Source organism: Trichomycterus rosablanca, chromosome 19, assembly GCF_030014385.1.
Source record: "Trichomycterus rosablanca isolate fTriRos1 chromosome 19, fTriRos1.hap1, whole genome shotgun sequence".
Taxonomy (NCBI): domain Eukaryota; kingdom Metazoa; phylum Chordata; class Actinopteri; order Siluriformes; family Trichomycteridae; genus Trichomycterus; species Trichomycterus rosablanca.
In genome coordinates, this window is record NC_086006.1 from 23,231,185 (window position 1) to 23,362,007 (window position 130,823).

General features: G+C 39.5%; 6 protein-coding genes across 8 annotated transcripts in view; 3 read left to right on the forward strand and 3 right to left on the reverse strand.

Annotated features, from left to right (window-relative positions):
- Window positions 1-5,241, reverse strand: part of csad (cysteine sulfinic acid decarboxylase) — a 7,460-nt gene extending 2,219 nt beyond the window's left edge. The window contains exons 1-10 of the mRNA XM_063015201.1: window positions 5,202-5,241; window positions 4,066-4,217; window positions 3,849-3,975; window positions 3,669-3,759; window positions 2,639-2,861; window positions 2,136-2,215; window positions 1,986-2,040; window positions 1,643-1,759; window positions 1,371-1,435; window positions 512-593 (exon numbers count right to left, since the gene is read on the reverse strand). Coding sequence (XP_062871271.1) covers window positions 512-593; window positions 1,371-1,435; window positions 1,643-1,759; window positions 1,986-2,040; window positions 2,136-2,215; window positions 2,639-2,861; window positions 3,669-3,759; window positions 3,849-3,975; window positions 4,066-4,217; window positions 5,202-5,223 — 1,014 coding nt within the window. The 5' untranslated portion in view covers window positions 5,224-5,241. The remainder of the gene's footprint in view (window positions 1-511; window positions 594-1,370; window positions 1,436-1,642; window positions 1,760-1,985; window positions 2,041-2,135; window positions 2,216-2,638; window positions 2,862-3,668; window positions 3,760-3,848; window positions 3,976-4,065; window positions 4,218-5,201) is intronic.
- A 5,598-nt stretch (window positions 5,242-10,839) lies between these two features.
- Window positions 10,840-13,696, reverse strand: zgc:174906 (uncharacterized protein LOC571548 homolog). The gene is made up of 4 exons (XM_063016095.1): window positions 13,623-13,696; window positions 12,496-12,858; window positions 12,336-12,398; window positions 10,840-11,342 (listed from the first exon to the last, which is right to left on the reverse strand). The coding sequence occupies exons 2-4, from the start codon at window positions 12,812-12,814 to the stop codon at window positions 11,059-11,061; spliced, it is 666 nt and encodes a 221-aa protein (XP_062872165.1). The 5' UTR covers window positions 12,815-12,858; window positions 13,623-13,696; the 3' UTR covers window positions 10,840-11,058.
- A 4,978-nt stretch (window positions 13,697-18,674) lies between these two features.
- lima1a (LIM domain and actin binding 1a) lies at window positions 18,675-47,605 on the forward strand. 2 transcript variants are annotated; one of them, XM_063015133.1, is made up of 11 exons: window positions 18,675-18,763; window positions 24,881-25,016; window positions 26,114-26,156; window positions 30,524-30,778; window positions 40,089-40,152; window positions 41,147-41,244; window positions 42,175-42,255; window positions 42,347-42,398; window positions 43,780-43,832; window positions 43,937-44,070; window positions 44,614-47,605. In XM_063015133.1, the coding sequence occupies exons 2-11, from the start codon at window positions 24,895-24,897 to the stop codon at window positions 45,455-45,457; spliced, it is 1,746 nt and encodes a 581-aa protein (XP_062871203.1). In that variant the 5' UTR covers window positions 18,675-18,763; window positions 24,881-24,894; the 3' UTR covers window positions 45,458-47,605. The 2 variants fall into 2 exon arrangements, with proteins under 2 accessions (XP_062871203.1, XP_062871205.1); XM_063015135.1 differs by having other exon boundaries at window positions 41,150-41,244.
- A 9,447-nt stretch (window positions 47,606-57,052) lies between these two features.
- On the reverse strand, window positions 57,053-98,156 carry spryd3 (SPRY domain containing 3). 2 transcript variants are annotated; one of them, XM_063015841.1, is made up of 11 exons: window positions 98,073-98,156; window positions 94,406-94,534; window positions 92,186-92,261; window positions 88,927-89,051; window positions 88,330-88,465; window positions 85,885-86,073; window positions 72,956-73,105; window positions 65,651-65,708; window positions 61,014-61,121; window positions 59,313-59,455; window positions 57,053-57,394 (listed from the first exon to the last, which is right to left on the reverse strand). In XM_063015841.1, exons 2-11 carry the CDS (start codon window positions 94,531-94,533, stop codon window positions 57,260-57,262), a joined length of 1,248 nt encoding a protein of 415 aa, XP_062871911.1. In that variant the 5' UTR covers window position 94,534; window positions 98,073-98,156; the 3' UTR covers window positions 57,053-57,259. The 2 variants fall into 2 exon arrangements, with proteins under 2 accessions (XP_062871911.1, XP_062871912.1); XM_063015842.1 differs by lacking the exon at window positions 98,073-98,156 and having other exon boundaries at window positions 94,406-94,600.
- A 4,479-nt stretch (window positions 98,157-102,635) lies between these two features.
- igfbp6b (insulin-like growth factor binding protein 6b) lies at window positions 102,636-105,349 on the forward strand. Its single transcript, XM_063015675.1, has 4 exons — window positions 102,636-102,991; window positions 103,694-103,728; window positions 104,116-104,235; window positions 105,233-105,349. Exons 1-4 carry the CDS (start codon window positions 102,667-102,669, stop codon window positions 105,344-105,346), a joined length of 594 nt encoding a protein of 197 aa, XP_062871745.1. The 5' UTR covers window positions 102,636-102,666; the 3' UTR covers window positions 105,347-105,349.
- Window positions 105,350-111,840: 6,491 nt separating this feature from the next.
- On the forward strand, window positions 111,841-125,209 carry pip4k2ca (phosphatidylinositol-5-phosphate 4-kinase, type II, gamma a). Its single transcript, XM_063015603.1, has 10 exons — window positions 111,841-112,227; window positions 114,024-114,121; window positions 115,813-115,909; window positions 116,933-117,079; window positions 121,307-121,453; window positions 122,050-122,088; window positions 122,203-122,316; window positions 123,091-123,355; window positions 123,556-123,659; window positions 124,358-125,209. Exons 1-10 carry the CDS (start codon window positions 112,066-112,068, stop codon window positions 124,436-124,438), a joined length of 1,254 nt encoding a protein of 417 aa, XP_062871673.1. The 5' UTR covers window positions 111,841-112,065; the 3' UTR covers window positions 124,439-125,209.
- The last annotated feature ends 5,614 nt before the right edge of the window (window positions 125,210-130,823 follow it).

A 130,823-nucleotide genomic window follows, 5' to 3' on the forward strand; every position in this document is an offset into this window, starting at 1 on the left:
GTGTGTGTTTGGGAGGTATGTTTTTGGGAGGTGGGAGAACCCGAGGGGAACCCACAAACCCAGATCTCCAAGACCCAAAAGCTGTGTGACACCCATAACAACGGCTGCATTATTGTGCTGCCCTATATTAAATGACTTTAAATAATGTTGGTCACCAATGGCAGAAATTGATTCAGTTATAGAACCTCAGAGTTACGGATACAAATGGTACAAGTTTGTTGACACAGGCCCCCTCCCACAAGTGCCCATACAGTAACATTGAGGAATGGTGTTTTCTACATGTTACTGTAGTTATGTAACTTAAAGCACATTCAAAACAGACATTTACAACAGTGTATTCAGGTTTTAGTTGTCAATCATTTTTTAACTAAAAATATAACTCCTAAACATGCGTAAGAGTACATTTATGTCATGCATCTTCACTTATGCATGTCATGCATCTTCACTTACTGACACAACCTACAACAATTAAAAAGCTTATTTTGTAACAGTGTAAAACACAGGACTGTACCGTTGTGTCTCTCATTAAAATCACGGAGCACTGAAGACCTGTCATCAGCATTTTATGAGGGTTCCAGGTCAAAGAGTTTGCTCTGAACACAACAGAAACAAAGGAGTTAAAACTGGTTCCAACTGGCTTTTGTATATCTGTTACAATTCACATTATACAAAAGTTAATTAGAAACAGTTACTGTTAATCTTTTATTTTTCTAAAAAGAAAGATATACGTTCATTCTATGTTGCTTTATAAAGGTTTTAACAGAAAAAGTTACATATTAAATGAGAAATAGAAGGTCCAAGGCGCAACATTTTCATACAGAATAGCAAACTGTCTAATGACAGAACAACAAGGCTGGTGCCAGTTCTTTGCAGATCTTGTCATTCTGTTTTTGAGTTTTGGATATTAGATGCAATTGGCTAAATTAAAATTTTGGAGCTTAAACATTAATATCACATTTTTTAAATCATTTTGTTTTTGTCAAAGGTATTATGTAAGGGTGGTACAGTAGTCTTCTTGCGCCTGTGCGAATTGGGGGTGGCTGTCACACAGATCTTAGCGTGACTCTCCCTACATGATGCTGCTCTGTGTGGGAACATAACACTGGCGGGTGATAAGAAGTGGCCACAGACTGGACACTTGTCGAAGGGGGTGTATAGTGATCCAGCTCTCCTTGTTCAGATTGGGGGTTGTGCAAGCAGCACATTAGATAACTAGACTGGCAGATATGCTGGAAAATCTAAAACAGCACTATGTCTCTAACACTTTTTTTAGTTTATAAAGATAAAAAAAAAAGTCATTATTGTACATTTTGCGGATTAAGAGACTTTTATGCTGTTTTAAAAACCCATTTTATCTTCAGTACATGTACCTTTCGATTCCTGCCATCAGATGCTTGTGTTCCTTGGAAAACAGTGTGCTTCCACCCCACGCTGCCTGTAGAACAGAGTAAGGATCTGTTAATCATGAATGCAAATGAGTCACATTTTTTAAACTTGCATAAGAATCCAAAGGTGCTGTACATTAATGGACATTACTCCACACTGGTATTCGGATTGATTGTCCTCATGTTCTCTTGTTCTTTTGTCAGGTGATTTTGCGTAATGTGACTCAGTGTGAAGTGCTGATAAAAAAGTGGCTTACATCAACATGCATCCACATGCTGTTCCTCTCGCTGATTTCAGCTATACGCTCCAGGGGGTCAAAGGCTCCTTGTACGGTGGAGCCAGCTGTTGCATTGATAAAGAATGGGAATGCGCCCTATAAACAGCAAGAGTTAATCAAACACTAACCAAACACTTCCTTTTGTATCATTTCCAAATAGTAATATTGATACACGGCTTAAACCCAAATCAGACTGTAAAATTCAGCTTATTTGTCTTGCAAGTCATTGAACAGATGTTAGTTTTTAGTGGTGTAGGTTTAGGTTAGTGTTTTTGCTAAAACATATTAAGAGAAGTCAGTGGGAATGATAATATTTTTATACTTGTGATTTGGCATGAACAATTTTAGCTTCAAGGTCCTCAGGGATCATTCTGCCACTGTGGGTACAGAGAGGTTAGAAAAGGATAAAGTGGGCTTCAGGCGATGAGCCGTATGCAGTAAAGCTGAGTACATGCATGTCGTGCTAATGTACCTTTCGTCCACTTTCACAAGGTAGATATTGTCTGTTCCAATCCCCAGAAATGCAGCAGACTTTTTGATTGAGTAGTGACTCTAAAAGGAACAGATCAACATAAATGATTAGTGATAATAATTACATGAAGTCAGACCTTGACATACGCTAAGAAACAGGTCTTGGCAGTCTTGGAAACTTACAGAGTTCTGCAACTGTTCTTTTTTATGACTTAATTGTTTGAACATGCGGTATATTGTAATTTATTGCTTGATTGTAGACATTCAGAGCTTTCCTAGATACATTTGACTATCTGCTCAAATTTCATTTTAGTTTTAGCAGAAAGTTTGGGTTTCCTTGACAAAGAGACCACTGTTTCATGAACTTTGTAATATGTGTGATGAATCAAGCCCTAGGACAACTAGGAGGCCAGAAAACCAAATAAAATGATTACAGTTGCAGACTTCTGTGATAACTGCAATACAAGTACATGTATATTAACATCAGCTGTATTTAGTTTTTACCTCCTGAGATGTGAACACAGCCAAGCGTGGAACACACCACAAGCCTTGAGTCTTAATCTGCGGAAATGCCCAATATCGGGCAACGTTCATGGCATACATGTTAGAAATAGAGCCCCCAGGGCAGAATATGCCATCCCCCTCTGACCAGCCCACTAGGGAACGCATTTTGCGAAGAACCACTTCCTCCATTAGAACGAACACCGGAGCCACCTCGTATGTGTACCTGCGAAAGAATTTATACCAAATATAACTAAACAGTTTTTACTGAAGCTACAAAGCATTAAAGGTGTATTGACAGTACAGCATAAATATTAAGAACAACATGGCGGTGTGATGTGCCCATACTCCATAAAACTGAAGATTAAACCAGATTTTCAAATCCTGTTAGACTTTCTTAACCACAGCTGTTTTGATGTCTTTTTATTATTTACTAATCAGCAAAAATCCAGTATATTTAATAAATATCTCAAGGTTTACTTGCTTATTTTTAGGCAAATATTTATAATAATAATATTAATAATTAAGTCACAAAATCAAAAGAAATCTTGAAATACCATACCATTTTGACATTTGTAGCTGCATTACACATTAATTTACGTATTTAATTTTTCGGGTATATTTATTTTCTTTTACACAATACATTCAATAAATTAAATGATTATTTCCTAAAAAGCTGCTGGTTTGTGAAACTACAAAAAATTGTGGCTGCATCCCAGTTACACCATTAGCAATGAGATTAATTCAAATACTACACTTGGTGTAGTAAAATCCCAAAGCAAAAATGTAAACATACCAATCCTACAAAAACAGGCACTCTAGAATAAGCACAGTGTAATGTTTGAGAGAAATTCAAAATCATATTATGGGAATCAGCAGAACTGGGGACAAGACCATTTATTAAAAGTCAGTGAGGTTATTCGGGCCATTCGGGGTCAGACTACACTTAGATGGTGCTTCACATAGTAACTCTATTCTTATCTTTCCTTCAGGAGAGTGAATGTGTTAACTGTGCCAACTAGGCCACACTTACTGACTGGTATTGAGTGTCTCTGTGAGGAGGCGTCCAGTCAGTGCATGGTAGTCCACTCCGGCGAACAGCTGGTTGAAAAAGCGAGGGTGATCTAAAAATAAAAATGGATTAAACTCCAGATTTTTTGTTGCTAAATATTCGTCATGTCTTTTGTGTTTGGCAGCAATAAATACAGCTTACTAGTTTTCACACTGTATTTGGCCACATCCCGGACTCTTTCCAGCAGCTTTTCATGAGATTCTCCATAATCTTTGAGCTCCAGGTCCAGCAGAGCTCTCAGCTGATCAGGCTCGCTCCACTCACACACCTGTAAATGTATGTGCACAGATAGTAATAGTCTAGTGTTAGATACAGGTAATGTGTATTATACATGGTAAAGTTTTAAAACATACGGGACCTTTTCTTTCACGTCAGTAGCTTTATGAACTGCCTCTGCTAGGATCACTTTGAATGCCTCAGAGAGAAAGTGCTCGCCATCTGAGCAGTCCACTTCAGCTTCATTCACATGATGGTGGCCATTGGTGATTGTGACTTTACTCATATTGCACTCTAGACACGAATTCAAGAAAAAATATTTTACTAAATTTTAATGACTGTAGTGGATTTTCTAACTTGTGATCTTACCAATTGTACTTCTGTTTGTAATTAAGTTGAAGTGCTATAGATTTTTTTTTCTATACAGAAATCTTTCTGGACAAAATAAAGACATATGGACTAGTGGCGTGGTATCAAAAACATGTTTTTCTTGTTTTGGTTTTAAAATAATGAGCATGTTAATTACTTTTTGGTACTTTTTTAATGTGTTACTATCAGTGCATTAATCAATAACAACTATCTACAAATTAAAGTCAGTCCAGTAGAGGTAAAGCTTGGGAAAAGGTTCTTTTTAATGATCTGTTTTTTCATAGCAAGTTTGTGCAATCAGTTCTGCACCACAGCAGAGGGGTGCACCTCCATTCCTTTATCGGCAACAGGATCTTTGCTGTCATATGGGTGTTTTTTGTTTGCTTTTTTTGCTTTTTTTTTTTTGCCTTTTTGGCCAGTATGTGAGCAATTTTTTGGTCTTCAAGCTTTTGCCTTGAATTACACACTTCCCATTAGCTGCTACTTTAAAAGACCACTTTAAGTCATTTAAGACATTTAAAACATTCTGAAAAAAAAAAGACTTCTTGAAGAATAAATTTAACTTTAAGTAACATTAAAATTGTGTTTTGCGCATGCTCAGATGTGAAAAAGCTGCTTCCCCGCCTCCCAAAGCATAAGGAGTTAGCATTGAGTTCATCTGGATGAGTTGGCATCGTATGAATAGAATAGCTGCGGCGGTTGCTGCCCTCATTACAGTCCTACATCTCCTCTTTCACAGTGGAAACCCTGTTGCAATTTAATACACGGGCACGAACAAAAGTTTTTAAAACGCATGTCAGATTTTACCTCATAATAAAATAACATCATTACAGCTTACATTTTCTGTCCTGGAGCAAAGTTTAAAACGTCTCAGAAAACGTGTTCTATAGGAAAAAGACATTTTCTTACCTATAGCAACGACTGAACTCATGTCTGTGCTCCACACTTTCACTGCAGAAGCGCATAGCCCATATGACACTCGATATTTTAAAGTCTAATATAAGCAGAACAGCTGTCCAATCAGAAGCGAGCAGCGAGGGCGCACCGGCACCTGATTGGTCCAAAGCTGGAGAACTGTTAGTAGCCACAGATGTCCGCGAAGCAGTAACTCAGTATGGTAGTAGACTAAACAGGGTACAGATCTAAGTTCCTGGACTATTTATAACCTCAAACTATGCGTTTATAACCTGTAACCATGGTTAAATTACGTGATTATAAAGCAATAATGTGACGTTTAATCACGGTAGCCTAATTTTATTTAATGGGCTGGAAATATTTTATTGTAACGTTTACATTTTTGATAACAATAAATCAACGTCTAATAAAATTGTACTAGCACAATACGTTCTAAACAAATAAAGCATTACTATATTTCCAAGTAATAAATAAATAAAAGTTTTAAACAAGCTCATAAAAAAGTTAAAATAAAAAAACAGAACTATTACACAAAAACAGAACTAAAACTACAAAAATACATATTTCATGACTAAAAAAATTGACCTAAATTAAAAGCAAGAATGGGACAAAACTGAAATATAAAAATAAAGACATAAATAAATTTTAGTTCGTTTTTATTTCAAGAAGAGAACCATTTACCTGTAGATCATTAATGACACTTCAAACGTGTTACTGTTCCAGCCATGTTACATAATATGCAGTGTGTTTTTATGCCTTCTTTAAAGATCATATACACAAAATAGCTCTACAACTTAGCTCAACAAAAGAGCATCAAAACTAAAACTTACACGTTACTAAAATAAATCATACAAAGTTTATACAAATAATGTGTGTTTAAAATATTAAAACGTTGGTATAATTTATTTTTTAATAAATTTTTTGACTATTTTTTAAGAATAAACTGTAAAAAAAAATTGACATTGGAGTTTTTTGTTTTACTGATGCCTATTTTTTAATCATCTACAAGATTCCCAAACACAATGTGGCATTTTAGACTACTGATGATGTTATGATGTGATGAATATCATTGCTTCTGTTAACAAAATGTTCAGTAATACATAATTAGTGTTTTTTGATTTCATAACAGAATTAACAGAATTATGAATGATCTAAAACGACGTTCATTCATCATTTATTTTTACCAAATGCTTCAGGCCTCTTCGAAATAACAGACACATGGCGCTAGCAAAGCATCACACATTCACTCATAAGCTCACTCAGTCATTTATAGTAATGTTTAGTGCAATCACTTCACTTTCTGCATGTAAAGAAAGCGAAGTCAAAGAAAACAAACACGTACATGGGGAACGTTGTACCAGTCTATTTACATATAATACAAGATTTACCAATCACCAGTTTCCAAAACACAGCTTAGTAACAAATGTATGAGTTCTTTTACTGGTTCTATCAGAAAAGTCATTTCAGTTGAGTGAATCCAATTGCTTCATTTTTGTAACATTTTAACCCAATCATTGATTATCTTATTTGCATACAAGGCCAGATTACCCAATCAGCAACCACTTTCCAAAACACAGTGTGTTGTGAAGATTATGGATACTCATTGATCTTTAAGTAAAACAACTAAGGGTCATTCAACAAAGGCAAAAGGCCATGAAATAGCCTCAAAACAAAAACAAACCACAAGAAGTAAATAGAAATGTTTTCAGCTGTACATTTCTTAACTTTTTTTTTATTGTTTTGTTTAGCTGATATTTTCAAACTAATCAATTACAATGGATTCAGAGAGTATTCAGACCATTACATTTTTTACCATTTTAACTGCCATTAATAAAGAGAAAACATGTTTTTCAAAATTAATGAAAAATGCAAAATTAAAATCTCTCATTCAAAAGACTTCAGATTATTCTTTACAATTGGACAGTTCCTTTTCTTCACCAGTAGCTTCCATCCTGCCACTTTGCCATAGACTGATGTTAATCATAGACTCTGAAGTGCTGCAGAGATAGCTGTCCTTCCAACAAGTTCTCCCATCTCTGTACAGGCCTACATGTTGGTTAAATTTGTATCTGTATTTTTAATTTTATTTATCTGATGTTCTCCAAATATCCTTCAGGCCACCAAAAGAGCATGGAGGTCCTTATTGAGCCTGCCTTAAACCTGCTCATTAGGGGGTTTCAGACTTGGAATCTGTAAAGTTTTATACAGAATCCATTGTAAAAGTGCTATATGCTATACAGGGACAGTAGTAATCTAGTGGTTAGAGCTTTAGGCTATCAATCAGAAGATCGTAAGTTTGAACACCGTCTTTGCATGCAGCCACAGTTGGGTTCTTGACCAAACCCCTCTATTATTATTTTAACACTCATGACATCACTTACACTAGTACATAAAATATTATCCACTGTCTGCCACCATAAAAGCAGTATTGTGTATCACTATGGAATAAAGGTAAAACTCTGCTCTAATGTGTTTTACTCTTTTCTACCAGTTATCTTTCAGTTATGTCCAGTTATCAAACTGGCAAATTATTGCATCCACTATATAATCTTATAACAAAGTTTGGAGAGCCCAATTTGATACATTTGATACAGTTTATAAACCACAATTTTCAACCAAAAATGCCCCAGTGATAAATACTGCTAAATTCATATTTCCTTAAAAATATTCATATATTTAAACATGTACTTTATTTGGTCATTGCTGTGCTGGATTCCATCCATCATTACTGGCAGGTAATTTTAACGCACAAAAACATATTTCTAATAATTTGTTGAATTTAACATATTTTAACATGTTAACATTAAAAATGAATAGAAATGTTGCAGAGTTTGCAAGTAAATGGAATACTTGAGTTTGTTCCAAGTGTTCATTTATTTCAACTTTGAGAATTATCCAGACATTGGAACATGAACTTTCACTGGTGTGTCCAAACTTTTGCATACGACTCTAAAAACTCTAGAACTCTCAGATTTCCTAGAGTGAGTCCAAACTTTTACAGCCACATCAGGCAATAAAATAAAACTTGTAATCTGAGAAAAGATCTAAACATAATAAAAGCTGATAAAACTTGTAATGATTAACTTCCAGTCCTTTTCACCACTATGATAATAATTAACCCTTTAATTCCAATTTAATGTTGAACTTCATTGAACTCCAAGGCCACAACCTTAAATAAGGTTTAAAAGAAACAACCAAACAAAAAAGCTAATTATTAAAATGTATCATTGTTACTTTAAGACAGAATTTCTTCTCAGGTGTCATGAATGAAAAGCAACATTAATGTCTTTGGAATGAGAATCCTGTATGCAGTCTGGCAGCACCAGGAATGGAATAGTACAAAGCTCCTCCTCCTGCTATCTGATTACTTGGCACACAGTACAAGGGTGAACAAGGGTGAAAAACCCGGGTGAAAACCCACCAGGGTGAAACAACGTGATACTTGCCGAGAGAACAAAGGTCGTCATAGAACCACCTGATACTTGTTTAAGTTGGAACATACAAGCTATTCATTTAAACCCTGCTCACATCTATGCTGGAACCCTTTATTAAATAAAATTATTATTAGTGTAAGACAGTTCAGGATTAAGGTGAATCTATGTGTGGAAGTGAATCATACAAATGTTAAAGTTTTATTTCTGTAATAAATGTACACATTACTGTATAAAAACCTTCATAATCATTTAGTGACATATCCAGTGATTTTCCATGTACAAATAGAGCACGAGCCAAGCCAAATTTAAAAAAGCATCTCTTTACAAAGTATATTAGTTTAAGCCCAGTTTAGTTTGCTAGAAAATCAATTCATGTTTAAACTGAGGGAAAAAAAACCACAGATTTTTAAGCTTTTCTATATTCTGAAGTGAAAATTGTGAGGTGATTATGATCCTGAGTTTCACTAAAACGCTTGATAAAATAATTTTAAATAATTTTGTATTCTTTTATTTAGGCAAAATATTGCTTCCAATATAAAAAACACAATTACATTTTAATATGTACAAAAACATTTTTTCATTGACAAATAACCAATGAGAAATTTCCTAAAAAAAGGTCAACTGCACAGGTCATAACTTATAGTTCACTTTTAACAGGCACACAGTATTATTAATGTGAAGCACCAGACACACTCAAAGCTATTACAGTGCATGTAGATCAACTAGGTCCAGGAGGTGCTTTGCATATAAAAACATAAATTCAAGATATAATATTCAAACTTGGCAGTGAATGGGTTGACCATGGATGACCAGTTATATTCGGGTTACAAGTTACTACTGTTTCCTAAATCAACCAATCAATCATCAATTAAGTTGCTGGTTCAAGCCCCACCACTGCCAGATCCCTGTTGGGCCCCTGAGAAAGGCCCTACCTTTTAATTGCTTGGATTGTATTTGTATTTAGTCACAGTTGTAAGTCACTTTGGATAAAATGTTTTGTCATATGCTGTAAATGTAGCTATTGCGTTTATTTCAGGGCAGTGCTGGGCATTAAATCAAATGGCACTGTCTCAAATGAACACTGTTACACCACAGATCAGAATATCAATGATGTCAACACGTGTGTTTATGGCGAATTTTGAAACATCTTTACAGCCTTTCAAATCTGCCACTGGTCACACAGAATTTAAGTCCTGGGTAGCACTGGCTAATAGAAGCCAAAAAGTTGTAATCTCAACTCCTTTAGATTTAATGCAAAAATTTAAGTTGTGTCTTTGTTTTACTCAATATTTGTGTGTGGGTTTTATTTAATGAGTGGAATAATTCAGAACTTCAGCATTTAATACAGTTTGTAAACCACAATTTCCACTGATGCTGATCTCCACTTCTAATTAAGGAGAGCGAGACTGACACACGCCCCCTCCGACATGTGCGCAGTAGCCGACTGCATCTTTTCACCTGCACGAGGCAAGTTCATATGCGGATCAGCTTTGTGTACAGAGAGCCACACCCTGATCAACACATTATTCCTCGACCCTGTGCAGGCACCATCAATCAGCCAGCAGAGGTTGTAATGGCTCCCACCCTATATGAACAACAAGTCAATCATTGTTCATGTAGCTGCCCAGCCTGCCGGGTGGCAGAGCTGAAAACCACAATTTTACACCCAAATGCCACAGTCAAAAATATAATATTTAAGTACTTAATTATTATGTTTGCTAACAGGAGATGATGCTGATGATATCAATTCAATAATGCTACGATTTTTATACGCATGTTTCTGGGCAACCAGAAGATGGGTTTGGGCAAGCACATTAAAGACCCACCCACCTGGTAGGCTAGCTAATGAATTTATCATATCTACACTGTCATTTTGATTAAAAAAGATTTCAGGTCTACATAATTAACATTTTACCAAGAAGAAATTGTTTCCCTAGTTTACTTAAGATGGTTTCTGTTTTCTCGTCTAGGCATTTTGTGTTGGATTTGGAGACACCACTTGTAACAGTAGTTGTATTGAGCGATTTAAATTGTTTGGTTTATTAAAAACAGCTAAAAGTTTATATGTTTTGCTAATAAATCTAATCTGCAATAGGGTTGAATAATTTTGATTGCAACTTTAACACAATAAGCAAGAGTCAAGGTAAATTCTGTTAAAAATTAAATAAATGTAGGTGAAATTAGATGAATAAAGAAATTGTACAGGAACACAATGTACGACGACAGACAATTGTGCTGACTGGACTTTACACAAAGAAAAATAAGTCTCTATTCAAAAGAACTATAAAGTTTTACTTGTGTGCTTGAAAAGTAAAGTCTTGAGATAAATCTGCAGCCTGAATACAGATGTGTTTTAAAATGAACTCCTTCCTACACACGCATGACTGAATACAACTCTAACCGATCAGCCTGGACTCTCAGCTGTCTTTCAGCAGGAAGTCGATGCTCCCGGGTGCTATGGCACACTCTTCCTGACTCAGAAGTTCATGCAGACGAGTAGCTAAGGCTTTCTCCCTCTCTCTTATGCTCCATTGCCACAGCATATGGAACACTTGCTCTCTGTGGTTATGGGGGTTCTCCTCCATGATCTGCTCCAGTTTGGTGTTGGAGATCTCCAGTGCCACCCTGCCCACTTCCTTCCAGTTTTTGCCGATGTAGCGGGCCACTTGCATCAGCTGCTTCTCCGTCACGGTTTTACTCTCTGTGAGAAAGAAAACCACATCACTGAAGCTGTAAGGTGGTCTTAAATAAAAGTATTGTAGCTGCAAGAAGATTAAACTGCACACATATTGCAATAGTAGAACATGTGCCATTAAAACTATACTATATTTCTGTTAATACAATTGGGTTGGACACCTAAAACATTTAAAATCTTTTTTGTTCTTTTGTGAGATAAATTATTACATTTACAAAATGCCCCAACTCTTCCAGAAATTGGGTTTGTATGTATAACAGTGAACTAAGGACAGTCTATCAATAAATGTTAATCCTTAATCAGACCTAATCTCAAATAAATCTCTCTGATAAAGGGCTTTAGATGCTAATAAACTAATACATTTGACAGATAAAGCATTCTACAACTTTTATGATATAGGATTGTTTGTCTTCTGTTGTAAGCAAGATTAGAGTAAACAGGATTTCTGTCATGTAGGACATCATAAATTATACTAGGGGAAACATCAGAATTTGAATACACCCCTTTTTGTTTTAATAAAAAAACATTTACAATTAATTTACCAAAAAAATCTTATGAGTAGTTTAAGGGGAACAGTCATGTTTCGATATATTTATCATTTAAAAAATGCATAAATGTAATGCCAGACGTCAAAACTATTTTTTCCTAAACGATTTGCAAGTAAAAATCCCCAAAAAACTGAACCATTAACACTGTTGCGTCTGTTTTAATTGGGGTAAAACCTAAACAGTCAGAGACAGTCAGTTTTTTTTCTGCACCATTACAGACTCAGTCATGTCACTGGTTTTGTTTCCTCTCACTGTGTCTAGCAAATGGTTTGAGGAAAAAACAATCAATTGTTTCCTCAAAGCTTTGTCATTATAAAGCCTTTTCTTAATATAAAAAATGAAACAACTGATGATGCTACTGTTACCTTAAAAATGAAATGTGCATGCAGACTGCAATACTTGATATTTATGTTTTTAAGAATAAGAAAATGTCTTTATTAATCTTTCTTACTGGTTTTGCACTGCTTCTTTGGGGGAACTTCTATTTCTGGTAGCTCTTGTTTTCGTTTAATCTCTGAAAAGAAAAAAACAATGAAACTGTTGCTATTTAATTTAATTATATGTTATTATTTATCTTTTCAGTCTTGGTGTAAAAAACTTTATGAAATTACCATTATTCACTGCTGCTCTCAGATTCATGTTGTTAAGGAAAGCCAGTTTAGGAAATGCCTGCTGTATATCTTCACTCTTTAAGAGATTCAGAAACATCCAGACATGTTTTCTATCTTTCTTCATCACGTAATCAAGAATGTCCCGGGCCTGGTCAGAGGGCACTGTGGAGGCTTTGACGTGGTCATATTCTCGCTGGGTCAGTATACCAGATGAGTGGCAATGCTGGAGCACCAAGTCAGGTTCTCCACTCAGAGCATCAATCAGCTGAACCTTTAACTCCTGTATGAGCTTTGTGCCTCCTGCTGGCTCACCATCCATCGCTTCTCAGGTGGATATGAGACGAGGCTTCACTTCACTTCTCGCTAATAAGAACAAAAAAGACAGGAAAGACCAAATTTACAATCAATTTATTAGAGAAAATAAAACTGTCATGGAAACTCTGTTAGTTTTCTTGTCTAGTATTTTGATTTTTATATAAAGTAGAGTAAGAACTAAACAAAATTACATCATAGAAATACTGTATTTCATACTAGGAAGTTTGCGTTGGATTTAGAGATACCAGTTGTTACAGTAGTTGCACTGAGCAATTTAAATTGTTTGGTCAATTAAAAACAGCGAAAAGTTTGTAAGTTTTGCTAATAAACCTAATTTGCAATGGGAGTGAATAATTTTGATTGCAACTTTAACACAATAAGCAAAAGTCAAGGTAAATTCTGGTAAAACGTGTTTTATGACAGTTTGCAGGTTTCTGGAGTATTTTTCTGCAGTTTTTCTTTTACTGTGACTGAATGATTGAAACAATCAATATTAAATATTAAAACACATTATTAATGTACGGCCGTTTTTTTTCTTTTAGCAGTTATAACAATCCGGATTGTAATCTTGGTAAAAAGCAAAATGTATGTGTTGTAATTATTTAGTTTCTATAAAAAGAAATGACTAAAATCCCAGTAGTCATGTTATACATATAACATTATGCACACAGGCTGAAAATCATGCGGCACCATCACCACCTGAGGAGCCAGAACTCAAATGTGGTGAAAATCTAACCCTGGATGTTTGTTTAAAAAAATATATAATATATAATATATATGTATTTATGTATAGAGGACTTGCCCATTCGTACCTGTGCAGATTCCTTTGTTTTGGTTTGTTTTTTTGTTTTTCTTTCCTTCTTCCTGTAATGTGGATAATAAAACTACTGCCTACTGCCACCTACAGACCAGAGGATTCTCATGTCCAGCACAGTTCATACAAATTCATTCATTTTTCATTCAGTTATTTTTACTTACCGGTCATTTAAAGGTGCACGCATGGTTCGAATTACAGGAGGATTGGAGGGGTCTGCCTAGTGGTGGGCGGATCAATCCAAATATCGATATTATCGATACCAACGTTGGTATTGGTATCGGATCGATGCTAGTGTGATGCGATCGATACTTTCGTTTTACTTTTTCTCCGCTACATTCAGCATGTTTCTCCAGTTTTGTCAGAAAGTAAAGATCATGTCTGTACAGACAGTAGCAGCATCACTCACATCTTACATGCTCACCTCGCTCCTCACCTCCTGCTCTGCTGTGTTTACTGTGGTACCGTCACGTTGTTAAAATCCTAACAGACATCAGTACATTGGTAGGCATTGGAAGATTGTAAGTTTTTAAATACTTTGCTTTGCAGATACAGAAATAGGGTCAATTTTATGGAAATAATAGTGTAAACTATACGTACGTAAAGTACGGACGCACCTTACGCACTTTGCGCACCCTACGCATATGAATCGGAGCATGCGTAGTGAGGCTCTTATTCCGTGTGTTTGTGTTTTGGTGAATGAGAGCTCTTTTTTTTTTTACTTTGTGCTTATCAATGTTAACAGAATAGCATCTATTTTCATTTTAAATGAACAAGGACACATATATGCGGTCACTATTAAAAATTTACAAATGTATTCACCCAGCAAACACAACTATGTGGTATGAGTTACCCGCTTTGTGGTGATACGACATGATGGTAACGTTGTGAGAAAGTAAAGCACCAGAAACAAGAAATCAGACCGCTTTAAACAAGTGAATTTATTTACAACCCTACTTAGAGCAGCTACTTACAAAAATGTATGTTTTACAATAATACACTTAAAAGTCATGAAAATTCATTCAGATTTAGCAATTTGATGATGCATCTACCTTAATTATTAAAAAAAGTATCAGTATCGGCGATACTGGCCCTGTATTTACTTGGTATCGGATCAGTACTGAATTTTGCAGTATCGCACACCACTAGGTCTGCCCCATGGTTCGTTACTTATCTAAACTCGAACTTAAAAGAAGCTTTATTGGCATGACACCAGTACTGAGGTAGTAATAAACGTTTGTCGTGTGTGTGTGTGTGTGTGTGTGTGTGTGTGTGTGTGTGTGTGTGTGTGTGAGACATGGTCACCCACTGTCCCTCACCTGGCAGGTGTGTGTATAGGTAGGTGGGGCAGTTTGTCGGGGTCTGGGAGGGAGTGAAAGTTGGGGTTGATGTTATTAAATTTGGGTATGAATTGGGACCGGATGTGGTGGTATTTGGTACACTGGGTGAGGAAGTGCAGCGCCGTCTCTACTGTACTGAGAGTACTCTAAACTGTAACTTAAATTAAAACTTAGAAACTAGTTGGTGTTAGGATTCGGTAATATGCATTTACATTTTAGTTAAGCCACGCCTACATTTCCATATATGTGCTTAAAGCCACGCCTGTGGTCCCAATATGCTAAATAGCACATTGCGTCAGATATTGACGTTTACAGCCTGTTTGCGCATGCGTATCTGTGCGGTTGGAGAAAGTTGGTAGCGGTGCACATGTGAGCGGTTTTGTTCAGGTAGGAGCTGCTGCTGCTGTATCAACTTTAAAGTGAAATAAAGAAAGCTACAGGTTTTACTTTAAACACAGATCAAATCCATTTAAAATATGTTTTAATTTCCCCGTTTCCTGTGGTAGGACACGCAGCTAAACTTGTAAAACTTGTAAGTTGGTTTTGTTTTTCGCTAAATGATTGATAAAGTTTGATTTCAGAAGCAATTTCCAAACCTGCTGCTAACAATCTAACACAGTTTAACTTTACCGGTTTAAATCTCCTGCACTTCATTACACTCATTTAAAAACACAATAATCATTCATTCAAACGAGTACGGAAAACTTTTAACTTTTTAAACAATTTTATTAAATTGTGCATAAAAATGTGCCCCCAATTTATTAAACTATTTATTTTGTATGTAATGTAATAATGTGTGTAGTTTTCTGGTTAGTACAGTTGTACATAACAATAGAAGCCCTTTCCCGCCACCTAAAGAAGGGAAAAAGGAACCAATGATGTCAAATGTGTTTTTAATTTGACATTATTGTTTTATATATGCTAATAATTATATAGAATAACAATTTTTTTTTTTTATTTACCTACTGTCTCAATTTTTATTTATTATCATATGTGTGTCATTATCAATTTATTTTTAAAAAGTTCAAATTTTGGGATAAGAAGTCAAATTATCAGTGATGGATAATTTAAAAAGTAAAACTTAAACTTTTTTTTTTAAGTCACAATTTTGGCTTGATTCATTTAATGTGAAAAAAAGTTATAGAAGATGCCTTTATTGACATACAGTATATACATTTACATGTGTACAGTACAATGAGATGCTGTTCTTTGTGTACCTTAGCTTGTTTAGTAAGCAGGGGTCAGGGCTGTTATATGGCGCCCCTCGAGCTTCTAAGGTTGTTGGTCTTGTTAAAGGGCTGCTTAATAAAGCCAGGATTTGAACCCTTAATCTATAGATTGATGGCTTAGAGTCCTAGCCTAGATTTGACAAACTTAATTTTTTGAACAACAAATCAGGTATCTAGGTTATGAGAGCAGCATTTTTTAAAATCAGATTTACAAAAATATATATAACATATTTAATGACATTTACATTAGTTAGCTGAACTTAAATAATCTGTGGGGGGGGGGGGGGGGTGCCTTGCATTACCTATTTCTACCTGCCACCCAGGTAGGCTTGAGACACACTGTGACCCTGATAAAGTGTTTATTAAGAATAAATATGTTCTGGGTTTTTTTTTTTTTTTTTTTTTTTTTTTTTTTTTACTGTTTTTTGATTTTGGTAGAAGTAGGCAGAATAGTTGCCCGCAATGTAACTGATGTGAAGGTTTTTCACCAGCTGACCAGAAACCAATGTAAAACAATCATAGGAAGTGAGATATGACTTAGCTTAATGACCTGAAACTGTCTGCTGGTTTTATGTTTCCAGAAATGCAGTTAAGAACAATCTCTTTCCTGGCAATGTTTATTTTACACTTCAGTGTGTTTTGTGCCTTCAAGTCTTTTGATAATGGATAGAAAGAAAGAATCCAGTAAATGCTTTTATTTTCACTTTTGCTTACATTACGGTATCTGAACACTTTAGCATGCTTTAGTGAGTTGTTTTCATGGATCCCCAGCTGTTGTGGACATTCTAACCGAGGCTGGTGAGAGATGTGTGGTGAATGTTTTAGATTTTTTTAAATGGAACTGTTCCAATTGACTACTTTTACATAGTGGAAAATGTTTAAGCGATCAAAATCAATTTATTATTTACAGTTAAAACCCTGACTTGGATATAAACTGGAGAAACCACAGCTGATGTTTCATGGTGTCTGTTTCTCATTTAAAAAACCTGAAGAGAAAGCATGTTGGATAAATATACACAGATAAATAAAAAGAGACCATTTTTGTTTGTATTTGATAAAAATGTTAAAATGTTTTTGTCTAAATTCTTTTAGATTTATTATGTTTACAAAATGCAGCCAACTGATTTGATTTGAAAAAAGAAGGTCCCAACTTTTCTGGGAATTACAGTTTGTATTCATATGAACTCATTTTATCAGTTTAGTTCTTGCTGCTCTAGACTAAACAGTGCCTTAACAAATCCTCCCAAATAGAGTGTTTGAATCTCGTGACAGTATACATATGGAACACTAAAACAGTTGTTTTACCAAAATGGCTACAAATACAGTCCAGCTTGTTTTACAGGACTGCTTTGAAACTAGTGTTTGTGGGAAGTCTAAAGTCAGGAAAACACGTCCAGTTATTTCCCGACATTAGAAAATGAGGTTCAGCTTACAGCCTCGTAAATGTTTGCCTGTTTGCATGTAGAGCTAAACGAGTGCCTGAGGAAGTTGTGCAGATGCCCGCTGCATTTCTTTTAACACGTTTTAGAGTCATGGCTGCTTGTAAATAAACTTAAGCTTTTTCTCACTGAGCTATGCAGTCAGATGTGCTTTTTTTGGTTGAGCAGCTTTAACATCGAAAACACTCTCCCACAAGGCATCCATGTGATAAGGATTATGGTGATAAGACATTCTTGTAGATGCTGCAGTAGGACGTCCACCACAGTAAAAAATTCTTCAGTGTATTTTACCTTGCCATTATTAGTGTGTTATGGATGAGTGTCTGCCACTACCAGGGTTATGTGGGTCTGGGTGTAGTCCTTGCCTCTGATCATAGTCTGTGGAGAGATTAGAGATTTTCCCCCTGCCTACATGCCTATTTCTAAAACTATTCTTTTAATTAGGTTGTAAAAACATGAGTGAAACATGTGCCTGATTTTAGCAACATTGATTAACACCCTTTGCATAGATTTTTTTTAAATATCAGAGGCTATTTAATATGAATACAGCTATTTTATTAGGAGTTCTACACAGTTGTGTGGATCCTGGGGACCTAGGTTTGATCTTTGTCTCTGGTTACTGTCTGTAAGAAATTATCAAGTTCTTTAAATTGCCATGTTGGTTATTTGCCAGATGTTTCCATACTTGCCAAAAAAGATAGATGTGTGAATGTGTTTCCCTTTAGTAGACCCTCTTATGTTCATTTCCGAATATACTACCGAACCCACTACAACCCTGACCAGGAGAAAGCATTTATTGAGAATGAAAGAATAGATGAATTCCAAGGAATTGTGATGTCACTCAGGTTACACCTCACTTCCAGGAGATGGAAGGGGGTATTCCCAATCTGATGAGTCATAAGGAAAGGATGGGGCTCACCTGTTTGGTGAATGAGAGAACTTTGTTCTGATTGGCTGAGAGAACACATGGTACCCCCCCTTCCCACACACACTGTGAAACACTAAAGAGACTCTCACACTGAACACTCACACTCTCACGAACAGGAAACGCTCACAGTCTACTGCAGAGAGATTCCAAAACCTACAATACAGCAAGAGGAGGATAAACCAGGTCCAGTCCACTTTCTCACGGTATGTGAGCTCTTTGTATGTAGTGAATCATTGTTTAGCAGTGGAATCTGATAGCAGTAGAGGACCAGCAGCTGAAGGTGTCAGTTTAGTGTAGCACAGCTGGTGAAATGTAGTGATTTATACAGTAATCTGGGGGGGTTATAAGTTTCGTAAGTTTTAGTGTTTAGTGTTTGCTTTACTGCTCCATGATTCTTATTTCATACCCTTTTAGATGTAAGAGTTAGCTTACAGTTACAAACTGACCTTAAACTGATTGTATTTATTAGGTTTTCCTCACAGAGGACCCCATAAGTTATTAGAAACTTAAATTGGTGTGCCAATTCTTACTAATATCTGAAAAAGCATAAAATAAAAAGTCACTTTGTAAAAATTGTATTATGTATTTGAAACACTGTCACATCATCTGGGTGCATGGGTGCTTAGGAAGAGCACATTATTCTCAACAGAAATAGAAAAGAAATAGGGCTTCACCTGTCTTATAACCAATTAAAATAAAGAAATGTAGACCAGCTCATGGACAGATGACTTTACATTCTCCTCAAAATTGCTTTGCTATGTTAGGAACTGGGCAAATTTAAATTCCACTCATCACACCACCACTGACATGTTGACTGCTTGTATGATGCTTTTATTATATATATTATATTATTATATATAAATAATTCTGTATTTGTTGATGAGACACTTGGTGTCCTAAAAGTTTCCATTTTAATAAGTCTTTAGATGCCCCCTTTGCCAGTGCCAGTAAAAATTTATTTATTTATTTTTTGTATTGTTTACAATGATATTCTCCTTATTAGCTTTACCTAACTCATTAACACTGACCTGGAGATGTCTGTTCTTCTGTTTTTCTGCAATATCTTGTGACTTCCTGGATTAGTTGTCATTGTGAAAGTGTCTTCTGGGTGCTGGGAAGAAACCCAAGCAGGTTTTAGCATGCTGCATTGTTGATGTAACACTGAACATTAGCATGACTGAACATGTTTAATAATCTTTAAAAACATTTATTTGAATGCAGATCACAGGGTCTTCAAAATAGATTTGTCACCTAAAAATGGTCAGAATTCTCCCAAAGTGGGATTCTGTGTATGGATCAGCCACACGCTTTAGCTGTAGCAAGATGAATAAAAGCTTCCCTAAGTGGCCAAAGTATCTAAACTACTCTGTAGTGTACTTTGTACTTTGTCTTCACTGCTTGTATGTGTTGAACACTGATCAGTTTGTTTAAGAATTTTAATGAGTCATGTCTCCTGCATTGACAGATTATACACACAGATGCATGACCATTTGTCAAAGTGAAGACACAAAGTGAAATCTTTTAGCTGAAGGAAATAAAGGAAAATCATTCATCTGAAACTGCCCAAATTGAGCTCTAAATACCATTTCTTGTACAGCATCATTAAAATAATGTAACATTAGAGTATAAATCAATCTCTCATATGGATTTAAAAAGCTGCTTGCCTACAATCTATACATTTATGGTTGTCTTATGTCATATCATGCTGTACTAAGCACATGATAAATTAGTACCCAACTATCAGTGCCAGTAATATTTTGAAGATATTGTAGTTTTCAGTGTTGAGGAAGAAAACACCACCAACACGTATCAGCATGTTATTGTGGATGTCAAGATTGTCATGTAAATGCAGCTCAATACTCACAAAGAAAAACAACATTTCTGCCTGAAAGTAGCTGACAATATTGACTGACAAGAAGAGTCAAATCAGTTGGACCTTAAAGCAGTAGATGTTTTTGTTCCACACTGCCTTGACTTGCTGATTTCAAAAGAAAACATTGGTGGCATATCTGTGTTTATGTCTATTATTTTGGAATCAGTTGTCCAATACTTTTGCTTATATAGTGTGTTCGTACTGAGCTGAAGTGTCATCACTTTAACTATGTTTCAGAGCAGGGGTTCCCACCCAAGCCTGGGTCATCTGTATGCACAGTGGTCATAAAAAAAAGCAGAAAAAAATGTCTGAAGTCAGATTAACAAAAAAAAGAAAACTATGGCTGAGCGCATTTTAACTATCAGCACATTAAAACAATAACAACACAGATAATGACTCGGCTAAGGGCTAAGAAGCAAAATATTTATATCACCAGTGGAGCCTCATAGTGTCCCAGGCCTGGAAACTTTCTAGTTTGAAATGGATGATTTAGGACCTTGACCCCGGCCTCTGTTCGGGTGGAGGGTTGGTACGGTGAAGGATGTGACACATCCTGGGACCCTGCATTTCTCCACTGATCACCACAGCAGAAAGATGGTGTCTGACACAGCTTAATCCCAGATACCACAAGTATGCTGTGCTCTTACCATTGATCCTGCTCACTTATTGCTCTAAACGTCAGCATGCTGATCTGCTTTTGTTTAGATTCAGTTCTAGATTGATGGTCATTTTCCTTGCTTGTATTTATATTTCAAACTTTCTCTTGATGTTTCAAATGGTAAAATGGTTTATCTATTGATGTTTCTGCTCTGATGAAGCTGTCCCAGTCAGCTCCAAGGTATAAGCACTAAGATTAAAACATTTTGTATTTAGTATATCAAAATAGTTGGCAATGAATGTCATTATCAGTCTGTTGATGATTCCATACTAATGTGCCGGCTGATAAATGGTCTTGGCCATGTTGGCGTAAACCAAATCCTGAATTCACTCATCATTTGTATTAATGTGCACTACACAGGGTACATCCATTATTGCTCCTTCACACTGCACACAACATTCTGTAAGTTCCTCTCAGACTAATGATAAGGAAGATAAAGGAAAGCCCAAGAGTCACTGAAAACAGTTGCAAGGTGACCTAATAGCAGCAGAAACAACAGTCACATATAGAACAATGAGCGACAAATGGCACACAGTTATCTCTTATTGTATTCCCCAAGCAACAAAAAATATACATTCAAATGAGCATCTAAAATAGACAAAGTGTTCAGACTGTAACATTAACAGAAAATAGACAAAGAACATGGATGCAGGGGCAAACATGACCCAACAAGAACACTGAGCTCTGATTCATTGTGTTTGTAAATGATGGATGGGGTGATGAAGTTGGGGTTGAAGCTGTGAGTCACTGCTGTGTCAAGACTTGCTGTGCATCTGTCAGACTGACACATGACGTAAATCACACTGTTACCCATATCAAGATGCTCAGTTTTCTTACAGAAGCTATTCGCAATTGATCTGAACCTTGTCTTTTCTTAAAAGATACATTTATACATGCTCCAGTGTGCTACTATAAACTAGACAATGACGCGCAACAATTTTAAATGCCACAGGGAGGCTTCAGAATTGCATAACAAAATTTTTTGCCTGTGGGGGCAGTCTGTAGGTGCAGCAGTGTTGTTGGGATTTTTAAACACTTCTGTCAGTTAAAGGAGGAAAATATGGTGCAAACCAAAAATCTAAAGCCAGCAGCATTCTGTATTTAAGAACTTTCCAGTATTAACACTAAAAGAGCCCAAGTTTCTTAAGTATACACATACAATGTGTGCTAGCACTTTATCTATGTTTAATTTAACGAACCCAGACACTGTTGTACCAGATACATTTCTTCCCGAACTACCATGTCAGTCTTACTGGAGTGCAGAGAATAGTCCAACACCAAAACAATATGGGGTCTAGTAGTGGCAAAAAAAATGGCCAGTGTGTATTTAAATGTTCCACTGATGGCTGACTAATACAGTTACAGTGCCTTGCAAAAGTATTCAGCCCCCTTGAACTTTTCAACCTTTTGCCACATTTCAGGCTTCAAACATAACGATATGAAATTGTAATTTTTTGTGAAGAATCAACAACAAGTGGGACACAATCGTGAAGTGGAACGAAATTTATTGGATATTTTAAACTTTTTTTAGAAATAAAAAACTAAAAAGTGGGGCGTGCAATATTATTCAGCCCCTTTACTTTCAGTGCAGCAAACTCACTCCAGAAGTTCAGTGAGGATCTCTGAATGATCCAATGTTGACCTAAATGACTGATGGTGATAAATAGAATCCACCTGTGTGTAATCAAGTCTCCGTATAAATGCACCTGCTCTGTGACAGTCTCAGAGTTCTGTTTAAAGCGCAGAGAGCATCATGAAGACCAAGGAACACACCAGGCAGGTCCGAGATACTGTTGTGGAGAAGTTTAAAGCCGGATTTGGATACAAAAAGATTTCCCAAGCTTTAAACATCTCAAGGAGCACTGTGCAAGCGATCATATTGAAATGGAAGGAGTATCAGACCACTGCAAATCTACCAAGACCCGGCCGTCCCTCTAAACTTTCAGCTCAAACAAGGAGAAGACTGATCAGGGATGCAGCCAAGAGGCCCATGATCACTCTGAATGAACTGCAGAGATCTACAGCTGAGGTGGGAGACTCTGTCCATAGGACACAATCAGTCGTACACTGCACAAATCTGGCCTTTATGGAAGAGTGGCAAGAAGAAAGCCATTTCTCAAAGATATCTATAAAAAGTCACCTGGGAGACACACCAAACATGTGGAAGAAGGTGCTCTGGTCAGATGAAACCAAAATCGAACTTTTTGGCCACAATGCAAAACGTTATGTTTGGCGTAAAAGCAACACAGCTCATCACCCTGAACACACCATCCCCACTGTCAAACATGGTGGCGGCAGCATCATGGTTTGGGCCTGCTTTTCTTCAGCAGGGACAGGGAAGATGGTTAAAATTGATGGGAAGATGGATGGAGCCAAATACAGGACCATTCTGGAAGAAAACCTGTTGCAGTCTGCAAAAGACCTGAGACTGGGACGGAGATTTATCTTCCAACAAGACAATGATCCAAAACATAAAGCAAAATCTACAATGGAATGGTTCACAAATAAACGTATCCAGGTGTTAGAATGGCCAAGTCAAAGTCCAGACCTGAATCCCATCGAGAATCTGTGGAAAGAGCTGAAAACTGCTGTTCACAAACGCTCTCCATCCAACCTCACTGAGCTCGAGCTGTTTTGCAAGGAAGAATGGGCAAAAATTTCTGTCTCTCGATGTGCAAAACTGATAGACATACCCCAAGCGACTTGCAGCTGTAATCGCAGCAAAAGGTGGCGCTACAAAGTATTAACGCAAGGGGGCTGAATAATATTGCACGCCCCACTTTTCAGTTTTTTATTTCTAAAAAAAGTTTAAAATATCCAATAAATTTCGTTCCACTTCACGATTGTGTCCCACTTGTTGTTGATTCTTCACAAAAAATTACAATTTCATATCGTTATGTTTGAAGCCTGAAATGTGGCAAAAGGTTGAAAAGTTCAAGGGGGCTGAATACTTTTGCAAGGCACTGTATTTATGACTGAGTATCTCAGCTGGAAGTTGATCTGCAGGCTGCATGTTTGTGCAGGTTTATTCCTGCCACCAGACAGTCTGTGTAGCTGCATTTCTAACTGGGCGCAGTGGGGGTTGTCAGGTCAGATGACATACTGTGAGGTGGATGATACTTTTCTGACTCCAGGTGTATCTGATGAGTAGGTTTGAACTTGCATCATGAGTCTGTATTTCAGGTGGGCATCAGGTGTATCTGATCTTACTCACAATCATGACTCACTTCCTGAGAAATAATTTCCTGAAAAATACTGTTTCCTTTCTCAGGACATGGTATCAGGTTGTACACCAAGAGTTATTTGGAAGGCTAGAGGTGCTGGGTTAAATAGTTTCTTCCTAAATGTGTTTCCCAAAACATCCTGAAGTGCTTTCTGTAATTTAAAGCTGTTTTACTTGGAACATTTTGGGCTAAGGTTCCCACATAAGAAACTGTGTTCCCACTAACTAATCATTTTATCAAACTATCTAAAGCGATAGAACACAAGGGGGAGTTTATCATCATAAAGAACAGCCTAACTGTAACTTAGTTGCTGTAGATCCTTACAGCCTAAATGTTATTTTTATTTATACACACTCTTAATAGTTCTATTGCTTTTAAACAGCTTATTATTTATACTGCTGTAGACCGGTGGAACAGTTTCTTCCAGAGGGACCCTAATAATTAATAAAATCACAATTTTTACTTACCTGTGAAATATCTGATATTCTTTATTGATGTTTTTAGTGAGCTTTGGAAGGAAATATCAGTGTCTAATAATTTTTTTCTTCCTTTGTTTCTTGTGCAGCTTGAGCAGCAGAGATGGCAGTCAGTTCATTCGACAGGAGGCAGTGGGCTTCTCAGTCCCTACGTGTCACAGCTAGAGAGCTCTCTATTGTTGGAACTCGGGGCAAAAATGCTGCTATAGCTGAACGATTCTCAAAGTATGAACATTCCTGCTTATCTGAACCAGCATATCCACTCAAAAACTCTTCATCTGCATTCATTTCTATTCTCCTGAGCAACTCAATTATTTTTAAATGACTTTTTAATTTAATTTTTCTAATAAAAAGCAAATATGGACATCACAAGGTGGTACAATGGTACTAATTTAAAATAATGCTAATTTCTCAACAGTAATTGAGTAATTGTTTTTGCTTGTAATTTTCTTAAACTTGATTTTTCATATTTGAGAATGCAATAATTTAGCTCTGGTATGTTAAGGGGTTCAGAAAAATGAAATGTAGGTCACAGGGACATTTTTGTAATTAAAACTCTAAAAAGTTTGTCATACAGTGTGATAAACCACACAATAAAATTAAAAAAATTAGTAAACTTATTTACTAACTTAAAAAAACTTATTATTATTTTTTCTTTATTTTTGCACTAATAATGATGACCCAACCTGTGTGTCATTAACAATTAAACATAGCATATCCACTGACTGGCATGTTTTGGGAAGTGGGAGGAAGAAAGAGGCAAGAATCGAACCCTGTTGCCCAGGACCCGTGTTATTGTGTGTGCAGCAAATTCTTAAAAACATACAAAAAACACTCCAAACAAACCTTAGATATAAAGTCAGATTTAATTGTTCTTTTACTTTCACTTTTGTTTTCTTGCATTTCACTTTCTGTTCACCATTAGAACTCGACTCTCAGTGCATGAGTTTTCACAGCTTCAGCACAGCAGCCCAACTGAATTCTGCCCTCTTAACCTGATATAGGACCAGTTTTAAATGTCTTAATCCAGTAATGAACTACACAGCCAAAATCATATGGACACACATGTAAATCTTTCTTATATTAAACATCATTGGTTTTTTTTTCTGCACTAACATGATGCACCATGTGAAGTCAGTGTTGTTCTATAAACCAGATCTGATGTGTTAATTATCTGCTTACCGAACTCTTTCGTTTGTATTGTTTAGTTAATATGAGTGTGCTGATTAGTCACCTTTAAATTAATCTTTTAATACAAATAACAATTGTGCATCTTGCTTTCTATTTCTTTTCTAATTTTTTACTGATTGATCTTTCTATAGGTACCAGAAAGCAGCTGAGGAGATCAACCTGGACAGGAAAAAAGTGAGTGTCTGTGATTTTACTCTAAAAAATGAAAACCAGGACAAATTAAATAAAACTAGCTCATAACAGTAACATACCTTTTACTAACATTTATTCAGAAAGCTGTCAACATGTTTTGCTTGTGTAGTTCCAACAATGTTGCACAAAGTTCAGTGGTTCACTAAAATAAATTTTAAAAAGCACAATTTAATTAAACAATTTATAAGATAAATGTATATCAGTCTGGAATTTCCATAATTTTGACAATTGCTGTTTTCTGTAACTGGATGATTGGTGCATACAGTGCAAAGTTCTTAGTTCAAAAACATTCATGAATGAAAGTTTGCAAATTTTTTAAGGGTTGTAATTCTCTTGAGGGCTATTATGAACCTTTTTTTAGTCTTGTCATGTCCAATTTCCAGTTGTGTCTTTGGTGGTAAATAAATGAGTTAAAAAATAATTGGCATTATACATTGTAACATTTGCCAAACGTTATGGTTCCCCTCTTCATATTAGACATTTTTTGATTCATGTTGCTGTCATCTTTAAAATGACACTTAAATTAACTTTAAAAGGAACCTTCATTTTTAAAAGTTAAACAGAGCAGTGTGTGTTCCAATCATTTAGTCACAGAAAAAAAAGAAATTCAGGACTTGAATGAATAAAACGCTTTTTTCCTTACAAGTATATGTAAACTGCTTACTTTATTCTCGAAGAATGTAGTCTGTTAAAACGTACCAAAATATAGAGGGAGAGTTGTAGTCTTTTAAAAACAGACTAAAGCAACTGAAGTTTAGACAGAAACTGAAGGGAAATAAAAAATAAATAAAAAAATTAGTGCTTTGAGACCATTGATTGTAACATGGCCACATTCAAACAGACAGAGCTTGTTATTTCATCACTTACTTCCTGCTGAGCTACACACTGCAATTAGTGTCCAGTCAACTTAATCCTGGTTTAAACTGGTTAATCTGCAGCTAAAGCCTCCATAGTGTTACAGCTCCAGTTTTGTTGTAAGTTAATGTCCAGGGTCTGAATTCTTAGTAAACACACCAGAACGTCTGCAGTGAGGAGATTTATTTTGAGGTATGTGGATGCAGATTTATCGTATAGTTAAATGTGAGGTTGTGTTCACTGATCTGAAGTGAATAAAAGAGAAGCAGCACTATCTGCTGGATATTAATAGCTGATGTAATGGTGCTGTACTGAGACTGTGTCTTTAACCTCCTGCAGTAGTGTAAGTAAGGATACGGTTGTATGTGTGTGGGTGAATGAGTTAGTGTTTCAGTACTGACGAGGATTACTGGTAATGTGAACTTTTTCATCGTCTCACTGAGTTACGTTGGTGTGAGGATGTGTAGGTTGTTGAGTAGGTTGTTAAGTAGTGCTAGTGTACACGTTTTCTTTTTAGACTGTTTTGGAATTTAGCCATTCTGCCACCCAATGAGGACTCGTTATGTCTGGTGAAAAGCATACAGAGCATTTTATTGTGATCAGTTAAACATGGTGGTGTTAGTGTAATGGTGTGGTGGAACTTTGCTCTGGAATGACCTGGACAACTTGTCTTTATTGAGCTCCACGCTTTATTAAAAAGCTCCTCAGGAAAATGCATGCGTTCATGAGCTGAAGCTGAGAAGTAACTGGGTTTTGTTTGCATGTTAAACAAAAGATGAGTTTTTGAGTACCCTAGGGGCGGCTCGGTGGGTAGCACTGTTGCCTCACAACAAAAAGGTCATGGGTTTGATCCCCAGGTGGTCTGAGTCCTTTCTGTGTGGAGTTTGCATGTTCTCCCCGTGTCTCCTCCGGGAGCTCCGGTTTCCTCCCACAGTCCAAAGACATGCAAGTGAGGTGAATTGGAGATACAAAATTGTCCATGACTGTTTGGCATTAAACTGATGAATCTTGTGTAACCAGTAACTACTGTTTCTGTCATGAGTGTAACCGGACTGTGTAAAACATAACGTTAAAATCCCAATAAATTAATAGATAGTAGGGCTGGGCGATATGGATCAAAAATAATATCTTGATATTTTTTTGCTGAACGGCGATATACGATATATATATATTTTATCCCATAAGGTAATAACAAAAAGACACTTCTGAGACAAAGCTACATGTTCCAATTTTTTTACAGGCACTTTTATTAAAATTCATGCTATTAAAATTCGAAGTATTTATTTATTCATTTATTAAGATTTTAATGTCATGTTTTACACACTTTGGCGCCTTTACTCGTAGCGCGCCACAATTACTACTAAGTAGTAGTATTAGTACTAAGTAGCAGTATTAGTACTAAGTAGTAGTATTAGTACTAAGTAGCAGTAGTACTATTTGACAACATCACAGAGACAATGAACACTACAATATCAACGTTAATCAAAATGACTGAAGACAGAAGGATGTACAGAGCTACTATCCACCGTGTCGCCATGGATCATCAATGATCACGAAGGCCGGGAAGAAGAAGAAGCAGTAGTACTACATCTGTGTTGGTGGTTGACATTAATGTTGAGAGTATTACTGCACCTGTGTGAACCTGCGTGCAGAAATACTTCGCAAAAAAGTTGCCGGCAAAGCGGTGGTTGGGGTTTGGGTTGCCAAAGATTAATTTATGGTGGACTTGGAGTTTTTGGAACGAGCTCCTCCACCGCAGAGCCGCTTTCCGCCATACTCGTTGCTGTGCCCAAATGACCCACGTAACGAACGTACGTCATTTGCGTAGATGTGTTACGTCATTACGTAAACAACGCAGAATATCGCTATTCTACGATACGATATAGCACACCCCTAATAGATATAGTACCCTAGTCCTGACTTGGGATGGGACCTGAAACCAGCAGTTAGTTCCATACTACAGCTTGTACTAAAGCAAATTTTTTACACTGATAGTAAAGATTAATTTAAGATTACAGAAAGTATTTAGCCATCAATGCTGCTAAAGGTGGTGCAACCGGTTCCTGAGTTGTGTGTGTGTGGGGGGGGGGGGGGGGGGGGGTGATTTGTTATTTCATAAGCAATAAGATGCAAACAGAAAGAGGGCGATTACTTTTTAATCAATTAATGGAAAGTGTTTTGTTACATGAATGCTTTGCGTGTTTGTGTAACATTTCACATACACAGTGTGAGACAGTTAAGGTTTTACTGGCTCACGTGCACCCTGTGGTGCAAACACTTTTTCCTAACTCCATATAAACTGCTAAAATAGTTGTTTTATAAATGAAAGCATGTTTCTGTGTGATACCTTTTTGTTTTAATCAACCATTAGTAACTTCTTGGGAATAGTTTGAGAACTTTCTTCTCAGCATTTCCTTTTCTGACTTCATGTTTCTCTCTCCTCCTCTTCATTCTCCCCTGCTTGTACTCCCCCTGTGACATCAGGGGGGTGGAATTGCTCTTTCATGCCGTGATTTCCCAACATTTCCCATCTGGAACAGTTTCTTTCATTTCCACCTACACGGGCTGAGGCAGAGGTTCCTTCAACTCACCAGGTTTTCTGCTTTTACTCTCATTCTTTTCTAACTAAAAACCAATGGTACTGATTCACATGAGCTTTTTTGGGTAACGCCTAGTTTGTAGTGGGAATTTTCTTGTTCTGTATTTTTAAGTATGAAGGTGATCAAATTGTTTGAGGTTGCTTTGCTGTTTGTTTCACTAAACCTGTGCCAAGCTTTGTACATGAATCCGAACATTTTCTTTTGTCATTCATTTTTGATTCTTTATGGAAATGCAATATCATTGACCTACTTACCAAACAATCTACCACAGACTGGGCTGCAGAAATGCATAAAGGACTTGTATTAATGTTAGCATTTTTTGTTCTGCCATACTTTGCACAATACAAGCATGTGTATCAAATTAAGAAGCTCAAACACTCAGGATTATCATTATTCAAATCAGTCCAGCCTAAAATCAACAAATTAATATTTTAATGATGCTGAAAGATTGACAACCATCAGCATATGTTTAATTTTTTTATATCTTTACAAAAATACAAGTGTTTCTTTCTACATTTACTCTCCTCAGTTCTGTCTAGTGTCAGGGCCGTTTGATTATTCCAAACGATGAAGCCAAACATTTTTGAGCTTTTAAAATTTTATGATGCACGTTTTCACTGTTTTTGCTTTTGTATTGTGGTTGCTTGTTTTTGTAATCATAGTAAACTTGTGGCAACAGGAAAAAGATTGTAATGAATATGTGTATATTTGAAATCCAAAAGTAAAAACCCACAATTTGTGATAAAGCTTGATTATTATTTAAGCTCGTCATGCAGCTCGAATGGTAAATGTCTCATTTAGATGTGGCATGGTGCCAGAACTGATGGGTATTGAAGCCTCTACACACTACACACTAAATCGATCAATACTGATGATGTGGTGTTTGTTTTCCAGTCCGTGGAGGGCGTGGCGCTGCACTGTGGCACCCTGAGCACACTGAAGAAGCGCTGGGAGGCTGAACAGCCTTTCTCCTCTGACCAGACTCCACATACTCCAGCCCCAAACAGCCCACCAAGATCTGTGAGCTCTGTCGGCAGAAACTTCACATCAAACATTATGGAGGTGGAGAGAACGGCACAGGGAGACGCAGAGGAAACCGACAAGCCCAACGTGCCTCTCAGCAGCCTCAAAATGATGTTTGAGAACAAGGTGAGTTTATCTTTTACTGACGAGATTTCTGTTTTACTGACATTTATAATTAATACCCCCCACTCCTCCAGACCCACACACACACTGTGAGTACAGGAACAGTGTGCATTGTCATGCTCAGAGAAAACCAGCTGCTATGAATTAGTGCTTTACAAACAGTTTTGCTTTATTCAGTTCTAATGTTCAACTTCAAATGTGTGTTTTTATAAAGTCTCACGCACCGGTCTGTGCCAGATGTTTATTTCAACTGGATTTCAGCTCATCCCTAGATCCAGCTAAATGTGTTTAAGATGCTGTTGATTACTGATATCAGATTTATTTAAATCTTAGCTTGATGTTGTTGAGGGAAATTTTGACTGAATCTCTGATTGGCTGGTTACTTTGCGGTGCAAACAGTCACATGTTTGATCCTGGTGAACATTTTTGATGGATGACCATTTATCATATGTTACTGTGTAGACATTTAATGGAAACTTCTCGCTAAATTAAATAGCAGCAGTGAGTTATTTTTTACAGATGGTAACAGGGTTCATGCCAACGTAAAGGCAGGTTAATAGTCGTGCTTGCAAGTCCGATTTCATCACAACAGCAACTATGTGGGTGGATGAGTTGTGTGTGTGTGTGTGTGATTGATCTCCACAGCTTTGTTCTCAATTCAAATATCAACCACCAGCTGGCAAATTCATTTTGCAGATTTGGCATTTTCATTAATTGTAACATTCCTGATTGAAAGCCTTTTACTGCAGGTCTTCATTCTGAGTGTGTCTTGTGTGAGATTGTTATTAGTTTGCTGTACCACTTTTATTAAAAATAAAGTAATATGTTAAACTAAGTCTTTAGCCCAGGGATGTCCAAACTACAGCTCGTGGGCCATTTGCCAGCAGCACCATTTTTGAAATGGCTCACGAGGTATTTGAGAAATAAGATTAAAATAGCCCCGCTATTAAGCAGGTTTTAAAAAAAAACTGCTTGAACTTTTTAAACTGGATGTTTCTATCACATAAAACAAATCTAAAACTCTCCCCAATTCTTTTACTGGGCGGCACAGTGGCTTGGTAACACTGTCACCTCACAGCAAGAAGGTCCCGGGTTCGATCCCCAGGTGGGGCAGTCCGGGTCCTTTCTGTGTGGAGTTTGCATATTCCCCTCATGTCTGCATGGGTTTCCTCCAGGAGCTCCAGTTTCCTCTCACAGTCCAAAGACGTGCAAGTGAGGTGAATTGGAGATAGAAAATTGTCCATGACTGTGTTCGATATAACCTTGTGAACTGATGAATCTTGTGTAATGAGTAACTACCGTTCCTGTCATGAATGTAACCAAAGTGTAAAACATGATGTTAAAAATCCCAATAAACCAACAAACAAACATTAACGTTCCCAAGTTTTTGGATGAACGTTGCAGCTCCAAAGCAACGAGGACTAGACAGCGAATGCAGACGATTTCAGGCATGCTGGGAGAATTCATCTTTTTTTCACTAGGTTCAGAGGGAAGTGGGTATGTTTAATTTGAATAATTATAATAATCTTCCCTTTGGGATTATAAACTGGTGAGTGAAATCAGCAAAATCGTAATTTACACAACCCTGTCAAAGATAGATCATTACTCACTCAGATAAAGAGGAAGTGTAGTTAGTAATCAAGTAGGTCTGTTATATTTTTATTTGTTTTATTGCAAGAGTCTGTGGCCCCGTGTTTGCATATTTTCTACTCTATCTATCCCTCAATAAGAAAAGCTTGGACCCCCCCTGCCTTAGCCCATCAGGTTTGTGTTTTTGTAGACACGTGACATGCAGAACAGTTTATAACGCTCCCTGATATCACAACCATGAGTCGACATTTACTGTTCTGCCAGTTGGAGAGAAAAAGGAAAAGTTTCAAGATGTGTTTGTGTTCCAGTCTCTTTAATCAACCTAATGTGGACTTAAAAGCTTGTGTGTTTAGAATGGTCAGAACTGAGACAATAGAGTTTGTGTATTCTGTTTACTTCAAGAGGAACTGTAACCAGGTTCAGGTTTCACATTAGAAAGATGGAAAGAGAAGTCTGAGAGTAGGAGGATGAAGAAAGATATCATATAATCATACAAAAGAACATTATTTGATCAGTCTATTTACTTTTAGATTATATTCTGGGAGTTTTTGTTTATCTGTTTCATGTTTCCACATTTGCCTGAACCCTCAGGCTTCTGTAAGATTCTTCTCTATATGGATGCACAGAGAACCACTTTCCACGTTTACACCGTGTATCTGCTCTTACTGCTGAACTACTCTCCCGTGTGCATTCGCTTAACCTCAGCCCCCCTGTTCATCAGCTGACTGCAGGTCACATGACAGGAGGTCACAGGGATGAGTTGTGCAGCGAATTCAGAATTAGTTTTGCTCCCTGAGGTGTCATCATAAGACCCGAGCCTCATATGACCAGAACCGAGCTGGGATAAACACACTCGTCCTCACATGCTTCATCAAAGCTTTTGTTCTGCTGTGCCCGCTGAGGAAAAGAACACGAAAACATGAATTCAACCTTCATTCTCCATCTAAACAACAGAGATCACTGCGATATTGAGCTTCTAATCTAACATTCATTCTCTACACTGTTAGTTGATCTGGGTGGTGGTGGGTCTGGGTACAAAGCAGGAACACACCCTGGACAGGACATTAATCCAAAAACAGAGGTTCACCCCATTCTTTCACTCACTCACAAGCAGAGGCAACTTGGATCATTTGATTCACCTTCTGCATGTTTGTAAGTGGTCGACTGTTCTAGTGATTACAATGTTAGGAATTCAAACTTGAGAAATACCAGAAACTTTAGGTTAGCAGCTGAATGTTCAAATCCTCTGGTAGCCTGTGATTTATGTTTCATTTTATCAAAACTTAAAATTATTTTTACTTTCCATCAAACAAAAGGGTGCAGACTTTGTCTGTTTTGACCAACTGTTTACAAATGTAGGAATTTCAAAACTGTTTCTATTCTCTTTAATAGTGGCACAAACTGCAATGCGAGAGATGGTAAAAAGAGGGCGCCTGGGCTGGGCAGACCTGATTTTGGGCTTAGCAGTGCTCTCTGCCTGTTTGGATACTCCGCAGACAGGATGTATCAGAGAGAGGAAGGTTTGGGTGGGTCAGGGAATACAGAGAGCATAGCATGATTCTCTGTATGTGTTAAGCTTTTCAGTAAGAACTCTCTCCTGCAATGTTCTGATGTAAAATCTCTAATGTTCTTGTCAAAATGACTCTTGAAATAATCTAGCCATTTAAATAAAATGGACGACTGGTTATTTGGCACAATCTAAACCTCATTCCAAATACAGTATAAGGCAGGGTGGAGGGCTGCTTAATCAAACGTTTTAGAGAATGTCAGGGTAGCGGGCCATTACCTACAGCTTAATACCAGTGGTTAATAATGCAACAAGACAATGACCCCAAAACATCAGTAAACTATGCTCACAATGACCTGATGAAGGCTCTTAAATCAGCAGTTTACACACTTTTTCCAGCCTGGACTGTAACTGAGTAAATAAATTGTTTCTGTATGTGAGGGTGATATGACGTATTGCATGTATTACAAATGAAGTGCAGCTGTAGGAGGTCATTAAACACAGAAGGTGGGGGTTGTTGCATCTGATCAGATTTCAGCCATATGTTCCTGCTTGATTTTTTTTTGCTCGTCTCGGGTTTGCAGTTGCAGTGATTTTGTTTGCTGCTAATATCAATCACGGGCAAATTTGGGAACATGGTAAAATACACTTAAACGGGGTTTAATCAGACTGTATTTCTCTTCTGCAAGTTCTCTTACGAGAGTCGAGCGGGTTGTTATAAATGTTATTGTATTATCCGACTTTAGACAGATTGAAAGTGGCGGTGATCTTTGTTCTGTCCAACTTCACACACTTTGAGCAGCCAATCCACCCTTTTTCTTTTTGCTTCTGTTTTTAAGTGGGAGGAAATTGGAGTCTCCTGGTGTCCTGAGTCTGAACCTTGTTGCTCACTCTGTGAGGAATTTTACTTTTTCATGTGTGTGTGGAGTTTCCACCTCTCAAAAACAAGAAAACCAGAGTAACATGGGAAAGCCCACACAAAGAGAACAAGCAAAGCAAAACTACTGCGTCACCCAGCCTCCCAACCCCCTGTGTTGCCCTAGGGTACTGTAATCTCCTCCAACCTATTACAAACATTCCAGTAGATTTATTGGTTTCTCAATTTCCCATATGTCTAGGTGAGTGTGGAAAAACACTGTGTATTGTTTGTTTGTATGTATGTATGTAGGCTCTGGACCCACCATGACCCTTACAGATATGAAACTGTTACTGGGGATGAGTGGATTAAAATTATTTAGCTAAAATAAAAATGGACAAATGGTCAAAGTCATTCCACCAATGCTCGGTAAACAATCAGAATGAAATAAGTAGCTTATTATAGAATGCTTTTATTTGTCATATATATATATATATATATATATATATATATATATATATATATATATATATATATATATATATATATATATATATATATATATATATACACATACAGGGGTTGGACAAAATAACTGAAACACCTGTCATTTTAGTGTGGGAGGGTTCATGGCTACATTGGACCAGTCTGGTGGCCAATCTTCATTAATTGCACATTGCACCAGTAAGAGCAGAGTGTGAAGGTTCAATTAGCAGGGTAAGAGCACAGTTTTGCTCAAAATATTGCAATGCACACAACATTATGGGTGACATACCAGAGTTCAAAAGAGGACAAATTGTTGGTGCACGTCTTGCTGGCGCATCTGTGACCAAGACAGCAAGTCTTTGTGATGTATCAAGAGCCACGGTATCCAGGGTAATGTCAGCATACCACCAAGAAGGACAAACCACATCCAACAGGATTAACTGTGGACGCAAGAGGAAGCTGTCTGAAAGGGATGTTCGGGTGCTAACCCGGATTGTATCCAAAAAACATAAAACCACGGCTGCCCAAATCACGGCAGAATTAAATGTGCACCTCGACTCTCCTGTTTCCACCAGAACTGTCCGTCGGGAGCTCCACAGGGTCAATATACACGGCCGGGCTGCTATAGCCAAACCTTTGGTCACTCGTGCCAAAGCCAAACGTCGGTTTCAATGGTGCAAGGAGCGCAAATCTTGGGCTGTGGACAATGTGAAACATGTATTGTTCTCTGATGAGTCCACCTTTACTGTTTTCCCCACATCCGGGAGAGTTACGGTGTAGCGTACCACCCAGACTGTTGCATGCCCAGAGTGAAGCATGGGGGTGGATCAGTGATGGTTTGGGCTGCCATATCATGGCATTCCCTTGGCCCAATACTTGTGCTAGATGGGCGCGTCACTGCCAAGGACTATCGAACCATTCTGGAGGACCATGTGCATCCAATGGCGGTGCCGTGTATCAGGATGACAATGCACCAATACACACAGCAAGACTGGTGAAAGATTGGTTTGATGAACATGAAAGTGAAGTTGAACATCTCCCATGGCCTGCACAGTCACCAGATCTAAATATTATTGAGCCACTTTGGGGTGTTTTGGAGAAGCGAGTCAGGAAACGTTTTCCTCCACCAGCATCACGTAGTGACCTGGCCACTATCCTGCAAGAAGAATGGCTTAAAATCCCTCTGACCACTGTGCAGGACTTGTATATGTCATTTCCAAGACGAATTGAAGCTGTATTGGCCGCAAAAGGAGGCCCTACACCATACTAATAAATTATTGTGGTCTAAAACCAGGTGTTTCAGTTATTTTGTCCAACCCCTGTATATATATATATATATATATATATATATATATATATGCAGGTGTAAGGTACAACGTAATTCTCTCTTCGCCTATCACAGCTTGTTTGGAAGTTGGAGTCAGAGCGCAGGGTCAGCCATTGTACGGCGCCCCTGGAGCAGAGAGGGTTAAAGGCCCTCTCTGCTCAAGGGCCCAACAGTGGCTGCATGGCAGAGCTGGGATTCGAACTCTCAACCTTTCAGTTGATAGCCCAAAGCTCTACCCACTAGGCTTCCACTGTCCCAGTTATGTATTATGTAATGAACTTTCATAGAATTATTAGAAGTTGCTGGAAAGTGCCGCTCAGGTGGCGCAGCGGTAAAAAGACACGCTGCAACCAGAGCTGGATTCTGAGTACCTTGTATCGAATCCAGCTCCACAGTCAAGTAGGTTTTACAAACAAAAAAGCAGTAACGTTGCTGGAACATTGTGGACACTATCCACAGTTAAACTAGCAAGAAGCAGTTTGGGTTTCGTGCTGGGGCTCTGCAGAAGATCAGTGTTTATGTGCTTTGGAATGGTTGCAGTCAAACTAGCCCTATTTATTTGATATCACGTAATGATGTAATAGAGGTTTGTACACATTGTACCGTGTCCTATGTGTTTTATTGACCCAGCGTATGTTGTTATATTTGTAAAAAGCCACTATACACATGCAAATAAACCTAAATGGATTAAAGTTTAATGGACAAGAAGTTTGTGTTCCAAATATTCAGCTAGACGTGTATGTAAACTTTAAACTCTTTGTAAATTATTATTAGTGTGCTCCATATTCGCTAGTCCAGTCCCCCCTGCTCCCCATTTTTTCGAATACACCCATCTCTGTGCCGTCTCGGACGCTCTGTTTCTCTTATATGATGGATTAGTTTTAAAAGGTCTTTGTCTTTCCGTTCCCCCTTCCCACACACACACCACACCCACCCCGTGTCCGTGCTCTTTGTGCTTGACTTACCTCCCGCTCCCCACAGTCTCTAAGCGCCACCTCCCCACTGATCCCTACCGGGGTGAACCAGCACCGTTTTAACCCCCTCCCCGGAGTTTAAAAGCTGTACCAGCTGCTCCAGCCCCATCATCCCCCATCACCTCCCTCCTCCTTATTCCTCCTCCCTTGATGCTGCCAACAAAACACAGACCAGCTTCACGTTCTTAATCTGGGGCTCAGAGTACAGTCACACAGAGGTGCAGCTCCTGCGCGTCCGTTATTAGGTAAGAGATCATTTAAAGCACAGTAAAAACTAGCTAGTCTGCTGATGGGGGGGGGGGGCTTGTAGGTGTTTTTGATTACTGCTTTAATAACAGTTTTGCTTCTTGTCATCCTAAACAAAAGAGTTTCTAGTGAGCATCAGGGGTGGCAGTTCAACACATGGAAAATAACTATTCAAGCACTGAGGGTTTAAACACACCTCTGTAAATAAGGACATTTATAGAGAACAAACTATTCTGATCACAGATGCATTACTTTATCTTCAGCTTTTTGTAGCACGAAGGTTAAATTTGAACCTATTTGTATATAAATTTGATTTGCTTTTCCATGCTTACGAGGGTCTCTGATAGGCTCGTAATTTTAAAATTCTCTATACATTTTTAATGATGTGCAGGTGAGTCGTCTTGGTTTTATCTTTAGGGTTCTTGTCTTGTTAAAATGGCTGTGCAAATATATATGTATATATAACATTAGAACTTTATTTCATTGTCACAATTTAGCACTGATTTATCCTGGTCAGAGTCGTGATGGGTCTAGTTTCACCTGAATCACTGGGCACTATACAGTAACACACCTCGGACACGATGCCAGTCTATCAAGGCTCTCTTCCACTGCCCCCAGTCATAGCCGATCATGTCTGTATGTAGACATCTGACCAGTAGCATCACTGGGAATCCCATGGACCCAGTGTGATGTCTTCATCTTTTATCTGTATTACTATTCTTGGGCCACATTCATACACGGAGTTCAAATCAGATATTCTACATTCTGAACATTTACATTTTCAGCATTTAGCAGACACTTTTATGTAAAGTGACTTGCAGTACTGTGACAGTATATTGTCCAAGCAATTAAGGGTTAAGGGCCTTGCTCAAGGGCCCAACAGTGGCAACCTGGCAGTGGTGGGGCTTAAACCAGCAACATGGTTTTAACATGTCTGTTATATCAACCAAAATTTGCACTGCTGACTCAAGAATCTGAATCTGAGGGGTTATTCCAGTCGTGCAGCTCTTTGATGTGCTAGCACACCATCGCTGAGACCTTGGTCAGGTTCTCCGTAGGCACTGTTGGCTATGTCTGAGAGAGGCATGGCCAGATCGGGAGTCACCTTTTTCAGTTGCTCAAATCTGAGGAAAAGATGCATGTGGTGACTTCACAAAGGAGGTTTCTGCTACCCACACAGTGTGGGTGTGATGGAGGTCACAGTAGGGATTAGCTATAGGGATTTTAACACCTCTAAAAGATGAAATGCAAACAAACAAAAACTAAACAACGGTTTGCTGTTTTGCCCTGCACTCTAGGAAACAGCTCTGAGATGTTTACAGGAAAGGTTTTTATTTATTTAGTCAGGTGATGATGTAGAGAATCACTAAGCTCAGTTCAGTGTGATAAACTGGTATCTCGCTTAGCAAAACAGAGTGGACTCTTCCACATGGATCATTCACAGCATGAACATGAACTCGCACTTAAAGTTTACCTGCTTAGAATTATTTTTAACTTATTGTCTTATTATAAATCTTCTCTACCTTTTGGCACTGGTGGCAGGGCTGAATTAGTAGGTCTAATCCTGTGGTTTTTGCAGCTGTGCGGTCTAAGCAATCTCTAATTCTAATGTCCTCCCACTGGGTCCAGCTGTAGAAGTAGGCTGGTTGGTGTGAAGTGGTTTAAGTATGGTGTATAGTGTGGCTAGACGGTGTTGTCTGTCCGTGTCTGTCTTCCTGAGCTCATTAGGGGATTAGAAAAGGCTGGCAGGACAGTGCAGGACCGGAATTACCACCCGACAGGGCAACATGGCTCCACTTAAAGCCAGTGTGTGTTTATAACTGATGTGCCACCCAATATATTCACAATAAAATATTAGATTTTTTTGAGTGATATATTTGTTTATAATTAACATGATTTCTATATTTTTATGTCGGACATCCTTTTCCAAAACCATCGGCATTATTTTGAAGTGTGTGTGTAAGAATTTTTTCCTGTTCAGTAAATAAATGGTTGTTTCAGTTCAACACGAATGTGTTCAGTAGGGCTGAAGTCAAGGCTCTTTGCAGGCCACAGAAGTTCCTTCACTCCTCATTAATTTATGTCTTTATGAACTTTACTGTGTGCACAGAAAACAGAATTCATCCAAACTGCAGTTAAACAGACTGCTGAATGTTTCCTGATGTGATGCTCTTTATTATAACATTTCTATCATCATGGCAATGACACATTTTTTCCTGATCTTTTATGGAACTGTGTCACTTAGTGATTAACTTTTTTTCTCTTTGGAAAAATGAACCATATTTGTTGTTTTAAAACTCATGCTTATGTGTGTTACATCTGCGCAGGTATCTGGGGAGCTGGTAAAAACAGCAGGAAGTAGCCCTGACAAAATGGAAGTTGAAGATAAAGGTACAACTAAACATTCCTGAAACACGATGAACACAGTGCTATTAAAATGTCATTGGTCTGTTATCTTTTTCCCTCGTTATTGCATATTTGTAACACTGGGAGCTGGACAACTTGCCATTGTTAAAGGGCTCAATAAAAATTCACTCATAACATTCTTGAGAATGTAAGGTCATCTGTTTAAGAGCTGAAGCTGTGGTGTGATTGGTTTTGAGGTGGCCTGTCTTGAACCCAATAGAGATCCTGTCTGAAAGCCTACAGCTGAAAAAGAATGTGAAAGACTATTAAACTGAAGAAAGGTTTTAGTTTCAAAGTGGTGCAGTGACCTGATGATGCTAATTGTTCTTACATGGATCTGGCATTAAATTTACTAAAGCTGTAGACATTAAATTCAGGTACAGCGCACAAGCTATTTGTTGTTCTTTTTCCTCTATGCTTTTAGCTGGTATTATTAGGGTTGCCAGAGATATAAGTTACATAAGCGCCACAAAAAATGGAACATTTCAAACATTACAAAACATTTCTTTTGTAAAAGATTTGGTTTTAAAACAGTCCTGGATTATTTCATATATTCTAATCAATAAAGTATGAGGAAAAAAAGGAGACCACATTGCCTGGCTGCTAGTTCATGTTTTATGTGACTCAGTTCTCTGCGAAAATCACAGACCTGGCAACTGGCAACTATAACACACAAGACTTTATGTGCAGATTGCAAACGATTTGCGCCTAAAACAGATCCAAGAATCTTAACAGATCCAGCTCTACATACCTAAAGCCACGGTGTCTTATTACCGGATGTTGTTGTCTTTCACTCTGTGCTATCAGTGAGCGGGGGGTTTGGAGATAGCAGTGGAAAGTGCTGATGTTGGACATGAAGTGATGTAGTGTTTCTGAGGAAATGTCTGTTTCCCCATTCCTCACCTGACCTTGTGGCTCTGTGTATCTATCTAAAAGACCTGAAGGACCTTCTCTCTCATTTGTTTTGTCTTCCTCTCAGCAGTGTGTGAGACTATGGTGGAGACGACCCCACTTAGGGAGAGAATGGCCCTCTATCAGGCTGCCGTGTCCAAACTAGACGTCCCATCGCCCATTTCAGTGAGTTACTGTATTTGCTTTTCGTCAAGCTCTTCAAACTAAATGTCCATTAAAGTCAAATGTACATACATTGGTACACTTGTACACTATATGGACACTTGACCATTTTAAAACCATGTGCATTATTATGGAGTCTCCCCGCCCCCTTTACAGCCCATACTCTTCTGGAAAAGCTTCTTAGAACATGTTGGAGTTTTTTTGGGGAAAATTTGTGCCCATTGAGTCAAATGAACATTTGCAATGTTGGTGCCTGATGTTGAGAAGGCATGGCTCGCAATTTATCCTAAATGTCTTTAGTAGGGTTAAGGTCAGGGCTTTGTGCAGGCCACTGGGGTTCCACCATACCAAACTTGGCAAACCATGTCTTTATGGACCCTTCATTAGTGAACCCTCCACTGTATCTTTAGCAGAGCAGTGCAAATCTTCATCTTCCTCATCCCTCAGAGCTGGAAGATGTTCTTCTTTATTGGAAGATGTTCATCTCCCCTCGATTTTCCTCCCTATCAAGTTCCAATATCCAATTACCTGATTGCATTACGCTTCATCTCTGAAGGAGAGCCGTGGCTAACACGCCCCCTCCGACACGTGTGCAGCAGCCGATTGCATCTTTTCGCCTGCACAAGAGGATATGTGGATCATATGTGGATCAGCTGTGTGCATGAGCTGTGTGCATGGAGAGACACACCCTGATCTCATCATCCCTCGTCTCTGTGCAGACACCATCAATAACCCAGCAGAGGTCGTCACTGTTCTTGTAGACGAGAAGGTTTTAGTATTTCACCATTCACAGCTTAATAGGCTGCACTTATTAGCTTATTGAAATTAATATATAGTTACAGTTTTCTAAAAAAAATTGTCAACCCCCTTAATAATAGGTAGAGATTGGGTTAAAAATGCTGCTGTATAACCCCCCCTCTCTTTTCCCATCAGGGCCAGAGTGAAGTGGACATGGACGTGCATTCCTATAACATGAAGCAGAAGGAGAACGTTCCCCCAATTTCACTGGATGTGGTACGTTCCTTGCATTGATTGAATGAGGTGATTTGACTGTATAAGGAATCGTTTCTGTTCTTATACTTTGTATTTTCCTCATGTTCCACAGACACCGACTCCGGACACTGAAAGCAGAAAAGCTTTAACCATAGAGAGCAGCGGTGAGTCTCGAGCACCCTCCACTAGTCACCTATAATCCCTTTTAAAGGTAGCAACAATTAAAGTCATTTGATAGCTTGAAGTTACCTATTGTGGAGCAGGAATCGGGTTGCCATTTTCACTACACCCTCCTCGACCTGCAGAGCTGGGTGGAGTGAAACAAAAGGTTATCCCCCACCACCACCACAAACCCGTTGCTGCTACAGCAGCCTTCACGCCTTTGGGACTACCTGAGGGGATTTTTGCTCATTAAATTAAAAGAGCATACCGAGGTCGAGCACTGGTGTTACACGAGAATTCATGGCTCATAATCGTCATTCTAATTCATTCAGGGCTCTGTGCAGGCCTCTGGAGGTCCATCACACCAAACTGTATCGTTGTAGACCTCTGTTTGTGCAAGATTTGCTATCCAGTAGTGTACATGCACTTGTAAGGGATGCCACAAAAGCTTATTTGATTGGATTGTTGTGTTTTTCAAAAAGAAAAACATTACAGCATTATTTTAAAGAACTTTCTACACCATGTTGGGTGGCACGGTGGCTCAGTGGGTATCACCGTCACCTCACAGCAAGAAGGACCTGGGTCCGATTCTCAGATGGAGCGGTCTGGGTCCTTTCTGTATGGAGTTTGCATGTTCTCTCCGTGTCTGTGTGGGTTTCCGCCGGTAGCTTATGTAATCTGTAACTACCTGTCCTGTCATGAATGCAACACATGACATTAAAATCATAATAAATAATAAATAAATTCTACACAAGGGCAAGCCGTAGCCTAGTGGTTAGGGTACTGGACTAGTAATCAGAATGTTGCTGGTTCAAGCCCCACCACTGCCAGGTTGCTGCTGTTGGGCCCTTGAGCAAGGCCCTTAACCCTCAATTGCTCAGATTATATACTGTAACTGTACTGTAAGTCTTTGGATAAAGGCGTCTGCTAAATGCTGAAAATGTAAATGTACACGTTCTTGTTCCATCATTTAACTTTTTGGAATGACCTCATAACTCCTTGGCCACAGCTGGTGATTTTCCTGTGGCTGTATAAGTAGGAATCTTCGCATAAGGATCGTCAGATGTAATTTAAGTATAAGATATAAACAGCTATAACATCAATCAGAAGCTGCATGAGGAACATGCATGATCAAGCATTATATCACCTTGGGCCTAAAATATGGCGTCTAAGAAAGAAACCCTCTTCATATTGTTCTTTGTTTATGTGATGTGCAACAAGAAGTTGCCAATTTGAAGCAAAGCTAATAAAGTCCTTCAGTATCAAATCAGCAAAACAAGATTCAGAAGGTACAATAAAACTGCACATACTTTGTTTAAAACCCTCTTGCTCCCTCTAGTGTTGTCAGTGGCGTGTTGTTTAATGACTTTATTCTCCCAGCAGGTTCCAGTATGGCTACTCCTGTTTCAGACCACAACCAGACTAAATCCATCAAGGTGATTCTCTATTTTTATATTTTCAGTTTGTGGTATTTTAACTGTCCTGGCTTTTGCTTTTTTCTTAAACAATGGACTAAGTTTGTGTGTGTTTGTGTGTTTAGAAGTTTCGTTTGCCGATGAGGGAGAGCTGTGTGACGTGCATGAAGACAGTTTACCCGCTCGAGCGACTAGTCGCCAATCAGCAAATCTATCACAACAGCTGCTTCCGCTGTGCTCACTGCAACACCAAACTGAGGTGAGAGCTCCGAGAAGTCACTGAGGTGTCCATATAATGTAAACACCTTTTATTTTCTAAATCGGGTTTGAATCTCAGCAGTGCTATCAGTCAGCTGGGTGTCTACACAGACATAATTGGTTTTTGCAGTCTCCTGACTCAACTAAATTGAGGAGGCAACTAATATACAGCAATTGTATGCCCTTGAGTGAAATCCATCTTGATTCCAACCCTGTTAAACATCTGTGAGACACTGACAGTTACTGTACATCACTACTCCCCAACTAACCTGGCAGAACTAGAAGAAATTGCAGCCCAAGCAATTGAGAGTTAAGAGTCTTGCCCAAGTGCCCAGCAATGGCAGCCTGGTAGAGGTTTGAACAAGCAATCTTCTAATTAATAGTCCAGTAGTTTAACCGCTGAGCCACTACTTGTGGTTGTAAGTACATTTTCAAGCCTCTGTATTTCTCTCATGGTGCAAACTAGCTATAATTTATAAACTAGTTTTAATTTAGGACTTGAGTTTATTGATGTGTAACTGCATATCATCACTTTTGCCTCCAGCCTGGTGAACTACGCCTCTCTACACAACAACGTCTACTGCAAGTCGCATTTCAACCAGCTGTTCAAATCCAAAGGCAACTATGATGAGGGCTTCGGCCACCGACCCCACAAGGAGCTGTGGGAGGCTCGGGAGGAGGGTGCTGACAGTCCTGGAAAAGAAAATCATCCCGAAAACACCAGCAGTCCTACAGTAGAGGACTCTCCACTGGTTAAAGTGAACGTCCTTGCTGCATCGCTGGAGACGCGAGCCCAGGGTGATTCAGAGAGATCTGAGAAACCTCTGGAAACCAGGCGGCTAAAGATCTCCTGGCCTCCACAGGCAGAAGACAGAGAGGAACTGGCTTCCCAAACCTGTGAGGATGCTTTTGTCTGCCCTGTCCGCCCAAAGTGGCCACCAGAGGGCGACATGAGTTCAGTCTCAGGTGAAAGAACCGAACTCTCCAGCATCCGCAGAAGCTCCTCACTTAAAGAGCGCACTCGTCCATTTTCACTCAGCACTTCCACCTCAGGTTCCACTGTGGAGAAACAAGAAGAAAGTGAAGACTCGGTCACTCTGCCTGGACTGGACGAAGTGGACGTGGACGCCAAAAGTCCAGAGGAGGAAAAGATGGAGAAAGGTAACCAACCGGAAGATGAGGAGCCAGCTTCCTTCACCTGCCAGAGCACATCTGTGGAGGACACACCACCCTTCTCTCCCCTCAGTGAGGGTGAGTCCAGCTCCGGGGGCGAGCAGAAATCCTCTCAGGATGTGGGGTTTTGGGACGAGGATGAGGAGCAGGAGCAGTCTGTGGAGGACATGATTAGAAAGAACCGGCACTATGAAGAGGAGGAGGATGACGAATAAATGATTCAAATTCAAGTTTTTACAGTTCCACTGACTTACTGTCACCTGAGACCTTTATTGGTGTTTCTTCTGTCCACATCACTACATGCCATCAATCAGTACAAACAGTTTCAATTAATGCATTTTTTGAATGTCCATTTATATTGGAACTGCGTATCTGACAACAGAGAATGTGTGAAAAATGCTGTTTGTTGGTTGTAGTTTGGGTTAATATACCTGTGCACATTTATCATAAATTTGTAAACACTACAGTCAGCAGTTTGCAATCAGTATCTATCAGAAATCAGAACTGCATTGTGATGAAAGATAAAATTGACCAGATATGCAGAGAAATTATCCGATTTGGACTCGATTTATTGTCGTAGTATTTACATTTCCTACCAACACTCAGTCAGATGTTTTTCTTCCCACAACTCAGCATGTGTGGAACTACCACAAAAACACCAGAGCCCAATTTATGATTCATTCCAAACCACATACAGGCTAGTATATATTGGAGGTATTATGTGATTTGGGAAACAACTACATAGGTTGGATTAATGAAGAGACATCTCAGAGAAAGACACGTACATCCACGGTCAAGACTAGTAAAGTAACGCATCAAAAGCTTATAGTCACGAGTCAAATCTGTTCAGATGACCTTAAGAAATACAAAAAATGAATAAATATTTACCTTATGAGAATAAAAAGTGTTTTTCAGTACTTTTTAACTTAACCTCATTACTTTAGAGAAGTGACAATGTGAAATCATTCAAGTCTGCTGTTAACACTTCTGGTGTGATGTTATACCAACGCTACTATTTAAAATGCACCCTCAGTTTGACTGGCATTTTTTCCATTCTTTCTCCCACGCATTCACTCTTACCTTAGACCGAGGAGGACTATAGACTGTCACATGGCCCGTGTTACACACAGACCGCTTTTTTTATCCTGTTAGGTGAGGTCCTACAGATTGCAGTATTGTGTCAATCACTGCCATCTGTGATCAAGCACCCCTTTGTTTAGGCAGGTCAACCAGCCTGCGGAGGCTGTAACTAGTCGAGCAGGCATTCCTCATTGTTGCTGCATAGTCCCTACCCCCTACAGACACACAGTCCATCATGTGTCCATAACTCAGCTGAGATTCCAAATCAGATCTCAGTGGTGGTGGACTAGTGCATTAGATGTCTGCACCACCCAAGCACCTTGACTAAAGTCAGTTAGACTCCACTCTCATTGTTTTATCTTGAACACTTAAGGTTAGTTTACAATATAGATGTTTTCATCCCAACAGTTTAGTTTGAATGGAAACTGGTAAAACACCCAACATAATTATGCTATGTAAAGCTTGCTTGACTGTGGACGGAGTCACTTCTTATTGATGGAAGGCCTGTTTCTTGGTGTTTTGTGGATTACAGATGAGCATTTGGTGACCATTTGTGTCGTTCTCCTGATCTTTGCGTTGTGACCACTTTTTCATGTATTTTTTGAATAGGGAAAGTGAATCTATTATTATGGGCACAGAGAAGTCACCAGCTCTAAACAATCAAAAGTTATCAGAGTTAAACCCCCAGTTGCTGTATGTGTATTAATTAAAACTGGAAAGACACTACAAACAACAAACGTCTGAAAGTATTCAACATCCTGTCAGTCAGGCCAGTCAATTCCCAACTTGCACAAGAAAAAGAAAGGGTGATTTAATGGAACTGTTGTAGCTGAAACTTTTTTATGTCTCTATACTCGTTTATTTTCTGTCCTTATGTCATTTGTTTCATGTTGCTTTTAGGTTACAGTTTAATTTTGTAGAGTCTTTTATTATGTATGAATTTAGCTGAACGTAATTAGACCGTTTATAAAGCAAACATGAGTGAAAAGCAGCCAACATGATGGTTCACGTTCATCTTCTTGATGGTGCAAATGGCTTTTTTTTTTATCAGATGTGATCACTCAGTCATTCAGCTGTGTGCACGCAGAATTTCAGACACATTTTCTCAATAGAATAAATGTAGTTACTATCATTGTTCACACATTTCTTACATTGAAAGCCTATAGGCTGTGGTATTCCAGTAAAATAGGTGGCTTTTTAATGCACCTGCATTTTAAATGTTTCATTTTTATCAAGGGACCAATTGTATACTGGTGATCAATAAATAATTATTTAATACATAATTGTGTATTTGTTTTTCTCAGGTGTTGATTGTTATTAATTGGCTCAGACGTGGTTCGCCATTTTTTTTAGCTAATTTTACATCCTGAAGCTAAAAGTTAAAGTTTTTAATTTTTGCCTCAGCTGTTTTCAAAGACCTTTCAATCATAGGTAGTCTAACTTTTTGTATGGTCCATTAGTATGGCTGTCCCAGTCAGAGTCCTAATCTTAACCCTGCTTACCAGGTTGTACTATTAGCCCATTCGTCTTTTCTCTTTTGGCTGTTCCCATATATATATAGGGGTCGCCACAGCAGATCATTCTGGTCTGCATACCTGATTTTGGCAGTTTTTACACTAGATATCCTTCCTGATGCAACCCTCCTTTTATCCATTTTATCCAGGTTTGGGACATGCACTGACCAGTGCACCTCCCAATAGCTAGACTATATGGCCTCTATTTTGCTACAACATTTCATTTTCTCAACCCACACAGAGGCTTTGTTTAATTCATCCTTCATGTTCAGTGCGGACTGAAAGACACCAAAGTGCAAAAAGTAGCTTAATGCGGTTAAACTGCAATTTCAACCCCAAGTTATTATAGTTTCCTTAAAATAATAATAATAGTAACATTTAGCAATCAAGCCATGTCATCATAAGCTTGGTTCTGTTGTGACTAATCGCAGTGGAAGCAGCCGAATGTGGATTTTTACACCAAAACAGCACAGTCATAGACCATAAAGTTTGAAAAATGAATATATATATATATATATATATATATATATATATATATATATATATATATATATATATATATATATATATATATATATGAATATATATATATATATATATATTTATATATATACATACATACAGGGGTTGGACAAAATAACTGAAACACCTGGTTTTAGACCACAATAATTTATTAGTATGGTGTAGGGCCTCCTTTTGCGGCCAATACAGCGTCAATTCGTCTTGGAAATGACATATACAAGTCCTGCACAGTGGTCAGAGGGATTTTAAGCCATTCTTCTTGCAGGATAGTGGCCAGGTCACTACGTGATGCTGGTGGAGGAAAACGTTTCCTGACTCACTTCTCCAAAACACCCCAAAGTGGCTCAATAATATTTAGATCTGGTGACTGTGCAGGCCATGGGAGATGTTCAACTTCACTTTCATGTTCATCAAACCAATCTTTCACCAGTCTTGCTGTGTGTATTGGTGCATTGTCATCCTGATACACGGCACCGCCATTGGATGCACATGGTCCTCCAGAATGGTTCGGTAGTCCTTGGCAGTGACGCGCCCATCTAGCACAAGTATTGGGCCAAGGGAATGCCATGATATGGCAGCCCAAACCATCACTGATCCACCCCCATGCTTCACTCTGGGCATGCAACAGTCTGGGTGGTACGCTTCTTTGGGGCTTCTCCACACCGTAACTCTCCCGGATGTGGGGAAAACAGTAAAGGTGGACTCATCAGAGAACAATACATGTTTCACATTGTCCACAGCCCAAGATTTGCGCTCCTTGCACCATTGAAACCGACGTTTGGCATTGGCACGAGTGACCAAAGGTTTGGCTATAGCAGCCCGGCCGTGTATATTGACCCTGTGGAGCTCCCGACGGACAGTTCTGGTGGAAACAGGAGAGTCGAGGTGCACATTTAATTCTGCCGTGATTTGGGCAGCCGTGGTTTTATGTTTTTTGGATACAATCCGGGTTAGCACCCGAACATCCCTTTCAGACAGCTTCCTCTTGCGTCCACAGTTAATCCTGTTGGATGTGGTTTGTCCTTCTTGGTGGTATGCTGACATTACCCTGGATACCGTGGCTCTTGATACATCACAAAGACTTGCTGTCTTGGTCACAGATGCGCCAGCAAGACGTGCACCAACAATTTGTCCTCTTTTGAACTCTGGTATGTCACCCATAATGTTGTGTGCATTGCAATATTTTGAGCAAAACTGTGCTCTTACCCTGCTAATTGAACCTTCACACTCTGCTCTTACTGGTGCAATGTGCAATTAATGAAGATGGGCCACCAGACTGGTCCAATTTAGCCATGAAACCTCCCACACTAAAATGACAGGTGTTTCAGTTATTTTGTCCAACCCCTGTATATATACACATATATACACACACACACATAAGAAGTCACATGGGGCCTAACGTGGCTTTCTCTGTGGGAACACTGGCTGGTGATAAGTAGTGGCCGCAAACTGGACACTTGTCTGAGGAGGCATGGGGTGATCCAGCTCACCTTGATCAGATCAGGGTTGTGCAAGTGGCAGTAGATTCACGATCAGAAACTGGAAATGACGAGATTGGGAGACAGGAGGGGAAAAATCCAGAGAAATACTGTCATTTACAATAATTGAAATTAAATTAAATTGAAGTCTGTATGGAGGTCATTTAAAAAATGTGCAGAAAAAAGAATTTGCTGCTTTTGAGGTGCTCTAAGATAGACAGGCGCTCCGTCCAGACGATCACTGGGCCACAACGTCCACCCAAACCCTATGCTTGTACGAAACGATACCATACCGTGCTGAAGAAGAAAATGATTTTAGCTGCTACTACTGTTTCTAGTCGGGCTCTGTGCTTTTGTTCATTTTCATAAATAGTAACGAGTGGTACAGTTTCAGTTTCCACATCTGTTCAGCATTGCTTCACATCAGCACAGAGATCGAGGCGAGTATGTGATCAGGAACACATGCATGTAACGTCGGTTTGCAGCAAAACTTAAAGCTGAAACACCAAATACCTTTCGGTTGATTGAATACATTCAGTGGAAAATATCTCGACTTTATTTTGAGCCAAAATATTTGTGTAAAGTATTCTGCAGAAGACGAGCATGTGGCTGTTCTCTTCTTGCATAATCTGCACTGACAGGAGGTATTTGTCATTGTTTATAATATTATTTATGATGCTTGGGGGTGTTTTAACTATAAGCTATAAATGTCAAGACGGCATGAAAAGTCGTGCTGAGTCTCTGCTGGGGTAAATAAGAAACGGCTTTGATTTAAATATGTTTGAAGCAAATTGATGGAAAAAGACAGTAAAAAAACATACTGAATAAAATCAAGCGTCTAATGTAAAATGACTAGCAGGGCAGTCCAGTGCTCAAGCACGCAGGGTTGCTACTGCACAGATTTAAATAAGCTGAGGACATGGGTTCAAATCCTGTTTCTTTCCACCTCTTAAAAACATGCTAGGAGGTGGAGTGGCTACTTCAAATTACATCTGCAGGACCTAAAAAGAGTAAACAAATCTTGAATGTCCAACAAGCTCTTAGTCAGGTGTCCAAATACTTTTGGCCATATAGTGTATGTGCTATTTAGTACCAAACTCAGAATCTTTGAGACTGTAAGGCATCAACACCAACCGCTGTGCTTCAGTCAGGCATTCATTCATTTCCAATAACTTTAATCCTAGTCAGGGTTGCCAGGTCATCAAAATGTATAATTTTGGAAAAACAGGGACCGGGATGCAGCAAGTGACTGTCTGACAGACTGACGGACAGACTGATGTCCTGCACTGTGCTGCAGTCCTGTCCACAACACACACAAACTTTTACTAACACTTATACACACACACACACACACACACACACACACACTCAAACTTTCACTAACACTTATACAAACACACACTCAAACTTTCACTAACACTTATACAAACACACACACACACACACACACTTTCACTAACACTTATACAAACACACACACTCACTCACACACACTCAAACTTTCACTAACACTTATACAAACTCAGTAACACACACTCACACTTGCTCACTCAAACTCACTCACAAACACACACAAACTTTCACTAACACTTACACAAACTTAGTACACACACACACAAACACACACAAACTTTAACACTCAAACTCAAAAACACTCTTTCCCAAACACACCAACACACATTCACAAAAACTCAATCACACACACACACACACACACACACACACACACATATATACTCACTCAAACACACCAACACACACTTATTGAAACTCACTCACGTTAACACTCATGTTCAAATAATAATAACACCAGTAATTGAAGCAAATATAATTTAATATCATTTAACAGACATGTGACATTAAAATAAATTCCCTTTAATGGGATGTACAGTGACACCGTGACAGTTTTGGCATAGTATTAAGAAACATTATTTCTGTTCTGACATAGAAAAAAGACAAAACATGCTTAAGGATAACTGTGTGAAGCACATTGGTCTGAGGGTGTGGATATCGTGGTCAGTTTGGATGGTTGGAACAGGATATGAACATGTCAGAATAAATCCTGTTTCTACAGTTTTACAACCAACCACCCACCCGACATACATACCCACACACTTCAAATCAATCTGCTCTAAAGTGCTCGATGCATGAGTGAACAGAGAGCTTTACCATGACGCTAGCTCAGCACAGCCAGGTTTATTCACCTGAACAAGCATTTACAGGTAAGAATTACTGGTACCACAGGGGTGAAGAGGAATTCATTTTTAGAAATGTTCACACATTTTCCATCAGGAATCGAATTCTGATGTTTGTCTTTACTTTAACAAAAGAAATTAAAATAAAACCCATTAGACATTTATCTGTAAAGCAAGTTTGCACTGACGAACCAAGAGAACAACAGATTTTAACAGAAAGATTTAACAAAGAATCAAGACATTAGAAAAATTAAGCATGAAAATTACAAGGTCGACAAAATGAAATACAAAACAATGATTCTCCTAAAGCAAAGACAGTGAATCCAAACTTTTGGCTTATCGCTCTTCAGTTCTTTGATATCCACTTTCTTCAGTTATTAATTCTAGCTTTTATTTAAAATACCAACGTTAACGATACAATAAAATTTTTATTAGAAAAATAGAAATTGCTTGAAGGATACGGAGTGTAAAAAATAAAGCGCAATCCAGCTGCTGATATGTTACCATAGAAACCACTTCATAAAAGCTGGTAAAGGTGAAAAACTAGAAAGATTTTAATATTTAACTATTTGGATTAAACAGGGTTACACTTTAGGTGGTGGTGTTTATCATGTCAGTCCATTATTTGCTTAAACAGGACAGTTTGGCATTGGTGTGACTTCTTACTGACAAATTTCATCATCACAATAACCAAAACAACTTTTCACAACCAAGATTTTCAAATTCAAACACATGATGTTTCATAGGTTGGGGTCGATATGTGACTGAACCTTGTTGTCAGTCAGAATCACACACAATCACAGATCAAAATAGATTGGATTTGACCCTTCCTGTTCAATCCACCAACACCCTAACTAACACCCAACCAGCATTGTAGCCCAGTACTGTTTAAGACATTTATACACAAACAAAGGTTTTTTTTAATTTGCTAAGTAGCACAAAGAAAGAGAAAACATGTAAAATTACAGTAAACAATGTGGCACAATTTGGGTAAAATTAGTGACCTTTTTACTTGTCTATTATGAAGCAAGCTGTGCATTGTTAGGCTTGTTCAGCTGCTGTCCATGTAAAAAGCTTTAAGTTTGGAATTTTGAAACAAAGGTCAGCAGCCTTAAAGATTGAACAATTAAAGCATGTTTGACTGTAGACAGTGTCACCCATGTTTGAGCAGTTTCTAACTGATGAGAGACAAAAAATGTTTTTTTCTGGTGCTTCATGAAAAACATCTGGTCACCTGAATACATTTCCGCTGAGAGTAAGGTGACAGTTTGGGTTTTCATTCCTTGATTCATTAGAACCCCAAGACTGGCATGTAATCAATTTCCCTTACAAGAGTATGTAAACTGTACCATTAAGTCTAGGCTAATGCTGAAGTTAGCTCATTAACCCACATATCGTGTCTCACACCTCTGAAATAGCTCGAGTTAGCACAGACAGACTCACGTTTAACCTGAGACGAAGCTTTAAGACTTTTATTAAAAACCATTAAAGAAATGAATACATTTCTTATAAACTGTTGTGTATCGAGCTCTGTGTTTGCATTAGTATACCAGCACACTTGCACTAAGAAAGAGAACTTGCTCTATTTGCTAGTATTTGCTGAATTGTATCGTGCAGCTTGAAGCTACTAAGAACTCATGATTAGAACCCGACATTTATCTGCTCCACTCCTCATGAGTGATAGCAAAGTGGCACTTTATTTCTGAATGTCAGAGTTAATCAGGAACAGTGCAGAAATGTCATCAGCTTTAGGACTCAGTGAGGGAAGAGGGAGATTGTGAGAGGGTGAATAGGAGTGTGACGTGATGCACAGGGACGTGACTGGCCCTTCGATGCTTTCTATTTTAAACCGAAATGCCATCTTCTGCCTATTCACCCCTTTCACTCCATCATTGATTTATTTCTCTAAATGGTTCTGTGTTACTTGCAATGGCATCAGTACAGCCGGCCATATTTAAATGTACATTATATACAAGAATGTTAAAAAAAATACTTATATAGTTACATATGTTTATACAGTATTCTTTAAATGCTCTATTCCATGTCATATTAGTCAAATGATTTCACATAAGATGCATGGTTTCACATAACCATTAACAGAACCATAAAAAATAAACAAAATAAAAAAGAAACACCTCAAGCTTGACCCATTGGAAAAACATGGACAGAAAGGTCTACAGGCAATACCATTAGTGTAAATGGTAACCATGCATTTCTATTTTTGGTTTCATGGCAATTCAAATGAAAACTTGCACATATTTCCACAGTGTGCAAACACGAATAAGAAAAACAGATCGAGATGCAGATGTAATCTTCTGTTCCCTGATTGTCTTTCAAACTGTCTATTCTAACCAGGGGTCTCATTTATAAAACATCCACATGATCAGATTAGTCGCTAGATTCCAAGGATTCTATCTTTGGGTAAAGTGGCGTACAAACAGGGACTCATAAAGACAAACGTAAATGCAAAAGGTTCTTACTCTTATCTACATGCAAGCATGCAAGTGTAGATTTCTCTGTGCTCACACAACTGTGTTAGTGCACAATCAATGTTTACCTGATGCAGGACTTTTACTTATGCCAGGCCTGGATACATTAGTGACCCTTATTATTAAAATAGTCGTCTTCATAAAGAGACTTCCACAGTTTCAAAATCCAAACATGACATGGCAAAGGAAGGCCAATCTGAAAGCACAGCCGAGAGATTTGGTTGAATACTAGTTGAGTAATACAGTGTATCACAAAAGTGAGTACACCCCTCACATTTCTGCAAATATTTCATTATATCTTTTCATGGGACAACACTATAGACATGAAACTTGGATATAACTTAGAGTAGTCAGTGTACAGCTTGTATAGCAGTGTAGATTTACTGTCTTCTGAAAATAACTCAACACACAGCCATTAATGTCTAAATAGCTGGCAACATAAGTGAGTACACCCCACAGTAAACACGTCCAAATTGTGCCCAAATGTGTCGTTGTCCCTCCCTGGTGTCATGTGTCAAGGTCCCAGGTGTAAATGGGGAGCAGGGCTGTTAAATTTGGTGTTTTGGGTACAATTCTCTCATACTGGCCACTGGATATTCAACATGGCACCTCATGGCAAAGAACTCTCTGAGGATGTGAGAAATAGAATTGTTGCTCTCCACAAAGATGGCCTGGGCTATGAGAAGATTGCTAACACCCTGAAACTGAGCTACAGCATGGTGGCCAAGGTCATACAGCGGTTTTCCAGGACAGGTTCCACTCGGAACAGGCTTCGCCAGGGTCGACCAAAGAAGTTGAGTCCACGTGTTCGGCGTCATATCCAGAGGTTGGCTTTAAAAAATAGACACATGAGTGCTGCCAGCATTGCTGCAGAGGTTGAAGACGTGGGAGGTCAGCCTGTCAGTGCTCAGACCATACGCCGCACACTGCATCAACTCGGTCTGCATGGTCGTCATCCCAGAAGGAAGCTGACGCACAAGAAAGCCAGCAAACAGTTTGCTGAAGACAAGCAGTCCAAGAACATGGATTACTGGAATGCCCTGTGGTCTGACGAGACCAGGATAAACTTGTTTGGCTCAGATGGTGTCCAGCATGTGTGGCGGCGCCCTGGTGAGAAGTACCAAGACAACTGTATCTTGCCTACAGTCAAGCATGGTGGTGGTAGCATCATGGTCTTGGGCTGCATGAGTGTTGCTGGCACTGGGGAGCTGCAGTTCATTGAGGGAAACATGAATTTCAACATGTACTGTGACATTCTGAAACAGAGCATGATCCCCTCCCTTCGAAAACTGGCAGTTTTCCAACAGGATAACGACCCCAAACACAACCTCCAAGATGACAACTGCCTTGCTGAGGAAGCTGAAGGTAAAGGTGATGGACTAAACCCAATTGAGCACGTGTGGCGCATCCTCAAGTGGAAGTTGGAGGAGTTCAAGGTGTCTAACATCCACCAGCTCCGTGATGTCATCATGGAGGAGTGGAAGAGGATTCCAGTAGCAACCTGTGCAGCTCTGGTGAATTCCATGCCCAGGAGGGTTAAGGCAGTGCTGGATAATAATGGTGGTCACACAAAATATTGACACTTTGGGCACAATTTGGACATGTTCACTGTGGGGTGTACTCACTTATGTTGCCAGCCATTTAGACATTAATGGCTGTGTGTTGAGTTATTTTCAGAAGACAGTAAATCTACACTGCTATACAAGTTGTACACTGACTACTCTAAGTTATATCCAAGTTTTATTTCTATAGTGTTGTCCCATGAAAAGATATAATGAAATATTTGCAGAAATGTGAGGGGTGTACTCACTTTTGTGATACACTGTATACTATAAATACACTCACCAAGTGCTTTATTACTACATTTATTATTTTATGAGCTACATCTACCCTACACACAAACTTTGTGAGTATACAATTACTGTAACCCATCTGCTGAACTGTACCTTTTTAACAATTTAAAAGGGACCCCGAGAGGACCCCTAGTGGTTAAGGTACCAGACTAGTAATCAGAAGGTCGTTGGTTCAAGCCCCACCACTGCCAGGTTCCTGCTGTTGAGCCCTTGAGCAAGGTTCTTAACCCTCAATTGCTCAGACTGTTTACTGTAACTATAATGTAAGTCGCTTTAGATAAAGGCGTCTGCTAAATGGCAAAAATGTGAATGTAAAACGAATTATGTTTGGGTGGTGGATAATTCTTTAGCATTGCAGTAACACTAACATGGTAATGATATGGTTGGTAGTTAGTTATTTGGTTTTATTGGCATATTAGCTACATAAGCTACCCTTCATGGCATACACTTGGTGTTCACATGACTGTTGTCGTCTGTTTAATGCTATGGTCTAAGATCCTGATTTCTCCTGGTGGAGTGTTTTTCAACATGTTAAAGATTCCTTCTGAGTGATATGTTAATATGCTGGACGTGCTGAAATTTGGACTTATAGACAAATATCTAAAAAGACTAAATCTAATAAAGTATCCATATACTTTATATTTTATCATACATGGATATTTGAGGGCATTTTCTAGATGAAGCTGAGGTGTGCAAGATTATAAGAATTTGCCATTTGCCACAGGTCATGTGTAGAAAGGATTTAAGAGCATTTTGTTCAGCATAAAGACATTTTATAAATAATTCACATGAACATTTTTTTATAAATGAGACCCCTGGTGATTAGTATCAAGCCTCAGGATTGGCTCACATGATTAGGAGCAGAAACAGGACTGTCTGTATTGGCTTAGCCGCTGAGAGGATGGAGGTCCACTTTCACCTTCTCGCCGCTACTCAGCATGCCCACAGTGGGGTAGAATCCTCCAACCGGCACCACCACCTCCTTCCTCCCGATAATCTTCCCATTGCGGGTAAAGAACACCTAGGAGCGACAGAAAGTCACATTCACAATGAAGCAGGTACACAGCAACTGATTTCTAAATTTGTATGAAGCAAACATGAAGTGAAGTCACACTCAATGGCCACTTTAATAGAAACATCTTACTAATACTGGGTAGCATCTCCCTATTAAGATAGATAGACAGACAGACAGACAGACAGACAGACAGACAGACAGATAGATAGACAGATAGATATGACAGATAGACTTTATTTAACCAGAGGGAATTTTTTGAACAGTCCGTATTCTTGGTTAAAATGATGTAAACATTGACCCGACATTAACCCTATTAAACTCGCCACACATTCATGTCTAATGCCTGACTTCACAAATGCTCTTTTAACCAAATGGGCACAAATTCTCACAGACATACTGCAAATCTGTGTACAATTTTCCCAGAAAAGTTGACGCTGTTTTAGCAGCAAACTGTATATAAATGGAGTGTATTTTAGTAAAACATATGAAGTAACTACACAGTTTATTGGGAAAGAGACGGAAGAAGGAAAAATGTTTAACACTGAAGGTTGTAAAAACAAAAGCATAACATTACAGGGTTGCAGCCTGCGGACGCACTGTTGTAATAATGTGTACAGTACGACGACCAGCATGACTATTCATGGCATTTCAGGGCATCGTAGTACACACATCAATATTTGTAGCAAGTTACCCAGTAACCCTAATAGAAAGAATCAAAAGCACATACACAAAGCTGCCTTTTAACTTTTTTTATAAAAACAATATAGCTTTTACATGAATCAGTATCCACCAAAGAGAGTAATGATTAATAGATCTAACTGTCAAATGAAGGCTTTGAGGTTTTGCCAGAACAAATGACGGTCTGTCTGAGAGCAGCTGTTATGAAAGATAAATACGGCTATTTATTCTCCTAACAGCACCATCGCACCTGATAATGAGAGAGACTGGGTCACAGACAGCCTGCCAGAGCCAGAGAAAAAAACGACTGCATGTTGAAGAACCGAATAGTACAGTGACAAATAACCTATATGTGTGAGAGAGTGAGCGCATATGTACATGTTCATGTTTGTGTGTGCATGTGTGTGTAAGAGTGGCCAAAACAAAAGAGTCCTGAGCAGACTGATGTTCTTCAGCCCTACAAAATTAAGTTTTGTATATTGGGAACCGGCAATCTGGTTGTGCAGTGGTAAATTGCACTAGCCCAGGACTGCTGGGATCCAGGGTTTGTTCAGGTGTCTACATACAGACATGATTGTCTATGTCTGAGGAGAGATGGCTGAGGCCTGAGGATTGATGTTCTGCTAAATTGCGCCTGGTGATTCAGGGAAAGCCGGACTCGCTGCAACTGTGACCAGAATAATTTAATTTTATTATTATTATTATTAATTTTATTAGGATTTAAACCTCATGTTTTACACACTTTGGTTACATTCATGACAGGACGGGTAGTTACTGGTTACACAAGATTCATCAGTTCACAAGTTTCAATGTCAAACACAGTCATGGACAATTTTGTATCTCCAATTCATCTCACTTGCACGTCTTTGGACTGTAGGAGAAAATCAGAGCTCTAGGAGGAAACCCACACAGACACGGGAAGAACATGCAAACTCCACACAGAAAGGACCTGGGAATCGAACCCAGGACCTTCTTGCTGTGTGTTGACCCACCATGCCACCCAGTGACCAGGATAAAATGGCTTTAATAAGTGGCAGTAAAATCAAATTGCAGGTATTGCACATCTCTCATGACTGCACACTTTTAAACTGAACAATGCTTCTATATTCTTCTTCTACTACAATGCAGTTCTACAAGTACATGGTGCTAACTCACGGGTCAAAGTTAAACTAAATCTTTCAAAAAGCAGAATAAGTGTGGCTTTATGATTTAAAGAATGTAGCTTCTGTCCTGCAGAACAACTCACCATAACCTTCCTGCCGTCCTGGTCTTGTTCTAGTTCAGCATCGCCTCCCTCGTCCTCTTCATCCTCATCGTTTAGGTACAGTACGTTCCGAACTCTGCCCTGTTTGGGAAACTCGACCATATCTTCTCCATCATCAATCTCGTCTGACAGAAAGAAAGAAAGACAGATGAGCAGATGAAAAGAATAATTCACACACTTGTGCTAGTGATAGCTCTGGCAAATCCTGAAACTCCCAGAGATGTGCTGATGGACCGTTAACCATCCAGTGAAAGTGAAATGATCAGGTTTTTCAAATGGTTTTAGCCTTGTGAATAAAAGCATCTACCAAATGAAACAGCTGAATTTTATGGCATTGCATGAATGCAATCCTCAATAACAATACACAGTGGATTCAAAAAATAATCAGACCCCCTGGAATTTTCAGCAATTTATTGTGATGTGGGTTTGAATCTAAATGGATATTATTGGTATTTACCATTTACCAGTTGCACTAGCACAAAACTTTACACTCAGCTGTACTATGGAGAGTTTACCAATGTGTGAGAAAACTTTGAGGCTAGGAATCTTAATGCAGTGTGGGATGGTTGATGAAAACATTTAGAATCTGTTGATTTAACTTGCCCTCTCTTGTCTAATCCAGGACATAAAACATCAAAAAGACAAGATTTTCCTAATTTATGCTTCTATAATTTATGGAAACATTTTCTTCATCTGGCTGGATGCAAGAGTGCACAAAAATGCACAAAAATATGTCAGGATTGTTATCCCTTCTTTATCATTTTGGGAGTATCAAAAGGATTTTTACAGACAAGAATGACCCAACAACATCAACTGCCAGCCCAGACATATGAAAAGGAACCACTGGAGTTGTGTGCAGATCATATATGCAGATAAAATACTTTAATCTGTGTTTTGTTAAGGTTCAACAAACCTCTAAACATCTGTTAAATCCTTTGTGATGCTTTACTGCGCTGCCCATTGGTAATACATTTACTTCATCTGGGTCACAAACTGTGGTCCGATGACCACTGGTGGTGTGCAAAACGGCCCTAGAAGGTAGGTACCCCCCATGAGCTGCCTGAGACCTACCAGTTTGTGTTTTGTAAAAATAAAGAGTTCTCTCAGAGCAAAATCAAACTAATTATAAAAAGAACAATGTCACTGATGGATCAAAACCCCCTGAATGTAAGAAAGAATGTGTGCCTCCTGTGTGCACAATGTGTTACTGCAGTGTGCCCAGTAAATCGGGGAAGATGGACCCAGTGCGACCCTGACCAGGATAAAGTGGCAATACATTGGATTAATCCAAATCTCAACCCAACTAAAATGCTGTAGCAGGACCTGTAGAGGGGTGTTCATGCAGTAATTTTGAGACTTGTGATTCACTAAGACAGTTTTGTAGAGCGAAATTAAGCCTCAGTTCTCAAAAGATTCAAGCCAGAAGTCAGAGGAAATGTCTGGCAAAAGATACTGCAGCTAAAGGAGGTTTTATCACTGATTAAAAACAAACTCAATGCAGAATTGTTTGATTCATTCAGAATTCATTTGTCTAGCATGATGACATAAACAGAAATTGAAAAACAAAAAGGTTCCTAAACTAATAAATCAAAGCTAGCAATGACTTAAATCAGCTTTAGCTGCCACATCTATCCAGCACGTACCTGCAACTATAAAACACTAACATTCTGTGCACTGACTCACCTTCATAGTCACGAGGGAACATGATCCCACAGCCCATGATGTCCCCCTCAAAGCAGCGGGGGCCAAATGGATCTCCCACTCCGCTGCCATGGAAGATCTTTCCATCATCTGTGGAATTAAGATTTATTGTAGTTATTGACTACTAGAAAATACATTTATTTTATGAATAATACAAATAATACAAAAAATACATCAAATAAACAAACATCTGAAAATTAAAAGATTAAAGAAATTGAAAAATTGAAACATTCAATTCAAATGATTCTGGTTGAAAGAGTCTGGCATGCTTTTGTGCTATAACAGCATGATGTATGATGTGAAATAGCGTCATGTTAAAAGTATTCCAGTCATAAAAATGTTTCCTCTTTCCACACACTGATAACACTGATAACAAAAGGACCTTTATAATTATCTGTGTTTAAACAAAGAGTGGCCAGGGCATCACAATTTTGATCTTAAAGTGAGGTAGTGAGTCATGGTTGGCATGGTTTAGATCAGAACAGAAGAAGAGACAGTGTGCCTGGAAAAAACCCAGACAGACACTTAAAGATGAGCAAGTGCTAAACTCCTCACAAACTACAGTCCCCGAACCCTGGATCTGTAATTAGCAATGTCTCAAGTCTAATATTTGTATTTATTTGTAAATACAATCACTTTTTGTGCAGTAAAACATCTAAATAATGCATAAAAAGTTTTTACAATTCTAAATGCTATGCAGCTAATCTGTTGCATTAGCGCTGTATTATGAATAGAGGTTACCTCTAGTGTGGTTGAAACTCAGCACTATTTGGCATATGAAGGCTGCTTTGGAAAGTAGGCAAGCATTAATCATTTCTTGGCAGAGCTTGAGCTTGGCATAGCCTCGACCTGAGAGCGGGTATGATTTAGTTTGAGGTAATGACATAGGCAGATTAGAAAGTGTCAGGATGATAATATACTCTCCGTTTCAGTACAGCACCAGCAGATTTGTCAAACTAGCCTATTTATTTTGATGTATACTGACTGCACATACACGGCAGACTAACGCTGCATCTTAAAACTACAGATAACATTTTTCTGAGCACCTCGAGGGTGGTGAGCCAGCATACAGGAATCACAAAGCATCTCTAGATGAATCAGTCAATGCTGGTAGAACAGTACAGTGATTCTATTACACACAAAAGATTCAAACCTGGATTTAAATGGTGTAGGATTAGTGTAATAAACTGCTGTACCACCCAAGCACCAGGCTGCAACATTTCTTGGAAAAATGATTACGATCAGAGGAGAATGAAAGCAGAATATTTCCTTTTTCTATTTTAATGCACTTTACCCCCCTTTTCTCCCAATTTAGCAAAGCCAATCCGCTGCTGGGGACCCTGACAGCGTCCAAGGATGGTGTATATTTGCCTGACACACACTCCCTCAGACGCATGCACAGACCACCAATCTCTTCTTATTCTCCCATACTTTGGTAGATTTGTGCGTGAGGTTGCTGCACTCCTTCATTTTCTGTACAGGTGCCCTGGACAACCAAGGTCCGTACACAGTGTTGATAACCAGACCCCTTAGTCCAGTCTTTCCCACCCAGCAGACTGGAAGCCAATTTTGTGTGCTGCAGGCATTAGCCAATTGTGCCTGCTAGAGCGCCCAGATGACCGGTAGCAGAGCCGAGATTTGAACCCGGGAGCTTGGAATCTCGGATTATCCCGCTGTGCCACCTGAATGCCCCCTTTTTTTTTTAAGGAAACCAACAGAGGCGCTCGGGTGGCTCAGCGGTAAATTAAGCTAACTCAGTAACACTGTGACCTAGGATCCAAAACCCCAGCGGTGCCATCAGTCGGCCGGGCTTTTACATATACACAGTTGGCTACATCTGAGGGTAAAGGAGAATGGCCAAAGCCACGCGATGGATTACGGTGCTGTCCGGAGTGTGTTACTGCACTGCACCCAGTGATGTCAGGGCAAACGGGACCCACTGCAACCCTGAGCAGGAAGGGGGTGGGGGGTAAGAGGTTAACATTTAATATTTTGAACTCAATGGAATAGCTGCAAATTTAGTCACATGATCTAATCACAGTTAATGTCACTGAAGGATAAAAGTGATATGACCTGGAATAAACTACCACATGTAATCATCTGGGGCGGGAGGGGGTTTCCAGACATGATACTTCAATTTGAGGTGACCTGATCTAAACTTAAATACTGAAGCCCTGAGCGAAACTTAAACATCCCTGTGTTGCTACAACATTCCACTCATGGTCAGGTCTTAATGATCCCAGAACTGTTGTGCTCTTAATTCCATGACAGTTTTCTCTACTCTCCGTCTAACTTCCAATGCTGTCTATGTTTGATCTGCCTGGCAGAATTCAAAACACAAGATACCAGAACAGAGACAACAACATTAAGTAAGAGAGTGAAAAAAAACCCAGTAAAAAGGTAGTGCGCAGACAAAAAGCCCCGTGCATTGTGTGCATGGATGGTAAATATTTGTAGAGTTGTCATGGGACCCGTCCCTGAATCAGGATCCTGCTTCAACAATCTCTATCAGTATATGGGAGGGTTATGGAGACACTGTATCATTAAGCCTAGCATGCAGGCCTCTGTCACAACACCACACCACAATCTCCAAAAACACTGCAAGCAGCGTAGTAGGGGGAAGATGGCCAAAAATAGATAGAGCAAAGGTGTGCTGTCTTGTCCTGCTGAAACACTTTCTGGCTCCTTAACGACAGGAAACAGTACGTCGGAAAGAATCTAATTATTTCCTCGAATGACAGGCCTTTTCTCCAGGGCCCTGTCTGGAAAATTGGAAGAGAGACGAGTATAGCAGGATGCTGCCATTTCTGCAAAACAACGTTGGGGCATTTTGGACTTGTTGGTTGCACTATGGAATTTCATTCAATCCGGACATAGCTCAGTATTTTTATCTTATCTGATAAACCGACACTACTTGTCTGCATTAAGGCTTTCCTCAGATGAAACAAACCCTAACGGCATGTACTTGGCCCTTCTGAGCTGATAAAACATTCTCAGAATGCAGAGACGTGGCCAAAAGAGAAAGCACTGCCGCATGCACCTAAAACTGGCATCAAATGCAATGACTCATAGGCTTGAGTCATAGATGGGGGCTCTATATAGACCGGGATGCCTTAATGAGGCATGGCCTCCTCACCTGGCCCGCTGCTGAGGCCCATCTAAGCTCCTTCAGGAGACATGCGCCATAAAGACGGCACAACTCGAGGTCCCAATAACAAACAGCAGAGGTCTGATTTCTGAGATAACGAGACAAGCTTCTCTACAGTTCAGGAAAGAATAATAGTGGAGGTGAGGGATGATATGATAAGCCAAGTGCAGACCTGATGGGCAGATTTACAGCATAGCATGCTTGGAATTTTGTTATGTAAATTATTAAGAAATGTAGTGCTGGAAAAAGTCATTACCAAATTCCAAACTTGGAAAAAAAATCCCCAAAAAGTGTTTTAATTCTGAAATGCTTGTTGGTTTGAGGGTAAGTCAATTCCCATACATCCTCCACTACTTTCCTCACTAACCAACAAATAAAACGGGACCTGTTCTGTCCTGGCTGGCTGTTTTTCAGCTGGCGAGAAGCTGCAGGAATTTATATTTCCTTTCAGATTTTTACATCCTCTCAGAATGCAGTGTCTGGCAGGAGCCGGATTTAAACTGTCACAAGCACAGAACCCAGAACCCTCCTAACCACAAAGAGATTCATGAATCTGTGTGTAGAGGGTTTATAAAGCCACACTGTACATTCTAGTGCCAAATGGCTAAAATCCATGAATTATTAGACATTTATGTTTTATCGCTTTATCCTGATCATACTCGTGGTGGGTCCGGCTCCCTGGCAATGCCATAGCACACCCCAGACAAGAGACAAATTCAGCAGGGCCTCTGCCACCCCACACACCCTTAGATATAGCCAATCATGTCTTAATGTAGATGCCTGGCCAAACACCACTGGCAGTTAGCCTAATTAAAGTTCTACTACTACTACTACTATTACTACTACTACTAATTTACCTCTGTGCCACCTGTGCGCTCTCATTTACTATACAGGCAATTCATATACAATTCAGCTTTGCATAAAATCTGACCTGACTGTTCAGGTTGTGGTCACATTGCTACAGTGTTTTGGTTAAGCAAACTAAAAGCAAACTAAAGCTTGTTAAATGTCAATTTTCGCAAATTTTACTAAAAGATGTAATTGATCCAATGCAACCAAAAATAAAAAAATATATCAATGCTTTCTCAAGCTTAAATTTACAGATTTTTTGTGCTACATGAGATTCTCATTGAGTCAAATGCGCACCACAAAGTTTTAGCACTGTGGAGGTTTGGTCACATAGAAGTGTTTTGATAGGCCTAACACTGATAAAATAAAAAAGAAAGAATGATTTGTCTTCAAATTACAAATTGTTAGTAATTTGTAGTAATAGCAGTAAAAATATCAAAATTTTTTGTAAATGCTGATTTTCTGCGTCTGTGGGTCAGTTTAGGATCAAGACTAGGAGCAAAGCCAGTTCTGAAAAAAACAGAAAACATATGCACCCCACCACCCAATGCTATAATGCTTTTGGAAAACTCATTTCTTCAACAGAACAGAATATTTTTTATTGAAAGAAGGTGGGACTCACCAGCATGATAAGCTACCGAGCCTCTGCTCCAGCCTGGATGCCTGTTCTTAGGGTAGTCCTGCAAAGGAAAAAAAAGACAAAAAACTAATTAAAACACTTGTCTATAAACAAAATGAAAAAGACACAGTCCCTGTAGGGTAGGCATGTCTGAAGTCTAACAGTAAAACAACATTTTGCCCAATTTTTTAAATTGTGTTTAGTGTTTAGTTACAGTCATTGCTGCTAAAGGTGTTGCAATAAGGTATTACATTAAAATATACATTTTATAAATAAAACAAGTGTTGTATAACTTAGTTTTTTAGATAGATAGATAGATAGATAGATAGATAGATAGATAGATAGATAGATAGATAGATAGATAGATAGATAGATAGATAGATAGATATTCAGGCCTCAGTAGCAAGTTACATAGATCAAAAGTAATAGTACACACTACAAAGTTTCACATTATACAAACAAGTACCTGCATAAATCACAACAATACAATACAGAGCCTGTGTGTACATATGGAGATGGCTGGTATAGATTGTAAAGTATCAATCTGTAAACATTGAACACCCACATACACAGATACAGTGCCTTGCAAAAGTATTCAGCCCCCTTGAACTTTTCAACCTTTTGCCACATTTCAGGCTTTAAACATAAAGATATGAAATTGTAATTTTTTGTGAAGAATCAACAACAAGCGGGACACAATCGTGAAGTGGAACGAAATTTATTGGATATTTTAAACTTTTTTTAGAAATAAAAAACTGAAAAGTGGGGCGTGCAATATTATTCAGCCCCCTTGCGTTAATACTTTGTAGCGCCACCTTTTGCTGCGATTACAGCTGCAAGTCGCTTGGGGTATGTCTCTATTAGTTTTGCACATCGAGAGACAGAAATTTTTGCCCATTCTTCCTTGCAAAACAGCTCGAGCTCAGTGAGGTTGGATGGAGAGCGTTTGTGAACAGCAGTTTTCAGCTCTTTCCACAGATTCTCGATGGGATTCAGGTCTGGACTTTGACTTGGCCATTTTAACACCTGGATAAGTTTATTTGTGAACCATTCCATTGTAGATTTTGCTTTATGTTTTGGATCATTGTCTTGTTGGAAGATAAATCTCCGTCCCAGTCTCAGGTCTTTTGCAGACTGCAACAGGTTTTCTTCCAGAATGGTCCTGTATTTGGCTCCATCCATCTTCCCATCAATTTTAACCATCTTCCCTGTCCCTGCTGAAGAAAAGCAGGCCCAAACCATGATGCTGCCACCACCATGTTTGACAGTGGGGATGGTGTGTTCAGGGTGATGAGCTGTGTTGCTTTTATGCCAAACATAACGTTTTGCGTTGTGGCCAAAAAGTTCGATTTTGGTTTCATCTGACCAGAGCACCTTCTTCCACATGCTTGGTGTGTCTCCCAGGTGACTTTTTATAGATATCTTTGAGAAATGGCTTTCTTCTTGCCACTCTTCCATAAAGGCCAGATTTGTGCAGTGTACGACTGATTGTTGTCCTATGGACAGAGTCTCCCACCTCAGCTGTAGATCTCTGCAGTTCATTCAGAGTGATCATGGGCCTCTTGGCTGCATCTCTGATCAGTCTTCTCCTTGTTTGAGCTGAAAGTTTAGAGGGACGGCCGGGTCTTGGTAGATTTGCAGTGGTCTGATACTCCTTCCATTTCAATATGATCGCTTGCACAGTGCTCCTTGAGATGTTTAAAGCTTGGGAAATCTTTTTGTATCCAAATTCGGCTTTAAACTTGATCTCGGACCTGCCTGGTGTGTTTCTTGGTCTTCATGATGCTCTCTGCGCTTTAAACAGAACTCTGAGACTATCACAGAGCAGGTGCATTTATACGGAGACTTGATTACACACAGGTGGATTCTATTTATCACCATCAGTCATTTAGGTCAACATTGGATCATTCAGAGATCCTCACTGAACTTCTGGAGTGAGTTTGCTGCACTGAAAGTAAAGGGGCTGAATAATATTGCACGCCCCACTTTTCAGGTTTTTATTTCTAAAAAAAGTTTAAAATATCCAATAAATTTCGTTCCACTTCACAATTGTGTCGCACTTGTTATTGATTCTTCACAAAAAATTACAATTTCATATCGTTATGTTTAAAGCCTGAAATGTGGCAAAAGGTTGAAAAGTTCAAGGGGGCTGAATACTTTTGCAAGGCACTGTATATACATACACATGTGCCACAATTCTGATACATTCAGTCTTCAGCTACTCCTGCCCCCCCTGCAAAGAGTTAAAGAGCCTAATGGCCCCGGGGACAAAGAATTTTCTGAGTCTGTCCATAGATCAGCTCTGCGACAGTAGTCTGTTACTGAACACACCTCTTTGTTTAAAAAAAAAAGTTGTGTTTAAATAAACAAAATGAAATTTTAGGATGGAAGGTTTATGTTTAAGCAGCTCATTCAGCTCCTCCACAATGATGTAGCTGCTCGTTGTAATAGATTAAACAATAATATGTTATGTTTGCATGTTTTGGGGAAACAGACTACCAGAAGGTTTTTAGAAAGCGGCACAGAATAAGTCTTTTGTTTTTCTTTTATTGATAAGATCAGAGAATGAGTCAGGGTCAATTATCGGAAATGTGTTTTCGCATTTGTGTCTCCACTAGACGAGCGAAGCACCTGCACAAGAGGTCTACAACTGTTATTTATTCCTGAAATGTTTTGCTTCTTTCTAATGTCTGAATCTACAGATGAGGCATTCAGCGCTCGGCTCTGCCGTTTATGTTAATGAGCTTATCAGATTTCAGGAGGGAACATTTTTACCTCAGTTGCCCTTGTAAATAATGGCTGACATCAGGTTGAGATAGTACAGCAGGTCAAATTAAACAGCATAAACATTTATCTGGGGGTGAAATGGTCTTCAAATATACTTCAGTTCATGAGACGGCTTCTCCATCACCAAAAACTGGCTAAAAGATGTGCCAGAAGAAGAAGCAGCTTTTTATTTGATCTAACCAGAAGTTTAAAGAGCCTGCAGTTTATTAGAGCTTCTGGAATGTTTTACTGGAATCAGGTTCAGGATGAGGAATCCGCTCAGCCCTCCAATTAGGCCGACTTTACCCGATCGCGTCTGCAACAGACGACAGCCAAGCATGTCCAGCGCCCAGCAAGCTGATAGCAGAGCAGAGACTCGATCTTACGAGCTTGAAATCTCAGCAGTCCTGGCCTGCTTGTTTTACCGCCCGAGCGTCTCCAAGGATTGTCTTTTAAAGTCTGTTTAGTTCATGTGTTCCAGACTGCAGATATTTGGATGCCACTGTACTTGTAACTTTTAAACATACCAGACTCAAAGATATTGATCAAACCTTTCAATTTGAATGATACACAAATAATGTTGCAAATGCGTGCTAGGAGATACTAAACCTTAAACTAGTTATAAAATTGCATTCATGTGGTTGGGTTGGCTGGCGGTGTGTGTGTGTGTGTGTGTGTGCACGCATGTGTGTGTGTGTGTGGGGGGGGGGGGGGGGGGGGGTACATGAAGTGCCAACGAAGGAAGAAGGAAAGGAAGGAGAAGAGACAATGGAATGCATGTTGCACTGTCCTTTTCAGCCTCATTTGTAACCACAAGATTTTTTGTAAATTTGTCTTTACAATTCTGTGGAAACTGTTTTGGTTTAGACACACAAAAGCCTGTGGCCGCCTGCAGAGTTGCGCTGAAAGCTGTGTGTCGTTTGATCTGTTTATCTAATTAGGAAAAGAGAGGGGGTGAGAGAGAACCAGAGCAAAACCTGATGGATTTACTGTCTTAGGGAAAAAAAGCTCCAGAAACCAGTCTTAGCAAGAACAACGATATACTTCAATGTCTGTCCTTTAATTGTTATCCCTTGGGTACAGTTAAGAATATGAGCAAGCTAAGGGGCATTAAGATTAGAGAATGATGCTAAACAAATAGAAAAGAAAGAGGAGAGATGGTGGCATGCCAGATAGACCCGATGAGCCTGGGACATTAGGAAACCTGGGGAAGGGGGGGATGTACAGAAAATTCTCCTCATATAAGTTAATTTTGTATACGTTTTAGGTCTGGCTCCTGACCCCATGATAAATATCTGCACATTCCATACATATTGAACTGCATCTGTGTTCCATATCAAGTTCCAGACACAAACACACACAAGCAAAAGCACTAAACCATAATACTACACACAGCACACTATCGTGTCCATCATGCAGGTAGCAAAAATAAAAATAAAATTGACAAAAATAGCCTTACTGAAATGTTCCTAATAAACCCATTTCATGTGTGAGATTAGAGAATCTATGTATAGATTAGTGTTAGGGTCACTGATCTCGTCCTGTCGGATCCATGTGCGGCTTTTTTATCTGTGTTTTCAATGCAACCTCCATTTCCACCCTGGGCCAAAATCAACATGTGGCTAAGAGGCTGCTGATGGAGGTAGGTGCTCATCTAAGATAATTAGCACAGGGGTAAATAAGGGAAGGTACAATACGGGCCCTGTGAACACCACAATGAGGGTAAGATGCAAGTGTTGAGAGATAGCATTATGCCAACCTCTCAACACTGCCGAATTATAAACATGGCTTTCAGCTTTCAGAAACAGATTTATTGTGTTGGGTTTCTGAAATGCAGCCGGCATTACAAATATAGACAAGTAAGCTTGTTTCATTGTTTCGAGGTTGGACATCCAATCAGATAAAGATCAGAACTGGACCATTTGTGATTTTAAAAGTATGTTTCTTATTCATTTTCTCCACAGACATTTCATAAAACCCACAAATGGGACAGTGGTAGCCTAGTGGGTAGAGCAATCAAAAGGTTGAGAGTTTGAATACAAGCCATACAGCCACTGTTGGGCCCGTGAGCAAGGCCCTTAAACCCCTTTTGCTCCAGGGGCTTCTTCTTCTTCTTCAAGTTAAGATTTTAAAACCCATGGATTTTGCCCCTTTATATCTCAATTTAGTCATTCCCAATTCTTGACAGTGAATCTGCTGCTGCTTGCACAACCCCGATCTGATCAAGGAGACCCAGATCACCTCACGCCCTCCTCAGACATGTATTCAGTCTGCAGCCGCTTCTTTTTACCTGCCAATTGTGTTCCCACACAGAGCTGTGGGAACTTATGTATGGAGAGGCCCGCTAAGCTCCATCTACATTTTTGGCATTTAGCAGACGCTTTTATCCAAAGCGACTTACAGTCATGACAGCATACTGTCTAAGCAATCGAGGGTTAATAGTCTTGCTCAAGGGTCCAACAGTGGGAAACCTGGATTACTAGTCCAGTATCTTAACCATTAAGCTACATTAAGTGACCCCACACACACAGGTGCCTGGACCAGTGCCGGGGATCACATATCCCAGTGGCAGCAGGAAGAGATCCCGACCCACCTTCCCTCCCTCAAACACAGCCAACTGCATTGATTGCATGGCTGGGATTTGAACTGGCAAGGTTACACTCCACAGCATTTGAACTCACGCTTTAGACCACACACATACTTTGTTTAAAAGGAAAGGACTACACCTCATTCATAATGTACAGCAAATGTCATTAAGGTTTTGTCTCTGACTAAAGGCTTTTAAATGTGTATCGTCATATAATTGTGTGTGTGTGTGGGGGGGGGGGGTTTACATGGAGCATAGCATGGCTCTCCGTACACAATTCGACTCTGTCTGGCAACCCAACATGGGTAGGTGATAAGCAGTCGGAGGCACGTGTTGGTGGTGATCCGGCTCTCCTTAATCTGACTAGATTGGGAGATAAAGTTGGTAAAATCAAGAAGAAAATAATAATAAAACTCCCAACCTGCTGATTAATATGCACATGAGACGTGATCTGTCAGAAACCGGATGCTGTGTGAAGCTTGACGGTCGATACAAGTAAAGAGTAATTAAGCGTCCCTGCAGTTACCTGCTTCATCACCTCTGTGGCTTCTGTGCATCTGAATTTTATTATGCAACATTAGTAGCAAAGGCCATAATGATCCAAGGCTGATTATAGCACCTTTGATGAACCCAAAAGCCCTCAACCCCCACATTCCCACTATTCGACCTACCATTTTCCCCATGGAGGCAGCAATAATCCCTCTCAGGCTGGCCACGAATGGAGTCAAGCTAATCTCTCGTGTAAGTAAACCGTGTGGGCTAAGTCCCGTCTCAGGAAAGCGACGCATCTGTTTGTTGCTTTGTCATTTTCGAGCAGCCTTTTGATTATGCATGGAATCCGAGGGAATGGAAAAAGTCTCGGCCGAGAGCACAAGTGCTGCGCAGACAGCGCTGACTGTTCTTTTCCTCGACCCGTCTCTTGTGGTGGAAAGAGCAAGAGGCGATTTGTCACGAGGCTGTTCCACATTTACGCGCTCTGCCTCGGGGCAGGTGAAAATGGATGTTGCACCATGTGTGGTTCCATTGCGCGGTCGCAGGAACGAAGAGGGTCTGAATGGCCGTTTTTGCTGCACCGAATATTCTGGGCTGTTTAACATTTTCCAAATCATAGAGACAAACGGGACTCTGAATAAAGCTCGCTATTTCAATAACGACCTGATAAAAATGGCAAAGATCTTACAGATACACTGATCAGCCATAACATTAAAACCACCTCCTTGTTTCTACAATGACTGTCCATTTTATCAGCTCCACTTACCATATAGGAGCACTTTGTAGTTCTACAATTACTGACTGTAGTCCATCGGTTTCTCTACATACTTTTTTAGCCCCCTTTCACCCTGTTCTTCAATGTTCAGGACCCTCACAGGACCACCACAGAGCAGGTATTATTTAGGTGGTGGATCATTTTCAGCACTGCAGTGACACTGACATGGTGGTGGTGTGTTAGTGTGTGTTGTGCTGGTGTGAGTGGATGACACAGCAGCGCTGCTGGAGTTTTTAAATACCTTATGAATATACCGTGTCCACTCTATTAGACACTCCTACCTAGTTGGTCCACCTTGTAGATGTAAAGTCAGAGACGATCGCTCATCTATTGCTGCTGTTTGAGTTGGTCATCTTCTAGACCTTCATCAGTGGTCACAGGACGCTGCCCACGGGGCGCTGTTGGCTGGATATATTTTTGGTTGGTGGACTATTCTCAGTCCAGCAGTGAAAGTGAGGTGTTTAAAAACTCAACTGGCCAAATCTGAAGGAGTTAAGATTGATTATGGATTTACATTCTTGCCACTGCAACAGGGACACGTACTGTCTGGTTAGAGCACAGGCTCAAGTAGTGGAGGAATACAGAGTGTCTAGTACATATGATCTGTACATGATACACAACCCTAAACACTCGTTCAACAATATATTTTTAAAAAACAGATTTTAAACACTGCTGTGCTTTTACTTACTCTTCGAGCAAGACCCAAGGCAATGTAGCACTTTTCACCAGGGTCCACGATCTCCACCTCAAAGTAGTGACTGCGTGTGCAGAGCGGCTGGCGAGCCTGAGCGAGTCCCACATCCATGATGCTCTTTCCTTTTCCTACATACTCCAGCAGCTGTGGGGGACATAACATCACAATAAATGCTTTAGCCCTGCTATTACACCAACAATTTGATAGAAATCGAAGAAAAACTAGACAGCAATGTCAAAAAGCTAAAGCTAAAGTTAATATGTGTAAAGGAAGTGTGAAAAAAAATCTACGTTTTCCCATAACTATACTTATTTAGCCAGGAAATCCACCATGTTTTTGTCTGTGAGCAGTAAACATGGGGTAAAGTGAAAGGCTACTGGTCCCTCGAAATCGTCAAATAGAATGTAAAACAACTGGACCAGTGTTTACCACCATACACTTGCTTTAATCCTGATGTTTTACGATTCTTTTTTCATCATCTTTAGCAGAAATTCATATCTAATTTCTAACATTAAGAACAATAAAATACTGATCAGAGCTTCTGTAAAGCACCTGAAACCAAATGTAAAGTGTAAGGTAACTAGTAATCCAGAATTAGAAACCGTGTGAAACGTTGTCCTGGACATTCAGTCCATCTTTTAGTTCTTACACAGAACAAAGACACAATGTAACCCACAACAGAGGAGTGTAATTACTTTCAGGCTTTAAACACTCTTCATTAATTGGCCCAAAGTTTCCGTTTGCGATGTCAAAATCATCTTGTGCCCAAGCAGTGGAAACAATCCTCCGATGCCATTTTCAACTCCTGGTATGCTTGTTTACCCCCAAAGAGGGACGGCTGCTCAGACATTCTGACAGACATATGAACTGGGGCTAAAAGCCATATGCTAGTCCAAAATCCTTGTGGTCTATATGTAAACCTCTCTTTATTTTTTCACATGGCAGAAAAGCCTCTGAGCTGGGTGAGTCAGCATACAAAGCTCAAAAAATTACTTTTACTAAAGCGTGAAAATGAACTATTAATCCATGCTAAATTCTGCAACTCTGATTTAGATTCTCTTTTCATCACTCGGGTCTGTTCGCACAGCAGGGGTGCAAAATCACATTCCTGGAGCACTGGAGACCTGTTCAGTAAGGCTTTTTGATGCTGGTTTCAGACTGTTTTATGAGAAAGCATATAGCAGTCTTCATCTCCATCAAACTGTATAGTTTTTTTATGAACTCTGCTGCAGCTGATGTAGCTCTATTATTCTCCTGAATCTCCTTTACTTTTCATGCCAGGACCAGCAGCATGCTCCCTTATGAATGCAGAGGTAAATTGCTGGAGTCACACCTTCCTGCCTACTCACTGCTGAGTAATGGGGAAGCTGGCAACTTCCAAAGGGTCCTGACAATTCCCAGCATGCTGTGTTAATAATGCTGACAGATCTGAATGGCTTGAGGCAGCCCTTACCCTCTAGCTCTAATTTGGGGTTGATATTGTTCTGTTGACCTGCTGTCCAGACAACAGGTGTCACCCTAGACAGGCTTTCTCCAGGTTCCTAAACTGTTCTGAAGCATCATGGAGGATGAGCATCTCAATTTTGCGCTTCAATCTTCAACAGTGTTTCTGATTTATGTGGGTCGACCTACAGTACGTTTGTTTTCACTTGTCGTTATGCTGTGGTTTATTACCATTGGGGGCGGCACTGTGGCTCAGTGAGTAGCACCGTTGCCTCACAGCTAGAAGGTCCTGGGTTCGATTCCCAGGTCAAGTGGTCCGGGTCATTTCTGTGTGGAGTTTGCATGTTCTCCCCGGGTCTGTGTGAGTTTCCTCCCACAATCCAAAAACATGCAAATTAGGTGAACTGGAGATACAAAATTGTCCATGACTGTGTTTAACATTAAAACTTAAACTGATGAATCTTGTGTAACCAGTAATTACCTGTCCTGTCATGAATGTAACCAAAGTGTGTAAACATGATGTTAAAATCCTAATAAATAAATAAATAAATAAATAAATAAATAACTAAAAGTAGAGACAATTCAATCAAGCCTCTTAATAGAAGGTATTAGATTGTATTTGGTATCCAGGCTTGGGACGGGCCCTAAGAGTGCACGGACAGGTGCGCCTCCCATTGGTTGGGCTGTTTTGGCCACTTTCCCCCCCTCAGACATTTGTCAATTCTGTCCATTCTGATGCCTACCAACCTATAGAACAGCCGAGATTTGAACCCTGGATCCCCAGATATCAACAACAGTGGGCTAGCATATTTCATCTTAATGAAGATCAGACCACATTCAGAAGAGGTTGACACCTTTTCCCTTTAAACGGATTGTAAGTGCACTGATCAAGTTATTGCCAATTATAAATCTCAGCCATTCACACGTCAATCGAATCTTAAACCAAGTCATTATACATCACTGACACTCCTACCTATTGTGTATGGCTGTTTAGTACTTCCCCGCTAGCTGCAATTAACAATGACTCAATGGTTTCCGAACCCTGCAGCACATATAAGGTTACTGATTCATTTTCTTCACGGCCATCTCAGTTTCCATTCGAAATGAGAATCACACCCAGAGTGAAAATCGCTCCTGTTAAAACACGTTAGCAGACCTCATGCTGCATTAGCTTTTTTCTCACTTGTATTATTAAAAGAAAAGAAACATTTCATTCTGGCAAACTGCTGGTAACCAGAGACGTGATTGAAAGAGATGATCGTGTACTCGTGACGTTGGCTGACTGTACTTCGAGGACACCGGCGATCCTTAAATGGGTGCGGACTACATCGAAAAATAAAGAAAAGACTCTTTGAAAGGTCACGGGATGGAAATGAAGCGAAACGGACCACACATGAAACGAAGGCTCGGTCTCGCCGGTCATTATTTCAATTCTCTGTAAACATAACTCGACCAGAATAGCAAGAACTGTGTAAAGTAAGTGGCTTGAAGCCTTCATCTGAGATTCAGGTAGCCAGGGTAGTGGCAGGGTTTACTGTAGGAGCAGGACTTTAGTAAATCAGCAGGCCACAGCAGCATGGCACAAAACCTCTACCGCCAGACTGTGAGTCAGCCTGTTAGTAGCTAACCGCTAACTATCGTTAACCACAGGGTTTAAATAGCTCACCACCTCTCTGTGCTTGTGAAGAGGGCCAGAGGGGTTACTCCAGTAAATTTCAGTAGTCAGACTGACTGCTCTCAGCCAGTCATGGGGGCTTAGACCCCCACCCACAATCCCTGACACAAGGCGTGTGTATGTGTGGTCACGCTGTGCTGCATGTGATCAGAGTAGAATTTGCTAATCGCACAAAAGGAATAGAATAGAATATTCGAGATGCCAAAACACCTTCAGATAAAATTGGCTGAGGTGGAAGAAAGACGGATAAACCGATACAATAAAGAAAAAAAAATTTTTTTTGGAACATAAACACAAAATGCACATTTTCTGCAACTAAATGACATGTTAACTGCGGGTTTTATAAAAATATAGCAAGACATATTCAGCCAAAATATAAATACAGCAGCTCAGACTATTAATTTGGTGGTGTGGAAAGTCCTGTAATGTTATTAAACTTTGTGGTATACGTGCTTATTTCTCATTCAGAATTATGATGGATCACAGCTAGTGACTACTCTGTGCCCATACATACAGAGAACTATTTTGTTAGCACCCATTAGAGTCATATTTATTAGAATAAGAAAGTCAACAGTGCTCTGTGCAGATCTCTAAAAGTAAAGCCTTTTCCAAGCAACCTCAGATCAACATGATACATACAAACCATTGTGTCAGTAAAAATGAAATATCACATTTTTCATTTTTATTGACTATCATGGTCAGCGGTTCCCTGAATTGCTAAGCACAACACGATAACCCTCACCAGAGAGGATGCCAATTCATTGAGGGGCCTCAGCAACCCCCTCCTTAGACATAGCCAATCTTGTCTGTATGTAACACTGCTGATGAATTAAATTCTGGATCCCAGAGGTAGTGGGTTAACATCATTTACTGCTGCGCCACTCAAGTGCTCTAAATAGAACATGGGTATTTTAAGAATGAAAACTCAAACTGTTGCGTTATGCTGGAATGTAAAAGGTCTGAATGGATTGACATAGTACAAAAACCACCAAAACAGAACACTGCTGGAACACTGGTTTAAAGGTTGCCATGTAAGAAAAAAGCCCCTGCTTCAAAAAAAAGAGGTACCTGATCATAGGGCTGGGCGATTTTCACGATTAATTCGGTTAATTCACATGAACGTTTTCACCCGATGTTAGAATGTGACAATCGCGATTGTTTACATACTTTATATTTTAATTAAAATACCAACATGTCACGAAGCAGAAACTGACCAGACGCCCGCGGAATATAAATCAGGGAAAGTTTAATATCAAAAGGGCGAAAACAGTGTACAAAAATCAGGTAGAGTCCAAAACCAGCGAAAACCAAAACCGTAAACGGTTTTATGGTAACGGTTAGATCAGCAAAACGAGACACAAACAGAAGAGTTTAATTAAGATTCACTGAATCAAACACCGCTGAACTGAATCAAAATACGGAGCCAATGAGTGCGATCAGGATTGGCTGGAAAGTAACGAATGACATTTACTCGCGTTACTGTAATTGAGTAGTTTTTTGTGTACTTGTACTTTTTAAAGTAGATTTTACAGCCTGTAATTTTACTTTTACTTAAGTAAGTTTTGTACTAAGAATTGTAATTCGCTACATTTTAAATCACATCCGTTACTGAGTAAAAAATCGCGTCTGGGAAACTGCTGCAGCGAATTCTGCGATAGGGAGTCGGATCTTTTGTCTCGGTTCCTTTTAAAGAGCCGTATGTATGTAACGACTCCCAAATGCGCGAATCGGTTCCTTTATTTTGGCTTAAAGGGCCGTTCAATAGAATCGAATCATTCTACGACACATAATAGTGGTTAATACAGTTTGAACGTTTCATGGGACTAAAATGACACATTACACATCCTTAAATGTTTAAAATGTTGTATCCACCCCCCAAATCACAAGAGGACAAAATCAAAGCTGAGCGATCACTTGATGTCCCCCCCAAGGTAGATACTGATACAGACTCACTCAGTGGTGGAAACAGCACAGTACAGGCTCGTGTTCCTTTTAAGAAACCTGTAAAGAACTTTTTGTAGTTTTTTTCCTAATGTAAGGAGGTTCTGCTGAACATTATTTAAAATAAAAGTTGTTTGTGAGCTATTCTTAGATATAGATAGATAAGGATATAGATAATTTAGATCTATTTTGTTTTAATTATTGTGATATCGTTATTGTTATAAACTTTGAGTCCCTTAAAAGGATAATAATAGGTGGTGCTGTTACTATTTTTGCACTTCTGCAGCCTTTAATTCCAATGCAAAAAAAGAAATTTGAGTCTTATTTTAATTGCATTATACAAGAACAAAAAAAATCGTAATCGACAATCGGGTATAATTTTAAAATAATCGAGATTTTTTTTTTTTTTTTTGCAAAATCGCCCAGCCCTACCTGATCACCAAGAAAGAAAAAGCACTCTTGTAAAGAGATGTGTTTAGATGACAGATGTATGTTTAGAGGAGAAATGCTAAGGCATTTCAATTCAGCACCACTGTGATATCTCAAGTGATATCTTACTCTCTGTAGAATGTATTTATTTATTTATTAGTATTTTAACATCATGTTTTACACACTTTGGTTACATTTATCACAGGACAGGTAGTTACTGGCTACACGAAACTCATCAGATCAAGTCTTTAATGTCAAACACAGTCATGGACAATTTTGAATCTCTAATTCACCTCACTTGCATGTTTTTGGACTGTGGGGGGAGCTACCGGAGGAAACCCAGACAGACATGGGGAGAACATGCAAACCACACAGAAAGGAATAAAACCCAGGACCTTCTTGCTGTGAGGGGGCAGTGCTACCCACTGAGCCACACTACTATCTGTAGTCCATCTGTTTCTCTGCATGCTTTGTTAGCCCCCTGTCATGCTGTTCTTCTACAGTCAGGACTCTCCACAGAACCATCACAGAGCAGGTATTATTTGGGTGGTGGGTCATTCTCAGCACTGCAGTGACACAGGGTGTGTTCGAAAAGCTGTCTTACTGTCTACATGGGCAGCTGCCTTAGTAGAGAGGATTCTAATAAGTCAGTGACTTATAAGGCAGGTTATTCGAACACGCTACTTAGACAGCGATTCCATCGGGTTTTGCATTTCGCGTTTAGCATTTAGCATAATTCCATTACAACCAATAAACTGAGGTAGCACAGCACGCTAATGTCAATATAACATCTTCCTTCATGTACCGATAACGGTTAAATTTCCTGACAAGCCCGAACTTGCAAATAAAAACACTCGGTACAAGTTTATACAAGTTAAAAATCAGTAATATTTTATTTACGTTTGAAAATAACTCCATTCGTTTCTCCGCCCCGTCAGCCATGTTTATTTTTCTGTGAGAGAAGAGCACCCGACCCGCAATGAATGCTGGGATTGCCTTGATCACTAAGGCAGCGTCGGATGCTCACTCGTTCTTGAGCCAAAATAACACTGAAATATTAAGATGCCTCAGTAGTGAGGATATTAAGGCATCTAGGATTTCGAACAGCCTCATTCTCGGGAGCGCGCACAGGATGACGTAAAATGCTGCCTATGTAGAGAGCACACTGGCTTTTCGAACACACCCACTGACATGGTGGTGGTGTGTTAGTGTGTGTTGTGCTGGTATGAGTGGATAAGACACAGCAGTGCTGATGGAGTTTTTTTAAACACCTCACTGTCACTGCTGGACTGAGAATAGTTCACTGCTGGACTGAGAATAGTACAGTCAGTAATTGTAAAACTATGAAGTGCTCCTATATGGTAAGTGGAGCTGATAAAATGGACAGTAAGTGTAGAAACAAGGAGGTGGTTTTAATGTCATGGCTGATCAGTGTAGTTGAGTGTTGAAAAAGAAATATCTGAGATTTTGTTTGTGTGGGTTACAGTGTTGGGTAAAACAAAAGGAACGCTGTTCTGTAAGCCCTGTTTAGGAAGCTCATTTAAAATCTGTGCCCAGGGGATGCAGAAACCCATGTGCACAACTGGGGAATAAAAAGCCACGCTTAGCCCCTGCAGTCCTGACCATTTGTTTGCGTGGAGTGGCACGTACACACTAGCACCACCCGTGCACTTCCTCTCACACAGTACAAACTGTACTCCGGCATGAAAAAAAAAAAACGAAAGGTCCGAAAACGTATTAGCTTTCAGTTTCACGCCACTTAACCTAGATACAGCAGCAAGCAATGACTTCATTACATTCACCAGCTCATTTCATTTTGGCAGCGGTTTCCGAGCCACTGCAACATGAATGCAACCCAAATCTCTGACCGTTCAGCATGACTGACCGTTCCCTCTGTGTTCAGTTTTAAAGCTTATATTAATTCCGCAAGCACAGAACAAAGCAAACTTTAGTTCTTTTATGCTACAGAATGCAAAAGAGTCAAGTGTCAGCAAAAACACAACACTTTTCATACTTTCCTCAAACTGATGTCAGCTGCAGGGAAATGAACACCTCTAGTCGACACTACTGCATAGTCCTAGCCCATTTTAAAATGTGACAGACCCCATGTAAAGAAAAAAAATATATATATATTAAGCACTACTGTGTGCATTCTGGAGGCACAGGAGTCGAACGTGCTAGCAAACATCACTGCTGAGTGTTCAAACTGGTGACTTTAAATCTCAGCAGAGTCACTGACCTGGCTGAGTGTCCACACAAACACAAGTGGCCATGCTTGTGGGAAGAAGGGCAGGTCAGATGTATTTTATATTTACAAAATAGGGTAAAGTTGGTCAGTAAAACATTGGAAATCTTTTCTTTTAACTTTTGACAGTTGAATAAACATTTAGTAAAATTAGCTAATACCTGTTTACTGTGTTTATTGCATTTTTTGACGAATACTCAGAACTTATATGATATCAGCATTTAACTGAAAATAAAACATGGGCACTTGGGTGGTGTTGCGGTAAAACACTCGAGCCAGCCAGTGCTGACATCACAAGCTTGCAAGTTCAAATCTCAGCTCTGCTAATCGCCGACCGGGCGCCTACAGGGACAACGACTGATTGTAGGGAGTCCTCCTATCTGCTGCACATACAGATATCTGCACTGCAGATATCATTCACTTATTTTTTTATTGTCTGTTCTACCAGCGCTCTATCCTGGTCAGGGTTGTGGTGGGTGTGATTTATTGGGAAAGACAAGAAACAGGGCAGGTTGCTAGTCCATCACAGGGCAGACACACATGCATTTATTCACACACACACACACAGGGCAATGTTTACTAACTCCAATTGGCCTGACTGCATGTCTGGTCTGGCCAGAGAATCAAAACCAGGCACTTTTTGCTGTAGGGTAAAAATGTTGTGCCATCATGCCACCTTGCCTGCACAATGATAAGGAGGGAAATGAAGATTGGTGCATGACTTTCCGTGTTCCCCATATGAACCAGCCTGAAAAGAAGTAGTCGACCATTGCACACATAATAATAATAATAATAATAATAATAATAATATTAATAATAATAAATGTTAAATTTTTATAACGCCTTTCACAGACCCAAGGATGCTTTACAAAGCAATAGCAAAAAAAAAAGAAAAAAGAAAAAAAAAACTAAGCAGTGGAGAAGGAAGAAAAATATGCATTAAAGAGAAAGGTTTTTAAGTCACATTTAAAAGAGGAAAAGGAAGTGCAGTCCCGAAGAGATTGAGGAAGTGAGTTCCAGAGTTTGGGGGCCATGACACTGAAGGACCTCCCTCCCAAAGTGGAGAGTCTAGTGCGTGGAACAACAAGCAAATTATTACAAGAAGACCTAAGAGAGTGAGAGGGAGTGTAAGAGGTCAGCAGTTCTCTGAGGTAGAGGGGAGCAAGGTTATGCAAGGCCTTAAAAGTAAGTAGTAAAATTTTAAACTTTATCCGGGACGAAACTGGCAGCCAATGTACAGGGGTTGGACAATGAAACTGAAACACCTGGTTTTAGACCACAATAATTTATTAGTATGGTGTAGGGCCTCCTTTTGCGGCCAATACAGCGTCAATTCGTCTTGGAAATGACATATACAAGTCCTGCACAGTGGTCAGAGGGATTTTAAGCCATTCTTCTTGCAGGATAGTGGCCAGGTCACTACGTGATGCTGGTGGAGGAAAACGTTTCCTGACTCGCTTCTCCAAAACACCCCAAAGTGGCTCAATAATATTTAGATCTGGTGACTGTGCAGGCCATGGGAGATGTTCAACTTCACTTTCATGTTCATCAAACCAATCTTTCACCAGTCTTGCTGTGTGTATTGGTGCATTGTCATCCTGATACACGGCACCGCCTTCAGGATACAATGTTTGAACCATTGGATGCACATGGTCCTCCAGAACCTTCACACTCTGCTCTTACTGGTGCAATGTGCAATTAATGAAGATTGGCCACCAGACTGGTCCAATTTAGCCATGAAACCTCCCACACTAAAATGACAGGTGTTTCAGTTTCATTGTCCAACCCCTGTAACTGAAAAAGACTGGGGGTGATGTGAGCTGAACGCTTAGTGTGAGTAAGAACTCTAGCCACAGAGTTCTGAATGTACTGTAACTTTTGTATAGATTTTACAGGGAGACCAACAAAGAGGGAGTTACAGTAGTCAATACGAGACATAATAGAGGCATGAAACAAGGTTTTAGCATCCTTATCGGTCAGGAACGGTCGAAGACGAGCAATGTTACGTACATGAAAGTATGCTGTCTTAGTGAGGACCTTAATATGCAGATCAAAATTAAGTGATGAGTCGAATAAAACACCAAGATTCCTAACAACAGATGCAGGCTTAACGAGCAGGCCATCAATACTCACTGAAAAATTGGATGACTTTGACAACAGATGTTTAGGGCCAACCAGTAAAACTTCAGTTATGTCAGTATTTAGCATAAGAAAGTTATTGTGTATCCAGAGCTTTAAATCAGAAATACAGTCAATGAATGTACTGGGAGGGGAAACTGAGGATGTGTGTGTACTGAGATATAACTGAATATCGTCAGCATAACAATGAAAATTTAGGCCATGAGTACGAATGATCTGGCCAAGGGGTAAAATGTAGATTACAAAAAGTAGAGGTCCAAGAACTGAGCCCTGCGGGACGCCACATGTAACAGTAAAAGTAGAGGACTTCTGTGAACCTAATGTGATGAACTGCTGTCTGTCTGTAAGATACGACCTGAACCACTGTAAAGCTATGTCAGTGATACCAATAGAGAAAAGGCGAGAAATGAGAACATCATGATTAACAGTATCAAAAGCTGCACTTAAATCTAGGAGCAGGAGAATATTGAGAGAACCACTATCAGCAGACTGGAGAAGATCATTAACCACTCGCAGAAGAGCTGTTTCAGTGCTGTGCTGAGTACAGAAACCCGACTGAAATGGCTCATAGAGAGCATTATCACTCAGAAATGTCTGGAGTTGGGAAGCAACCACTCTTTCCATTACTTTAGCTAAGAATGGAAGGTGTGAGATGGGTCTGTAATTAGAAAGTGAAGTCGGGTCCAATTCAGGTTTCTTAAGTATAGGAGTAACTGCAGCAGTTTTAAGAGCAGTAGGAACACAACCAGAAGAGAGACATGAATTTATCACTGTAACAATTGGGATGTTGATTACAGATGAACAGGCCTTAAGTAGAGGGGTGGGAACAGGATCAAGCTGACAGGAGGAAGCATTAGACTTAATGAGAAGTTCAGAAACCAAGGAAGAGTCAGGAGGTGTGAAACAAGTTAGCTTTGTGTTCAAAGTAGAAGAGTCAGTCAAGACGAATGACTGAGAAGTAGAAGGAAAGAGGCTATAGATCTGATTAATTTTCTTTACAAAAAAATGTAGAAAGTCCTGACATTGCTCAGCTGAAAGGGGACACACTGATACAGGAGGATGGAGGAGTTTGTTAACAGTTTGGAAGAGAGTTTTCGGCCTAGACTTAGCATTATTAATGATGGAGGAGTAGTAGTTAGAGCAGGCAGTATTAAGGGCATCACTGTATTTGTGGATGTGTTGACTGTACAGTAGAGAGTGGACAGTTAGGCCAGTTTTTTTATACAGGGGGAAGGAGTAGAAGTATGGAAACTACATTCAATGAGCTTATGGTCAGAAATACCAGAAACATGTTGTTACAATGATGCTATTGAAAACTTGGTAATGGTGGCAAACAAAACTCTGGCCTGTAACTACTTGTGTAAACAGAACTCAAATGAAGCAAGGTAATTGGGAAATACAAGACGCTTGCGTAACATCATAATCACATGAATGATGTATGAATTCTTTTCATTAGGCAAAAAAAAAAAAAAAAAAAAGATCCATGCGCAGAGACAGAATCAAACAACCCAACAACCACAGCTGATGATGATCAGTCACTATAAATAACTTCACGACAATAACAATGACGCTTGACTGTTGGTTTAAAGTCAGCTCACTATTCATTATAATTCGCTCATGTTGAAAGTACCTAAATGACCAGATAACTCCGCTCAATAGTGATTAATGTGGAAAACGAACCCCAGACATGTCAGTCCTCGATTTCCTGGCTCAAACTGTCAACAGCCTGTCAAAACATGCCTTTATCAACTCTGCACAGCAGGATTATTTACACAGAGACGTGCAAGCGTACGTCATCTACTTTTTTTGAAGCAGGTTAAAGGCATAAATACTTGTCTGGTCGAAGTATCTGCATGAGCGGTGGTTGATTCACGAAGGGCAGAGGATGACTCTCCGCGATACCGGTTTCTGTACAAATTTGCCGCTGGCAGGTAAAAAGAAGCAGCCAGAAACCGCATGCGTGAAAGAGGGAGGTGTGGTAATCTGTGGCTCTTCTCGACCAGTGTGAGGATAGTAAAAGCAGGAAGAGAATTAGAATGACGAGATTGGGAGAAAAAGAAAAAATATCCACCAAGTCTTCACGATATCTGTAATGTTATAAAATCATTGACAAGACAATATCTAGCTATAATTATCTGTACGTATCTTCAAAGAAAAAATTGCCTCGCCGAGGCCCTATGATGGATTGGCGTCCTGTCCGGGTGTGCTAGTGCATTGTGCCCAGTAATTACATGGAAACCAGACAGTGACCCTGACACTTGGTGGATATTTTTTTTCTCAGTCATGGACAATTTTGTATCTCCAATTCACCTCACTTGCACGTCTTTGGACTGTGGGAGGAAACCGGAGCTCCCAGAGGAAACCCATGCAGACACAGGGAGAAAATGCAAACTCCACACAGAAAGGACCCCGACAGCTCTACCTGGGAATCGAACCCAGGACCTTCTTGTTGTGCCACACTTAGCACTATGATTTAAATCACAATCACACTCTTTAAGACACACACTCATACAGATGCACATACATATACTGTACATGTGCACACACATACACGTATGGGTGTGTAAGGTAAGCATACTCTTCCAAATGAGGCTACGCCCTACAAGCGGCAAGGTGCAGCTATTAAGGGTGCAAGAGCGTCAAAGTAAGTTGTGAATGAGAATTAAATGTTTTGTGTGGTCTGGAAATATCAGTTTGGGTTTCATCAGAACATCATTGGGTGTGGACTGCTATTGTACAGCAGCCTCACAGATACAGTATGTAAAACTGTAAGTCAGGATTTCTTTTCTCTGCTATTCCAAGTCATTACAGTAATGAATTCCATCCACACATAAACAATGTGAGCATGGTGGCACACTGATCTACATAAAGCAGGAATAACAATAATATTTGACACATGCTTTTTGACCACTGGTAGCTAACTCATGCTCCTCCATAGACAGGGTGAGCCCTGTCTAGAGCAACCCATGGTCATTAGCTTTCCAAGTCCACCTTGCTTCCACAAATCTTTAAATTGTGACAGAGAATCAGAGGACTGTAATCTTGGCTTACCGTTCCGCTGACCCTGACATCATAGAGACGTCCCCACTCATCTTCGTGGCTGTCTACCATCATGATGCTGTCTTCCTCCTCGCTTCCCCATTCAGCCTGCAGGTTTAGCCGCACCTCCTCCCCAAGAGAGTGCATCCCGATGGCAGGAAAAAGGCCATCAGGAGCCACCGGAACCACCACCGAGCCCACCTGTCCCAGAAAAGAATTGTCACTAAAGGATTTGTGCACAAAAGAGCAAACTATAAAAAATAAAACACTTTATGTTTTATTTAGCTTACTGGTTACTTTGCTCGGATCTTCTGTAAAGTAATTGTTTGCAGACCATTAATACTGAAATGATTATGTTGAATGGAAAGTCTAAACAGGGCAGTTATTTATGAGGCATGCAACTCTTGTGTAAGAGCAAAGAGAAGGTTGAGCTGTGGAATGAGGTCTGATTTCTGTTCACCCTGAACTTGGCTGATGGAAAACATGGGTTTATTAGCCTGTGCTTTAGCGCTCGAGGCTCGCCATCAGATGAGTAAGCATAATGACATGTAAATATTTGCCAGAGCTGTAGTAAAGTGGCAATGAACTTTAATGAACTACTACAACATGACTTTAACCTTGTGTATATCCACCGCATCTGTAACGTACGTGTGACTTTTTATTAATAATTCTGACCTTTGAGAAAACAATAAAACTTCTTGTTTACTCTTTCCTTCAAAACTGAAGCCCCAGAAGAGAGATTAGATAAAAACATTATGAAATGTGTAAGAACCAAGAGTATTAAACCAACTTTTTGTTATCTGGTATGCAAGTGCACACAGCCAGTTCAGACTTAAACATACAATGTCTTTACACTTTGAACTACTTCAGGTTCACCCAGCTGATCATTCATTCCCATCTTGCCCAGTCCAGAACATCTTTCTTTATCACCCCAACCACCTGCATGTCATCCCTCACTACATCCATAAACCTCCTCTTTGACCTTCCTCTCCTCCTCCTCCTGCCTCCATCCTCAGCTTCCTTCTCCCAACAGAACTCCTGTCTCTTTTCTGGACATGCTATAAACATCTTAATCTGACCTTCTAACTGTCTCTAAAACATCCTACCTTCACTGTCCCTCTAATAAACTAGTCCCAACTCACGCACATCCTCATCACTTCCAACAATTGCAGCATCTTCGTCACCTCCTGCCACCTGCAGCCTCCTCTCCTGTCTTTGTCAGTGCTACCAATTTATAACAATAAAAATCTTTTTGGATTTTTAAAGCATTCTGGCTTCATTTCATCCAGTTCCTCTGGGCAAAGTATTATAAATTCCTTAAGTTACATAGGTCTCTCTGACGGAGTTATTTTGACTTTGTTTGGAGTATTTCTGTCCTGGTCCATCAATCTATTCAGGTTTGCTGTGATGATACGTGCTTCCCCAAAAGCTTTTGCTCATTTAGTGTAAAATAAAGGAGTTTTAAATTCTGTACACTGTTATAATTTGTCTTAATGCTTGTATGCACATTTCAGATATGCAGCTCTGTGCTTCTTTTATTGCACACAAATTCTGGAAGGGGTGTAGGAACAGTGCAGATCATTGATTATTCTCTCTGTGTAACTGTTGTTCCTGCTGCTTTTGGGTTCTCCTGTTATTTTCTCTCTGACAATTCCTTTTTTATTAGTCCAGAAGCACAACCATGGACTTTATTTTTGTGGATTATCAAACAAGCTGTGCTGGCAGGGATGTTCAAGGTAAACCATTTGCATTCTGCAAAACCAAGCCATTCCCAGTTGCCAGTGTGAGTTTCCACAGTGTTGGGCAAGACACTTTGAGTAGGGAGGAAAGTTTTGGGGTTTGCTCGGGTGCCCAAACTGCTGTGATCAGCACATAGACCATATATAATTAATAGTTGGTTATCTGTGTTTTTCGTTAAGGAAAATAACTGAATAATCATGCAAACCCAAAAAATATTTTGCTAAAATGATGTCCTGTTATTTTCTATTCAACCAGCCAAAGGCTTTGAACATAAAGCAGGATTTAGACTTTTATTATAGGCAAGTTTTAGGTTGATGGGTTTTCCATTCATTTCTCAGTAAAGGAAAACATCAGAGAACATTTGGGTTGTGATCACACATCCACTACAGATAAGTTACATGAAGCTGAAGCTGCAAATGCTGGATTATTTTGTTAAAGAGAGTTTATAACAGAGAAATCACTGACTGATCAATCAACAGGCCGAATTCTGCAATTATCTAGACTAATTCATTTCTTGCTGCAATACATTTTTGTAAAGTTTTAGAAGAAGGCCAGAAATACAGAAAACACTGAACAGTACAAATAGAAATGGAAGTCCTCATCCTAAAACAGACATCTGAGCTGATCACCGTATTGTGGTGAGACAAACTGAGCTGTTATGTAACCTGGATGATGGAGAACGATTTTAGGACTGGAGGGAATCAGTTTGGGACTTACCTCTTTGCTGTTCTTGGTAAAAAAAACAGTGGTGAGTCCTGCATCCAACGTGTCCGCATATATCCCGCAGCCAATCCGATCACCACGGCTGCACTTAGGTCCGAACTGCTGGCCAACAGGGTTTCCATTATACAGTCTGAGTAAGACAAAATGAAACCAGAGTCAGCAGACTTTAAGCCACATTGGCTGATTGGCTGTTTGTTTAAAAAGTAGAGGATAAAATGAGTGGCTATAAACTGATATCCTAATTTTTACTGGGTTATAAATTATGTTAATTTATGTATTTTCTTTTCTGGATTTTGTCCCTTTTACCTTCCAATCTGGTCATTTCCAATTCCTGATTGTGAATCTGCTGCTGCTTTTACCACCCAGATCTAATCAAGAAAAGCCATATCACTACACGCCCCCTTTGACAAGTGTCTAATCTGCAGCCACTTTCTATCACCTGCCAGTGTTGGGTTCCCACACAGATCAATATCAACCACCCCGCCGCCCCATTCACGCATACTGCATCAGCAATTAAAAGAGACCCTGTCCAAACTTTCCTCTCTTAAACATGGACAATTGTATTTGAATGGCCAAAATCACAAAACTTACTTCCCGTCATCAGCATGGTAAGCTATTGAGTGAGGCAGCCAGCCAGGTTGATGATCCAGCTTGTAGTACTGAGGAACCAAACCCACAGCAATCGTCCCTCTAACACCAGTGTCCATTATAGTCACCTAAAAAACACACAAAATAGCTTCATAATTCAACCATTTGTTGCTATCCAAAAAAAAAAAGTGTTACTGTTATATCTGTAATTTCATGCAACATTCAAATATTTTTTTCAAAATTAGTAACCCGCAAAGGACTGCAACAAACAATTGAAAACAGCCAATCGACTTCCTGCATTTTTATTTACATTCTTAAGGAGACACACAGCTGCTACATTGGCTTTGTTGCAACGTTCACAATGCAGCTTGTGTTCATGTTGCTTCATTAATTGTTCAAACGCATCAGCCTAAAAAGTGCTCTTTTTTCATTTTTCAGACATATTTCAGTTCCGTTTCAGAATTTCTCAAACAGTTAAAAGATTTTAAATTAAAATAATACATATCAGCTATATCAGATTTACAGACATAAGGACAAAAACTTCTGTATATATGCAACTGGTACACAAGCCTTAAACTTGCAGTTTAAACACCTTTGGGATTCATTACAATGTCAACTGCATGCCAGATCCTCTCATCCAACATGCTTAAGTGCTTAAGTTTTTTCCCCCCAGCCTTGGCAATGAGACCACTCTTCCATGTACTTTGTACTTAAGTATGGCTTTTTGTACAGATGATTTCAGGACCTGAGGGGAGTCAGGTGGCACTGCAGTAAACCATGCTGCCCCATTACTGCTGGGATCCAGGGGTCAAATCACCGGTACTATTGTCCAGTCAAGCATCTGCATATAGAGGTGATTGACTATGTCCGTCTGGGTGGCCAAGGCCCCACGATGGATTGGCGACCTGTCTGGGGTGCATTACTGCATTGCGCCCAGCAACCTTAGCCATCATCAAGATGTGATAATGCATGAAAATTAAAAAGTTTAGGATTCTGGTATGAATCAGACTGATTAAACTTTTACACTAATCTGATCACATCCTTTCAATTCTCCAAAGAAGGCAGAAATGAATGAGATTCCATAGTCTTAAGTAAAGTCTGGATAGATCCTGGTTAGATCCAGTTCCACATGGATTAAAGTTTTAGCCCTCTTTAGGAAAATGAATGCCATGCAGCTGTTGGCTGTTCCCTTTCTCCTGGCCAGGAGTGAAACACTGGCCAACTGCCAGCCCTAACATATTTTCATAGTCATAGGTTTTCCAAACTTTGAAGTCAAAGCACCCTCATTGACTTTTTATAGGATTTGCTTGGTAAGGTCTATATTCCAAAAAATTAATGACCACTTTTGACTGTACAAGCACACATCTGTGAATTGTGGTGAAAAGGCAGAAGCTGCACCATTTCTTAAAAGTAAACCCTGCTGTGAACTCCAGAATTCCAGTCTAGGCTTCCAGACAAAATATTCAATTAGCTAACAGGAAAAAAAATGCACTTGGTTAAGGACGAAATTGATTTACGCATGGACACTCCAGCTTCCAAAAAAAAAAAAAAAAAAAAACAAGCAAAAAAAAAAAAAAAAAAACACTAGACGTCCTTAGAAGTCTGGTAGTTAAAATGAGGGAAGGAGTTCAAGGTTTGGTGTATGTGCGACTGGGACAAAGCAGAGGCTAAAAGCCAAAATGAAACCCCTGTGAATGTCCAACAAGGAAATCTGAGTGTGGTAGTGACGCATATTCCGGCAGACACATGACCTTTATGGGAGGAAAAGCCAGTCCAAAACTCATGTGACTAAATGGGTTCTATCAGAAACGTGCGTCAGAATCGGCTGACCTGAGTTCCTCAGATGAGCTGGAGTTTTATTGATCCTGATCAGCTCAAATGTCAAACTCATTGTTGGATCGGAGATCCTGATTAAAGACACGTGCGTGGTGCTGCATGGTAACAACCATCACAACCGAGACAAAAGACTACGCAGCACATCTAGTCTAGACATAATCCTATGATGAAAAGCACTTGAAAAAACACGCCTCGTATGATCAAACGATACTTCCTAGTTCCAGAAACTCTATATCAACCCAACAAGAGCGGGAACGGCGGTTTAGAGAGAAGTGGGCTAAACGGAGGGTGCCACTTTCCAACTCGAATGCCCGTGAGAGGAAGTTCATCAAAGCGGGACTGGTTGCCAGCAGGCTCAGCTCAGCACTATAAATTACCACATGCCCTCTTCCAAGGTCTAATTCAGTGTCTAAATCTTTCAGCCTTACCCAGTTTAAATCACTCGGATACTTTAGGACAGTCAAGCTCATATGCCGAATAAGCTCAGAAACAGAGAAACTGTTGTTTTAGGTGCATTAGGAGGAGACCTGACCAAATCAGATCAGTGACAGGAAATAGACTCAAATAAACTGTGTTTGAATGCACAAGAATAATGAAATAAAGTAAATAATGTAAATAATGTAAAAAGTGTGAGAAATAAGCTAAGTGTAATAAGCTCACAGAAGTTTCTGCAGGATCAAATGAATAATTACAGTTGCTGTGTGTACATGTTAAACCAGGAATTGTACAGAAAACCAACAATAAAAAATTTAATTCACTAAAGAAACCAAAAACTGTAACAGAATCAATAAAATCTTAAAATATGGCATAACAAACATGTCTCTTAGAAGTGTCTTAACTTCTTGATTGGGTAAAATCTGCAGCTGTCACTTGATGTTCTTGCTGTTTGCTGCACTACAGACAGAGTGAGGATGTATTCTAGTTTAATAAACTATGTTAATAACAGTTTTAAGGCAGTTAACAAATTGTCTTGCTCTTCACCTACTTGCGTCAGTTATGCTGTTAATTAGCATTAATTAGCTCCATTATTAATGTTTCAGGGAAACCAAAACATGGAGCCAGAACCACAGTGGAAAACTGTCCTGCATGGTAGAATAAATCAGGACAGCATTATGGTACATGCTCACCATTCTATTTACATTCAATTTAACATTTCTATCTTTTAATGAAAAGAAATAGCATAATATGTTTACACTCTTGGGTTTGGGTTTAATTCTAACAAACCTTGGTGAAAACATGAAAATTAGTTTCATTTAAGCACTAACAAGGCAAGAAAGAAAGAACTGGAACAACCTTGTAAAATAAATAGCTGGCTGAGGGAGCCAGTCAGTTTCAGCAGTTTCTCTAAAAATGCAGAGTAATAAAATCGCAATCAATTTCTGAAATGGTGGTATTGACAGTCTCTCAGTGTACACATGAAGCATACCTCAAAGTAGCAGTTTCCTTTTGATAAAGGCCGTGAAGCCACATAGCAGCCGACTTCATCAGAGTTCCCTTGGTAACTAAAACAGGAAAACAAAAGCGCTTTAGAAACACCTTTTAAAGAGCACTGTCAATAACCTCCCGGGTTTCTAGGAATCAAAAATATAAATACACATTAATAACAGCAATGTCACATTCCTGTCTTTTAAAATCACACTGATGCAGAGCCGTTTCTGACCAAATCTGAAATACAACCTGACGTGACATTCAGGTCATTTGTAATCCAGGCTCAAATGAAAAATGACAGCGACATGGAAAATATGGCATTTTATGTTTTATGGAATTCTAGCACCATATTGCACAAAGACTGTTTGTTTTTCCAATACGTCAAACGGGCCTTTTATCTTTCGCTGACCAAAAAATAAGCAGCCCATAACATTCTCTGAGATTATAATTATTTCAATCAGTGAGGTTGCGAGAGGCAGCCTTGTTTGCGTTTTTGGTAAGAGCTGATGGCTCGGCTGCACGCACGCACAATGCTGTTCTGTCCCGAGTCTACCGTGCTGACAAGCCCAGCTTTCCCAGACAAGCATAAGCAATGGAAGTCTGTGGGTATCAATTCTAACTGTGGCATTTAAAAACAATGAGCCACAAACATCCAAAAGCATTCATTCGTGTTGAGTACACAGAATGCCAAAATGTTCTAAATCAGCTGGAGTTAGGACCAAAAAAATGAATAGGACGAAAAACAAATTTTTTCAGGTACTTTCCACTGTGCCACTGATGCTAAAATAAAAACGACACACGATTCTACTAGCTCAAATTATTAGCGCAGAAACTAATGTAATGAGGCCAAAGCCAACGGTTCTCAAATCTCTAGACCAAGTGCCATCTTTCATCAAACCAAAACCTCTAAGAATCACATATAAGTCATTTTGCAGAAGCACATGGACCACACACACATTTACCCAGTAGTAAAAGTCTTGGTACCATCCCGGTTTAGGTTCATAAATGGTTCAATGCTGTGTAATGTATAATCCTCCTTCTAAAAATGTGTATGATCTGTTAGAGCTGGCATCATTCTGTAAGGAATTTGTTTAATTCAACCATAACATAGTGCTCAGATTTTGTGAAACATTTATTTTATCTAAATGCTAAGGTGGTGGGTTTTGGAAACATGAGAAGAAAAAAAAACAGAACTTTGTGAGCAATGGTTGTAATTTTATCCATATAAAAACCTCTCATACTTTCTGATACTAATGATGACTATTAAATACAGTCATTCTTTCAGTAAATGCACCAGTTCTCCCAGACAATTGTTGCAATTACAACAGAAAGCCTTTATTTGTCACATATACATATACAGGTGTACAGTACGACGAATATTTGCATATCTCAGCTTGTTTGGAAGCTGGGGTCAGAGCGCGGGGTCAGCCATTGCACAACCCCCCTGGAGCAGAAAAGGATAAAGGCCTCGCTCAAGGGCCCAACAGTGGCTGCATGGCAGAGCTGGGATTCAAACTCTCAACCTTTCAATTGATAGTCCAAAGCTCTACCTACTAGACAAGCACTGTCCCACCAAATGCCTTGGTGTTCACGTGTTTATTTCGTTTAATGGCATCTTTTAATTCCATACTTTTAATGGAATAGCAAAAAAAGACATGCCGGTGTAGACAGCCAGCTCGCTGATGGACTCCGGTGGTGGGCTAGTGTAATAGACCACTAGGCCACCTGAGCACCGAGAGTTTATATAATGTAATAAGTTGATGACATGCACTGCATCCAATCATACAATGGTATGAAAAAGTAACTGCCCCCTTTTTAATTGCTTCTGTTTTTCAGATGATGTTACACAAAAGAAACCCAAATAAAAACATTTTATTTATTTTGTTGATCCAGAACTCATAAACCCCTGTGAAAAAGTAATTTTGAAAGAGACAGAACAACAAACTCTGCTATCATTGTTAAACTTGTACTGTCAAAGGAAGTGTGTGGCAAAGTACTAAGACTCTTTACAACTTGTGTTGTTTAAATTCTGTTCTTATTACGTAATCCATACTGACCATTTGGACATTTGGTGTAGTCACACTTGTTTCACTGTCAGCTCTTTTAACAGATAGATGTCTGAATTGTACTCGCTTGTTTGTAAATTGTTTCAAGTGTTTGGCAAATAAAAGTCAAAATGTAAACAAGTAGGGAGACATTCAGGGAATTGTAGACATACCTCAAAGTGTCTCCATCTTTAACCATGCGTTTATAGCGTTCCTGATAGCGCACAGCCCTCACTTCTCTGATATCTCTGATCCTTCGCCGCCAGTTGAGAAACCTGTAGTGTAAATTCATGTCCTCCATCCTGGTTGGAAAAAAAAGGTGGAAAAAAAAAAACAATGACAGTGTTTAGAGTCGGTGGGTTTGGGGGACAGATGTTTAGAGACCGCAGTCAAGCTGTAATCTATTGTCTAAACTAATTACTGCATGAAAGAGGCCACAATAGTTTCTCCCTGATTGCAATCCAGATGCATGAAACATCTCTGACTGATGAAATGTTTGCAGTGATATGACAAACACCCGTCAAAACAGAATGCCCTTTTTCTAAATCGGATAGGGTGTCAAGTGTAGGTCAGCTTCAGTTGTCAGAAAGACTGCCATCAAAAACCTATTTGAAATGCTTGCACATTTTAATTACAGGTAGGAAAGCCCAAATTTAATTAAAAAAACATCAGTATTACTTACCAGCCCAAAATTCAGGATCTACCTCAAATCAGATTTGACATACTTTGCACATGATTTCAAATCCATTTTTATGCCTAAAACATTCTGAATATCAATGGATACAACAAAGCCATGCATGTAAGCAAGAAAGCTAATTTTCTGATTGCAAGTGACCATCCAGTTTGTATATATTTAAAGGCTTGTATAGAGCTGCTTCTGGTACTGTTCAGATAGTTTGGTCATTTTCATGGCTACTTTTTCCCCACACAGGGCCAGTCGAAGTTGGATAATTTTGCACTTTATTGTACTTTATTAAATGAAATTATTTACACCTTTATTTATGTTTTATGCAAATTTGGTTTGTAGATAGTAAATACGTATGACATAGGGGGGAAAAGCAGAAAGTAAAAGGGGCACATTCTTTTTCATGCACTTTATTATGTCCAAGCAAAGTGTTTGAACACCTTCAGAGAAAGCACTGCCATTCTAATCCAAACTGAATATAAACTTTTATTGCATTTATATTATTTATAAGGTGCTGTTAAAACAGCTCTGACCTGATGAAACAAATACATGATTTTCTTTCTCTACACACACACACACTTCTTACTAAACAGACTGGAGAAGAAACTAAATGAGCACTGGGGTGCTACTGTGCCAGCTACCTCAATCCAGGAATGCTGGCAAAAAAACATCAAATCATCAGCCAGGAAGATAAATACCGACCTGCTCCATCAGCACATTCCCTCCCGTAGCCTTCGCTCTTCTGAGGCTAACCTACTGTCCATACCCTCTAGGACCAAGCACCGGACCTGGGGTGACAGGGCCTTTTCCATAGCTGCTCCATCTTTATGGAATGCTCTCCCCAAACACCTACGAGATTGTCCTGACCTGTCCAAATTCAAGTCACTTCTCAAAACTCATCTATTCAGAGTGGCATTTAACTTGTAACAACACGAAATAAATGCTTTTATTTTTGCTATTCTTTTTAATAGTTTTTATACTTAGATCACGACAGAAATGTGAAGTCCTAGATCCTAAAACTTGTAAATTTTTCAGTTTCCTGATTGCATGTAAATCTGTCCTGTTTCTGTCTAATTTTAAGAAATTGTTCTATATTTGTTGTTCTCTCTCATAATTTAGCTAATTTTTAATGAACTGTCTTATGCTGCTCTATTTGTTTTTATCTTAATTATTCTTGATGTTGATGTACTATTTTGATTTTGTACTATGATTTGTATGGTGTATGTACGTATTTGTTTTGATTATTTGTCTTATGTAAAGCGTCTTTGAGTATCTTGAAAAGCGCTATATAAATAAAATGTATTATTATTATTATTATTATTATTAAATCTTGGACAACGACAATAACAAAACATTTCACATAGAAATCTGAAACCCAAATTTAAGGGGTAGGTCACCTGAGAAAACACACTACCAGTCGTTCTAGGGAAAGACACACAGCAACACTAGCTAGCTTTTGTCCATCCCAAATACTTTCCTACAGTCTCCACACATGTTTTTTATAAACTGCTAGCATTGTTTTCCTTTTATTTTTGTCTTCATTGTTTTTCATGTACATATTACTAATGATTTGGCAACTTTAATTAGTCATGCAAATAAAGCTTGCTTGCCAATACTGCCAAATAGATTAGTTAACAATCTGATCAGATCGTGTGAAAAGCTTGATGATGCTTTTAAAAGAGACTGATCAAAGTAAAGAAAATATGACAGTGCTTCTTAAACCTTTTGTAGCCAAGGATCCCTTTGTGAGAGCAAACAAACTGACAAACGATACATCTTACAAAAACAATAATACAAATGGAATTCAAAAGCCAATAAAGCCAATATTGATATTTAAGTTTATATTCTTTGTGACAACACAGATGTTCATGAGAGTGTACTTTAATTGTAAAATTAAAGTATGGATACAATAACTAAAAAATAACAGCATGTCTTGAAATAAATATACAGTAGGTTACTTGTATAATGAAATAAATGATCCAATCTTTCAGCACCCAGCTACACAAACAGAATCCACATTCTCTCTATCCGGCAGATTTTGATTTCTCATTTTTGTCTCCTTGAAGATGCTTTTAGCCAAATCAACTAACTGTTGAGAGAGAATACAGTGTAAGCAATTGAGGGTTTAAGTCATTGCTCAGGGGCCCAACAGTGATAAGCTTTCCAAAGACAGTTCTCCATATTAGCTTATATAGCTGTTTACACTTAGGCATTAAAAGTGATGTGTACTAAATAGTGTCATTTTTCATGTTTCTGTTGGCAATATTAACATCACGTCACAGACTCTACTATAGTCTACAGATGAGCTTTGAGACATAGAAGCAAAATGTTAGCTTGCTGGTTCAAGCCACACCACTGCCAGGTTGCCACTGTTGGGCCCTTGATCAAGGCCCTTAACCTTCTATTGCTTAGACAGAATACTGACACCATACTGTAAGTCGCTTTGGATAAAAGCGTCTCCTAAATGTAAAAATGTAATGTAAATGTATATTTAAGTCCAGCAAATTTACATTTTCGGCATTTATCAGACGCCTTTATCCAAAGCGACTTACAGTATGGTGACAGTATACAGTCTGAGCAATTGAGGGTTAAGGGCCTTGCTCAGGGGCCCAACAGCAGCAACCTAGCAGTGGTGGGGCTTGAACCAGCGACCTTTTGATTATTAGTCTAGTACCTTAACCACTAGGCTACAACTGTCCATTTGAAATTTGCTCATAATCGTTACATGGAATTGTGAATTGTTTACATATTCCTCACGGTGTATGTAAACTTGTGCCCTGACCTTAATCTACTCCTGTAAAGTCACTGGTTTACGCTTGTCATCTATTCTTTAACATGTAAACTCACCAAGGTTAATAAATCAGCTGCCAGGTCCGACATTTACACTCGAATAAAAGAGAACCTGACTAACTGTAAGAGTTACACACCGGCAGATGTGTGGTAGTGAACTAATAAGATTATTCATTAACTTTTAAGACAGATCACAATGAAACACCAAATAAAAATGTTTCTTATATTCTTATATTCTCAATTCACGTCTAACTCAGTCACCTAACAAGTGGACTAGCTAACCAGCTTCGGCTAACACTCGATACGCTAAACAGCGAATGTACCAGTGAGTCGTTATTAAGAGAGCATTATATTAAATTTCTTACCTCTCACATCTGTTAGGAATATTTTTTTTTATAATTAATAGCAGCTATGTGTGATTATGGTCGGGTACTCCATTAGCTAACGAGCTAACCACCTGAGAAACTTCGCCTAAGAGTTCGACTCTTCCTGTTTACATCAGTCACGGAAAACCGCCCACCGACTGACGCGATAATGTTCACGCATGCGCAGTAAAGCCCCAGCGTAAACCCCCGAGTAATGGCTTAAACAGCAAAATAAGGCCAAATGTTTCAAACTATGTTTTTAAAAAATACAGTTCTAAATATAAATTATAGGACGCTTTAAAATAAAACAAGTGTGTAAAATATTGAAGTAAAGGTACTGGACCAGTCATCAGAAGGTTGCTTTGGATGAAAAAAGGAAATTCATTTATTGATTCATTCATTTTCTTATCCACTTATCCAATCAGGGTCAAGCGCTGGGGTGCTGGAGTCTATCCCAGCTTTTCAATGGGCGCAAGACACACAGTAACACCCTGGACGGGACACCAGTCCATCGCAGGGCAGACACACACACCTATTCACTTATAGGACAATTCAGTGTCTCCAATTAACCTGACTGCATGTTTTTGGACTGTGGGAGGAAACCGGAGCTCCCGCAAGAAAACCCACACAGACACGGGGAGAACATGCAAACTCCGCACAGAAAGGACCCGCACCACCCCGCCTGGGGATCGAACCCAGGACCTTCTTGCTGTGAGGCAACAGTGCTACCCAGCGAGCCACCATGCCGCCCTGAAAAAAGTAAATGTAATGTAAAAGTGAAGTGTAAAAAGGAAGTATGAGCTCTTAAGAGCTTTTACTGTTAGATATTTTCTTAACACAGATAAAATATACTGTTTTGTTCATGTTCATAATGGTATATTTTTTATCCGGCAAGGTACAAGCAATGAAAACGAACAGTTGAAATACATTTTTACAGAACATGAACGTCCTAGCTCTTTTGGGATTTTTAAAAAGCTCAGCTGTGACCTGATTTAACCATTCTCAAACAAGTGTTGACTTGTGTTTTGGGTCACTGTCCTACTGGAACATCCAACTGCAACAATTCAAGGATTTTTAAGTAATCTTCCTTCTTTATTATTCCTTCCTTCTTCCATCTTCTGAAATGCACCAGTTTTACAGGCAGATTTAAATGGCTCACATTTTCTCCTCCAAACATTCTTCTGGTCACCGTGGCCAAATAACTAATTTTTTGGTTTGTCCAAACACAGGATTCTTCTTTCAGATCATTTTTGTAAAGCTTTAAAGGTGCCAATTTTGGAGCAGGGGCACCTAGCACAGTAGCATCTGTCCATCTACATCTACAACAATTTAAAGCTATGTACAGTGACATTTGTGTTTCAGCAGTTTTGAATACACAGCAGACCTGCTCTTTGCTGGTCCTTGGATAACATCTGAATAACCTGTTTTACCAAATGTCATGAAATCACTTCTCAAAAAAGTAAAAGCTGTTATAGCTAAAATGAGACTAATGGTTTCAGAGTAAAACATCCATATAGTGTACACTCTATATGGACATTCACACAATTTAAAAGCAACAGCTACCGGATGAACAATTTGAGTGAAGGTCTTAAGCTTATGTTGTAATATCCAGCTTTTCAACAATGGAGCAATGCTAAGTCCCCCATTTGACAGGTTGCCTTTACTTGGACCACTTTTATTAGGTACTAACCACTGCATGCAAGGAACACCACACAAAACCTGCCATTTGGGAAAGGCTCAGACCCAGCCGTCTAGCCATCTCAGTTTGGCCCTTGCGAAAGTTGCTCATATCCTTCTGCTTGGCTATTGTTCCTTGATCAGTGTAAGTAAGTTTGAGGGCACTGGTTTTTCTCTGTGCATAATATTTTTACAGCACATACACTGTAGATGCATTACATAGAACTTAAGTTAAAAAACAATAGAGCACTCTTTTAAAGAACTTTTCGCCTTTTGCTTGCTTACAAATGTTAAAAAGCCAACTACGGCATAAGACACCTGTCAGACACCTGTGATTTGTACGGAAAACCTCTGGCATGAACATGTGGAAAACTTTTATAAAGACCCAAAGATGGCTGTTGAATGAATGCTACAGAGTGTGGAGTGTTTACATGGGGAATTGGCCATGAACACATTTGTTAAGTGATAAGGATTTTGAAGAGAATGGGTCTGAACTAGGGGTGGAAAAAGAATTTGGAAAAATAAAGCCCCCAGTGGTCTGCAACTCATCTGAAACGTTTTCCTGATGGAGCATGTGGAAAATAAGTTGGCTTTACTAAACAGAAGGTTCTATTCTACCTAAACAGAAGGTTGCAGGTGATTTTTACTTTTTGCCAAAATCGATCATCTCTAATGATATTATACTAGAAACACCAGCTGGCAAACATCTGACCAAGGAAAAAAGAATTGGTCGTGTTCCCAGTGCTCAAGAAACTGCCTTTTCCTCTGAAACCAAGTCTTGCACTGAGTCGTGGATGATGTTTGACAGCTTAACCAAAGCCAGAACTGTCTGAGTGCAGTTCTATAACTTCATTAGTCAACACAGATAAATAAAGAAACCTCAGTCCTATTATTCCACCAATATGATTTGATTATATATGGTTTCAACTGCATTTTGAAAATTAAAAGTCATGATTTTTCCTGGTCACAGACCAGTAGAAAATAGAAGAAAAAATTGAATATCAAACTGAAACACCTGTTTCAAAATGTGTTAGGGACATACTGTATATGTAAAAGCAGTTTGGGTTCAGGATTTTAATGATTTTTGACACTTAATGTGACTGAATAATTAAAACATTTGAACTTTGTCCAAACACTTTAATAAAGTAGAGGTTTTTATTGATTTATAAAGCAATTTTTGAAGCCATAAGAAAACCCTTATGCAGCCACCTTATTCTGTAAAGAAAAAGTCTAAATGGTCAAATGTAACATGTCAGTCAGAAGCCAATGGTGATGTAAGACTTGCTTTACTGTAGACAGTGTCATCTGTTCCAGCAGCTTGTAATTTATGGCAAACCTTTTTTAGAACTTAAAGTTGTTTAAAAATGGCTATAGTTGATGAAAATCTGTGCTTAATTTCCTACAATCTGTAAAGTGACTTTTAGACTGTCCAATTGTAATGCTTGTGGATCAGTGTAATGGGCACAGTCAAACTAGACAGGAAAGATACCAACTGGTAGTCCTTATCATATAGGTGTGTGAACCATTTGGAATTTGAGCTGTTCTTTGGTTCAAACCTTACCTCTGATAACTATCTGAGGCAGCATGGGTTTCCTCAGGGTAAACCTGTTTTTTCCCCCCAAAACATACCCAGAGGTAGATTTGCTACACTAGATGTTAGTAAGTGAAAACAAAGTGGGTGCAAAGCTCTTGCACAGACCAAAAGCAGAACAATATATGGTTAGGGAGGGTAAATGTAAAGCATGGTGAAGAAAGCATCATAAGGCTGGTATTGTACTGCTTAATCAGGGCCCAAACCACTTGCAAATTATTATGGCCAGATAACTGGGCAGAACAGTCACTGGAATAGCTAGGGGTGCTCAACGGCAGCGAGTGAGTAGTCACCAATATTGGACTGAGGAGGTTGTTGGGCAGCAAAGACTCACTGATTTTAGAGGACATAAAGGCTTTGGGACCTGGTGTAGACAAACAGAAAGGCTACTGTGGCTCAGATAGTTTTGCAGATAGTTTTAATACTAGTGAGAGGTAAATGTTTCACAACACAAAGTGTATCAAACCTTTCTGTCTATGTGGCTGCACAATCACAGGCTAAAGTGCCCACGCTAACTCCTATCCACCATCGAATGAATCAAAAATTGTTTTCTCCAAAAAGATGTAGCAGGCCTGGCACATGTGCATCGTTTAACCTGTGGAGGAAATGGCAACATGATGCATTGCAGAATTATTCACCTTGCAACATACAGAAGGAGCATTAAGGAGCGGTAAGGTCCTTCAGATGTTTTGTGGAAATAATGTCCTGGCATGTCAGAGCAGTTTTGATAGCATTTAGGTGGGTGTTCCCTAATGTTTTGGCTTATCATTATATGTGTTGTAAGGTTATAGTGAAGCAGATATAAAATAGTAATGAGTGAAATCAGTGTGGACATGACAAGATTAGAATTTCCTGGAAGTCAGTGTGTTACCATGGCAAACATGACCAGAATGGTCTGACATTTTCATATAAAATGGATATGCACTGTAAGACATGCTTAAGACGTGTCTCAGGAACAGGAGTGTCTCCAGGGGCAATAACAGTTAAAGAAAAGCTGGGGTAAAGCCTGATCATTTCTGAAAAAAAAAAAAAATCTTTTTCTTCACCCCCCCCCCCCCCTCCTCCCCTGGCTCATATTGTCTCTCTCTCTCCCTCTCTCTCAGTCCCAACCCCTGAAGGTGTCATAACCATGCTCTCTCTCCCTCTCTTTCACCGCCTTTGAGATCTTTAAAAGCTGCTGCTCACTGTGTTCCCTCTTGTTCTCAGGATCGTATCCTTTGGCACTGAGCAAATCTAAGGAGAAGCAGGCTGGCAAAAAAAAAAGAGGAACAGATCTCCAGAAATACCATCGACTACATAGACCGGCACGGACACTTAGAGCGCAAGATGCCTTACCTCTTGAACTTGACGACCGTTCTCCTGTTGATTATCGCTCACTGTGGATCCTGGACTCTGGCCGGTCGCTTGGGTCACCATAAGCTATGTCCTTCTTGCAAAGACTCCCGGGCATCTCGGGACCACATGGGGATGGGCAGTACGGCTGTCCTGGCTTCGGGTGAGCCGTGTGGGGTTTACACTCTGAGCTGTGCCAAAGGCCTGCGCTGCATGCCCCCTCCACGCGACCACAGCCCCCTTCAGGCTCTGCTGCACGGCCGAGGCTTTTGTACCAAGTACAGCAGAATAAGTCCTACCGATAGACCGCCTGTTGCAGGTAAGAGCTTAGACATATCTTAAAGCTTACATCTAGGTGATGTCCTTGTTTGATTGGTCACAAGAGCATCATCTCGGTATCACTGTACCAGGCGTCAGGATGACACCCCTGATCTGCTTTAAGCTTGTCACTGAATATCAGCAGCATGTGACTCGGGTTCCATGGATGTCTAACCAAAGGCTCACCTTGGTCACTATGCATGCTGCAGTGTCAGGATCGCATGAATGGTGTAATGATTGAAATGAAGGGCAGGAGCATGAAATGTCAAGAATAGTTGTCGGTTTGTGTGCAATGACAATAAATTCATCTGCGGTGCAAAAGCATTTAAGTGACAAACGTTCTGTGTGACAGGACTGCACTGGTGGTTAACAGATCACTTGTCATCCTGCATGGCTAAGTGCATGTGTGCATGTCAGTACTATACGTGTCTCTGCAGGGAGAGTGTAGATACATGTAACATTGTGTATAAGAAATAAAATAGGTCAAAGAGACAAAAAAAGGGGAAGGAATGTCGACTATTGAATGCCGGTGTCCCCCACGTTCAAATGGTGCTGATTCATGCACCGGACGTCTCCATCTACTGTCCATTAAAAGCTACTGCGTTAAGCAAAAAGCCTATAAAGAAAACTGATGCGATTAGGTTACTTTTGGCATTCCATATAATTGTATCATTAACAATGTACCATATTCTTCGATTTCCAGGTCCACATCCTGCACAAAGTGATGAAACTGAAAAGGTCAGTGTCTGCATTTATAAAAACAGCTCATTTCAAATGACTCTTCAAACTCCACTGTGGAAACTAAACACACACCGTAAAGCTTAACCATGTCTATCCATAAAGTGGCATCATGGAAGCCTCAAAATCTTTATGCATGATTACTTATTAGCGTATACAAGCAAAAATGAAACAGCTTTGACCACAAGCCTTAAAAACCCAGCATAAATAAAAGAGAGCCCTAATATGCGCAGCATGTGGTATGTTACAGATCTAATCACCAGACCTCAAAAGAAGAGCTATTGAAGCATTTCTTATCCACATTCACATCATATAAAGGAATGCACGAGGCTGACTGCTTGATTCATATTTCCCATCGCTTTCTCTGTTCTTTCATTTCCTCCCCAGGCTCCGTGCCGGAAGTTGCTCAATGCCATCCTGCGCGGCCTTGAGATTACTGTTTTCCAGTCTGATCGCGACATCTACATCCCCAACTGCGACACTCGAGGCTTCTACAGGAAAAAGCAGGTATGCAATCCAGCACTCCATAATGCCTTCCAAGCTCTTAAAACATTCCTCATATGAATTATTTCCAGGCCGACTGAAAAAAAAGTGGACAAAGTTAAGACTACCTGCCCTGTTTGCCTGGGTGAATGTGGAGGTCACTTACCAGAAAAGAAAAATGTTTTCTTGGGGCAGTTTTTTCAAGGTCACCTTGGTCCACATGTCTTTTCATGGCCTTTCAAATTCTTCTCACAGCCATACTGTTATTGACCATACATACTGTATAACACTTACATGTTTACAATTTAGCATTTAGTCCATTAATCAGGCCAGCTGTTTTGATTTTATAGCAATAAACTTGTAAATTAAAATGTTTAAATGTACATGTTGTAGCTTTCCTGCAGTTTAAACAGCATTCATGAAGGAAAATAGGCACAAACCTTTCTAACAAGACCTATTCATAGTTTTGGGTCTGAATTTGATGAAATCCTAATTTTCTTATTTGTCTGTAAGGAGATTGTCATGTTTTATCTGTGTCTAAATGGGTTTCCCATGAGTAATCCAGTTTCCTTTCACCTCTAAAAAGCATGCAGAAGGTGAATGGAATATTATAAATTGTAATTTCTGAGAAAGTGAGTAAAGAGGTGAGTGTATGGTGCCTTGTGACGGACTTGCACCTCATCTGGGAGGGATTCCTGCCATTTAGAAACCTTAATCATGGACTATTAGCTGGCTGGGCATTTACACAGACTTAGTTGGCTGTGCCTTAAGGGTATGGGGGTGGGCTTGGGGATTTGCAAAGTCCTGCAATGGATTGGTGGCCTGTCCAGGGTACTCCTGCCTTGCGCCCAGGTTTCCTGGTGAAACCATATGCTCTCTGGATCCATTTACAGATGCTTAGCTGTTAGCAATGATAAGGCAGATGTTTTGCTGCTGTGCCACCTGGGAACTTTTAGTTCAAAAATGAATATACAAGCTAAGCTTGTATTTTAGTTAACCTGTGTTCATATTTTTTCCCCAGTGTCGATCGTCTAAAGGCATGCAGCGCGGCCACTGCTGGTGCGTGAATGAACTAGGAATCTCCGTGCCCTCCCACATTCGTGAAGATGGCACTTTACCATGTGACGGAGAATGAGAGATGCCACAAAGTGCCACAATTCTGAGCCAGGGGAAGAAGAGGAGGAGGAGGGGGAGTGTAGGGAGAAAGGATGACGAGTTGCTCATGCTAGACACTGTCCAGTCAGGAGACACCAGGGTTTAACCACTTACCACAAGAAACACACCCTCCTCGCTCCGACACTACATCTGCTGCTCAAATAAATGTTCACTCTCACTGCCACACTCATGCAGTGCTGCGGTGTAAGCACAGCCAACGAGCCACTCATCATAGCCGCTGTGGTAAATCATCTAAACTGGCCCCGTTGTAGAGATCTTTTGTTTTTGATAGCCATTACTGTGTCTTGTGTATCTCTCAGTAGGCTGTATTTCTTTTAAAGCGGGTATGGCACCAGTTTCCTCTTAAGCTTTCCTACAATCCCTCTTCCTCTCTCCAAAGATACACTGACTAAACATTTCATTTAAAAATAAATTTATCTTCACATTTAATTTATTTTGGAGCATTACCATATTTTTAAAGATTTGCATACTTCTGAACTGTACGCATTGTCATGTAATCAAGAACGTCAACATGCTATCGATTGCACATGATTTGGGAAAGCATTCAGTCCTTTCTGTTGTGTCAAAGTGACACGCCGACCAGTAAGATGCATCTTGTTTTAGAGAAATAAATGTTGTGTGGTATATCATGCCTTAGGGTAACTGGTTCTTTAGAACTGATGGCTATTACTCTTTCTGAGAAGGCATATTTTTATATACTACAATATATTTTATATAAACAATGCTTTATTTAATGAACTATAATGTCATGTATTTTTATATTGTACGCATTTTGTCATTGTCAGTACCTAGAATGTTTATTTTCCACACCAAAAAATGAACACCAGTCTTTAAAGGCAAATTTATATAAAACCCATGTAATGCATTCTTTAGATAATACCGTTCTGCTGTACATGTTTTCCTTCATTATGTCTTTTCAATATGTTTAATATTTATGTTGAACATTCACCATTGGGATAAACTATGATCGTGTATGACTTTAACCAATTATGATTTGCATTCCAAAGTCAAACCTATATTTTCGAACTTCCAAATGCATAGAAAAAATATGAAAGTGCACAAATATTGTACTTTGTGCTTTTTTTGCTGTATCAGTGTGTGTGTGTGTGTGTGTGTGTGTGTGTGTGTGTGTGTGTGTGTGCCAGTGGTCGCAGGTTCTTGCAAAAGAAATTTTGCAAAGTGCAAAAAACCTTGTGAAAAAAGGTATGAATAGCTATATTGATGTTATAAGTAACGATGTACTGTGTCTAATTTGGGAGCTTCTTTGAATGAAACTAAATGTTTGGTGCCTATATACTGTGTACCTCAGATGTATGAATAAAATGGGAAAGATTAAACAATTATTTTATGCCATTTCTGCTAACGTGTTTTTATTACATCAGTTTGTTATCACAATGATTAAACTAAAGTCATTGTCATGTTGGTCGGACAGTAAAAACAGGCTGGTACAATGCTGTAGAAATGTAATAGCCCCTCTTTTAATTTGCCCCTGTTATTGCATATTCTAATGGCCAAACGACCGAAGACATCCCTCCTAGTTATTTAGTTCAGGTATTCAAAAGTCGCACCTGTTAGCAATGATTATGCTTAAAAATTATATGTTTCCATTTTATTAATGTCATAAAATCTACTATGCTTCAAAATATGCTTCTGTATCAAAATGCCACACCATCTTATTATCAATGCCAATGACTAACGATTTTGCGCTCCTATAATGAAATGCTCTGTTTGGTTTTCACCAATAGAAACAGCACTTGTCCAAAATCCCATATACTTCCCATATTGATTTATTTATCTATAGAATATTATCCTACAAGGAATTGGGATCATTTCGTGCCCTTTTGCAAATTTCAGATGATCAGTGATGTTGCTCTTGGTTAGCAATGGTTTTCTCCGTGCTACCGTTTTTGCCTTTTTTTCATATTGTTGAGTCATGAACACTTACCTGTTTTAATGATTAAAACATTTGCAGTTCTCTAAATGTGTTTTAAGGATTTCTTGTACCTTCCTTGTACCTTATTGGCGTTTGAAAAAATCTCAGCAGACTGGCCACTTCTGAGTAAATTCACTGTTCCAAGTTTCCTCAATTTAGAAATTATGGCTTTTACAGTCGTTTGGTGGTTTTTCGCACCTCTTGTAAAATTTCCTGAGAGAGTATACCCTTAGAAACTGTTTGAATTTGCTGGTAAAATTACTAACTACAGTAACTGGTTTTACTATAGTTACTATACTGGTTTTACTGGTACTAAGTAAAAGTTAGCCCAACACAGAATTCCTTGGTGAACAGTTTTGTGCTTTCGGTTCAAAACTCTGTATTAAGAGCACTTGGTAACAATACAGAGATTCAATTAAAAGTCGCCGAGTACACAGGGAGGGATCCTAGTTCAAAGTCTGTTTAAAGCAAGTATGTTTGAAATCCAGCCTGGGGGTTGAATGTGGCCCCCAGGCCAGATTTTGTCTGGCCTGACTTCACTCATACATTGTAGATATTACACAACAATTACACACCACTATACTGTTGTAAACCAGCCAAATGTATTCTCAGCTTTTTTACTTCCAGATTATCTTTAAACAGACACTTGTTATGCATTTAAGAATGCACTGGTATATTTTGTTTCACATCTTATTGATTAATACAGATAAAACTTCTGGTGAACACAATGAATGAATTCTTCAAGCGATGCAAAAGCATCAAAAGCCTGAAAACACAGATCTAAAAACACAGGTCAGGACAGGACAGGCCATCTAAGCCTGCAAGTGCCTTTTAGACTATGCTATCTTTACTCCTCGCAAATACAAACAATGCCGTTGCTAAATGGATAGCAACTATTGTTGTGGAAAAACTGTAATATGCCGCACAAAGTGTAACGACACCAAATAAAAGTCCAGAAACTCTTTTATGAGTCAACAGGAATGTGTAAATTGGATGATGTTGGGTGGTGGGTTTTCAGTGACATTTGATTGGATAGGAAGTCCACAAATCATTCCAATGTACTTCACCTTGTACCCAGTTAAGACCAAAACTTTACCCATTGCAACTTTTCAGAACTGCTATAAGTACAGACTGGCAAAACAGCACATACGTACCCTTCTACACAGGCTGTCAGACATTTGCATTGATATTTCCTTGTTTTATACATGTTAGCAAAGGGTGTGGCTGAAAATAGCAGAACACAGTATTTAAAGGTTCTACATACATACTTACAATGGATTGTTTTTATTTATGTTAATTCATTTCCATGCTGTTTTAGGCCTGTAGTTGTACGGTGTCCTTGGGTTTCCTGAAAAGCGCATATAAATAAAATGTTATTATTATTATTATTTGACCAGACTCAAGCTTGTTAGTATTTTTATTTTATTATTTAATTGTCTTTACCATAAACCTTTCTTTTAAAACCAATTTAGAGTGGATATAATTGGTTGACTGTTTATGCTACTATGCAACACATTTTGTATATCGAATTTCTGTCCAAAAATGAACCTTTTATCCAGTTTTTAACGTTTTGTTTAACGTGTTGATAAATGTAAAAACATTTGAAGGAAGCAATATGGGAAAAAATAATAAATAAATATAAATAACCAACCTGTCGTCACTCGAGAAATAATGTTGCATACTATACTGCGCAATACTAAAGTATAAAGTATCCATATAAATATGAGTACAGTATGCATACTATGTAGCAAACAAGTATACAAATATACAGGCTCGGACGTAACCAAGCCAACTAGTTCCCGCCTAAAACAATCACGTGTTCAAATTAAAGGCTGCTCATTGGTTCCACGAGCCCTCCATCTACAAGGCTGTGTAGTTCGACTCCAAAGATCACTGAGTTGACTCCAATTTTGATTCCGATTCCGAGTCGATTTGAAGATTCGATATAACAAAATCGTTAAAAAAGAATAACATTTCCATTTTCAGCATTTAGCAGACGCTTTTTTTTATCCAAAGCGACTTACAGTACTGTGACAGTATACAGCAATTGTCGGTTAAGGGCCTTGCTCAAGGGCCCAAAAGCAGCAACCTGGCAGTGGTGGGGCCTCAAACAAGTAACCTGATTAGTAGTCTAGTCTCTTAACCACTAGGCTACAACATTCCACCCACAATAAACATCCTTCTGTTAAACGATTCATTTACAATACAAAAAAGATGTTTGTAAAATTACCAAATCAACATGATTCACCATTTTCCACTGCAAGGTACATTATGGTATTTATCGGTTGTTGCCCTGCCAAGTTACCCCTACTGTACCTTGGTATTCGTACTAAATTTAGTTACACTTTTAGACCAGGGACCAAGCATACGCAAAGCAGGCTGTATGGATGGGGCGAGAAACAGTGCAGTTTGACTGGTCAAACAGAAATAAGACAATACAAGTGCCATGTTTACATCCTAACTGACCCCTAATAATAGATTTTATTTAACTGATGTCATTAAAAACATGGAAAAATAAACAGGACCAAAGAAAATAAAAGAAAGACCAGATAGAGAGATGGATGGCTTTATCGATGTAGCCTAGTGGTTTGGGCACTGGACTAGTAACCAAAGGGTCGTGTTTCAAGCCCCTGCACTGCCAGGTTGCCACTGTTGGGCCCTTGAGCAAGGCCCTTAACCCTCAATTGCTTAGACAATAAACTGTCACAGTACTGTAGGTCGCTTTGGATAAAAAGCGTCTGCTAAATGCCAAAAATGTAAATGTAAACAACCATACTTGTTCCCCCTGTCTGGTGGAAAACGCAGGAGCCCCACACAAGATTTCACAAGCAATATCATACCAGTAATTAGAACTATAAGAGAGAAGCTACTTGACAAAAATAAGTCAAAAGATTTGCTTCTATTATTTCAAACCTTTACACCCTCAATGAATTAAAGAGGTGGGAGCATCATGATAAAGGGGGGTACTTCTGCAAATGGTACTGGGACATTACATGTCATCAAAAAAACATGACAAACAAAAGTGGTTGAAAGCTTGTTTACTCAAACTCTTCACCATGTTGCACCAAGTTCAGCTATTAGATGATTAGCCTTTTAAAGGTCTCACCAAGAAAACAATGTTTAAATATTTTTTGCATTTCTTAGTTTCTTGGGACTATTCCGATAACAAACAATTAATATTTTTTTACTAGCACACAGTATTTTTTAATGAGCCTCTACCAAACGGTTGATCACAAAAATTATGCTTTTATGGATGATTTTTCGCTGCTAGCTTCAAGTTGACATAAAGGTTAGAAAAGCTGTTTTCTTAAAACCATCTACCAATATTTTAGAGTTTATTAAAAATATTGGTTTTTGAGTAACCAAGGAATAGATACTGTCCAAATAAGATTATTTAAATACAGCTTATTTTTACCCAAGTATTTAGACGCAAAGTAAGCTCAAACCAAATGGTTAAGCAGACCATTAAAGTAGTGGTGGGCGGATCAATCCAAATATCGATATTATCGATACCAACGTTGGTATTGGTATCGGATCGATACTAGTGTGATGGGATTGATACTTTAGTTTTACTTTTTCTCTGCTACATTCAGCATGTTTCTCCAGTTTCATCAGAAAGTAAAGATCATGTCTGTACAGACAGTAGCAGCATCACTCACATCTTACATGCTCACCTCGCTCCTCACCTCCTGCTCTGCTGTGTTTTGTTGTGGTTCCGTCACGTTATGTTGTTAAAATCCTAACAGAAGTCGGTACATTGGTAACCATTGGAAGATTGTAAGGTTTTGAATACTTTGCTTTGCAGATACCGAAATTGGGGGCGATGTTATGGAAATAATAGCGTAAACTACACGTACGTAAAGTACGGACGCACCTTATGCACTTTGCGCACCCTACGCAAATGAATCGGAGCATGCGTAGTGAGGCTCTTATTCCGTGTTTTGGTGAATGAGAGCTCTTTTTTTTGTCTTCTAACAAGGACATATGTATTCGGTCGCTATTAAAAATGTACAAATGTATTCACCCAGCAAACACAACTATGTGGTATGAGTTACCCGCTTGGTGGTGATACGACATGATGGTAACGTTGTGAGAAAGTAAAGCACCAGAAACAAGAAATCGAACCGCTTTAAACATTTGAATTTATTTACAACCCTACTGAGAGCAGCTACTTACAAAAAAATTATGTTTTACAATAATACACTGAAATGTCATGAAAATTCATTCAGATTTAGCAGTTTGATGATGCATCTACCTTAATTATTAAAAAGTATCGGTATTGGATCGATATCGGCGATACTGGCCCTGTATTTACTTGGTATCGGATCGATACCAAATTTTGCAGTATCGCACACCACTACATTAAAGGGTTAATATAGGTTTCAAACGAATCTGACGCTCCGAGAGTCGACTCGAGCATTGCTTGTTTTGTTTTGGAGTCGACTCCTGGTTTCTAGTGACGAAATACAAAGAATCGACTCTTTGGAAACGATTCACAACTTTACAGAAGGCATGTGACGAGACGACGCCCCCCAGGTGAGCTAGCCGCACAAGTTCAGAGAGCTCCTCTCACCCAGCTGTCATGCACGATGTATTTATGGAATGGAGGCAGGATATGCGTGTCATCCAGGACTGAGTGAAGAACCAGACTTGACGAACCTAAACAAAGCGACAGTAAGCGCTTGTATTCGTGTTTGTGGTCACTGAGAGCGGGAGAACAGAAGCAGGAGAAGCGGAGCTCCGTGATGATGGCGTCTCTCGGTCACCCCGGCAGCGCCTCCGGCCCCATGCTCGTCCTGGCCGCCAAAACCAAGACCAAAAAGAAACATTTCGTCCAGCAGAAGCTGAAAGTGTTCCGGGCCAGTGATCCGGTACTCAGCGTGTTTATATGGGGCGTCAATCATTCGGTAGGTGCTTCTGGTTCTTGTCAACTTCCGTAAAAGGTGCCTCCCTTTTTGTCTGTAGAACAGTTAGCCTTGCTCCCCCACACCTGTTTTCCGACACGAACTGCTTTCTGCTTTGGGATTGGCTAGCACGTCATGGCTATTGTCCAATCAGAACGCTTGGTTGTAAGAACAGCCAATCCTAGCGCAAAGTTACATGGAATAGCAAATCCGATACAGGAGGCGGGACTTAACCTAAAACGGGTAGGGAGAAAAGAACCAGTAATAATTTGCAGTTGAATGCGGAACCAGAATTTACATGTGGTATTTACTCAGTTACTCTAGACAGCTCACCAGTGCTAGCCTAATTTGGATTTGTCAGTGTAATCCTGTGCACACTATGTTAACTGTTCTATCTAATCTACCTGATTGATCAGCATATACTAATAAATAACAGAATAACAGAAATATTACATGCAAATTAGTTTGACTTTAACATGACTATATCAAAAACAACTACAAACACAGCTATTAAATGCTTTCACATTAGATTAATTACCATATTCAGCTATAAAATAGTTAATTTAAGACAACTAACAGAGTTCCAAGGGGGCCAAATTGATTCAGACCGGATTAATCAGCATATGTGAGTAATAGACTTAATAACAGGAACATTACATGCCAAGTAGCTTGACTTTAATAAGACTAAAATCACAACTACAAGCACAACTGTAAAAGAAGTCACATTAAATTGATTAGAATTATGTGACTGCTGTAAAATAGCTCATTTAAGACAACTAATAGAGTTTTAAAGAGTTCAGATAGTGGGTGCCCTGCAAATCAGGTGCATATGTTACAACGCTGTTTATTTTTAATTTTTTAAGCATAACGGGAGTGACAAAGTGTTGGCTTGGTGGCGGTCGTAGCTTAGTGGTGAAGGTACTGGACTAGTGATCAGAAGGTCACTGTTTCAGACCCCACCACTTCCAAGTTGCCATTGTTGGGCCCTTGAGCAAGGCCCTTAACCCTCAATTACAATTTACGTTTACTCAGTACTGTGTACTGGCCAACACCACACTTGTCTGTCCAGTAGCGTCATTGGTCCCACCCCCTTCAGTTTTTTTATTACACGGTTTTTCATCTGCACATTGTTGCGCCCTGGTCCTGGAAGAATGTTGTTTAGTTTCAGTATGTACTTGTATATAGCTAAAATGACACTAAAGCCACTTGAAGAAAAGTTTCTCACTTTGGAGGAAAGTATCTGCTCAATGCCATAAATGCACAGAGCAACAGCTGGGTTACTGTCAGTAATTGTATACCCAGTGCAATTATATGATAGGTTTAAACTGTAGTTTACGCTCATGTATACACTTTCTTACACCTTTGTCTCATTCAACAATTTTTTTGTTTTCACCTTTACTGCAGTTATAACGTGTGCTTAAGGGGTGCAGTGGTAAAGTGCGCTAGCCCACTATTGCGGGCATCCGGGTTTAAACCTCAGGGTCTGCACGGACATGACTGGCTAATGTCCGAATGGGGGAGCAGCTTGAAAAAAAAACTGTTATTATAACATAAGCTGTATACATACATAAATAAATTTAATGTCATGAGATACAAAGACACTAACTTTGTCCTCCTGGGCCTTAGGCTTTTGGTTGAGAACCATTTATTTTGATCATACAAAGAAGATGATGCATCAGGGAAGTTTAAAATGTAAAAATACTGTATATAGTGTGATGTTGTTTTACATAAATGATTAATATTGCCGCTTTAAATAATGGGAGTATGACCTAACCTGCTTGTTTGTGTTTCCTCTTTAGATAAACGATCTAAACCAAGTTCCAGTTCCGGTTATGCTTCTTCCTGACGACTTCAAAGCCAACACCAAAATCAAAGTCAACAACCATCTTTTTAACAAGTAATGTTTTCAGAATATGTCTGTAAACCAGTAGCAGTAAAACAGTTCTGACATCGTTAGACTTAGTGACATTTAAAACGTTTTATTAAAGTTTAACTTTTGGTAAAAGGAGCTTGGACATGATCTTGTGTCTACCAATCAGAGATGGCATGGATGGGGCTTGAGTCATTTGCATTGGTGTTGAGTAGGATCAAAGAAAATCTTAGTGTACTGGTACAGCTCAGACTCTTAACAGTCTGTGAGGACAACTGATGGTGATCCTCATCTCGACCCACTGTCGGTGTCTTCACCGGTACTGTCGGTGTCTTCACTGGTACTGTCGGTGTCTTCACTGGTACTGTCGGTGTCTTCACTGGTACTGTCGGTGTCTACACAGGTACTGTCGGTGTCTACACTGGTACTGTCGGTGTCTTCACCGGTACTGTCGGTGTCTACACTGGTACTGTCGGTGTCTACACTGGTACTGTCGGTGTCTACACGGGTACTGTCGGTGTCTACACCGGTACTGTCGGTGTCTACACTGGTACTGTCGGTGTCTACACTGGTACTGTCGGTGTCTACACGGGTACTGTCGGTGTCTACACCGGTACTGTCGGTGTCTTCACCGGTACTGTCGGTGTCTACACTGGTACTGTCGGTGTCTTTACCGGTACTGTCGGTGTCTACACTGGTACTGTCGGTGTCTACACTGGTACTGTCGGTGTCTACACTGGTACTGTCGGTGTCTACACGGGTACTGTCGGTGTCTACACCGGTACTGTCGGTGTCTACACCGGTACTGTCGGTGTCTACACAGGTACTGTCCTTGTCTACACCGGTACTGTCGGTGTCTTCACCGGTACTGTCGGTGTCTTCACCGGTACTGTCGGTGTCTACACCGGTACTGTCGGTGTCTTCACCGGTACTGTCGGTGTCTACACCGGTACTGTCGGTGTCTGCACCGGTACTGTCGGTGTCTGCACCGGTACTGTCGGTGTCTGCACCGGTACTGTCGGTATCTACACCGGTACTGTCGGTGTCTGCACTGGTACTGTCGGTGTCTACACTGGTACTGTCGGTATCTACACTGGTACTGTCGGTGTCTGCACTGGTACTGTCGGTGTCTACACTGGTACTGTCGGTGTCTACACTGGTACTGTCGGTATCTACACTGGTACTGTCGGTGTCTACACTGGTACTGTCGGTGTCTACACTGGTACTGTCGGTGTCTACACTGGTACTGTCGGTGTCTACACCGGTACTGTCGGTGTCTGCACCGGTACTGTCGGTGTCTGCACCGTCTGCACCGGTACTGTCGGTGTCTGCACCGGTACTGTCGGTGTCTACACCGGTACTGTCGGTATCTACACCGGTACTGTCGGTGTCTGCACTGGTACTGTCGGTGTCTACACTGGTACTGTCGGTATCTACACTGGTACTGTCGGTGTCTGCACTGGTACTGTCGGTGTCTACACTGGTACTGTCGGTGTCTACACTGGTACTGTCGGTATCTACACTGGTACTGTCGGTGTCTACACTGGTACTGTCGGTGTCTACACTGGTACTGTCGGTGTCTACACTGGTACTGTCGGTGTCTACACTGGTACTGTCGGTGTCTACACTGGTACACCGTCTACACGGGTACTGTCATTGTAATGGTGATGCTTACTGTGCCTGATACTAACCAGACTTTACTGTGTTTGTCTTTACAGAGAGAACCTTCCTGGGCATTTTAAATTTAAGGAGTACTGTCCACAAGTGTTCAGGAATCTCAGAGAACGCTTTGGCATAGAGGATCAGGATTACCAGGTATGACTATTTTATACAGTGCATGTTTGCCAGAACTTTAATTTACCCAATTTTACATTTACATCAATTATGCTTAATGTCTGGCCAGACTACTTAATATGGCCTGTGCACTAATTTCATGTAGCCAGTGATTTAAAAACTTGTCTGTTTCTCTCAACTACAGGGCCATGATTTATACAACATGTTCAGCAAACATGATAATGCGATTGTTGTCAGTTATGCTAGAAATCTATGTAAATCCTTACAACACAAATCTTTCACTAATACTGATTGGTGTAAAGACTAAGTCTCATAAGGTACCAAATTTGAAAGGGAATTTTAATTTGTAATGATAAGCAAATTAGTAATGGTAACTTTTGAAATTTGGTAGAGAAATCAGGGGATAATTTTCATTTGTTGAACTTTGACTCTGAAGGTCCGGTGCTTCAAGTGCTTTAGGTGCTTAATGTTGCAGAGCACCATGTGAAATGATGTACAATATTGCCTAACCTCATGCTTGGGTGGCACAGCTGTAACATCACAGGGTTTAAATCGCAGTGCTACTGGCTGGTCGGGCATCACAATCAGTCAGGAGTCAGAAACAAAATGGATTAGAACAATGCTTTTTAACTATTTTTTTTTTTTTAGCTGGGTCACAGTGGACTGCGGTGGTGCCAAAAGCCAGCCATGTAGGAACCACCAGTGTCATAATGTAAAGTAAAAATAAGCCTGAAGAACAAAAGTGCTAGATAATCTATAATAGTATGTTATAATTGTGTGTTATTGTTAACAGGGCTTGTAAACGTTCATGTAGGACCTGATTGTGTCCTCAGGTTTATTTTGCTTTGAGGTGTTAAAATGTGTCAAAAAATAAATGAGCTTGTAAAATTAATGATGTATCTAAATTGCTAACTGAACCACATCTGGGGCTAATATGTTCCTGTCTTAGCCTGACCACGCCCACTCGTATAGCAGTGAATGTTGTAGTGTGACTGGACTTTAAAGCTGATTTAATTATGTTTTGTATGTATGCTCTTTTTGTAGGTGTCTTTGACCCGCAGTCCACCCATGAAGGAAGAGGGGCAGGGCGAGGGTCTCCTCTTAATCTCGTATGACCGCACATTAGTGGTGAAGCAAATCTCCAGTGAGGACGTGGCAGACATGCATAACATCCTGTCTGAATATCACCAGGTACTTCACTATCTTATGATCAGTAATTAACGTGAATGAATGAGTTTGTACAGATGTTATTAGTTAAACAGTAGCAATAGACATGCAGGTCCTGACCAATAACATGAAATGGGCACGGATGCTGTATAGCTTGTTTTTAAATTTATTTATTTATTTCGCACTCAGGTGGTGCATCAGTCTGTTACGCTAGCTCACCACTGCTGAGATCCGGGTTTGAATCTCAGCAGTGCTGTCGGCCTGTTAGCCATGAGTACATGTAATAATTAGGAGGGGTGTCCACATATTTTTTGCCATATTGTGTATTTACATTTTTTACATTTTTGGCATTTAGCAGACGCTTTTATCCAAAGTGACTTACATTACAGTTACAGTATACAGTCTGAGCAATTGAGGGTTAAGGGCCTTGCTCAAGGGCCCAACAGCAGCAACCTGGCAGTGGTGGGGCTTTAACCAGCAACCTTCTGATTACTAGTCCAGTACCTTAACCTCTAGGCTACAGCTTGCCACTGTATGTTTTGAAGTTAAACAGTAGAAAGCTTTATTTCCCTGAGCTAGTGAGTGCACAGGCTGATTTCTAAATTGTTTAGACACCTTGTCTGATATTTCAAGTTTTCTGAGCACCTTGTGTTTTTTTACACACTGTTCTCATCCTAACTGGGTGCCCATGTCCTGGAAATCACTGGGTGCATCACTTGTGTCTATATTAGTGTATTTTATTTTTAAACTCTCTTCTATTAAAGAAAACTAGGGCAGCCGTGCTTGTCGTGCGTTACCGTCACAAGCTGTCGGTCATGACCTTCCCCGCTGTAGTGAATTATTGCCTTGTTTCTAAATACCTCAGGTATTGTACTTGTCACACTGAATGATCTCAGATCAAAGAACAAAGTGATATGACACAGAGGGAGCTGACTGTAAAACACATTTAAAACACATTCTTTAAAACAATGCCATTCATTTAAGAGACAAAGGTTTTCAAAACCTATATCACTGTTGTGGAAAAGTATCTCTTTCTTAAATGTAAAAAGTGGTAACACCTCCTGTAAGAAATACGACCATATATTGCTCCTAATCAGGCACTGTACTGTTTTGGGCATAAACTTGGGCTTCTCGTTGGAGCATCGCTGTTGGTTTCAAAAGAGGGCTTTTACTAGGCCACTCAAAGTCTTCTTTGTTATTAGTGGGATTCTCTTGGGGTTCCTCAGCCATTCCGGTATATTCTCTGATGACGGGAGCAGCACTGTGGCTGGTAGATAGCACTGTCGCCTCACTGTGAGAAGGTCCTGGGTTTGATACCCAAGTAAAGCGGTCTGGGTCTTTTCTGTGTGGAGTTTGCATGTTCTCCCCATGTCTGTGTAGTTTTCCTCTGGGAGCTCCGGTGTCCTCCCACAATCGAAAGATGTGTAAGTGAGGTGAATTGGAGATACAAATTTGCCTGTGACTGTGTTTGACAATAAACTTGAACTGATAAATTGTGTGTAACCAGTAACTACCTGTCCTGTAAAACATGATGTTCAAATCCTAATAAATTAATAAATACTCTAATAATGGCAAAGTGTTCCTGTAGAAAGCTTTAAGGTGACTGCTTATCTTTAAAGGAGTCTCAAACTCTATATTTGTGGGCCACTAACCAGGTAGTGTTCTCCAAGTTGGGGGCCAGAGTGAAGAAACATGCCAAATTGCACGGCAAAAACTAAATATCGACACTTGATATCAACAACATACACATCCAGCACCTGAAGTATATTAAACATTCAGTGTTTGCTAGCAAAAACCTGGCAGTGATTCTTCTGGCACAAATGAGCCACACTTGCTTTAAGTGAGTTTGGGCATCAGACAGTCTGGATCTGTGCTTTGACTTATTTACAGTGATGTTCATAGTGGGCAGGAGTTTTCCACTCACATGTGTTCTTCCAGAGAGACACAAGACTCGTTTGAACAACTTGAAACAGCTCTGGGAAGGATGAGAGTGGCTCTGTTTAAAACTACAATCAAACTCATTGTCTCAGGTTCTATTTGTGTAATAATATATTTAGTTTAGGAATTTGAAATCAACTCAGATAAAGTACTTAATTAAGTTATCTAAGTTATATTTTGGAATGTGTCACTGCCGACTGTTACTACTCATGCACATGTTTTATATAGGATGGCTGTTAACATCTGCTGTGATGAAGTGCAGTGTATTATGTAACTGTGTGTGTTTGTGGGTTTGTGATTAATCGTCGTACACTTGTAAAGCTTTTGTCTGAATCCACTGCAGCTAAATGATCAAACATGGTGAAAGTGATCGTCGCTCTGCTTTGCCTCAGCATTTGTAGACCAGAGCGCTCGGTTTCCTAAACCCTCAGGAATCTGTTAGGAGTTTTGGGAATGTTGGCTGTGCTGTTAAACAGATGTTCTGACTTGCAGGCAGCCATGAAGTGTTTCATTTTGCCCTCTATCAACATTTCAACAACCAAGGGGGTCTAAACACACATGGATGTGGATTTTAATAGGTTACAAAGCACAGGTGAAGAGTAACGTATTGTTTTTACTCTGTGAACAGGAGAGAGGAAACGGAGGAAACACTCTGTAGCTTGTTATCAGTAGCTGTGACCTTGGTTTGATAACAGTTTGAATATAGTGCTAGGCTAGCTGAATATATTTTATTATACAGGATATGAAACATTACATTACAGATGCAAATCCTACTGTATATTGGTTACAGGTCATGCAAAGATTAACCACATTGACCATCTAGAATTATTTAGTCCTGCATTTACCTTAAATTTTTTGTAAACATGATTTATCACAATAGCCAGCTTGAAAACATCAGACAAAGGCTTTACACTGAGCTGCCAATATATAATTACTACTTATTTTATTTGGTATACCCATTGTAAAGCTGCATAAATGCATATTCATTCAAAGATTTAAAAATCTCTGGAATATTCCAAAATCTGTCAAAAAAAATAAAAAATCCTGTTTTCCTGCACAATTGTGGCTTATTTGCTAAATTGAACATATTCGGGCCACTCAGGTGGCGCAGCTGTAAAACACATTAGCACACCAGAGCTGACATTTTGAACTCGTCGGTTTGAAACTTAGCTCTGCCATTCGGCTGGGCTGGGCGGCTACATGAACAATGATTGGCTTGTTGCTCATACCTGGTACAATTACAACCTCTGCTGGCTGATTGATTGCGCCTACACAGAGTCGAGGAATAATGCGTTTATCAGGGTGTGGCTCTCCGTACACAAAGCTGATCCACATATGAACTCGCCTCGTGCAGATGAAAAGATGCAGTCGGTACTGCACACGTGTCTCACTCTCCTCAATCAGCAGTGGGGATCAGCATCAGTAGAAAGGAAGTGTAATGCACTCGGGAAATTGGATACGACTAGATTTGGAGGAAAATTGGGGGGAAATGCAAAGGTTTTTAAAGGTTTGGCAGATTTAATATTTTATGTTTTCTCCCCCCAGCATCTTTACTTCAGTAAAATTCATAGAAATTGGTTTCATTGCAAAACAATGAGCTACAGCCGTTTTTGTTAAACTACTAGCAAGCTGAGTAGTATTTATGAATGAAGCTCCTGCCATCCATGCAACATCTGAACCTTCTTTTAAAGTCAATTAGAACATATACTTTTTGCAATCAATGCACACATCTGCATGTCCATTCATATCTCTTAAATATGTCAGGTCGTAGGTGTAGAGCTGGAACATGAAAAAATGTACAATTAAAGGAAAGTGTTAGAAGGACTGTACAGATCTCGGGATAACAGTCAGAAAGTGCATGGAACAGTTACCAGTGTCACCTTAAGCTTAGAGAATGTTTGTTAGAATTGTAAGATGTTCACCACATTGTATCATATGCTATACATGCTATAGACAGATAAACAAAAGACCAGTAATTTTGGTTTTGTTTGGCATTACTTTTTTACATATGTCCATAAGGGGGACCACGGTCTCCAGAATCTGTTTGTGTGATGGTGTAAATCATAGGTAGGTTTTTCCAGAGGAAGATTCGCTGCAGCTTGTGGAAGCCAAAGTTCAACAAATGGAACAATAGAGATGATAGCCTGCAGGATGAAAATACATTTTTATTGCTAAAACAGCATGTGAAAGAAGAACTGTGTGTCAATAGCAGACATGTGTTCTGCTTAAACTAATTATAAAAAGTAAGAGTGTTGTGCGAGAAGGTTAAAAGTGATACGTGGTTGACGATAATGGTTTCTTTGCTTTTTGCAGCACATAGTGAAGTGTCATGGCAGCACACTTCTCCCACAGTTTCTGGGCATGTACCGGGTGAGTGTAGAGAGCGAGGACACCTACCTGATCGTCATGAGGAACATGTTCAGTCACCGACTCGTCGTGCACAGAAAATATGATCTTAAGGTAAGAAGCTTAGTTAAAACATGCCATGTGTTGTGTCTGCACAATGTACCAGAACCTTCTGCACCTTCACTACACTATCTGTTGTGTCCAATTGCGCAATTGTAATACCTCTGCTACTTGCACCACCCCTGCCCTGATCCAAAGTGAAACTCACCTATCACACACCCCCTCAGACACTTGTGTAGTTTCTGACTGCTTCTTTTTGCGCACCAGAGGCTTAATGTGTACACTGCTCCATGAATTAAGCACCTCTTGTGCAAACTCCTCGACCATCCAGCAGAGGTCGCATTGGCAGCAGCAATGAGGAACGCTTTCACTTTATACAACCAGTTGTGCCTGTTTTGGAAGCGCAGCAAGGTTAAAAGCATTGAGTGAAAATTCAATTCTAGAGCTTGTGAACATCAGTGCTGGGCCAGTGCATTTATTTCATTATTTTATTGTGTGTATTTCAATACACCAGTGCAATAATCCATGGGTATTATCTCTATCTATTGTAGGAATTTTGGCATACAGTGCCATGTGCTGGGTTTATCATTATAGTCCGTATTACCAGACTTGTGAATATTGAACTTTATTTGATATGTTAACTTTTGCAGGGTTCCTTGGTAGCACGAGAGGCCAGTGATAAGGAGAAGGTAAGTCAAACATTTTTGCCAATATTTGAGAATATACAGGATTTGTTTACATAGCCCACTATGAAATATATGAAACGACTCCTTAATGATGTTATTTTTACGTGATTCTCTCAGGTTAAAGATTTACCCACTTTTAAGGATGTGGATTTTAGAAACAACATGCAGAAGGTCTATGTGACAGAAGAGCAGAAAGAAAAGATTATGGAAAAGCTTAACAGAGATGTGGAGGTGGGACCTTTTTAACCAAATATTCATGTTATACAGGGTATGAGAGGTTTTCAGTTCACCATGCTGGCTATTCAGGAGACATTTTTTAAGAATACTGGAATATTGTACATTATCATTTGTAATACCAGTGGTTCCAAACCCTTTTTTGTTTGCTGGACCACAATGGGCCATGACATTGACCATTATCCAGTCCTGCAGCTTACATTAATAAATATTAATAAATAGGAGTAACGGTTGAGCCCCTGTGCAAGGACCTTAACCCTCATTTGCTCAAATTGTATTCAGTCACAATTGTAAGTTGATTTGGTTAAAAGTGTCTGATGCCATAAATGTAAATATGTGGAAATATTTTCTCAGGGAACAGGTCATGTGACATGCTAAATTGATAGCACAGTTTATTTTTTATTTTTTCAGTATGTAAAATTCTGAAAATAATAAACATTGTGCAATAGGATGCTCGAGTGATGCGGCAGTGAAATACGCTAGCTTGCAACTGCTGAGATCCGGGGTGCTATCGGCTGGCCAGGCATTAACACAGACATTATTGGCTATGTCTAAGAGTTAGAGTGAACAGTCTAGCCGTTGGGAGGTGAACTTGTCAGTACGCTCTCAGTGCTGGTCCCAAGCCAGGATTCAGTAGGGAGGGATGTGTCAGAAAGTGTACCCGGTGTAAAAATTGTGCCAGGTCAAGTGTGAAGACCAGAATGTTGAAAAAGTACTGAAAATTCATCAACAGTACACGTCTTCATTTTTATCTGTATGTGGATGTTGTAGTTTCTGGTAAAGCTGAAGATAATGGACTACAGCCTGCTGCTCGGGATTCACGATGTGGCCCGGGCTGAGCGCGAGGAAGAAGAGGGAGAGGAGCCCAGCTGTGAGGACGAAGGGGAGGCGGAGAACGGCGTCACTCCCACCGCACACACCGGCTCCTACGGCACGTCCCCCGAGGGCATCGCAGGCTACATGAACTCTTTTAAACCCATGGGTCCCGGAGAGTTCGACCCCTACTTGGATGTTTACGCCGTCAAAAGTGCCCCAGGTTAGTTTCTTGGAAAGGTGAGAGGAAGCTGATTCATCAGTTAGGAAGTGCCGTGCTGCTGTTTTTACTCCCTTGGAAAAAAGGGTTCGGTGCGAGTCTTCCTATAGGAGGAAACAGAACACTCACTATGTTGACTCTGATGGCTTTGTGGGGTGGAGAGAAGCGTACAGTAAGCGGGTTTGTTTCCTATTGCTTTCCAGGAGCGCCGCAGAGGGAGGTGTACTTCATGGGCCTTATAGATGTGTTGACACAGTACGATACCAAGAAGAAAGCTGCACACGCTGCCAAAACTGTGAAGCACGGGGTGAGTCGACTTTAACAAACCCTTTAGAGTTTAATTTTTTGCATTTTTCTTCTTTTCACCCAATTAAGTCATTTCCAATTCCCTTTTACGCTCACTATTGGTCATTTACACGACATGCACACTGGCTGAGGAGGTCTGCTGGCTACCACATGCTTTCTCTCATACATGTGCAGCTGCTGACCGGCTTTTTTACCGACCAGTGGCAGATTCTCACAGAGAGCCCTAACATCTACAGAGGACATAAAATAACCTCCTATGGCCACCATGAACGTCTTCGCCACACCAAGAGCACTAACATAATACCGGTGTTACACAATTACAGTGGAACCTCAATTTAACAGATTCGATTTTAAAATTCCTGTGAGAAGCGTACAAAGACCAGTAGTTCAGTAATGGTCCAATTGCCAGTGCACGTCTCTCTGTTTATCTGTGATAGGCTTTATTTTATCGGGAGGTTCGCTTTGTTCTCGCCTTTTTCTCAGTGTTTTATGTTTTCGTATACTTTCGCGCCCTGGAAAAAACCTCGCTGTTTTAGACAATCGCATTTTACGAACCAGTGCTCTCCCCTTTAAGTCTGTTAAATCGAGGTTCCACTTTACTTTATTTACTTTCTACAATAATTACTTACTTTACTAGTTGTATTTAATTCCTTACATTTGAAAACAGTACAAATGCAATTCCTCTGTCTCTTTTCTCAGGCTGGTGCAGAAATCTCCACCGTTCATCCTGAACAGTATGCCAAACGATTCCGTGATTTCATCTCCAACATATTTGCATAGCCGAGCGCCACGTGACCAATCTGTAAAGGATTCAACAAAAACCAACTCCAATTTATCATGTTCTATTATGATTTTGTATATATTTTACAAAAACTGCCATGATTCCATTTTCTAAGAAGTAGATACTAAGATACTTTAACATTTTGATCAATGTTAAGTAAATCACATGCATATTTATTTGTGTATACACTACGACAAGACTGAAAACCATTCCTCAATATCAGTGGTCACTACTGTAATCTGCTTTTTAAAAAAGAAGCTTACTCTCACACTGCAGTTTAAAATAGCCCAGTTCCACTTTTTTACCATATCTGACACTCATTAGTCCTTCTTTACTAATATTAACATCATAAACCATCTTTTGTTAGAATTAAAACGTTTTATTTCCGTTGTATTCACTTTTATATGTGAAACTGAAATCTGCTGCATATCTGATGAATGGAACGTCTTAGTCTGAATAGCTGTATCAGAATTCATGCCACTTTTACATTATGTTTCAGTTTTATCAACATCAGTTTATCCTGGTCAGGGTTGAGGCAGGTCCGGTTCTACCGGGTAACACTGTGCATTATGCAGGAATACCTGGGACAGGGTGCTAAACCATCGCAGGGCTTTAGACCCTGATCTCAGCAGTAGTGGGCTAGTGTAGACTGCTGCGCCACCCGAGTACCACATAGGAAGCAGGGTGGTCAAATTGTTAAATTACACACATCTCTGGATTGTAAAGTGTTCAAAAGTATTTAAATTCATTTATAAATCAGTTCACATTTTTGTCTTTTGTGATTCTTTCTTACTTAAAAAAAAATCCCATGTAAAAAAGTTCATGTCAACCGGAGAAGTCCCAAATGTCCTCCTGTTCACTATATATGCCTAGTGTGCAGGGTAAAATACAATGCTTCAGGAAGTGCATCATGTGCTAAATCCCTAATATAATAACGTGCTGGTGAACGTCATTTAAGATAAACACAGTTTTTTTGCATAATAAGTTTGATTACACTTAATTCATACATCATTTAAAAAAAAGAAGGACATTAATAAGTGAACAATAAAGTGTGGTGTAACTGCAGTGTTTCTACAGGTCAGGCTTAGGAAACATGCTTTAACAAACTTAAGCAATGGGTTGTATTTTTACTTGTAAATATAAGTAAATGGAAGTGTTATAAATGGAAGTGCACAGTCAGAATCTGCAAGCTTAAAATGACAGATTTTTATTGTTATAAATTTGGACATTCTGTTGTCATTTTTTTATGAAAATATAATGAGTAGGTAAGTGCACTAACACTAAATTTAAATGCGCTGCTACACATGAACCAAAATGTGTGTTGTGCAGTAATACCTGTAATAATAAAAGAAAAAAAACATTTCCATAGAGCACTTTATTTCATGCAGTGCGTCCTACAGGTCTGGGGCGGCACGGTGTCTAAATGGGTAGCACTGTCGCCTCACAGCAAGAAGGTCCTGGGTTCGCTCCCCAGGTCGGGCGGTCTGGGTCCTTTCTGTGTGGAGTTTGCATGTTCTCCCCGTGTCTGTGTGGGTTTCCTCCGGGTGCTCCGATTTCCTCCCACAGTCCAAAGACATGCAAGTGAGGTGAATTGGAGATACAAAATTGTCCATGACTGTGTTCAATATAACCTTGTAAACTGATGAGTCTTGTGTAATGAGTAACTGCCGATCCTGTCATGAATGTAACCAAAAGTATAAAACACAACGTTAAAATCCTAATAAACAAACACAAATTTACATTTATTAATCTAAGCCTAGGAAAAAAATATTTTACTTGTTTGAAGGAACATGCTTTAAGCGAATGAAGAAAACAAGCAGACGAGAAAGATGTCTTGTTGATTTTTTTCAGTAGGTAATTTTTGAACTTCTTCCAGCAGTCAAATCTGTCAATATTAATATAAATGTTAAGAAATAATTGGTTAATAGTTAATAGGAGCAGTAAGCTTCACCTTTGTGAATTACTGTAGATAAAACTCTTGTCTGTGAATATATGTTTTCTGAACCCAAGCTTCTCTAATTAGTCCCAATTCCTTTAAGCACTGCTTGGTTGGAAGACCCAGGGAAGGGGTTTAGTACACAATTATTTTATATATTTGGTAAATCAGATGTTTGGTCATGTGAGTGATTGATTGGGCTTTGTCTCTTTTAATCCTTTAGCACTGAGGAGAAAAGCTGTCTTAGCAGTCAAGTACAGCAACGTGCTATAGCAGAGAGCTACACGTATGCACTGTACCGCTGTACTCCAGTGTACTGTTGTACTATAGAGTACCGCTATACTCTAGCACACTGTTGTACTTTGTATCACACTTTTTACACTAGTGTACTGTTGTAGTTTGTGCCATACTCCCGTACTCTAGCGCACCATTGCACTGTAGCTGTGATTTGGCACACTGTTGTACTCCGTAGCGTACTTTTGTGAGTACTGCTGTACTTAAGTGCACAGTTGTACTTTAGCACATTATTATACTCTGTATTGTGCAGTTATACTCTAGTGTACTACTGTAAACTCTAGGGTAGGCTGTACGAGCTCTAGTGTGCTATATGTTGTAGCACTCTGATGAATACTGTAGCCACTGTTTTCTGTACCACAATGCTTTACTGTCTATCACACTGCTAAGCTCTAGTGTACTATTGTAAACTGTACGCTACAGGTTTTCTTCTGAACTCTGTGGTGTGCTGCTCTACTGTAACTGTGCTATTCCACTCTGTTAACATATCACTCAGTTAGCATACCACTACTGTGTTTGCTGCAGTGTGCTACTAAACTTTGTAGATGCTGATTTACTCTCTATAAGCTGCAAGACTACATGTTACTTGTCAGCATTCAGTCTAATGTCTAGGTTTACCGGTGTGTAAAAAAAAGCAATATTTTCATTGTTGAACGTTTGTAAAAATGTCTAGAGTTCACAATGTTTTCTAGCTGTTTTATGCTATTTAGCTATTTAGATCTAAGAATTAGAAGAAATTTTGAAGTGCAAAGTAACAGAAGCTGAAGTTGGATGACATGCCTTGTTGTTTTATTTATATTGCAAATCAGTGTTGGACCACATATATTTTTGAAGATTTTCAAAAACTTGACTTGAGTTTGATTTATTGAAAATAAATGTTACAGATCAGTTAATTGAAACGGATGAATTTAAAAATACTAAGATCAGGAAGTAAAGCCACAATCTGCATCTAAAATACAGTACATGAGAAATCAAAATGCATTGGAAATGAATGTTCAATTGACTGAAGCTGTAACTAATCACCCAAACTGTACCTGAACACCACACCGATGGCTTTCTTCTGCAAAATGGTGGAGATGATTATATAAGTAGTTGTAATAAAATTAATGATGTTTATGTCTAAATTGCTGTTTGATTTCCGGGAATAATGGGTAAATCTTATATTCTAGATTAAATTCATTCATTCATTCATTAATTTTTTTATCCGCTTATCCAATTAGGGTTGCGGGGGAGATGCTGGAGCCTATCCCAGCTTTTCAATGGGCGCAAGGCACACAGTAACACCCTGGACGGGATGCCAGTCCATCGCAGGGCAGACACACACACACACACACACACACAGAGAGAAACGACCCGGACCGCCCCGCCTGGGGATCGAACCCAGGACCTTCTTGCTGTGAGGCAACAGTGCTACCCACTAAGCCACCGTGCCTCCCCTAGATTAAATTTTATATTCATAATGTGATAGCATCTGACACAGAAGAATGGGCAAAGTAATCAGAAAGTCAATGGATCAAGCCCCACCACTACCAGTCTGGCACTGTTAAGACATTAAACAACTCCCTTAACCTTCAATTGCTTGTATTTGGTTGCAATTGTAAGTCACTTTGGATAAAAGCATCCACTAAATGCCAAAAACGTAAATGTTCAAATCATGTAAGTCACGACTAACGTGAATACGATGCACAGTTTTATTACAAAAACAAACCACTGTGCATTTACTGTAGCTTCATTTATCAGCCTCTGATAAGCATGCCTAGTGAATAGTAGGGGTCATGGACAGGATCCGCTAGGCCTCTTCCAGGAGCTCCAAATTGTGCTGACAAACCACTTCCTGTTGCTCCGGCACAAAAATGATGTGACTCTCCTTAACAATGGGTAAAAAACGCAGGAAGAGGACGAAAAAAAAGTGAGACCCCACTTTATCGAGTAAAACGCTGACTAGCCATTGCAGCAGGGTAGAACAGAGAGTCCTGCCACTTAGCATGTAAAAGTGGAAAAAAGTGGAACTGGCAGGAATCACAGCCAACACAAACCAACCAAGAGTGCAATGAAGCACGGGCTGAATTCCAAATGTACAGAGACATTTGAGCTGTGGTTATGGACAAGTTTAAGGGTGTGTTAGTCCAAATGCCATATCTATATGCTCGAAGATAATAACATTTCAGATCTATGTGCATTAATATAAAGGTTATTGCACTTTCCTCCATTCATTGGGGGACTGCAGGGATTCTTTCCCATTCCAAGGTAAGAACATTAGTGAGATTCGTCACTAATTCTTTAACAAACAAAAGGACATTTTCCAATCTATCACCAGTAAGTATAAAGTGCACACACACACACACACACACACACACACACACACACACACACACACACACACACACACACCTAGAAATTCACTATTTAGCATTATTCTTCTTAACTGAAGCTAAAGGGCCTCCTTCACCAAACTTCACAGTTGGCACTATGCCATTAGGAGCATTCCTGAAAACAAACTAAGCTTTAATCCATTACCGGGCATCACACACTCAACAAGTATTTTGCTCACACATAGGGGCAATTTAAAGCACCCACTTTTCCTCTTGGTATGTTTTTGGTGGAGGAAAATGTACACAGACAGGAAAACGTGTCACTTTTTATTACAGACAGTAACTTAAGGCAAGCTACAGACCCAGGTCCCTGGCACCTATTCTTGGCAACAATCTAAAATTACTGATAGATAGATAGATTCAACTTTACTGTTGTTGCTCAGTACAGGTACAAGGCAATGAAATGCAGTGGTTAATTGTTTACCTAGAATTATTATTATTATTTAATTCTAATTCTAGGCCACTTAAAGATGATAGAGGTTTCTGTTAAGTCTGGTTCCTCTCAAGGTTTCCTTTCTTGTAATTTTAGGGTTTTTTTTCGGCCCTAGAAGTTGCTATGAGACAAAGTCTATTATAAAATAATAAATAAAAAAGTTAAAATAAATTTAACTTGACTTATTTGCTTGATGAAGTTGGTTATATTGTGCTTTATTTAAAAAATAAAAAACATACTCAATTTGTAGGTAACCACGAATGCAGAAATCTGTTAAACCCATCTGTAGTGAATAATGAGTAACACACATCTATAGTTTGGCATCCTTTATAGCAGGTATGGATGGTATGCATTATAAATATGTGCTGAAAAGAGCAGCCCGGGTTAAATGTCCACCTTCCTCACTGAGCTTTGATGATACCCCTGTTCACACTCCCCTACCACATTGGCATTTCCCCCTATTGTCCATCCATATGGCTTTCCTTGACTATAGGAACCAATAAAGACAGAAAATATTCCACATAGGTGGGTTGCACAGCAAAAAAAAACAACAAAAAAAACTTTTCAGCATTCCTAGTCCAATGAAATTAGCTTTGAATTACTTTCTTTATATATTTGATAATTGTGGCTTTGGTCAGTCTTTATTTAATCAGTGGAGAGAGGATTTTTGTCTTTTAAAAAGTTGAATTCTGAAATGATAAATCTGGCACATGCAGTATTTAATTGTTTTACATTTTTTCACTTTAAAAAATAAATGAGATCTTATGTTTGCTTCAGTTTCATTTTATTTTGCTTAATTTCCATCAAATGCTTTATCCTGGCCAGGGTTGTGGCAGGTCTGGTTCCTTGCTCTTAGTATTTATTTGTGGCACCAGATCCACTCTGACCTGATGGATGTAGCGGTTTGTCAATCCTGATATAATTTGATATTTAGATATTTGAACGTTTAGACTGTATTATGCATAATGGAATCCATGTGTCAACCACACCCAGAAACAGGTGCACAGAAAGATGTTTTTAATAAAGGGGAATCCAGTCAGTAACCTGGCAACATATGGGTTATTTAAAGCATTAATGCCCTTGATTGCCCATAATTTCTCACCATATAATTACTTAGTTTATAACAAAAATACCTGCCAATCATAGAAAGTAAAAAAGAAAGATTGCCAATTTAATAAATAAGATATGTTGCCCCAAACTGTTGCCACAAAGTTAAAAGCAATTTACAATTTATTCTTTATAATTGATTGAATCCAGCTCTTTGCAATAGGTGTGAACTAAACAATTAGAAGGGGTGTCCACATCATTTTGGTCATATTACACATTACATGAATTTCTAGGCCCTGTGA

What these genes read in the sequence shown, in the direction of transcription:
- zgc:174906 (XM_063016095.1), bottom strand. Translation starts at nt 12,814, where the DNA reads ATGGATGGTGAGCCAGCAGGAGGCACAAAGCTCATACAGGAGTTAAAG. An exon ending in GAGAGCAGCAGTGAATAATG is followed by an intron (nt 12,399 to 12,495) that starts GTAATTTCATAA and finishes TTTTCTTTTCAG; the next exon opens with AGATTAAACGAAAACAAGAG. An exon ending in AAAGAAGCAGTGCAAAACCA is followed by an intron (nt 11,343 to 12,335) that starts GTAAGAAAGATT and finishes TCTTTCTCACAG; the next exon opens with AGAGTAAAACCGTGACGGAG.
- lima1a (XM_063015133.1), top strand. Translation starts at nt 24,895, where the DNA reads ATGGCAGTCAGTTCATTCGACAGGAGGCAGTGGGCTTCTCAGTCCCTA. An exon ending in CCCCAATTTCACTGGATGTG is followed by an intron (nt 42,256 to 42,346) that starts GTACGTTCCTTG and finishes CATGTTCCACAG; the next exon opens with ACACCGACTCCGGACACTGA. An exon ending in ACCAGACTAAATCCATCAAG is followed by an intron (nt 43,833 to 43,936) that starts GTGATTCTCTAT and finishes TTGTGTGTTTAG; the next exon opens with AAGTTTCGTTTGCCGATGAG.
- spryd3 (XM_063015841.1), bottom strand. Translation starts at nt 94,533, where the DNA reads ATGGAGGACATGAATTTACACTACAGGTTTCTCAACTGGCGGCGAAGG. An exon ending in AAGGAAACTGCTACTTTGAG is followed by an intron (nt 89,052 to 92,185) that starts GTATGCTTCATG and finishes TGTGTTTTTTAG; the next exon opens with GTGACTATAATGGACACTGG. An exon ending in AGGACGGCAGGAAGGTTATG is followed by an intron (nt 57,395 to 59,312) that starts GTGAGTTGTTCT and finishes TGTCGCTCCTAG; the next exon opens with GTGTTCTTTACCCGCAATGG.
- igfbp6b (XM_063015675.1), top strand. Translation starts at nt 102,667, where the DNA reads ATGCCTTACCTCTTGAACTTGACGACCGTTCTCCTGTTGATTATCGCT. An exon ending in AAAGTGATGAAACTGAAAAG is followed by an intron (nt 103,729 to 104,115) that starts GTCAGTGTCTGC and finishes TTTCCTCCCCAG; the next exon opens with GCTCCGTGCCGGAAGTTGCT. An exon ending in GCTTCTACAGGAAAAAGCAG is followed by an intron (nt 104,236 to 105,232) that starts GTATGCAATCCA and finishes TTTTTTCCCCAG; the next exon opens with TGTCGATCGTCTAAAGGCAT.
- pip4k2ca (XM_063015603.1), top strand. Translation starts at nt 112,066, where the DNA reads ATGATGGCGTCTCTCGGTCACCCCGGCAGCGCCTCCGGCCCCATGCTC. An exon ending in ACAGAAAATATGATCTTAAG is followed by an intron (nt 121,454 to 122,049) that starts GTAAGAAGCTTA and finishes TAACTTTTGCAG; the next exon opens with GGTTCCTTGGTAGCACGAGA. An exon ending in CGCCGTCAAAAGTGCCCCAG is followed by an intron (nt 123,356 to 123,555) that starts GTTAGTTTCTTG and finishes ATTGCTTTCCAG; the next exon opens with GAGCGCCGCAGAGGGAGGTG.